At 44.7% G+C, this 128052-nt stretch overlaps 1 protein-coding gene across 1 annotated transcript; it reads left to right on the top strand.

Moving 5' to 3' along the window:
• Positions 1-13873: 13873 nt before the first annotated feature.
• On the top strand, positions 13874-109568 carry LOC119819535 (stonin-2-like). Its single transcript, XM_038337774.1, has 5 exons — positions 13874-14004; positions 49444-49720; positions 52961-53236; positions 73177-73374; positions 109446-109568. The coding sequence occupies exons 2-5, from the start codon at positions 49633-49635 to the stop codon at positions 109514-109516; spliced, it is 633 nt and encodes a 210-aa protein (XP_038193702.1). The 5' UTR covers positions 13874-14004; positions 49444-49632; the 3' UTR covers positions 109517-109568.
• Positions 109569-128052: the final 18484 nt, after the last annotated feature.

The raw sequence follows: 128052 nt of genomic DNA on the forward strand, positions 1-128052 counted from the left end.
AGAGGATGGTTGTGTGTATTTTTGCAAACCCCTAGATTATGATAGAAAATGTGCACTCAGGACAAATGGAACAGGGAAGAGACAGCAGATAAACCTGGCGCTGTGCACCTGATCCTTGGGACTGTGTTAAAAGCTGAAACTCTGGATTTAAAGTCAGTGTTCATGCTTCACGATACAATCTCAGGAAAACATTAGCGAGGCAACATTTGTACCCCCGCTACGCCCCCAGGCTGGAACCACTAACTGCAGGATTCTCTCATGTGATGGAGCTAAGGACTTGGAGCAAAGCTCTGCTCGCCTCCACTGTCAGTTCTGTAATCTTGGGGTGAATATTATCCCCTCGGGGTTTCCCACAGCATCTCGGCAACCAAAGGAAATAACTCTGCTGGGTTTAAAAGCGGGACTTCCCTGACTCCGTTTTCAGCTCTGTGGGAGCACACATGGTTAATTCCCATGTCACTACATGATTGTCCACACTGAGGCTTATGCAATGGCTTCACACCTGTCACGGTAACTGTATCCTTGGACAGAGTCACTACCCAGTTCCCGCGACTATCCGAGCCTTCAATGACTCACGTTCTCCATGTGCAGAGTCAAAGCCACCGAGGCCCCCTCTGCACTCAGCTTGCTGGGTCCTTCCTCCCTTTTCTGTCCCTGAGGTTGTCAGTCCATGAGATGGCACCCTGTATCCATCTCTTACCACTTCAGGTAAGCCCTTGTTTGACTTCAGTTAGTCCCCAGGCTCCCGTCAGATAGTTTATTACTGAATACTGGCTGCGGTCTTGTGACTCCTTTCTGGAAGGGATGATGGCAATTTAAGGCTTAACCTAAAGGTTTTGATAAAAACTTTGGTTGGGTTTCAAGAGATGGACCCAAGCTTCTTGAAGGGCTGTGGGATGCAGGCCAGAACAGAAACACAATGAGAATCCGTGGGTCAGGAAGAGGGTGTGGCCTCTCCTGTTAGGTGTGCGGGTTTGTGGGACTTTGAGATAGAATAGGAGCATGGGGAGAGTAAAGAGAGGGTCTCTAGGGACAGAGTGCAGGAAATGAACGCACAGCTGACTCTGTAAGAGAGTGTCCTGAAGCAGGGTGGCTCCCAGTCCCTTAAAAGGAGCTTGCTGCAGATACTGTTAATGGCTGAGAGGCTAAAATGCACGACCTCACACCAGGAACCCGGAGTCCCAGTGTTTGGGCTTCAACAAGGGTCGATTTGAATGTGTTTTGCCCTCTTCTTTTCTCAGCTAGTGCCCTAACTCTTATTAAAGATGGTGGAAGTGTAGTCTAGGGTTTTATTTTGTTTTGGTTTTGGGGAGCCCACCTTGTTCATTGTGTATGTAAGTAATACCTTGGCCTATGATGTCACAACAGCTGAATAACTCTAGATGACAGAGATTATTTACTGCTAGAATAATCTTTTTAAAGTTATTTTTATTTATTTATATGTGTGTGTGTGTGTGTGTGTGCCTGCTTGTCTGTGTGTGCAGTATGCTTGTCCAGATGCCTGTGGAGGCCAGAAGAGGGCATCAGATCCCCTGGAGCTGGAGATACAGGCAGTTGTGATCCATTCAATGTAGGTACTGGGAGCCAAACCGTGGTTCTAGGCAAAAGCACCAAGTGCTGTTAACTGCTGAGCTGTCTCCCTCCCCAAAGTTCTATGATAATCTTATGGAATCACCATTATCCACCGCACTGTCCGTTGATTGAGTCGTCCTGTATCACATGACTGTAGCTGTGGGCTGGACTTCGGAGCACACAGTACGTAAATCAGTCTAATACACCCCCTCCAGAGAAAAGAGTCATTGCAGACTTAGCACTTGAAATTCCCCTATTCCTCTGAGGCTTATTGAAATGTGCTCATATTTCCAAACAGAAACTGAATTAAGTGAAATGCAATCTTCTAGATCCATTCTGGATGTAATGAAAACATAATTCACTATTAGGGCAGAGAGCAAATATCAGAATCACACAAAGAGGCGCCGAAGAAGCTGATGGTGCCAACAACCTAGCTAACTGATTCCATGAGAGAGATGGCGGACAGGGAACAGTGGTGCATCCCTTGTCATTTAGAATTGGATTCTAGGCCCACCCATGTACCTGATTGACAGTGTCAGCCAAACTCTGTAGATTGCAGGGCAGGGGTGGGAGAGAATTGCTGGCCACAGGCCCCACAAACAGAGAGAGGAATTCTGACCAGACAACATGCATAGATTTCTTTACAAATCCAGAGTGTACGCTATGCTTTGAGTTAGTCAGGGAAACAGAACTGATGCCATGAATATGTATCACAAATGGAATGTACCACGTTGATTTACACACTATGTGCTGGGCAATCCAGCGGTGGCTCTCTGCATGCTGGAGAGGCTGAGACCTGGGGAGCTGCTCAGTCCACGAGGCTGGATGCCTCCAAAGTTCCAGTCTAGCGCTAAAAGAGAACCACCGGTCCTTCGGTACATGTTGGGAGGCAGAAAAGGCTGGGTTCTGATGTCAGTGGAGGATGGCATCAATGCCAGCTATAAGATAGGTGCATTCACAACCAAAGCAAAAGCAATAGTCTTCCTCAGACCTCCTTATATCCAGTCCACAGTGCTTCCCACTCGGAGAGGTCTTCCTCCCTCTTCTAGGAAGATGCCTTATAAACCTGATCAGGGGTGTGCCTCTTAGTTGATTTCAGATCCAATTGAACTGATAGCCAAGACTAGCTATCACATGCTTCTCGAATTCTATTCAATGGATACCTAACCCTAGCCCTAACTCTAACCCTGACCCCAAACCTAATAAGCATCTGCAAGTCCAGAGGTTTAACTTAAGGGGATTTGAGTCTTTTTTTTTTTCTTGAGGACCTGAAAATCAAGATGAAGCTCAGAGGCACTAACACCCCCACCTGTCAACACAGAAACTAACATCTGTAGTCGCCATGTGCAATGGAACACACTGTTTAGAAAAACGTGATACATCCACAAACTAAACTGCATTTGTAATCTCATCAAGACTGTCCGGACCATGTAAGATGGAAATGTCTATTTTGTTGAAACCAAACATTTCCAGTGGGAGGATACTTTTGTAATCCCAAGGACTTTCCTAGATAGTTATAGTATTTTAATATGTTCAGTTGACAGTCTAGGGCCACAAATCCATTTGCCAGTCCCTTGCAATAATGTTGACTTACACTAGAGGGCGTCAGTGCACGTGTTTTTAACCAACCAAGAGTCCAACCCTACTAGAGTATTTTTGCATCGCAACTTGAACAGGGAGGTTAGAAGTTTAAAAAACAATTTGTGGACGTCAGTTCCCACCTTCCTTCATGTAGGACCAGGGACTTTAAACTCATATCACCAGACTTGATGGCAAAAGCGCCTCCCTACCTGCAAGGAGGTCTCACCAGCCCGGAAAAATGGACTTTTCATGATTGACTTACCTGGATGCCTGCTCTCTTCACATCAGATGAACGAGCCTTTGAATAACCATCTTGGAGCCATAAGCAGGCTCAGAAGACAGGCAACGGCTCTGAAATCTGAAGACCAGACTCCAGTTTTGCTTCTGAGTTTCTTGGCTTAGGAGTGGGACAGTTATGGACACAGCTCATCCCGTGATTTCTAAGCACCTTCACCTTTCCTAAGTTGTTACCCCCAAACTCAATCCAGAACTCTCTCCCCGTCACTGCCCAGGCTCCCAGTCCCCCACAGTGCTGAGCTCACATTGGCAGGAAACGGAAAAATCCTCAGCAGCGGGACAAAGGGCAGTGGTTGGTGAAAGAGGATTCCTGGTGGTGGTTTATAATGAATATCGAGCGCTCGCCATTTAGTGGCCAGCAAGTGGATGGCAGGAGTCCCGAAACAGCTTGTGCCCTGAAAATATCTCTCACATACAATAAAAGGTAGAGCCACAGATGGCCTGGCACAGGCTGCTCTGAAGGGAGGGTGTGCTAAGTGTGAAATCCACACCCATTCTCAAAGACGTATAACGTGAAGAAACCGACGCCAAATATTGTTTGAGTCCATCCCGGCTGCTGTAGCGAGAAGACCTCGAGCCTAGAAGCTCATAAACAAAGCAGATCTGTTTCTTACACACAGTTTTGGAGTTTTGGGAACTAGGGAGTTTGAGACTGAGGGAGGCCCTGGCAGACTCTGTGTCCAGTGAGACCCTGCTTTCTGGGTCATAGATGCTGCATCCTCAGATGGTTAGGTAAGGAGACGGCCACTCGGGGGTTTCTTTTAATAAGCACTAATCCTGCTCATAGGCATCCTATCTCCCCAGCCCTCCCCTCCTGATACCAACCATCCCTATGTTGGTGATAAGGTGTGCTGGCGATTTTCAATTGTCAACGTGACTGAACCAGCAATCAACGAAAACTCAAGCCGCTGGGCATTCCTGTGAGGAATGTCCTTGATCAGGTTTGTCTGAAACAGGAAGAAGGTGCTAAATGTGGTCAGCACCTCCTGATGGCCAGCCAGATAAACAGACACAGAAGAAGGAAGCTTTTGTTTTGGGCCTGCTTGCCATCACTCTTGCTAGCTAGCAAGCCCATCCTTCCTGTGGCCACTGTAGTCCTCTGCTGACCTTAGAGCCAGTTTTCCTGGGCCACAATGTAGACGGAAGACCAGCCGCTCTCCAGGAATCCCAGGCCCTTGGTGCCAGACTGGGACAGCTGAGATGTCCAGCCTCGTAGGCTGAACAACCTCCAGATTCTCAGCCTCTCCAGTGTGGGACAGCTAAGTACCATTGAACTACCCGAACCACATGCTGTGAGCCAAATGCATTCCCTTTTAATGTAGATATTCAGCCTTTGGGTTCGTTTCCTTTAGAGAACCCTAATGTATCAGGCTTCATCATAGGAATGGGGGGTATGTGTAAATATTAATACCTAGCAAAATTTTAATAATTTGCCTATGAATATATAGAGACGTTAAGTAAATATATTAAGATGAATGTGGCTCCTGAAATTTTCTAATGATTCATATGACTCACATGTGTCAAACAGATGAACTGGTCTTGACTACACGGTTTACAAATTTTCGTCCTGGGGCTTAGCGTACAGCAATGTCAGACAGCATGGTATGGGCAGGCTCCGGGTTCACAACCACCACAGTAAAAGCCCTTGTCACCCTGTGAGGTTCCGTGATGCAAGAACCGTTTCAGAATGGAGAAGCAGACCCATAAGGTCTGTATCCAGCAGCTCCACGCAGTGAGGACTGACCCACAGAAACACCCGTCTATATGGGTTCCTACGTGATGGCATGCACTTTTAGCACAATAAGAAATCGTTAGGATGGCCTAAATGTCCATCAACCTAGAACAAATTGATAAGTGATGAGCGATGGTATAGAAGGCTCAGGGGAGGGGATGCTCGTTGGTGGGACACCCGTGTGGCATATTCAAGACCCTGACTCCATATCTAGCGCTGGGAGGAGGTTGGGGGGGGGGAAACAGTCCATCCATCTATGGAGTGTATGCCACCATTGTAATACGGAGAACATTAAAAATCACCTGAGATACTTAGAGAATCAAAAAGGAAAGACTACCCAGGCTCCTCCAGGAGGAAGTCTCATCCGGCAGGTCTGAGTTGAGACCAGTCTACCTCTGTCTTTTAAATAATGTCCCCCCAGAAGATTCCGATTTCCAGACAAGCTTGAAAGATGCTAAACTAATAAGTGTATGTCACTACATGAGAAAAATGACCAAGCCAGCAAGACAGCCTTCCGAATAACATGATACGATGCATGGTTGTTTGTGCACCGTTTGTAACCCTGCAAATACTGTAGGGGAGGATGGAACCATACAAATTCACAGGGAAGGACCTGAGCCACATGGTCCTGGTGGCTGCGTCTGGGAAGGGGAAGAAAAAATAGACTCGGTTTTTCTTTGTGTACTTGGATGTTTGTTTATATATTGGAGGAGGACAAGGGACCCCTTGGGGTTTTGTGGCGAGGATGTGCATGGGAGAGAGTGTCATTCAGGATCACAGCTATGCCGACCGGGGACACGCCCTTCATGGGGACTCAAGGTAGGGCTGCGTTCCTTCTGAGGGTCCCAGCCAAGCTCGGTCTCACCCTGCAGCTCCTTGGTGCTTAGCAAGGAGAGCCCAGACTTGGGAAGAGAGCTTTCCAAATCATCTTGGCCCATGGCAGAGCCAGAGTGATGAGGTCATCCAGCACAGCTGCGAACTATTTCAAGGAAACAGGTGGTGGCGGGAGCCTCTTCCAGGCTTGGAGTTTTGCTGGGAGAGAGGCCTCCTTCAAGGGCATCCTCCCTGGGAGGCCAGCCACAGAGGCCCAGGCTGCTGGGAAAGGGGAGTGCAGGGTCAAAGGGTGTCCTCGGAAGCCTGCGGATGTTTTGTCCCTCCACAACCGAACTCTAGGAGTTCTTTCACCAGAACAGCTTTAAAACTGTTCCGCGGGAGCCACACCCTCAGACCAAGAAAACGGTTGTCTCTGGAGAGGACCAGGGGAGCCACGCACAGTGTGGGAGCTCTCAGGTCGTTGTAAGCCAAGGTTGACTCCTCCAGGCTAACCTTGAGACTGAAGTCCCCCGACAAGGAGCGTTCCTTCGAAGCTTGCTGGAAATGCGGAACTTCTGGCCCCGTAACCATACTCACTAGATAGTCAGGATACGCACCCCCAACAAGAGTCTCCGAAGGGTTCGGGGCTCTTTAGGATTTAGAAGCTCGGCTTCCGTGGACATTGATTGGCTTAGCTGGTGAACAAAGATTCTCGGGAATCCCAGAAGGGGTGCAAGGCAGGTAAACACTGGCCTTCTCTGAGATGCTTTGACCTTGTGGATGCAGTATAGTCAGCACAACTTTCCTCTTGTACAGTTGGGATGGTTCTTAGTGGGTGGTGCCTGCATGGGACTTAGTGGATCTGGGCGCCTATTTTGTCAGGATGGTCACTGTTTACAATCCTGAAACACAACCTGATTAGTTGGCCAGTCTGTATGAACGTGTTTCTTGTCCAGCTCAGTCCCCATTCTGCCAACATCAAATGTCTTTTCTTGCTGCCTCTCAAAGAGTTGAGGGTCAGACAGTTCAGGGCTCTGTCAGCACTCTCTCTGATCCCAGGTTTGATTTTCCTGTTTGAACTGTGTGATTGCTCCATCTTTGTGAAAAGGGGGAAAAAAGGCAATAAAAGGGTGTGAGTTCCGATAATTACGGTGGAAGCTGCAAGTGTGGAGTGGTTCTCTGCCAGCTGGAGAGACGAAGGGTTTGGACGTGGGGTTTGCCAAATCCCTGCCTCCCAGGCTTCTGCTGGCAGTCCAGTTGGGAATCGGAGGAGCTGTGTGGACACAGCCCCGCGATGATTTGGGGACTGGCCCGCTGATAATGGTGAGTAGCAGAGGACAGTAAGCCGTGCCATTCCTTTAACGACAGTGAAGTCTCTTCCAACGAGGAGACTTAACAAAACAAAAATCCCCCAAGCTGGGTAGAGGTGGTACACGCCTTTAAAATCGACAAGCAAGAAGTAGAAGCAGATGGATCTTTGTAAGTCTGAGACCAGCCTGGTCTACATAGTAAGTTCCAAGACAGCCAGAACTACACAGAGAGGCCCCATCTCAAAAACCCAAAGATCAAAGATTAAAACAACCCCCCCATAAATAAATAAACAAACAAAAGCCCTCATTACTTATTTAGCAAGCAGCTAAGCATTTTCTAAGTGCTAAGCATTTGTTCAACCGTCCCATTGAATCATCAGAATTACTCTTTGATACTGATGTAACATTTATTTTTAGGTGAGAGCAGACTCAGAGATGTTTGGGTCTGGGTATAAACAGATTTGGAGTCACAGAATGGGGATTCACACAGAAGTGGTCCTGGGTCCAGTGTCTAATTGGGGGTCATCCTATTATATGACCTCCCTCCATTCCAGAACCTGGCATTGGAAGCCGGAGCTCTTTCTAGTTAAAGATCAGCTTATTTGTTCTTTCTTTGCTTTTTTTTCTACTAGTAATGAAGGAGACACCATCTCTTTACTCTGTCTGATCTTTCTTCTACGATGGAGAACGTTAGTCCAGTAAGGACTCCAGTTTTACAGTTGTAAGCTCTAGGTGATTTAAAATGCATCTCCCTGACTCTCTTTTACCCAAGGAAACATTTATCGAAGATGTCAGGAAATGCACAGGAGAACAAAAAGGAGAGATGGCTTATTGTTTGGAGGGATGGGATTATGAGGAAAGGAATCCCAGGTGCTGAGGGAGAAGAAAAATACTTCATGTTTTTACGGATCAAAAAAGGAGGAACTTCGGGCCATGGCAGCAGTACAAGCAGGGCTCTTCTTAAGGAGATATTGATTTATTATTTTCTTTTTGCAGTGCTGGAGATTAAACCTTAGTTGAATGCTCTACCACTGAGCCACACCCCGAATCTGCTCTGTTCTTTTTTGTTTACTATCACTAATCTGCAGCTTTCTTAAAATAAAAGCCATATGAGACTTTAAAGAATGAATTTGATTTTCTCATTAATCAATTTAATTCTTTTCGCCACATGGTCTGGAACTCCGGGATTCACTTACACTTGGCTAAGCATTCTACTGTGGGCCTGGATCCTTAACTCTCAAACTTGATTGCAAGCTTGAAATGATCTTTAATAACAATATCCACGATATCTACTAACTTCTATTGCTACACACTGGGCGTCATCCTAAACACTTGACGTTTGTTAACTTGATGCTGTTTGTGTGCCTCCCTGCCAGGGTCTAAGTGACGAGTCCTTCTTTTTTCCCATGTCACCTAGTGATGTTCATACGCAAAATACACAAGAGCTCCCTAAATATTTATGCAAGAAATCAATCTTGCCATGGATGATACTAAATTATGGACTTGGAAAACTTAGAAAATGATTTCATGCTGTATTATTGATTTCAAATTCAATGAAAGTATAGTTAGAGATGTATTGAGGGAGTTAAGAATGTCTCAAGGCCTGGGGTGGAGAAAATGATCTATTTTTTTAAAAATATTTATCTATTTATTATGTATACAATGTTCTGTCTGTGTGTATGCCTGAAGGCCAGAAGAGGGCACCAGATCTCATTACAGATGGTTGTGAGTCACCATGTGGTTGCTGGGAATTGAACTCAGAACCTTTGGAAAAGCAGGCAATGCTCTTAACCACTGAGCCATCTCTCCAGCCTGGGAAAATGATCTAAAAGATTCTTCAGAGAGATGGGATGGCTCCGTGTGTAAAGGCATTTGATCACAAGCCTGACAACTTGAGTTCTATCTCCAGAGGCCAAGTGGTGGAAGGGGAGAACCAGCTTCTGCCAATTACCCTCTGACCACCACAAGTACATGATATATAGGCCAAAATCAATGTAATGTTACAAACTGCAAGATTCTCCAACATTGGCATCTTGGCAGCAAAATTTCCCACTTAGAAAAGCAGTGAATGGGGGGGGCCTTGTAGGGAAGGGCCATGCGCTTCAGAGGGATTTCTTCTGTCTTCTTCCTCTTAACTTTCAAGACCAGCTCTTTACAATAATTTTTACTACTTAACTGTGTGTATGTACCCACGGAGATCAAGGGCTGTCAGATCTTCTAGAGCTCAGGTTTCAGACAGGTGGGAGCTGCCTGATGTGGATGCTGGGCATGAAACACAAATCCGCTAAGAACAGTGCCCTCGCTTAACTACCAAGTCATCTCTCCAGTCTAAGCCAGCACTTGGAAGTCGCCTGAAATAGTTACTCTTTCCTGTGTCAGTGTGTTCCGTAAGTTGACTAATCCATAAACGCTTGTGAATGGAAGCGCTTGGCATAAAGGAGCAGCTAACTCCTGTTGGGCTGATGTGCACGGTGACCCTGCAAAGGGAGATGGAGACACTAAAATGCTGCTTGAAGGGTCTCGAGTGGGTGCAGGCTTGAGGCGGGCTCCAGGCAAAGACACAGACTCTCCCACGACCTTGCCAGCTAAGACGTTCTCATGGGTTTTGTTGTTCTGGTTGTTGTTTGTTTGTTTGTTGACAGTCTCACTTTGTTGCTCTGGCTGATTTGGAACTCGCTATGTAGATCACACTGACCTCAAACTCTGATATTTACCTGCATCTGCCTCCCTAGTGCTGGGGTTAAAGGTGTGCACCACCACACGTGGTTCTAATTCTCTAAACCAGCTTAGTTTACACTGCTGTGTTGGTGGTCATTCGCTCCCTGCAGCTATTCATATTTCAGTACAAGTTAGAACTCAGTATTTCAAGTCACAATGAACCACATTTCAAGTCTGATAGCACTTGTCTAATGACTACTTTATTGACTGTCTCAGATTAAAAAAAACCACTTTGCTGGCTGTGGTGGTATGTGTCTGTATAATTCCAACACTTGGGAGGTGGAGACAGGAGGATCGGTACTTCAAAGCCACCCTTGTCTACATAGTGAGTTCAAGGTCAGCCTAAACTATGTGATAATCTATCTCACAATAACACAAAAAAAGATGAAAAGACAATATTTGTATTTTAACAGACCATTCTCTTAGACAGCACAGATCGAACAAGTAAAGATTCTCTGGACTGATGAGGTGGGGGCATGAGGCCTAAATGAGTTATATTTAGCTTCCTTTTAGAGACCTACCTAAGTCCCTTCACTTAGAGAAGCATACGGAATGTGGAATTCTCCTCTGTGTGCTACGAATGTGTTTTATCAGCATAGGTTCATAAAGAAGCTGCTTTGGCCAATGGCAGGGCAGAATATAGGTAGGCAGGAAAACTAAACTGAATGCAGGGAGAAAGAAGGCAGAGTCAGGCAGATGTCATGTAGCCGCCCAAGAAGTAAGATGTGAGGTAACAAACCACGAGCCCTGTGGTAAAACATAAAATAATAGAAATGGGTTGATGTAAGATGTAAGAGCTAGCTTGGAAGACGCCTGAGTAGCTGGCCAAACAGTGTTGTAATTAGTATAGTCTTTATGTGATGAGTTGGGTCAGGGTGGCTGGGAAACAAAAGCACAGTCTCCATTCGCATAGGTTTAGGTCCTTCGTTTAGGATGGAATGAGTGCTTTCCTCAGAGCACTTTCTGCACTCCGAGAATGTATGCTGTACAATAACAATAGATTTGCTCTCCCAAATCAGCAGACATTCGTTCTCTATTTCCAAGGTTTTTTTTTTTTTTTTTTTTTCCCTAAAGGAGACCTGGCCACCATAAAGCAATTACTTCTCACTTCCCCATCTCCCAGTAATCAGCTCTCTGCAATGTCTTTACAGAGTCGCCTGTTGTTGATATAGTATAGAAATGGAATTATACACTATGTGGCCTTTGGCATCTGACTTCTTTCACCTTACGTAACATTCGTAGCTGAAACATACTCCACCACACTGGGTATTTGCAATGTTCTTTATGAGCAATTGATGAGCTTATTGGCTTTGTACTTTTCAGCCACGATCTATAACAATACTATGATACTCTTGAACAAATTTTTATGCAGAGGTATGTTTTCCATTTTCTTTTTTAATTTTTTTTTCTTTTCGGACACAGAGTCCAAATGTAGTTCTGGCTGGCCTGGAACTTGCTAGGCAGGCTGGCCTCAAATTCAGAGGTACAACTGCCTCTGTCTCCAAAGTAGTGGGATTCAAAGGCATGCACCACCATGCCAAGCCAGTCTCCTTGACTATTTAAGTGGAATTACTGTATTGTGTTGCAATTTTTAACTTAGTTTTTTTTTTAAAAAAAAAACATTGTTCTGTAAATCGGGTATTTAGTCTCACTTCGCCTTGTGTCCATACAATAAGGCTATCATTTTTTTCTTTACTTAACAACATCCAACATACAGGAACTACTCGTTTACAATTGGGTTGAATGGATGTGACCTTTAAGTCAATATCCACTTGTTCAGGAACTGGAGGGTATCCTGTTGAAATTTAGGATAAGTATGTGGTTAGCATTTTATTAACCTGTTGGAAATTTTAGCCTCATTCCTATTTACAGAGTGTCTACCATGCTCTGATCATGAGCTAGGCACTGGGGCTGTGCACCAATGCAATTTAGTGGAAGAAGACTCGTGAGGGATGGATGGAACACTGTTCCTGTGTGCCTGAGAGACTTGGTGAAGGCCTCACACTGGGAGAGATATTTCAGCTCACTCTTGAGTGCAAAGTGCCATTCAGGAAAGAAGAAATATGAAAGCCAAGCAAAGCGTTTTTCCTAGACGAGGCAGGGTATAGAACTATGCGTAAGTGACCCCGCCCACAAGACAAGTAGACTCTGTGGTCTTCATTCTTTCCTTGTATTTGTGGGCTGGAGTTCGCTCACGGCCGCCAGAAGTGAGCAATTTGACACGTCATCTTGGGTCAGCCTCCAACTCTGGCAGAAACAAGCTTCTCTCCTTTGAAGTGAGCATATGAGCAGTTAAATTGGACTTCTGTTTTGGCCAGGGCCACAGCCGTGAAAAGCGATCGGCCAGGAGTCACAAGCATGTATGTGTGTAAGGGTGTGTGTGTGCGCGCACACGCATGTGTGTGTGTGTCTCCGAGGCTTGAAGAGGAGTGCCCCTGACAGGACTTTCTTCACCTTGTCTCTGTCCTGTTTTACTCCATTTTTCCACCCAAGGGAGGCTCAACCCACGTCCAGTCTGCTTTTCCAATATAAAGGTTCATTAATATAAGCGATGGAAAATGGAGATGATTTTCTCCCACAGACTGTGGTTCTTAACTTTGACCTGGGATAGATGCAATCATTGTTGAGCGTAGGTCCAGCTGGATCCCAACTGGTATCTTTCAAGCACTTTTCTACCAGCCACACTTCTTAAGGGTTCTGTGAGCCCAGAAGCACAGAAGGAGAGAAAAGCTTGTAGGAAAATGGTTGCATATGGTGTGTTGTTTACTTGTTCATTAATATAAACGGCAGAACATGGAGCTGCTTTTATCCACTGCCTATCTGGGTGGCAGAGCGTTTGTGTAAGAGTGGCATGTGGATTGACACCGCTTGCTTTTATTTTTTAGGACGATCCAGAAGAGGTAGGTTGAGAGGGTTAAAGAGCTACGAGGAAAGAGATGCATGATGGGAACAGTTATGGTCCCCTCTTCTCCCCAGAGATTAGGGCCCTGCTCCTGTCTTTCCGATGAAATTGTGGCCTCTTCAGAATGTCTGTGTTCTATCCCTGAGGCTCACGCTCACATAAATGTCTTTATGGCAGACTTTTCCTGAATTTCTGGATTATAAAAGTGTGTATAAAGTTCTTGGAATAATGCCTGCCAAATAATATGCACCTTGTTAGTATTAGGGTAATTATTATGTTATGAATCAGCCTCATCTCTCCAACTAGGTATTAAGTTCTTTGTCGGTGACCTCAACCCATCTTTCTCCTTTCTTGGACAGTAGCTAGCACAGAGTTCTTAATATATTGACAGTATTGGGCTCTCCCACAAATCGCTTCCTTTTTGTTAGCTCTGGTAGGTAGGGACCATACACAGAGTGTGTGTGGCGTTCAATTTGAGTTCACAAACGTTGTTTGGCACTTACTGTTTACAGACGTCTGTCCTAAGCTCTACACCCTACAGTAAAAAGTACAGAAAAATAAATGTAAAGTCAAAGTGGCTTGCATGAGAGAATCCAGGGGAACACCTTTCCCAGCATGGTGGAGGTTCACAACCACCCACACTCAGGGACAGTAGCTGGATTCCATAATGATCCCAAGTTCCCGTCACTCCTGCGACACTGTTCCCACCCCCAGCTGCTTGCTCGGCCGACCCCACTGGGTGCAGAGGGGATCCCAGTGGGTTTCAGAGTCCTGATGGCCCCAGGTGAGGTGGGGACCAAGGCCAGGGAAGCAAAGCTCCAGGAGTGACCCCGCCCATCCCACTCATCCTGTCCAATCAGAGCGCGGCTCTCGCACACCCTACGACCAATCAGGAGCGGCGGGAGCTGCGCCCAGAGCCGGCTGGCGCCCAGCGAGCCCAGAGTCGCGAGCGGGCAGTGGTGGCGCGGCGACCCGGAGGCAGCTCTGCTAGAGTGGCGGCGGGACGGAGGCTGGGCTGGGGAGCTGGTGGTGGCGCGGACCTCAGCGCCGACGCCGGGACTCTGCTCACCCCGACACTGGTGAGTAAAACCCGCGGTGGGGAGCGACCTAGGCGCCGCAGGTGGACGGCGGGGGGCGCCGGCCGCGAGGTCCTAGCGCCGTGCGTCTCCGAGCACCGCGCACGGAGCCAACGCCGAACGCCACCGTGCCACCAGCCTCAGGGGGCCGATGAGGAGGGACGAAGGGAGGCGGCCTCCGCGGGGTGTTCGTGGGAAGTCTCCCGTGACCCCCAAGTCACCCCAGCACTTCTTGCCAGCCAGTGCCTTCCCCTGAGATCCAAGTCGGCCAGGGCAGCTTCGCTGTCCTGAGTGGGGAAGCGACAACAGGTGTCCTTGGAGACAGTGCCTTGCCCCACCCCCGCTCGAAATCCTGGCCTTGGCGTTGAGCCCCAGCTTCGGGGTGTTCTGAGACAGGACCCCAGCCTGGCCTCTCAGGCGCTCTGCCCGCTGGACAGCGCCCAGGGGCCGCTTGGACCCCGGGCTTTGGATGGAGTTTCCTGCGTGCGTTGCCAAGCAATTTGCAGGTCACCGCCTCTCGTTGGGATGGAGAGTTGAAGATTGGGGAGGGCGGGGGAACAGAGGAAGGGGGGGAAGATTTGCTGGACACTGACCTCTCCATGAGATGAAGAGTCAGAGAGAGAGAGAGAGAGAGAGAGAGAGAGAGGGAGGGAGGGAGGGAGGGAGGGAGGGAGAGAGAGAGAGAGAGAGAGAGAGAGAGAGAGAGAGAGAGAGAGAGAGAGAGAGAGAGAGGAGTTAGTTCCCACACAGACTGTTGAAAGGAGCTGCCTGAGGGCTGTAAGTGAATCATTAACTCTGGTTCTGTGCAGCTACTGTGGCTGCTTGCCTTCCACTCCGTCTCCTCCAGGCTTTCTGTGCCTATTTTGCTTTCCTTATCTATAAAGTGATGACGCTGATTGCACTCGTTGTTTGAAAGATCGTATGAGCCAGGATCTGAAAAATATCAAGCACAGCACCAAGCCTCCGATAGACGCTGGCTCTTACTATTTATTGTGAAGTGGATGGTTGTTTTAAGAGTAAATCAGACCTGTCCAAACAGGCCCAACAGTCATTTGGAGCATTTCGCAGCTTTCTGCTCTCCGAGGAGAAAAATGTCAACGTTACTGATGGTCTCGTTTAAAGGTAATAAATATATCCTATGGGAAAGGATGGCAGAGGTAAATGAATCTGAATTAGTAATCAATGCTTTGTAACCCTGTGAATGTTTTTCAGAAAGAATATCATGGTACTTTGTTGAATTCTCTGTCTTTCCCTATTGGTATGGTTGATGGGAGTAATGGAGGAATTATTTTTAGCGTTTTATGATTTTCATTCTTAAATGTGAGAGAGAAAAGCAGAGACACAAAGGAAATTCTCAGTCTTATGACAGAATGCCAGCAGCTGACAGAAAACCGAAATTTGTGTTTCTGACTCTATGCAACTGATGAGATGCCTGACTCAGGTGCTCTGGGTCAGACCCTTGCCGTCGGATCCTCGCCCTTTTGCTGTTTAATCCGAGACACAAACAGACACTTGACTATATGCTTATTTGTGCTACTAAACCTAAGATATCACATGTATCGCTTGTTGGAGTTGTGAGCCTTCTCCTGCCTCCTCCTCTGGAACAAACCCTAAAGACCTCTGTGTTCTCAGTGGCCATCTGCTTATCTCGGCATCCCACCCCACCCCTGCAGCCTGGACCTGGGAGGGGAAAGGTCAGACAAACTAGCCCTGTTTTCCTGAGGTTCCCAGTGCCTTGTCTGCCTTAGGATGAATACACCATCTAGGAAAAGTGTGTCTTCTCAGGCCCAGGGTACATTTCTAGCTGCAAGTCGTGCAAGTGTGAGATTAGTGTGGATTTCAGCTGTTGCCATAGCCTTTTTCCTTCCCAGCAGAGTGGGAGGATTGGAAAGCTTGCAGCTGGGGAGGGACAGAGGTATGTGGCACAGGGCAGATTGCTTCATTCAAAGCCAGACTCCCACCCAGTGAGATCCCTGGCTCTAACTGTGGCTGGGAAAGTTGGCCACCCTGCTTTGAGTCTCTGAGCCGGTCTCCCCATGGGTGATAATGGTTTTGTTAAATAGTGGAGAGACGGTGTGATAAAATAATAACGATGATGTTAATGCTCTTAGGTGGGAAGCCCATAACACAGCTCTGACAGAGTTACAGGTCTGTGGCCTCTGTAGGAGGTTCTAAAAGTGAGGGTGACCCTTTAGAGATAAAGGCCAGGTTGAGAGTTCACCACTTGAGCTTCAGGATGGAATGAGCAGCCGAAGTCATTGGCAGCAAGGTAGAAGAGAGGAGAGAAGCCACTGCAAGCAGGGTGGAAAGAGGACAAGTGTTGCCGTAGTCTGCTTGTGCAAAGTGACAAGTCACCCCAAATCCCATTGCTCTATGCCCACTCAAACTCCTTGCTCAGTGATGCTGTGCATCCAGCTGGATCCTCACGTGTCTTCATTTACAGCCCCACATAACTTAAAGACAAACCAGCCTTGCCCAAAGACAATACTGACTTCACTTATGGCAGGGGAAAGACGTAGGATGACCACATTTAAAGTTTGCTAGGATGCGAGCCGTGGCTGGGCTGTCCCTCCAGCTTCGTGCCATTGGCCAAGGTCAGTGACATGGTCAAACATGATGTCAGAGACAATATAAGCTTCCTGAAGATGGGGAGACATAACTGTGGAGATTGGAAGCGGGGGAAGAAAACAAGGTCAGGGAAGTTACCAGAGGTAGATAATAAAGGATTTGGGGTTGTAGACCAGGCACTTGGGACTTTATTTTATAGGCAGAATACAACCACTGAAGGCAGGTGTGTGTGTGTGTGTGTGTGTGTGTGTGTGTGTGTGTGTGTGAACATGAGTGTGTGTGTGCACACGTTTGTTTACCTAGAAGCTAAAGGAGGATTTGGGGTATCCGATCTACTCTCTCGTCCTCATTCTCTTGAGACAGGGTCTCTCATTGCATCTGGAGCAAGGCTGGTTGGTGGTCAGCAGCCCCGTACAATTCCCCGGTCTCTGCTCCCCACACTACCGAGGATTACAGGTTTATGAGTCTTTTTACATGGGTGCTGGACATTTGAACTCAGGTCCTCATGCTTGTGGAGCAAGCACTATTACCTCATGGTCCGCCTCCCTAGCTCCTAATGGAGGGCTTTAAGTTGGGGTTTAACAAGGTCAGATTTTTTTCAGGCCAAACACAAATCTCCAGTAGCATTGTGGAGAGAAGTTTGAAATTGGGGAGATTAAAAGCAAGAGATGGTGAGGTCCTGAGCTCACCCAACAGCCTTGAATCCCCTTCATATGTCTTGAAATAACAGGTCTAGAAAATTCTTTATCTGATATTTGAGGAGCTTGTCTTTTTCATGAGTATTCCTACAATGCTCATGCTCATCTATGTTGACATTATCTTCTAATATCATCTAAAAACATGGTTCTCAAACTTTAAGGGCATCGACACTGCTTGGAAGACTCCAATCAACAGCTTGCTGGCTCCACCTCCAGCTCCACCCCAGAGTTTCTGAGTCCAAGGTCAGGCCTGAGAGTAAACTTTTGTACCTAGTGTTCTGAAGATGCTGATGCTGCTGGCCCAGAGGTCTCAAATTGAAAACTGCTAAAGGCGGAAATTAAGATGTAGTTGAGAGAAAAACCCGAAAGGGAGGGCCTATGAAAAATTCTAGCATTCTTGAGGCATTTGTTCTGTTGTAGGCTGCCCTAGGCCACACGCATCAGGGTGTGTAGGAGTCCTTGAGCCTCCAGTTCTTATTAACCGCTTACTTGCTTGCTTGATTTTTTTTTTTTTAAAACAGAGCCTTATTATGTAGCTCTGGTTGGCCTAGAACTCTTGGTAATCCTGCTGCCTCAACCTCTTAAGTACCAAGGGTGCAGGTGTGTACTACCCTGCCCAGCTAGGTTTATATTAAATGTCACATGCAATTCTCCTAGTGAGAAAATGCAAAGCAGCTCAGAGTTGGAGAGTTAGACGCATACAAGGGTTGCTTTGTCCCACCCCTTTGTAATTCTGCCCAGCCTCTCCATCCTGCCATTGAGCACACATCCTCTCATCCGGCTCCAGACCTCTCTTCCTGGCCTGTCCGCATGTTCCAGTCTTAGCCCCTCTCACCCTTTTGTCATTCCAGTGTGACTTCTCCTGGAGCTTGCCCACTGGGTGGACTTTTGGCTGAATTTTACGAGAGTCAGACCAAGAAATTGCTTGTCTCATTTGAGGTCACCTTCATGACTAAACATCTGTATGGTGTGGTCATTGCAAATTGCAGCCCATCTTTACCCCAAGATAAATAATCCTCTGAGAATCCAAGAACAAGCAACCCCAAACTCTCGGGCTTGTTGTAATAGGAGGAACAAGTCCCAGCAATTCCCTCCACGCTGACTCATCACTCTCGCAATGACAGAGTGTTTGAAAAATGGTTGTTAAAGAGAAAACATGTTGGTTTGTACAGGAAATGAAACAAGAGTTTCTTTTCTTTCTTTTTCTCCATTTCAGACATAACAAAAGGGTGACCTCTATCTAGGAGCCAGATAGCTGCTCTGTGCCCACCCTAATGTTGTTTGATTTTTTTGTTTGTTTGTTTTTATTCTTTTGTCTTTGGGGGCCTGCCACCCAGCTCCCAGCTAAACACATGGAGAATTATTCTTTCTTATGAATTCCTGGTCTTAGCTTGGCTTGTTTCTATCCAATTTTTCTTAACATAAATTATCCCTTCTACCTTTTGCCTCTGGGCTTTTATCTTTCTATAAACCTTACTTTGCTTCTTACTCCGGGCTTGCTGTATAACTGGGTGGCTGGTCCCTGGAGTCCTCCTCTCCTTTTTTTTTTTTCCATTCCCCTCCCATATTCATCTCCTATTTATTCTCTCTGCCTGGCAGCCACGCCTACACCTCTCCTGCCTAGCTATTGGCTGTTCCAATCATTATTAGCCCAATCAGGTGTTTTAGACAAAAAAAGTAACACAGCTTCATAGAGTTAAACAAATGCAACATAAAAGAATGCAGCACATCTTTGCATCATTAAACAAATGTCCCACAGCATAAACAAATGTAACTCATCTTCGACTAATATTCCACAACACCCTAATATGCAGCATGTGAGTGAGCACATGAAATCATTTTTGGGCCAAAGTTCTGAGTCCTCACTAGCAGCCTAGAAGATGGGTTTCAAGGCGAGGAGCATAAAATATCTTAATGGGATATGTGTAGAGAATTTTAGAAGCAGTGTATATTGTTTATATAAAATAAGAAATATAGTGAGCCAAGACTAAAACATAGAGTGGCACTTGAAAAGACCTGAGATTTGATAGATTACCACACTTAGCAGGTATGTGTTTGATCAGAAGATGATGCTCAATGATTCGGATGTTTGTGATGGTCCAGCATAGCCTTTGGAAGGTAGCTCATGATGATATTGACCATCCTTCTGGGTACAAAACACTAGAGGAAGTTGTGGGGAATCAGTGTCATCTGACAGCCTCTGTTCTAGGAGAGGGGGGGCCTAATATTTGCATAAATTAATACCAGTTAATGGTAAGACCACCAACAGTCAGTGGGCAAATATCTAAGAGGGTACCAAGCGCTAGGAATTCAGAGCCCTGGCTGTGTAAGTCTGTGAAGGAGCAGGTGCCCTTGGAGGGATGTAGAAGATTTCATGGGGCCAAAGCACTGGTTTCATAGGTAACGAACCTCTGTGAACTGTTGTTCAGCCCTGGTGACTCATGTCAGGCTCCCTGACAAGACACTTCATCTGGGATGAGAGAGTCCACAGAAAGCAGAGAGGCTGGAGCTGATGGCTTCTCTTCCTTGCCTAGCTGCCCTCTGCCCATCTCATATAAATGCTCATGCACATAAAAATTTGCATAACCTCCTAACCACTGAATATTATTCATTAGTAGATGAATAGCGTGGAACTCTGACGTGACCTTCTTACCATGCTCATTTTATTAATAGGAGAGCACTGGGGAGCTGAGGCTCTCAAACCTCTTTATAAATAAAGCCTAACCTACCATCCACGCTGTCATCTGGCAGACACCAGCCACTCTCTACTTCTGAAATGACTTAAAGGTCAGATGGGAGCTTCACAGTCATCCAGGAATCCCTTGGCACTTCCACGTCAACTGACCCCACCTCTCCTGACATTCGCTGGTGCCCGGCTTAAGTTGCTTCCCAGAGCATCACAAGGACTGTGACACTAAGGACTTTGGGCCTTGCCATCTAGCGAGGATTTCTCCAGCTAGCATTATACACCACAGAGGTCTTCAATTGTTAATGCCTAAAACTCCTCATTAGTTTTAAATTTAGATAATTGCACCCTTTTCTTTCAGGCTTCACCGTGGCTTTTATCGAAAGAAAGTGCCATTTTTGTGCTTTTGGGTCTATGCTGTCTGAATAAAATGGCATTGAGTTCTTTCTACCAAATGTCAGCCAGGGTCTGGTGACAGGTCACCAAATGTCAGCAGGTTGTGGGTCTGTCAGTTTCTTTCAATCTGCTTGTATTTGGGAGTGAGACACCAAGCCATTACCAACTTGTTACAGCCCTCTATTACCTGCCTTTTGAAGGTATGGAATTGCTCTTGCTGCTGCTCCTCCCTGATGTGGGACGTCCTTCTTCTGTACGCTGTGAATATGTGTTGCTTTTATTGGTTGGTGAATAAAGCTGCTTTGAGGCAGAATATAGCTAGGAGGGAAAGCCAAACTGAATACAGGGAGAAAGAAGGCAAAGTCGAGAGAGATGCCAGCAGCTGCTAGAGGAATAAGATGCCAGAGCATTACTGGGAAGCCACAGGGCACGCGGTGATACACAGATGATTAGAAATGGGTTAATTTATATGTAGAGCTAGCCAGGAAGAAGCCTGAGCCATTGACTAAACAGTTTGTCACTAATAGTAAGCCTCAGAGTAGTTTTTCGGGAATTGGCATGTGGGAGAGGATGTCAGTTACAACTCTCTCCCCTCCTCCTCTTCCTCCTCTCCTCCTTCCTCCTCTTCTCCCTCCTCCTTCTCTTCTTGATGTGTCTCTGTGTGTAAATGTGGGCACATGTGTCCATAGCACAAGTGTGAGGGTCAGAGGGCAGCCTCAGGTGCCAGTCCTCACCTTCCACGTTTTTTGATACTGGATCTCTTAGTTGCTTTGCTCCGGCTTTTGCCAGACTAGATAGCCTTCAAGGTTTCAAGGATTCACTACCTCCCCCCCCCCCCAACTTCCCCATGCTGAAATTATAATAGACACTTGTTCTTTGCATCAGGCCTTTACATGGGTTCTGGGGACTTGAACTTGGGTCTTAATGCTTGCATGACAGCTACTGTTATCCACTGAGTCATTTCCCCAGGCCTATAACTGCTTTAAAAAAAAAAAAAAAGTGAGACGCTTTATTTAAGAACAGATTTGATTTCATTGTTTGCTTAAGAACTGAGTCTGTCTGTCTTTCTTGATTGGCACTTTGGAAGGGGAGACCTATAATGCTTTGATTAAGTGGGTGGGCGGAGGCTAGCCAGACCAAGGGTTAGGTGGTACACAGTTTACATAGTAAGTGTTTTTATGAACCCAGAGCTGTCAGAACCGAAGCTCACTTTCTTATCTCTCCACTCTTGCCAAACATAAAATACTCATTTTTTCCTCGGGTCTGCATTTCCCTATTCACATGATAAACAGCTGAAGAGTGTGGAAAATTTACATTGTTATTGAAATGATCAAAATCCCTGCCAATAACCCTCACTCATTGAGTTTTTCTATGTGCCAGGTCCTCGGCTCGGCCGTGTTTTATCTTTTCTGCCCATGGAGTCAGTGTGTCTCATTCTGCAGCTGAGACAGGGTCTGAGGTTAGAGGGGAGCTGGGCTTTGAATCCACCTCCTCTAATCCCTTAGGTTCGGAAGCTGTACCCTTAATCACCACTATGGTATCTGGGAACAAAAGGGAAAGCCCTCCACAGCATCGGTGGACTGCATGCCCATTGCCGGCACACCCACAGAGAGCCCCATGGGAGAAAGCCGCCTTTATTTTCCTGGTGTGGTCCAAGCACAGTTCTCTCTCTCCTTTTTCCTCTCTCCACTTCCCTGGAATGTTTCTGTTACAAACTAACCTTTAGAAAAGAGGCTATTTGAGAAAGGGGCAATCTATTTTCCTATTTCCACTTACCAGAATGCTTCTGTTACAAACTACCCTTTATAAAAGAGGCCATTTGAGAAGGGTTTGAGAAGAAGGGGGCAGTCTGGACTGCACGTCTGACAGCTACTCACTCATCAGTCTCTTTGGCCCGAGTGGGCACTGCTGGCTGTAGCAGCTAGCCAGCCCCCCATCACAGTATTTAGGGACTCCCCTATCAGTGCCCCCCATCACTCTCAGGGCCCTAGTGTTCACATGCTTTGCCGTTGGTGGGTTTTAAGTTCCTCCTGCCTGAGCAGGTCTTAGAGATACAGTTCCAAAGAATCAGAGTCATTTAATGTCACATGTTAGCCTCTGATCTGGGTGGCTTGGGTGGTCTCACCAGTGGCCACAGGACCAGGGGCTTTGATCCTCTGTCATTTGGTTGCATTTTGTCCTGTCTACCGGTCAAGCCTAGGTCCTTTGCAGAGGTGGGTCCTGACTTTAACAAAGCCAGGTAAGAGTGTTGGCTAGTTTATTACATATGTGTTTCCGGTTTCTACTTATAGGAAGAACATTTATAGCCGGGGCGGGGGGGGTAATATTGCATGATTGGAATATGGTGAGATGGGTAAAAGCTTCTAGATGGACTGTTCAGGTTTGCAATTTTCTAATAAGTTATTTAACCTCTGTGGGCCTCATTTTCCTTACCTCTGTAAAGGGATAATTATAGAACTTTCTCGAGTTATGAGGATTACATGAGTTATTTAACTTAGAGTGATAAAGCTCTTTGAGATTGATGTTTGGGAGATAAGAAGGACTCGAATAGCACAGGAAATAAGTGGAAGCTGAGTGCTTCTGGGTGTGGGCTGGACAGTACCGTGACAGGCATGGCTCACACAGCCGCGCCTGTTGTAAAGGTCTCCTGGTGAGTCCCAGGTATCAGCCGTCTTACCAAGTGCACTGAGGTGCTGGCCACGGTAAAGAATCCCAGGAGGTATCCTCGTAAACTGCCCCTTCAGGAAAGGAGCAGAAGAGACGCAGTATAAGAGAAAAAGAGAAGCCAAGGTTGGATACCCTGGCTTGAGCCATTGGGAAGAGTGTTGGTCCCCCCCGTCCATGAATTCACTCATATGTGCATATGTGTGCTCACCCAAGTGGACATGTGGAGAGACCAGAAATGAACATCGGAATTACTTTACCTCATTCTTTCAACTATTTTTATTAATTCTTCGAGAATTTTATACAATTTGTTTTGAACATATTCACCCCCTTCCCCTTTCCCCATCTTCACCCTCCCATTCATTTCCACCCAACTGTAAGGACTCTTCCTCTTCCTCCTTCTTGCCCCATGGAGTCTAGTCCTTGCTGTCTGACTAGTCTTACTACCTCGTTTTGTGAGGTGGAGTCTTTCTTTGAATCTGGAGCTTGCTATCACAGGTCGAGTAGCTGGCCACGCTCTGAGTCCTGCTGTCTCTGCCCCTCAGTGCAGGGGTTACAAGTGTGTGCTGCTTTGCCCTTAGTTTTTCACATGGGCATTGGGGATACAGATTCACATTTGTCTTCTTTCAACAGGTACTTACTTTAGCCACAAAGCCATCTCTTCAGGTCCCTATTGCCTTCATCCTGGATGGGAACCCTTCTGGGGGCTGCAGGAGTTTTCAGGAGAGCAAGTCACTGGCCAAGTTTGGATGTTAAGTTGGACAGGCTGTTAGACATGGACACGAACTGGTCACTGATTGGTAGCAGTTGAGAATCTGATGCTAGAAGATGGGTACATGAAGGTCTCAGGCTTCTTGATGGGACCTGTGGGGATTTGATTGAGAATATCCAGGCTCGTAGATTTGAACGCATAGTCACCAGGGAGTGGAGCTGTCTGGGAAGTATTAGGACGTGTGCCCTGTTGGAGGAGGTGATGGGTATTGAGGTTTCAGAAGTCCACACAAGTCTCAGTCTTTCCCTCTCTGCCTGCTGGCTGTGGATCAGGATTTATCTCTTAACTCCTTAATGCTTGCCTGCCTGCCTGCCTGCCTGCCTGCTGCTGTGAGGAGAATGGCCTAACCTTCTGAAACTATACACAAGCCCCCAGTTAAATGGCCTCTTCTACAAGTTGCTGTGGTCATGGTGTCTCTTCGGAGCATTGCAACAGTAACTAGGACAGGGACCCAATGCTGGGCAAAAATGAAAGGAGTCACGGAGGGAGTTCTGGGCGTGAACCAGGGTCATTTGAGTTCTGGCTTTCAGAAATGCCAATCTGGCTCTCAATCTCTAGTTTGCTTTCCTTCCCCTTTCCAGTGTAAGACATGGACTTCTTGGGGGTTGACATTTTATTGGGTTGTTTGTGTCGTTTGCAGTGTCTGGCAAGGGGGTTCATCCATAGACCTAAAAATCAATCAACTAGCATGCATCAGCTACGACCTGATCTCTCAGCAGCCGTGTGTCCCTGGGGACCTCAGTCTCCAGTCTCCGAGACCGAGTTCCCATCCCTGTCAGCTGGTAACTGGTGGCAGCAGCCTATTGACGGTGGGAGGGCTCCGTGAGTGCCGCACTAATGCTCCGAAGAGGTCCCTCCGGCTGTCACCGTGAGCACTCATGTCATGCCATTACATTAGAGGAAGGAACCGCGGCAGCTCACGTGTCCTTAAAGCCCTTTTCGATTCTCCCCGGACGGAGACTCTCCACTCTATGCTACTCTTTCCCCCCTCCCCGCTCCCCTTCTTAAATTAAAGATAAAGGCAGAGAGCAAGGAGATAGTGCAATAAATTTCACACACTTGCCATTTGCTTAGGTTTCTCTGTAATTGAAACACTTCATCTAGAGATCCAGTCTGGCCTGTGTTGTGGCAATTGCTACATGAATCACAGGTGCAGAGGCATTCAGAGAAAATACAGGCATTAAAAGGAGTGGGTGTGGGTGTGGGGGTCATTTCTGTCTGTGGCACTAACCTCGTGCCTGCTCTCTCTGCCACTCTGGGCCAAGAAGGAAGCTCCTCCTTGTTTTTCACAGACAAGCTCCTCTTCTCCTGTAAATTCAGATGCTGTAGTTGTTTGAAACCGCTTAATTTTGATCTGTAAATATTATTCCGAATCTAGTTTTTAAGTCTTTTTTTTTTTTTTTTTACTATTTATTGTGTGTGTTCATGTATGTGTACACATGCTCAATGTGTGAAGGCACTTGTGTGTGGAGGGGTGCACATAGACACGTGCATCTGAACACCTTGGGAATCCTCCTCAATCACGCTTTACCCTATAGTCTCTTATGTGAGCCCAGAGATTACTGATTTGGCTAGTCTAGCTAGCGTGTTCCTCACTGCCCCTGCCCGACCCCCAGTCCACTAACTCTGCCTCCTCTGCTGGAGTTGCAGGTGTGCTACTGTGTCTCTCTGGCACCCACACAGGCACTGGGGATCTGAACTGTAGTCCTCCTCCTTGCACAGCAAGCTCGCCACCCGCTGAGCCATCTCTCCAGCATCTGAGGTGTTTACCCTCTGCAGACGCTGGAGATGCACACAAGCTCTCTCGCCTTGCCCCTCCTTCTCTAAGTAGTATGTCTGCTGTGTTTGCATTTATGGTTTCTATGCTTTGAATTTGTGGTTTTTCTATTTTGCAAGAGTTACTGTCAGTGAGCTGTCTACCCAAAGAAATACTACTATTAGCGGTGGCGGGACCAAGAACATGCCACGGCGTGGTTTGTTTCTAAATCGATACCGGAGCGTTCTGAGAAACGGCTTCCAGATGGCCGTGGGTGATGTGAGGGCTGGAAAAAGAAAACATTAGAAATATCAAAGTAGGAAATTTAATAGGAAAGACCTTCCAGGGCCGAAACTTTTTCTTTCTGGTCTTCCAGTTCGAGGAAGTAAAAAGAATAGGCATGAATGGTGGGAAATTTCCACCGACTTGGGGGGAAAAAACAATAGACTAAATAATTCTTAGCCACTAAGGTGCTAGCACAGGGAGGCACAAGGTCAGAGGATCCTGTCTCATTTGTCTGTGGTGACAGGCTATCCTGCCCCCACAGGGAACGCCTCCCTTGAACAATAGTCATAGCTCCGGGAAGTTGAATGCATGCAAACAGTTATATAAATATAAATCACATCACTTTGGAACAGTGGTTCTCAACCTTCCTAATGCTGTGACCTTATAATACAGTTCCTTATGTCATGGTAAACCCCCCAACCATAAAGTTATTTTTATTGCTACTTCGTAACTGCAATTTTTCTGTTATGAAAAATAATGTAAATATTTGTGCTTTCTAATAATGGCTTTAGACGAGCCCCCGAGAAAGGGTCATTTAACCCCCAAAGGGGTCGTGGCCCACAGGTTGAGAACAGCTGCTTTGTCAGTATGCCATGGGTGTGTTTATAGCCATTTCCCAGCTTATCTTTAGCAGGAATATATTCTTTTTTTACATAAAAATAGACAAATCAAAAATGAATGTGAAAGGGGAAATGAGCTTGACGTGTAGGGATAGGTGAGCTGTGACCATTTAAAAAGAAGTCAGTTGCTCACATTTTATGATGAGAATTCTCTTGTCCTATAGTCAGGACACGTATAACATACACACCCTGTACATAACAGCTTCCAGAAAGGAAGGGATGTTGGTGCATTTCACATATCAAAACCCGAGAGCCTGTTGACATGACCAGGGTGTCTGAGTTCATCTATGCCGGCAATTGGAGACACCTGCACACCCCTGCCTTCAGCTGGCATGTGGACTTGGGATGTCTCGTGTGTGAGAGATCTAGTACAGAGTCTGGTGTGCAAGGATAAGGTCACAATCAGGCTGGGGCCCCTCTGCAGCTGCAGCTTTGAGGCCCCCTGCAGTGGTCCGTGGGTTTTTTTGTTTTGTTTTGTTTTGTTTTTGGTGTGTGTGTGGCTGTCTTGTTTTGGTTTTTTTGGTTGTCTGCCTGGGTCAGGGTTCTCAGAAAAAGGGAAGCAGATCCCCCTCTACATTGCTGAAAATGGAAGGAATCGTCAGCTCGGGGTCAGTGTGAAAACCACCCCGTCTCTGCCACTCGGGAATGATTCCGTCTGGTTTGACTTGAACTGAGCAGGTTGTTCTGGGGCTGAGTCTTTTACAGGGAATTAGAGGTCCCAACGGTATTCTCAGTTGTAGGTTGGGCAGGTTGCCCATAAAGCACCTTAAACTGGAAATGGTGTCGCATGCATGTGTGCTTTTTCCTAAATCGAGAGACTCAGCTCACCCTCTCGTGTGAAAAAAGAGCAAGAGCTGGTTCCAGGGGAGGCCTCAGGTCCTGCATCTGGCCTGTGGCCCACCCTGGAGAATTTTCCTGATGCATCCTTAGGAACGTAGCTGCGTGTGAAACCTGTCGGTGCACCAACAGGCCATACTATGAACAGGTGAAAAGGGTTGGTTTCTTTAGGACCAGAAAGATGGACACCCCAAACTGGCACCTCTACAGTGCTCCCCTCAACCTCCGCTGGCTTCCTCTCCTCCCTTGTGCCTGAGCATAGTAGAACTTCCTTGTCTCTGTGTTACCAAATGATTGACGCTAGTGGAGTAAACATACATATCTCTTTTGCCCGGGTTTCCTCTGGGCTCCTCCTTCTCCACTTCTTCAGGATGGTGACAAAGCAAACTCCCCCAGCGGCTGCTTATCATCTCCAACCATAACCATTAGTAACCTTCCCCAGACCCCAAACTTAATTCCTATTTCTCCAAATTTTATTCACTCTGCGTCTCCCAATCCAACACTCTTGGTCCTCGTGGCCCTTCAGCATCTCTTAGCAGCGCTCATCAGTATTCTTCTAGCTCTAGGCTGACTGGCTCAACAGACCCCGGGAACAGCCCAGTCACACAGTCCCATCAAACCCACTCATCCACCCTGAGCTCATCATATGCCTCTCTTCCTCAGCCACCCTTCCTCTTGAAGTCCTTGTCTTGGCAAACGACACAACTTGGTCCCTTCCCAGGGTCTTTTTCATCTGTCTACTATATCATGACTTCTTTATTTTAAATGAACCCTAACAGATTTCATCCCTGTGTCTTGATGCTATACCCCGTAAAAACATTCTCCTCCTCAGTCTTGCTAGTCTCATGACCGTATTTCTTGCTTATCTTTGCCCCTCCTGTCTACCCTCTTCACTGCTTCCAGAGTGGTCCTTTGAAACATAAATTAAGCTGTGTTATTTCATCTCACTTGTTTAAGTGGCATCCGTTGCTTTCATTTCAGGACCCGGCCTCTGGGCCCCACCTGCAGCGCACGGTCTTATTCTTGGTTGTTCCAACCTCTTCTCGTTCTGCATTCCTCCCAGCTGCTCGTTTTTCCAAACTGAATTATCTGTAGGTCAGAAGACAGCACGCTTTCATTCACTAGACTTCTTATGAGCACTTGGCATTTCAGTGCTGTTGTTTTGAGGGGGATCTTACCCCAAAGAAGTATTGGAATTTGAATTTCCAAGCCATGTACAAAACAGACATCCTGAAGCCATCTGTGTATCCACCACTCCTGCCGTTACTCCATCCCTTATATCAGCTCTGTGTGGAAAGACCTTTGTGAGCTCTAACCTCACCTTTGAAGCACCGCAGTCCCTCATCGCATGGCTTGTCTTTATCTCCATATCCTGCTTTCTCTTCTGTCTGTCTGTCTATCTATCTATCTATCTATCTATCTATCTATCTATCTATCATCTATCTATCTCTCTATCTATCTCTCTCTCTATCTCTCTATCTCTCTATCTATCTGTCTGTCTGTCTATCTATCTATCTATATCTATCATCTATCTATCTATCTATCTATCTATCTATCTATCTATCTATCATCTGTCTATCTATCTATCTATCTATCTATCTATCTATCTATCTATCAATCATCTGTCTATCATCTATCTATCTCCAGCTTTTATGATCAGCATGTCCAAGTATGGGATTAGACAAGACAAGGTCCATGTGTGGACATAAGAATTAGGGATTCCTGTTGCATATACTTTGGTGTAGTTAACAGTAGTTTTACATGTTGTCATGACTGTGTGAACAAGGCTGAGTAAAATGATATATTTTAAGCCGGGCAGTGGTGGTGCACACCTTTAATCCCAGCACTTAGGGGGCAGAGAAAGGAGGATCTCTGTGAGTTCGAAGCCAGCCTGTTCTACAAAGCAAGTTCCAGAATAGGCTCCAAAGCTACAGAGAAACCCTGTCTCAAAAAACAAAAGAAACAAACAAATGTACCCCCAAAAAGGTACATTGTATTCTCATGGTTTGTTCTTATAGAGATGGGGCTGCCATCTGAAAAAGTCCTTTTCTCTCACCTGTGTCCCTGGAACCCACCTGATTTCCACTTCTATTTCAAACCTGTGGCTCTTCCCCCTATTTGTTCTTAGCTGGCCCCAGATGGAACTGAGTCACCTTCTGCATGGTCATGGCATGGCTGAATTCTCTGGTAGCCCTAATCATATTAGGCTATGTCTGTCCATCTGCCTATCTCTTTGAAGAGGATAGATTTTAGTCATCTCTAGCCACAGAATTTCAATAGATGTGCCAAGTAACAGGGATATCAAATGAGTGCTTCTTCGGTGATTGAGGAGGTGAAGGAACCAATGGGTGGTGTTCTGTGACAGAATTCTAATACCCCGAAGAAGCCCCATAAGCACAGATAACCAAACGCCCCAAGGTACCTGCTGGGTCATCCCCAGCCTCCTGTGTCTGTGAGATTGTATACTAACTACTAACATGGGCTCTTATCTCCATTACGCTTCCTGTGTAGGCTATCTCTTAGGCACCTTGGAAGCCCTCAGCCTCACCTTTCTCCAGGCTGCTGTGGTGGCCAAGTCTACTGGGTAAAGCCATTCTGCTGTCCAGGATTGATGCTGGGGGTCTCCCAACTACTTCTGGATTCAGATGAAGTACCACACTGAAGGCATAGACTCTTACATTCCCCATATGCTGGCACAGGAGCCAAAAATGCACGCTATACATGGGGAAGTTGAGCCACCACCATATAGTGAACTCTGACCAAAGAGAATAAAACCAAGCAACAGCTGCCAGATACACTCTGCCTCCAAGCACCGCCTTGTCCAGTGCAAAGTCCCTACTATCCTCTGAGACCACCGGGCAGCAAGCTGTGATTCCTTTGAAGCCAGGACCAATTCAGTCCCACCACACCTGGTGTCTCCCTGCCTCTTGGCTCTTGATCCTTCGTGTGGACTTCTCTGGGGTAGCCATCAAGCCCTGGCATAGAAGCTCTAGACTAATGGGCATTCAAACTTGCCACTCTTCCCTGGGAGCCCCAGGCCAGTGAAGGGAGAAGAGGCGGGAACAGGATAGTGATCCAGGCCTCTATATTGAAGATCCTACAGATCTTAGACTTCAGCCATGAGTTTCCTGTTCACCCTCGGCTGTGCAGCCATGAGGGGCACTGGCCACTCTTGTTTCAGGGAACTGGCACATGGGCTTACTAGTAGAAAAAGGTAGATCAAATTTGGAGCCTGTGAAGTGGTTGTTGTTCATACTAATGTTGGTCCCGGAACTTCCTACTTAAAAAAATCTTTCTTATATATTATATAAAAAAGTATATAACTTTAAAGGCCAATAACCCAATGGAATGTTACATAGCCACAGAGCAGATAAGTATGGCTTTGTGATGAATTGGTTTATGTCTTAGCTTATCCATCTACTTGTGTGAACTTTTGAAACTTGGCCCATCCAAGCCTCTGCTTCTTTAACTAGAAAATAAATGCCAGTCATTATCCTTTACCTCTCAGAGTTCATGTGAAGATCACATTATAATACAAATAATGCGGCACCATCAATACTTGAAACTCATAGCTTTAGTTGTCACTTTCCTTTTATTTATTTCTTTTTATAAGCTTTATTTATTATTATGTATACGGTATTCTGCCTGCATGTGTCCCTGCAGGCCAGAAGACCTCATTACAGATGGCTGTGAGCTACCATGTGGTTGCTGGGAATTGAATTCAGGACCTCTGGAAGAGCAGTCAGTGTGCTCTTAACCTCTGAGCCCCTTATTTTTTAAGTATAATTTGTGAATGGTAGTATTAACTCTGTGCCTGTGAAATACAACTTTACGGTGAGATCTTGGAGTCATTCAAAACTTTATTGGGATTTCAACAGGAATAGTCTTGATCTGGAATTTTTTTTCCCCTAGGGAAAGAAAATCACAGGCCTGGTTTTAATCTTGCTATAAGAGTAGATTTGTGTGTATGTGTGTGTGTGTGGGGGGGGATGACACAGAATTACATGCAAGCAGTATTGGCCCGCTAAGTTTTTAACGCCTATTTCCCTTTTTAGAGTGTTTTCATAGTCTTTATAAAAAGGTTGATATCAACCTTAAATTAATACATTTTGAGGGGTGGGGCAGAAAGGTTTTTGAGTTTTGCTCTGGTTGAGAGAAGATCCCAGGAAATAGCCTCTTGGTCCTCAGGCAGGTTCCAGTTTCTTCCTACCAGTGGATGGAGAACTGCTTCCTCTTTGGAAATATGCAATCAGGATCAACAGTGTGCGCTGGCAATTCCATCTCTTGTATAGAACTATATTGAGAGGCATTACACTTTAGGGCCGGCAAGATGGCTCAGTGGGTAAAGGTGCTTGCCACCAGGCCTGATGGCCTGAACTTGATCCCTGGCTCCCTCATGGTGGACAGAGAGTACTGACTCCCACAAGTTGTCCTCGAATCTCCAGATGTGCACTACGGCACAATAAATCAATGAACAGACAAATTTCTTTTTAAAGACCTTCAAACTGTAGTTATTTTCTTTTTTAACTTTTTTTTTGTAATCAAGCTTCCAGCTCAGGTCTTCTGTTCTCCCAGTTCCGGCTGCTTTTTTTCAGTGTGACCTGAACTGGGTGGCAAGGCCACCTCCATTCCTCATGGAGTGGACACTTCAGCCAACCTCTCCAGAGTCACTAGTGACCATCTGGCCACATTATAGTTTTCTGTGATGCTCACTGGAAAAGTCTACGTGTTCTGGAAAATTCTCTCTTGCCTCCATGACCTCTTGAAGGATTCTCAGATCTGTCACTCCAGGCCTCCTTTTCCTTTCTGAGTCTCCTCTGTCCCATGAGCTGAGCTGCTCCTAAGGTCAGGCAGCTTCTAGCTCCGTACTTTCTCTAAGTGATAGCCTGCTGCTTCTGCTTCACACGTCCGTCTTGGATGACTGTAAAATCTCCCCCCTCCCCACTTTTTCCACGTTTTCTGTAACCACTCTACTTTTAAACCCTTGAATCTCAGCATATGCCAGATAAAAACTCATTTCCCACCTCCGCCTCTAATTAGCTGAACTCAGTACTGAACCACCCCTGGCTTCCTTAAGATTTGTTCTGGGTTTTCTCTCTCCTCGATTCAGCTACTAATGGCATTAGCAGTCCCCTCATCACCAAGCTTAATTGCTCTCCCTTATCACTGTTCCTTTTATTCTGTTGAGTGAAGAATGACCCAAGGATTCCTCTTGGCTCTAAGTGTTTCCTCTGCTTTTATCTTCTTGATGGGCCAAGGGTTTTCTCCTAACAATCAGAAAGCGCCTGCTTTTTCAAAGGTGTGGAGGTTTGTGTGGGAAAGGGTTGTGTGCTAGGCAGGGTTTTCTTGGTCACCCATCTCCAAGAGAGCACTCAGATAAAGGGTCGGGTTTTCCTGCTGTGATGTGGATGTCACTGCCCATGGTTGCACAATAAGAGGTGACGTGCTGGTGATGTGCTGGGTGGTTCTGAAGACAGATGTCAGGAAGAGCGGTATGGGGGTTTACAACCTAGGCAGAAGAAAGGAGAGGATGGGGAAACAGGTTTTCAATCTGTCCTGTAACCAGGAGAGAGAAATTGTGTGTTTTTCAAGACAAGGCTCTGTTGGACTAACTTCTCTGTAGACCTGGACAAGCTTGAGATGTGTTGCCTGGAGCTGTTGTCTTCTAGCCCTTGTTTATCTTGGTCTAGAGAATGTGGGAGGGTGCATCTAAATTGCAAAATCCATGCTTTGGCAGAGGTACAGTTCAATTAGGATAACACCACACGCTCGTGTCAGAACGACATGCCTTTGGATACGGTTAGCATGCTGCATAGAGGTTCGAGAGACTTGCGGTCACATTGATGCTCTCTATTGCCTGAAGTGGGCGAGAGGAACGCAGCAGCTGTGGCACACCTGGGATGGCTCTATGGCACATTATCCCCTCAGCTGCACAGGCTGGGTGCTTCAAACTGTATGGTCACCTCACACAGGTGGCCATGGGGGTAGGGCCTCAAAATTGTCCAGTGTGATGGCCCGAAGCAGGTCACCTGAGGCTGGATAGATGGTAGGGCACATGGAGGGACGTGGGAAGGGAAAGGAGCTCCTGACCCCGAGATCTAGTTTGTCTTTTATGCTGTCAGAGGGCCAGAAACCTTCAACCTGTGCAACCAAAATTGCCTACAAAGATAGTGTGCTTTTCCCAAAGTCCTCTCAAACAAAGAAGTTAAAAATAGCAGCTATGATTACTTAAGAGTCAAGAAGTTTGTGATCTTGAGTATTACCACATCAACGCTCCTCACATCCATACATGTGCAAACATCATACTCAAAAAACATCTTACGCTTCCATTTGCAGAAGTTACCCCTTAAGAAAACTAAAGCTATGCATTTTAAAGTGTTAAACCCTATCTTACATTTTAAACTCTGCTTATCATTAAGCCTTTTTATAAATTATATCCTTCGGGACCTGTAATTTAGAAAGCTGCAAGAGCATGCATTAACTGTTATAAAGACATTTAAGATTGACTCTCTTGCTGGGTGTGGCGTCACATGCCTTCAATCTCAGAATTCAGGGGGCAGAGGCAGGTGGATCTATGTGAGTTCAAGGACTGCCTAGTCCACGTAGTGAGTTCCAGGACTACATAATAAAATCTTGTTTTTAAAAATAAAAAGAACGAAAATAAGGGAGGGAGGGAGGAGGATGGAAGAAAGGAGAGAGGGAGGGAAGGAAGGACGGAAGGAAGACTGACCACCTTAAGAGCCAGCACACAAGTCTTGGGGTGGTGTATTCCTCTCCTGTTTGTTTCTCTTTGACCTGGAATTTAGTCAGGAGTCTGGTTTACCTGAGTGGAGGTCCCTGAGGGACAAGGGAATTCAAGCGCTGCTTGTGCTATGTGGCCTTGTGTCTCCCTGTACGGCTGTTGACAGCTCTGCTTCTCACCCAACACTCATTTCCAGAGCCCCAGGTCATGCTGGCCAGCTGTTTCCTGTATGAGGCTGAAACTTTAACCGTGGCTTCCTTTCACCCCAGATTTCTAAGGTCTCCCCTTTTCTTCCACTTTCACTTCCTGAAATGCCATTGCCACAAGAGTCAGGCCATCGGGTTTGCATTACACTCGCTCTCTTGCCCAAGCCTCACCCTCGGTTAATGGAAACATGGACGATGACGGACGCCCTCAGCTGAGCACTTGTCCTTTACTAAAGGTCTTAGGCGCTGCAGCGTCTATTTTCATCTTACAGGAACCCGTGAGAAGAGATTCCTATCACTGTCAGCGGAAGCAGGCTTAGAGGTCCTAGGAGACATTCCCTGATGCAGCCAACAATGCGGAACTTGGCTGGCTAGCCTAAAGGGCCTGTGCTCACAGTTACCGTTCATTGTGAATCTTCTCCTGAGACGTAGGTCAAATAGATCCTTCCACGATCTTTCCTGTATTTCCCGCTCCCAAAACCTGTGGTCATCCTCCATAGCACCCTACATCATCATCATCATCACCATCATCATCATCATCATCATCACCATCATCACCATCATCAGGCTCAAAGTTTCTCAAAGGTGGTAGAGAGGGCTATACTTTGCTTTTCTGAGATTCCATAGTATATTAAAAACTCAAATTCTAAGACAAGATTAGAAAAATCCCTTTTCTGTAACTTTTCATTTCTCCAAATTAGCCTTGGATATTTATTTACGCATGTATCTAGAACCTATAATGTTAACATAATTTTGTTAGGCACACAGTAACTATAGGAGTTTCAATGATACTTATTTAACTCCCCCTGCAGAATAGTCTAGTATTGGGACATGCATTTAAGGTTGTAGAGAGAATCTGATGGCTGTCCTTTCACTGTGATATTAGATGTCCTTCCAGAAATGAGGACATTGGGTAGTTGGCATTTCTAGAGTCTGCATTATTTATTTCTTTATCTTCGGCATCTACCATAGTGTCAGAGTTTACCAACGCTTATTATCCAAGATGCTTACATTTGTGAATTGCCTCCGAAGTCAAAGGGTTTAGGGTCCCCACACCACCTGAACTTGAGTAAGCCATCTGACCTCTCTGGCCATCACCCTGCCATCTCAAATGCTGGCATTAGCAGCATCTTCTTTCAAGGTTGATGAGAAGAACACAGGTAATGAGGTACCTCATCTGCCGGACGGCAGAAGTGGGCCTGACTGATGCTTGGGTCAGACTTGGGGAATGGGAGACAGGCTTTAGCATCATTATCAACCAAGCTTCCCTTCCCTGGGCCTCTCTGCCTCTGACAGCCATAGAGAATTCATGGCCCCAGGAAGACCCAACAGCAACTAAATTCTTGCCAGGGACAAAGCCCGTCAAGAAGAAGAATGTGTAGACTTTGGCTTTTTATAGAAAGCAGTCCACCGGAACCCTCCCACATTAACTGATTTAATAACTACTCCAAAATTTTGAAATTACCTGTGTTTTCAGGATGTCCCTGCTCTTGTTATGACTTGCCTGGCATCTGCTCATCTCCCGGTGGCAGTCACCACTGAGGCTCCTTCCTCCTGTGTTTACTGAATTCTTTGGCAGTACGTTCTTGTGTTTTAGTCAAGGAATTTCGTTGAGAAAAGCTCTATTTTAAATTAAAGACTTGTTCGCAGATATAGAGTGCCTGAGGCAGTTTGGCTCCTGGCCACCCTTTTTTTGAAGGAATGAACATCTACACTAGGGCATCCTCAGTGTTTCAGGTCATCTGGAATCTGCCTCCTGTGCCTTGGGTGCAACCCAGGGCACAACATCCCAACTGCCCTGAGCATGTAAAAGCATGGGCCATTTCTTTTCTTTTTGCCACAGCCTCCCTCTAGATGACCTGATCTTCTGTGTATGGTGGGGACTTCTGGATTTGGTTCTTCAGCTCTGAGCTCTAAGCACCTAGTAGACACCTCTCTTGAATACGTAACAAATGTCTGTAACATATGTAATGTGTCACATTTTAAATGAAATGCTTCCCTGGATATGGTGAGGCACACCCAAACTCCCAGCACTTAACTGACCCAGGTAGGAAGATGGGGTAATTCTAGGAGATGTTTTCTTCATAAAAACAGAAAAAGAGAGGGGGGGGGGCAAGGAAGGGAAGGTATGGAGGGAAGGAGACAAGCTCATTTCACTAACAAATCTTGACTTTCTTCCAACTCCAGTCAATGACTCTATCACACACGTAGTCCTCAAGCAGAATCCCAGGAGCGTGTGGCTTGCTGCCACCAGTGATTCTACTTTTCCTACCTGTTCATTCTCCCATCCTCCCACTTCAACCTGCGCCAAAAGGCTCTTCAGCATCCCTCATTGGTAGGAAGAACCCTTGGCAAGAGTTGATCATTTCAGCTCCAGGAAACCATGGACTGTTTGGCGGCACCATGTCTCCAAAGCAGCGAGCTAATGTTCCCGTGAGCTCAAAAAACAAGGTGGGAGAAAGACATTTAACCTTCTGTACAGAGAATATCCTTATAATGTGTTCCAAATGCTGCGTGCGTAAGTCCGTGCATTTTGTTTTGACTTTTCTTTGATTTACTACATCCCGTGGCTGCAACAGTGGTGGATTTTAGTTGTGGTTCTGTACCTTATCTCTACTGGGATATTACTAAAGAGAGGTTATATCTCTTCTGGGATATTACTAAAGAGAGGCTATAGCTTCAAGTTTTTGAACTCCAGACTGACTCCATTTCCCATTTCTTTTGAAACCTTTGTAATTTTTTTTCTTTTACTATCTGAAAACCAGAAGTTTTGGCCAATTTACATAATCTTGTTCTGAAGACTCAACCAGTCACTCAGAGATGTAAAGACCCTCTGCTTGCTATCCCACAGTTCTGAGGCCCCACCTCCGCATAGCTGGGTGGGTTCTCTGGTTATGCGCTCGCCGGAACTCGGGCTCCGGTGGCAGAATTCAGTTCTGTGGCTGTCTGCTTGTAGCCCTGACTAAAGGCTCTTTGGCTAGGAGAGGCTCACTCGCATAATCTCCACTTCTTAAGGTCTGCTGAATAGCAAACGTAATTGTATCCATCAAATCCATTTTGCCAGGTAGTGACCACAGGAGAAACAACCATGGGACTAATGACAGGGTGCGGGGGTCCTGGGATCCTCTCAACACTCTCTGCTCTCCACCATTTATTTCCCCGCCCTTTAAAAATCAGTATCACAGTCATCTGTCTGTGTATATCAGAAAATCTAGTTATAATAGCATAAACAAAAATAAATGTTTTTCTGTATAACAAGAACTAGGCGAGTGGTTATGGATACTGGTGCAGAGGCTTGGTGACATTAGAACCAATAGTTCTGATCTTTCTAGCCTCTCCCCTCATATGCCTACCCTACCTCCAGCAACCATTGCCATTTTCCCAAAAGGAGCAGTCAAATGGGAAGGAATATAGTTACCGACTACGTCTGTCCTCTTCCCTGGGAGAACAAGACAAAGATAAGAAAATACTTCCCAGAACTATTTAACTCACTGTCTATCCATCCATGTCTGATTGATTAGTCAGAACTCGGTGAGGTGTCTACCCTACGATCCAAGGAGGCTTATATAGTACAGAGTGCAGATCTTAAAGACTTGTCCTGTCCTAATTCTGGTGCGACCTTGAACTCACCTGTGACGTCTCTGGCCAGTTCCTTTGTATATCAACAGGAAGAAATACCTGTTTCAGTTATCTCAGGGTTACTGTATGAATATTGAGATCTAAAGCATAGGCCCATTGATAGATACACAAGGCCTTGGGTTTGATCCTCAACACAAGGAAACCTCCAAACAGCCTTAAGAAATTAAAGTAACCCATGAAGTTATTTACATTATGGAACTTTATGTTAACTATAGTTTGTAGTTTAGGATAACTCTGAAATCAGAATGTATTGTGTTGACTCTCAGAAAGCTGTATACACGTGTGCATGTGTGTATGTGTGTTTAAAGTATTTTTATTTCTTGCTGGACAGTGGTGGTGCACACCTTTATTCCTTGGGAGGCAGAGACAGGCAAATCTCTTTGAGGTCAAGGCCAGCCTGGTGATCTACAGAGTAAGTTCCAGGACATCCAGGGCTACACAGAAAAACCCTGTCTCAAAAAATCAAAAAAAAGTGTTTTTTTTTTTTTGTCAAATTAGTTACATTTAACAAACTGTGACATCTTAACTTCACTGAAATTTAGCAGTAGTATTTTGTTAGGCTTCTTGGAAAGACTTAGAGTTATACACAAGAAAGATGGCCACCAGAAGGGACCCAGAAGCTTCCTATAGACATCCATAGTGATGGCCCTAGAACTAAAAATAGCTGACCCCAAATTATCCACACCATCCACCTTCCTTCACACAACAAAAGGCCAGTATTTTTGTTTTAAGAATATGAAATCAGTTAAACCAAGGAGAACTTGCCAAGGCTGAGTAAACTATCACCTGAGACTAGAAGACTTTAGTAGGCCATGTAGTTGTATGACACGGGGTCAGTGCCTGGGATGTCTGTCGCTCGAAGTCACTGACTCAGGAACAAAGTGGAGACCTGAGGCAATGCCTAACCTGATTTTCAAGCTGAGTGTGATTTTGACTTTTGACTCTGGAGGCGGGGCCATAGTATTATGGATAGCGCAGTCACAGAGATTATTTCAAAGAAAAAAAGCATATCGTCAGGTAATTTGAAGTTATGACTTGAGGAGAAAGCATTGCCTCGTCTCTGGGGGGACTTACTGTATCCCTGCCTGAGACCTTCCTTTACTTCTCCTGACTATATAAAAGTTCAGGAAGACTTCAGATTAATTTCCAGGTATAAGGTGTATTTTTCCAGATAGGAAGTATTGTCAAATTACCTTTAGATAATCGGAGCCAGTCTCTGATTTAAAAAAAAAAAATCGTGAACACAGTCCGGAAAGAATGTAGGGGAGGATTCCCAGTTCTGGCTGTAACTGGCAGCAGAATGGCCTGTCAGCAGTAATTAGTCACAAAACAAAAACCATTTTTAGGCATTGCTCAAGATGGAGTGCTAGATTTGCTTCCAGGGGTCAGGAAAACTCAGGAGGTGAACTCCACCAGTGATGGCCTCGGCTCTCTTCCAGGGCAGAGTTTCCTGACTGCCAGGGCTTTAAGCTGATCGCAGCACTGTGAGCTAAGGAAATAGAGATCAGGATTTGGAGCAGTGTCAGCCCCTGGACTCTTCAGGATGGAGCATGTCCAGTCACGTTTGCTGTTGTTATAACAAAATAACCAATGCCAGGTAATGAATGTGGAAAGAAGAGGTTTATCTGACCTGGGATTCTAGTGGTTGGAAGGTTCAAACAGCATGGCGTCAACATCCTGGTGAGGAGCTTATGGCTGTGCCCCAGCATGACAGAAAAACTGACCGAGAGACAGCCATGTGTATAGAAGAATCAAGGCAAGAGGCAGCTGGAGTTCATAACAACCTGCCCTTATGAAATGGCATTACTCTGTGTGTGAGGTAGAACCTCTGTGACTTAATTTATCTAAATAAATAAAATAAATAATAAATAAAAGGCTCCACCTTTTAAAGAATCCACCTCCTCAGCACTGCCCCAAGGACATCAAGATTTCAGCACCCAAACCTTGGGAAGTAGCAAAGTCTGATGGAGACAAAGCTGTTTGGGGAAGGGCTATGGGGAGCAGAAGTCTGTCAGAGGAAACTCAGAGGATCTTCAGAGGACTGAAGTGCATATCCACTGACTGCAACCAGATAAAGCTTCCTAAGATGCTGTTCCAGAACCAAGAAGGTCCCAAGGACCACTGGGAGTTGGTCAGTCCCGAGGGGCCTTGGTGGTTCGTCTTGATCCCAGTAAAGAACCTTGCTTGCTCTTAAAGAACCATTGTTACTCTTCCAAGCATCCAGCCAAGATGCAGAAAGCCTTGGGGGAGGGACCAGGATACACCTAGAAGACAATGGAGAAGACAGACCAAGAAAAGAGATGGAACGAAAGGGCGGTTCTTCCCATGTGAATACTTTGTGATTGAATTACTCCATATTCACTGGACAAACTGACGTGCAAACCCAGAAACGCTCCATAAACTTCACATGAGTTCTGAGAAACCTCAGAGTCAGTTGCTGTTAAGAAGAAAATCTTGAAGTGTATTTTTAAAAGCACAGGTAATTAAAATCAGCTCCTCACCAGAAGTTCATTTTGGCAACGTATTTTGACCCAAGATCTCATTTCTACAATAGTTAACAATATAAAGTTATTAATTAAACATTTTACACCTTTAAAAAAATCATTTTTGAAACCTGGTGTGCATTTTGTCCTTGAAGAATAACTCAATTTGTACGAGGTATATTTTAGTAGTGCCAGTGTTTAGTGGCTGTCACCTTCAAATTGAACAATTTTAAATGAGAAAGGCGACACAATCTGTCGCCCCATCTCTAGATCCTCTCCCAAACTAGCATACACCAGTGTTTTTTAATGCGCCTTCTCAAAATAGTTGCTATCTCAAAAGTTTGTGGGAGCACGCCTACTATGTGATTAAACATACTCATTTACTCATTCAAGCATTTACTCGATACATAGCAGGGCCTACTCGAAGAGCTGGAGACCTCTGGAGGATACCAGGGAAACAAGGCCCTCTAAATGAAGAGGATTGAGACCCACATGAACTCAGAGACTGTGGCAGCATGCACACAGTCTGCGTGGGTCTGCACCAGATGGGGTCCCAGAGCTGAAAGGAGAAGAGGGCACATGCCCCATTCCTAACCCAGGAGCAACCTCCAATCGATAACCACGTGCCAATGAAAATTTAGTTTCCTCCAAGGGAGTCAGTCATACTGGGGAAGCAAACTCCTCTGTTTGGTTCTTGAAGACAGGGTTTCTCTGTGTAGCCCTGGCTGTCCTGGAATTCACTCTGTAGACCAGGCTGGCCTTGGACTCAGAGATCTGCCTCTGCCTACTGAGTGCTGGGATTAAAGGTGTGTGCTGCCACTGCCCGGCCAAACAAACTACTCTTGAGTATAAACTGCGTGCCCTGTAGTAGATGGCTAACAGAAATGGACTCGGTGATGTCTTTGGAGGTTCCTTGTCTTCATGTCATATCACGGCTTTTCCTTTTTAAAAATTTTAATCTTTTTATATATAGCCCCTCCACTTAACCCTACTGGTCCTTTGAGTATATATGAAAGCATTCAGTTTAGTGCTGTTGCGGAATTCCTGAATGCACAAAAAAGTAGGTCTCTGTTTCTTGTGCCTTTTCTTGGGCTCTTTCCTTTTGTTTCTTCTGTCATAGTCTGATGTGTTAGTTTTGTTTTATTATAATTTATTTTATTATTATCCCATAAAAACCTGTTTGTTTTCTGGTGAGAGACAGACAGGAGATAGAGCTGGATGGGAAGGGAGTTGGGAAGGAGCTGAGAAGGGTAGATGGAGGGGAACCCGTAATCAGGATATATTATATGAGAAAAAATCTATTTTTAATGAAAGAGAAAAATAACTATTAAAAACAGAGAGTTGGAGACAACAGGAAAGATATCTTCCCTTTCCTTGCTTGGCTCATTGGCAGCTGACCACAGCAGCAGACATTTTCATTCCCACTAGATATGAATATAGGCTACAGTGGGAGCATCACACAGAACAGGAACGGGGCATGAAGTTCCTAGGAGTTGGGGATGGGTACACTAAGTTCTTGAGTTCCAAAACTGAGTTTGGCTAATGTAAGAAGGGGATGATGTGCCAACCTTTTGTGCTACCAACTAGCTCCGAAGACATGACACAGAGACTTATTGTTAGTTTTGAATGCTTGGCCTTAGTTTAGCTTATTTCTAGCCAGCTTTTGTAACTTAAATTATTCTGTTTCTCCTCTTCTATGTTCTGCCTCTGGGTGTTTAACTTTTTATTTATATGTCTTTCTTTCTTTCTTACTCCCCGAGTGGCTGGGTAGCTGACCGCTGGTGTCTCCCTCTCTCTCCTCCTTTTCTCCTCTTCTCTCAATCTTAGATTCCTTCTCCTGTTTATTCTCTCTGCCTGCCAGCCCCACCTATCCTTTCTCTGCCCAGCTATTGGCTCTTTATTAGACCAATCAGGTGACTTAGGCAGGCAAGGTGAAACAAATGCAACACATCTCTATATAATTAAACAAATACAGCATAAACAAAAGTAGCACACCTTTACACATTAAAGTAATATTCTGTAGGATAAACAAAAGTAATACATCTTTGCATAGTTAAAATAATACTCACAACCAAATGAATCTGTGGATGGTATTGGAGAAGTCATTGGATTGACTGGCAGATAACTGCCAAACAGCTTGGGATTCTTGGTTAAGAATGACAAGACCTAGCCAGCAGTGAACAGAGCCAGGCTAATGCTGAAGTTCTGATTCGGTTGGCATATTTGGTACTGTCAGTACTGAATTCAGATACTACTACCACTGGGCTTATACCAAATTTCCATTGCTTGCAATGTTACTTGTGCTTCACTCAGAGTCTGTGTACCATTCAGGACTCCCTCAAGATACCAATGTCTTCTGTCAAGTCACTGGATCACCTGACAAGAGTGACGGAGAGTATTTTTTTTTTTCAAAAAATGAGGGAGATTTTTGGATATTTAGTGAGAAAACCAAAATAAGTAAGCAACGATAACAGCACAACAAACATACCCATTATGGAAGTTTCAAAGCAAGAATCTACTACCTTCTCTTTCTTTGGATTGAGTAGCTACCACTTAGAGTAAATGCTGGTTGGATTAAACCTCCGGTAAAGAATGAGCTAATTCTTTAAGATGAGTAGGTGCTCATTAAATAACAATGTAGGGAAAATATAACCCAAGGAGATTTCGGGTTTATTAGATAGACACATATATGAACAAATGACCAAACCAAACAAAGTATGTATAGAAACAGTCTTTCGTAGAAAACAATTCAGTTTGTCTGGAAGAAGGGGCTCACATGGGAGACAGCAGCAGAGGAGATCCTGTCCTGGAGCTGCAGAATTTATCCAGCTCCTGGCAGGTACAAAGTTCCGCACTCAGTGCTAAGAGCTCACAGCAGGCAGACTGTACACGCCCCTGCTCTCAGGAAGCCTTTGTGCATTTCTCATTCTTGCTTTATTTTGTGCATAGCAGTTGAGAAGCTTTTAAGGAGAATTGTAGCATAGCCATTTGCAGGGTGTTGGAATCCAGCATAATATAGGTTGTCTAAGAAGCCGCGGAATGGGGCCGAAAGCAGAGAGACAGTAAGAGACTAGTAACTAGGAGATGAGAGAAAGTGGAGGCTGAACCAGGCTTCAGCAGTGCAAGTGGAGAGAGCTGGTCCAATGCGTTCTTCAGACTCGTTCACTGTGCCCAACACCACTCCTGTGCCTTTCAGATAAGCAGCCTGTTGTGGAATATTATTTTAAGATAGGTTATATTTGTTTATGCTGTGGAACATTTGTTCTAATGATGCAAAGATGTGTTGTATTCTTTTATGTTGCATGTGTTTGACTCTGTGAAGCTGTGATTCTTCGCCTATCTAAAACACCTGATGGCCTAATAAGGCTTTGAACAGCCAATAGCGAGGCAGGAGAAAAGATAGGTGGGGCTGGCAGGCGGAGAGAATAAATAGGAGAAATCTGGGAGGAGGAAGGAGGGGGAAGAGAGGTCAAGGGGTGAGAAAAGAAGGAGCCAGCCAGCCGGCCATGGAGCAAGAGTGAAAGTCAGAAGTAAGAAAAGAAGAAACCACAGAGGCAAAAGGTAAAAGGGAGAATTTAAGAAAAGCTGGCTAGAAACAAGCCAAGCTAAGGCCAGACATTTATAATTAAGAATAAGTCTTCATGTGTGATTTATTTGCAGCGGGGTGGTGGGCCCCCCAAAAGAGCAAAAGCTAAAGAGTAAAAACCAACCAACAACAGCAGCATGTAAGTCACTGCAGGCCAGCCGTGCCATTCCTGTGATCCATTCCTAAATGGCTTTGTCTTTCCCTCGTGCCCACCCCCCCCCCCTTCCAGATGAAGGCACAGGTGAGCCCTGGGTAGTCTCTGGACCCTTGCTCTACTCCTGCGGTTCTGCAGGACAGGTCATCAGAATAAGTTAAGGAACAGAGGTGGCTGTCTAGATCTAAAGCTGACTTCAGAGACAGTGTTGGTCCCTTGTGTGCCACGTACTCTAAAAGTTCAAAACTCTGTGTCCAGCACAATTTGCCCAGTATCAGCTCCTGACAGTGTCAGCCCCTTGACCGTAGGGCACACCAGAAATATTGTTGTGACTGATAACTCATCTTCAAGCTGCTGCTGAACACAGTGAGCAATGTCATTGTCCCCTAAGCATGCCCCGAGTCACTGCCCACTCCTAAACCTTTAGCAGGTTTCCACATCCCGTGAGATCTTCCCTTTAGCTTCTAAGGTCCCTCGGTCCTTCTTTTCCACATTTCCCCAGTACACACACCTCCATTCTCATCGGCTGCCCAGAGATAACCCTTACCAAGACTATTAGCCTCCACTCACACTGATCCATCTGTCCTCTCGCCTTCTAGTGTTCCAGAACCCAGGGCATCCTTCATACCCATGCAACCTGCATCAGGCCCTAGTGTTTCCATCTCTCAGAGATCTCTCCATCGCTGGCAGTCACACCACCCCCATATATCCTTCAGTGGGCAGTTATTCCCAGACTTGTGTTGGCTATTCTGTCTTGTCTCCCCGAGCTAAGTTATGGCTGCCTGAGGATTGCTATCTCGAAGGACAGTTGGCATGTTTTTACAGAGCTCGTGAGTATCAGAGGACTGACCTGAGACGATTCCTCTGGCATCTCCAAGTCACTCTTGCTGCTGATTCTGAGTCACCGCTCATCTGTGGTGGCTGCCAGCCTCACTTTATGATTCACGCTCTAAAAGTGGGGTGAGGTTTTGACTGAGGAACTGATTCCAGTCTGAGCCTAGCCTCACAATTACTGGGTTCCTCTGTGGGTTTTGAGCAACTAGCTTCTCACGACAAGTACCTAGAAGGCATTTCACAGGATATGCTGGGACATTCCCTGTAACAAGTATTCTGTCAGCTTTTCCTTGGACTGTTCAGTATTGACATCTGGCTCATGCCTGACCTGGGATGAATAAGCTAAGGAAGAGCAGAGAGTTCCCAGGGGCCCCTTCTTCCATTTATTCTTGCTGAGTGATGGTTTTGGTTTCTCACGCAGAATGTGCTTCTGTCTGAAAAGAGGAAGCTGACCTTCTGGGCCCCGGAACCAAGCACTTAGCTCTACTTAGCTTCTGAGAGACCTGTTCTCTCAGCAAACACAATGAGGGAAAGGGGAAATCACTGGGAAGAGGATGTATAAATGACAGAAATAGGGCAGCTCAATAAGTGTGTACTCTAATCCAAACACTTCTCCCAAAGAGCTGTGCCACCTCGGATGAGACACGAGCAGCAGTGTCGAGGACAATAACGGACGCGGTGCCTGACCCAGAGTAATCCCTTTGTAAGGTCACTGAAGATGGACGCTTAAAGGAAATCCTGCACTAGCTCAGAATTGAGAAATAGATGGTTATTTATTTGGGGGTAGACTCACAAATCAGAATCCTCTGCTTGAACGGTGATCAGAAACCGAATCCCGCAGCTGGAAAAGAGACCGGACGCACGATCTACCTTGGCTTTTATAGTATAAGAGGCCACGCCCCAGTGGGCGGGTAACCACTGGCTGTAAGACTTCCTACAGCAGGTCACCTGATATCGTCGTCGTCGTCGTCGTCACTTATTTGTTTCTTTCCGAGACAGAGTCTCACGTAAACCCAGGCTAGTCTCAAACTGTATGTATGTAGCTAGGGATATTCTCGAACTTCTAATCCTCCTGCCTCCACCTTCCGAGTGCTGGGATTGCGGGTGTGTGCCACCGTGCTCACAGTGGGGTTGAGTCCAGGACCTCATGCATGCTAGGCCAGCAGTCCACCAGGGGCTCAATAACTTTAGCCTAGCCCTTGTCGTCGGTACAGAGGGCTTAGGATGCCCCCTACTAAACATCAGCGTTCATGATCCCACTGAGTGCTCTGAATGGTGAAGTGAGTTTTGTTCTTTTTGGTGTACAGAGGTCCACTGGGACTTAAACAGCTTGAAAAATTCAAGCACCCGTGCTGGCTAATTTTATCTCAGCTTGACAGAGCCTAGAGTCATCTGAGAGACGGGAACGGCAATTAAGAAAATGTCTTCCTAAAATTGGCCTGTATGCAAGCCTGAGGAGCACTTTTTAAGAGATTGGTGGGGAGGGCCCAGCCCATTGTGGGTGGGTCCACCTCTGGGCAGGTTGCCCTGGGTTCTATAAGAAGCAGGCTAAGCAAGCCATGGAGAGCAAGCTAGTAAACAGCACCCCTCCATGGTCTCTGCATCAGCTCCTGCCTCCAGGTTCCTGTCCTGTTTGAGTTCCTGTCCTGGCTTCCATCAGTGCTGGACTAGGACCTGGAAGTGTAAGCTAATTTAACCCTTTCCTCCCAAGTTACTTTGGTCATGGTGTTTCAGCACAGCAACCATAGCTCTGTCTGGGACAGCATTCAGCTCTGGACTCGGCCACGCAATGGATTAGCAGATAAAGGCACTTGCCACCAATCTGCTGACCTGTGTTTGATACCCAGAACTTACGTAGTGAGAGAACTGATTTCTGCAAATTATCCTCTGACCTCCACATGGTTTGCATGCACACACATACATAAATAAGTGTGATTTACACACACACACTCAGGAGCTATGCTATTAATCCTGAAGAGGCTACCTATTCTTAGGGTTTTCTGCTCTTTTTACATTTTATTTCCTTCCCCCTATCCATCCCTCCACGCCCACTTGGTCCACGGCTTTGGCTAGGCTCACCCTTGTGGGATATACTCCCATGGAGCCGTGGCGTGGCATGTGTCAGCACATGCCTTGCATTGTGGCTTTCTGTCTGAGAGGCGCAGTGGGGGTGCGGCTTTGACATCCAGCTGCTGTTCCTGAGAAGATGAATCTGACTCTTCAGTTTTGCTGTCTTTTCCTGGCTCACAGCCATTACCACATTGAGTGACACTGGCCTTGACGTTGATGGGGCTAGAGAGAGAAAAAAGTTCACAGGTCCCCACTCATGAGGACAAGTTCTTTGAGTTTGTGGTTGTGTAAGACCTGGGTTAGGACGGCAGCATTCTCCAGGCTGTTCGTACATGTCCGGTCCTGTGGCTGGTAAGTCCTATGGAGGGCCTTGGAGTAGAGACTTCTGGACATTCCATCCTTCGTGCGCATTGGGTGTCCTGGCAGATCTCCATAAGGGGAGTGTGTCAGGAAATGTTAGTACAATTCCCTTGTAGTTGGTGTTTGTAAACTACTTTAGTTGCGTGGTAGTTTGTAATATACTCCGTAGTGCTTTTTCGTGGCCGTGACTCAGATTACAGTGTTTTGACCTTAGAGGACCTGGGCTCAGGGGCTGGATTTGTCACCCAGAACCTTCCATTTTCCAGTCTACCTGTTTATTGTGGCCTCTATTTGATCTTTCTTTATATAGGAGGCTACCATGGAAACCGGGAGTCAGTTGCCCTGAAGCCGTGAATTTCTATGACTTAAAAAGCCTAGAAGAAGAGTGTTGGGAATGTTAGGGCCCATTTTAGCATTGAATAAGTCACCTCATTTCTCTCTACTCACATTTTTTTAATCTATAAAAGACCTATATTGTCACCTGCCCTAGTCATCTAAAATGGACGGTGAAGGCTGTGAAAGCAACTCAGTTGGTAGGGTGTTTGTCTGCTGTGCAGTGTATGATGCTGTGTAATCGTAATCTCAGCATTGGGGGTGGAGGCAAGAGGATCAGAAATTCAAGGTCATCTTTGTCCATGTAGCCAGGATGGCCTCAGATATAAGAGACTGTCACAAACAAACAAACAAACAAACGACAGCTGACCGGTATACTGACAACCCAAGTGACAGGTAGTATAAAAATAGGTTTCTGAGAATTATAAATTTTATGGAAACAGTTGTTTTAAGAACTATAAAACAAACTGGGTGGTGGTGGCACACACCTTTAATCCCAGCACTCGGGAGGCAGAGGCAGGTGGATCTCTGTGAGTTCGAGGCCTGCCTGGTCTACAGAGCTCGTTCCAGGACAGGCTCCAAAGCTACAGAGAAATCCTGTCTTGAAAATCAAAACAAAAAACAAACAAACAAAAAAAAACCAAAAAACCTTTTCCTCAGCAAACAAGGCAAAATTATCAAATGTTTTCTATTCTGATTTTTCTCTCAGTATAAATTGTTCACTGTAGATAAAAATTTAGAGCAAAGTTTAACTTCTACTGTTATTGTGAAGGCTGAGTTACGTCACTCTAGAAACCATCAGAATAGTGTATTTGCTTAGCAAGAACAATGGGGCCTGAGACAGACAGAAGCTCCTTTGTGAAAGCACATTAATTTCTCACTAATTCTCATTTTATTCATTCATCATAAGATCAAGAGCTAGGTTCCAGTTGTAAAAAGACATTAATAACACAAAGAAAATTATAAGCCAATTAAATAATCTTGAACATTCACAGAACATAATTGCCTTACAAGGAAGGATTTGACATTTATACACTAATTCAAATTGACCGAGATTGAAAATGTATTTAACTTGCTTTTTTTTTTTAATCAGTAAATCAAATATTCCCCAGCCTCTTACTTCAAATGAACAAGCGATGACTCCGTTATTGTTTTGTGTTGTTTTGGTTTTTTCCTGATTGGTTAATCATGCTTGCAGATGCTATCTGGTTACAGCTGGGTTTCTGCCAGAGATTCAGATCAGACTCACAAAAAGTAATCTGCCTGAGGCAAGAAAGGGCTTCGGTTAAATGGGAAGGAGCATGCTTTTATTTCACCATCTGGGTAAAAACCATGAAAGCCTCTGAACAAGTTTGAATGCTTAATAATAACCAATAGCCTTCCATTATAGATAAACATATATATATATGTGTGTGTGTGTGTATATATATATATATATATATGTATATATATATATATATATATACATATATATATATATATCCATTATAGATAACAGTGTTTCTGAAAGAGAATGGTTGGAGAAATCAGGGAAGCTAATCTGAAAATGCTAAACTTTGAGAGGTTATTAAATGAGTGGTCTGACCTGACTCCTTATACAGGGAGAAGGTTTAGTAGAGAAAGACGAGGAGAGAGAAACATGGCATGTTGGAAACTACCTGAAACCTCATCGTGGTGTTCACAGCCCTAGGCCTTTGTGGATTCAGTGTAATGTAATGTTTACCAATTTCAATTTCCTTTCTCATTTAAACAGATCTCTGCCTGGCAGATTAACCAAAGGCAAGGAGGACCAATCTTGACTCTGTTCTGATTGCTGGCTTTCACGGACGTCTGTGATAGACTGGAGGCCCAAGCTCACGGTGCTGCTGCCCTGCTCGCCCCAGACGTCTTTCTGGGGTCTACTTGAGGTCAGCAGGGTGAAGATGAGCAGCATTCTCTTAGCATGACGACCTTGGACCATGTTGTCGCTACCCACCAGTCAGAGTGGGTCTCCTTCAGTGAAGAGCCCCTGTTCCCCGCCCCTTCAGAGGGTAAGGACAAGATTTCTTAAAGTGACAAGATTTGTGTCTGGTTCTTGATCTTTTATGGGTGGGATTCTAATAAAGGAAAAAAGAAAAAAAGCCATTTGGTCCCTTACCAGGGATGTGCATGGTTTCTTTCATTCAGTAGCAAGAGGAGGTGCCTTGTTCACAAGAGACTGCACTAAAACCCCAGAGCACCAATGGCGGGGGCTTATTCCTTCCAGGAGACAAAACTTCTACTGCATACTGCTTTCCCGTTAGCCATTTTGGTGTTTCCTCCCACCAACCCTTTGGATTTTTTTTCTCAATTTTTAAAGTGTAATTGCTCGAAGTGACAGGTTCTGAGCCAGATTGCAAATCTCTAACCACAGATGAATGGTATGTTCCTGGGTAAGCCATGTGTGTGGGGGGTGAGATGGCGGGAGTTTGGCATGTGCACATGCTGTGCCCATCTATGTGGAGGCTCCAGCAGGACTCAGGTGTCATTGTTCTCTGCCCTGTTGTCTTGAGACAAGATCTACCAACAAAATGGAAGCCTGTGTGTTAGTTAGGCTGGCTAACCATGATCTGCTTGTCTTTACCCAACACTGCGGTTATAGGCATGTGCTGCCGGGCCTGGTTTATATGTAGGTACTGAGGACTTGAACTCAGGTCCTCACGCTTGCACAGCAAACGCTCTTACCCACATCTTTCTGAAACGTTTTGGTTTTTTGCTTGGTGATTTGTTTTCTGTTATTGTTTTGTTTTGCTTCTTATTTTTTGAGACAGGGTTTCCCTGTGTAGCCCTGGCTGTCCTGAAACTCAATCTGTAGACCAGGCTGGCCTCGAACTCAGAAATCCACCTGCCTCTGCCCCTCCCCGCAAGTGCTGGGACTAACAGCATGCCCCACCACACCCAGCAGGTTTTGTGTTTTATTTTTAGGACAGGTTTTTACACTATAATCTTGGTTGTCCTGGAAGTCACTCCGTAGACTAGGCTGGCCATGACTCCCCAGCAGCCCTCCTACCTCCCTCTCCGGGACGCTACAATTACTACCGCTGTCTTGTCTATTTATAAGAGGAGTGATCACAGGGCCTGCCTGGGGAGCTTCTGTGAGCATTTAGTCAGCAGATGTAAAATGCCTACTGGAGTGCTTGGCTCACAAAAGGAGCTCAGCATCGTCATGGTAGAAGTGACACACATTGCCCTGTAGGAGACTAGCGCTCCAGGGTGAAGGTAGACTCAGGGATATTTGCAGCACCAGGCCAATGGGTTCTGCTCTGCTTCCCCTACACCTACTGACCTTCACCTGCACAGATGGGAAGTGGCCCGGTGTGGTCGCCATGTGGGTAGTGAAGCCTTAAAATGTGGCAAATCTGAATTGAAACCTGGCCAAAGTGACCTGTATGGAGATGTGCATTCTCTGAATTTCAAAGACCTAGTAAAGATCACATGTCTTGGGGGCTGGGAAGACGACTCACTAAGTGAAAGTGCTGGCTCTGCAAGCATGGGGCCCTAATTTCAAATGGCCAGGAACCATGCTATGAGTCCAGCATAGCTGCACACACCTCTGGAGGACATGAAGTAGGATTGCTGGGATTGGATGGCTACCAGCCTAAATCCGGATCCAGTGAGAGACCCGTCTCAAGGGAACACAGCAAAATGTGACGGAAAAAACATTAGGTGATCTCTTCTGGCTGCCACACATGCATAGGCACATGTATGCACCTGCCCCCACACGTGTGCACTCAGCACAGAGACACACACTCAAACACACACACACTCTCTCTTTCTCACACACACACACGCACATACACAATTATATCCTGTAATGGCATTTCATTTGTATTTTAATAAATCAAGCTTGCCTGAGGATCAGATAAGTAAAGCAGCCACACTGGCCAGCCTTACAGACCAGGCAGCAATGACACACACCTTTAATCCCAGTAGCCACACTAGCTTGCCATAGAAACCAGGTGGTAGTGCAGCACGCCTTAATCCCAGAACTAGAGAGGAATATAAAATGGGAGGAGACAGCTCTCAGTCTCGGTCTCATTCTGAGATTCCTGGAGGCAGGATCACCATTTTGGACTAAAGTATAGATAAGAGCCAGTGGCTGACTGTTTTGCTTTTCTGGCCTTCAGGCTGAACCCCAATTTCTGTCTCTGAGTTTTTAATTAATCATGCTTGAGTGGGTAGGGACCTTGGGAGGATCTAGGAAGAGTTTGGGAAGGAGAACAAATATCATCAAAATATATTTTATGGAAAATATGTAATAAAAGTTTTTAAAGGAACAAGTTTTGAAGGGCATTAAGCATTTCAGGGCCAACGGGACAACATAAAGAAAAGGAAGAACCCCAGTGTCAGAGCTGCCGGTGATTCATGTGGGGTTTGCACGCGTTGCCTGCAGAGTAGCTTGTCCAGAATGGAGTTTCAAATTTGAATTTGAATTTCTTCAGTGCAGACGGAAGCTCCACTATTTGGCTGTAGTCCCCAGCACCCTACTGCTTCTCATTTGTCCCCACTCGGCTCAGGAATATTTCTTGCTTGACCTCTCTTGCCATTTGAATTTGTTTGCTCTCAAACTGGGCACGGATACTGAGAGTAAAAATAATGAACAAGGGCTGGAGAGATGGCTTAGCAGATAAAGTGCCAGCTGTGCAAGCATTAGGACCTGGATTTAACCTCCAGTGCCCATGGAAAATTGCCCACAGTGCATAAGTATAGCCTCAGCATCGAGAGCGGGGAGGTACAGATAGGTAGAGCCCTGGGCTCACGGATCAGCCAGTCTAGCGGAATAGATAGATCCAGGTTCAGGGAAAGACCCTGTCTCAGAAAGTAAGGTGGAGAGCAATTGAGAAAATCATCCTGGTATTGACCTCCAGCCTCCATAGGTGCATACACTATGCACTGGGCAGTGTACTCCCTCACATTTGTACATCAAATACATCACCCCAAAAAGTAAAAAGCAATCAAGGAAGGTGCCTGACATCAGCCTCTGGCATGTATGCACACACGCACGCGCACACACACACACATAAATAAATACAATAATGGAGAATGTTTTTCTCAGTTCTCTGGGATAGTAACTGGGAACAAATCAGATTACAGGCTTTAAAAGTTATTAGGGACACAGCTCTTTAACATGGAGATGGATCAGCATGGCCATTTCATCTTCCAGTGAGTGTCTTGTCACCCCTGGCCCTTGGTTAGTCATTTGTGACTAGCATCCTACCTTGCATGATGGTCGTGTTTGGTACCCTCTGTAGGGGCCACAGAAGAACACTTCCCAGGATCATCATCTTCCTCAGACCCGTCTGAGAGCTCCTCCGGGGAGAACCCTGCCGTGGATGGAGGCTGCCAGGACCTTTCACACTCGGAGCAGGATGACTCCTCTGAGAAGATGGGCCTCATCTCTGAAGCGACCACCCCTCCCGGGAGCCCAGTGCAGCCCACGCCTGACCTGGCCTCAGCCATCAGCAACTGGGTCCAGTTTGAAGATGACGCACCTTGGAGCAGCACCTCACCACCTCACAAGGAAACCGGTGAGCTGGGGAAGAAGTCAAGGAGGGCTCTGGCTTTGTACAGGCTGTTGAAGGGCTTCCCATGAGAGGTCTGTAAGGCTTCTAAGGCTCCAGATTTTTGAGCTCCAGATCCTGGAAATATACACGAGAGAGCAAAGACCCCATCTCTTTTCAGCTCCCATGACAAGGTTTTGGTTGAAATATGTACACAAAGGGATTGGATTCTGGGTCATTTTCATTTATGTTTTGTTTTTGAGACATAGTTTCACTGTGTTGTGTAGCCCTGACTGTCCTGGACCTCGCTCTGTAGACCAGGCTGGCCTCAAACTCACTGAGATCCACCTGCCTCTGCCTCCCGAGTGCTGGGATTAAAAGTGTGTGCCACCACTGCGCAGCATGAATACCTGTATTTTTTATCTATTATCAGAAATTGGAATTACATTTACTCAGCTCCTGTATTGTAAGCTGCAGACATATAGGAATGAGTGTTTCTAACCTGTAAGTCACTCACTATCCCTAAACAGGGACCTCTGGCATCAGAGCCCTCACGGTAGGAGATGGCCTTGAGCGGCTGAGCTCCTATTTTGTTGCACTTACATGATCAGAAGCAGCACTGTGAACCTCAGAGAACACAGGAAATTGATCTCATCCCTACACATCCCCCAACCCACACCTCACTGCCCACCCTGACTCCCCATGCCCACCTAGTGACCTAACCATTTACTGCCCTATGTGTTCCATCATGCCAAGGATGGTTTGATAATCCTGTGTGTGTATTAGTCCTTAACTTACTGCTGTAACAAATGACCACAGACTTGGTGACTTAAACAGCGTGAGCTTATCACCTGTAATTCTGCCTTTCAGTAGGCCGACATGGTGTTCTTTTTTTTTTTTTTTTTTTTGTAGATTCTAGGGAAGAATTGGTTTCCTGGTCCTTTGTAGATTTCACAGGCCACCCAAGTTCTTTGACCTGGGACCCCTTCCTCTATCTCCAAAGTCAGAGCTGCAGTATTATTCTGTGCCCCCCTATTCCATTTTTAAGGACGGTTGTGGTTCTGTTGGGCTCATATGAATGATTTCCCTATCTCGATGTCGCAGTCAATATTCTGCTGCTGTAAAAAGACACCACGACCATGGAAACTCTTATAAAGGAAAACATTTAATTGTGGCTGGCTTACAGCTTCAGAGGTTTAGTCCATTATTGTCACGGTACACAGGCAGGCATGGTGCTGGAGAGGTAGCTGAGAGTTCTACATCTGGATTGGCAGGCAGTAGGAAGGAGAGGGAGGGAGAGAGAAAGACTGGGTCTGTCTTGAGCATTTGAAACCCCAAATCCCACCCCCACTGTTATACTTCCTCCAACAAGGCCACACTTACTCCAAGAAGGCCACACCTCCCAATCCCTGTGAAGTAGCACCACTCCCTAATGCCCAAACATCCAAATCCATGAGCCTCTAGGGACCGTTCTTGTTCAAACAGCCATGTTCATGTTCCTCATATCTGCTAAATCCCTTTGCCATGTAAGGTAATAAATTCACAGGTCTTGGGGGTTAGAAGGACATCTTACATGCAGAGGGTGGAGCACATCATCGTGTCTACTACAGAGTCATATTAGTAAAAAACAGAATTAGTATGTGTTTCTGTTGACATGTTAACTGTTTTGCTAGTTTTACTTTTAAAAGTATGATCTGAAATCAGGCCTAGTTGTAAAGCTTGGAGAAATTTAAAAAGACCCTGCCAATTAAAATAAAAGATGTAAAGGGCTGGTTGAGCATTACCTTGCATACCTGTAGGTCTGCATGTGGTCCCTGTTACTGGAGAGGGGCATTCAAAGGAAGCAGTGGTCTGAGCATGTGTGCAGCCTTGCTTGAGATGGACGTCACTTGAGCGCAGGCATTTGAGACCAGTTTAGGGAGCATGGGAAGAACCTGCAGTGGTTTGAGTTAAAGCTGTCCCGATAGGCTCAGGTATCTGAAAACTTGGTCCCAGTTTGGTGACACTCTTTCGGGAGGAACCTTTAGGAGGTGGAGCCTTACAGGAGGAAGTACATCAGTGGGGGGCAGGCTTTGAGAGCTCATTGCCTCACCTAGCTTCCAGCTTGTCCTCTCTACTTCCTTCATGTGGATGGAAGTGGAATCTCTTGGGTTCTAGCTCTGACTCTGGCTCTGCTAGCTTGCCATCACCACCAGGATGGATCCTAACCCCCTGGAACTATAAGCCAAATAAGCTTTCCTCCCTGAGTTGCCCTTGATCATAGTTTTTTTTTTTCTAATTACAGCAACAGAAAACTAACTAATGAAGACACATTTTAAAAAAGAGATTCCCTTTTTTCTAACATGCTTCCTTATCATTAAAAATAATTTCAAGAAAATATACCTGTCTGGAGAGATAGACAGTTCAGGGGTCACGAGCTCTTGCTGCTCTTCCAGAGTTCCTGGCTTCAAATCCTAGCACCTGTGTTGGTGACTCACATCTGAAGCTTCAGTTCCAGGGGATCTAATGTCCTTTTCTGGCTTCCTTGGGTACTGCACGCATGTGGTACACAGACATAAATGCAAGCAAAACACCTATACATATAAAATGAAATTAAGTTGAGTTATATACGGAAATATAAAGTATGACTCTGCCATATAACAGGTGTTTTCATTTTGACAGAATACTTCAAACATTCGGGTGTCATTCTTCATTTTTAATCATCAGGCTTTCAGCGATTTGCTGGTGACCGAGCCGTACTGTGACAGATCCAGATTGGTTCTGTCTGGCTGGGGCGGGAGGGGGCCACTCCTAGTGAACCTCTGACACTGGCTTTTCAGCTCTCCATACAGGAAAATTATAGAACACGGGGACTGTGGTTTGAATGTTTTGTCTCTCCAGGATTTATGTTGAAATCGAATCACCAATGTTTTGGTATTACAAGGTCCTTTGGGAGGTGACTAGGTCATCTTGAGGGTGGACCCTTTGTGAAGGGGCTCAGTGCCCCTCCCCCATGGCAATGTTTGTCTTTGTGCCATGTGAGAACACCAGCTGCTGTCTGTAAAGAATGGACCCTCACCAGGATCTTAATCTGGTATCTTTATCTTGACCTTCCCCTCCCAGCCTCCTGGTCTGTGAGGATTAAATTTATATTGTTTATAAATTACTCAACCCACGGTATCATAGTATGACAACAAGAACAGAAAAGCTAATGATATGAATCAGTACCAAAGTGTGGCTATTGTTATTACTATTTATTTTGTAGAAAGGATTTCATATAGCCCAGGCTAGCCTTTGACTGTCTATATAGCACAGGCTGGCTAGCCTCCACCTCCACTATAGTGAGATTACAGACAGGCAGCACAAGCCTGGCCGGTCTTTACTTTTGGTCAGCTACCTCTGTGGAATGCCGACTCTCAGTACTTTCACTGAGTCACCTTGTGTATCCTTTACACCAGTCCGATAAGGAAGGTTTTACTATGAAGTCCCTTTCTCCGTGAGGACACCGAGGCAGGTAGTGGTTTGAGAATTTGCTCCAGGTTAGGGGCTAAGAAGTGACAGAAAGGAGCTTTAACACCTGGCACACCAGCCTCAAGGCCTTGGAACAGCCAGTGCTGTGCGGTGGTATTTGCCTCTTGCCTCACGCCTCATGTTTCTCCCAGTGCCAGTGCTCTAGGGCCCCCTTCTCCTGAAATGCACCAGAGGCAAGGGGAGTGAGGGGTGGGAGGCCAGGGCTGGAAGGTGATGGGAGGGCAGAAAGAACTCTCTTCTGAGTGTCCATGCCTTCAGGGCCTGGATAATATTTAAAGTATCCAGATCCTTTCGCTTCTTGTTCAGACTTCACGTTTAGCCTCTAATTGCTCAAAATGATTAGGGTGACAGATGGGGCAACTTGCCTCAACTCGTTACCACTTCCTTTGGTGAGGCTGATTTCGGACTTAGTCTTAATTATGTTGTTTCCATCCAGCTAAGGATCCTGAGTGGTTATTGACGATGATTTTGATATAGAGTTAAGACTTTATTACCTGAAGCAACAATAATAGCTCAATTGGTAGAATGAGTGTCTAGCATGCATGGTAGGTGGGTTTGGTCACCATCACTGTATAAAATGGCTGTGCTAATTCACACCTCTAATCCCAGGAGTTGGGAGGTGCGACCAGAAATTCACAGTCAGTCTAAGCTTTGTAGCACGACCTGAGGTCATTCTGGGCTACTTGAAACACCATCTCTAAAAATTTAATAATACAAAAATATCCTTGGTGAACAAAATATTACACTTTAAAGACAAAATCCAGCTCAGACATGTAAGACCACAGCTCACCTCAGTCCTGGCAATAAAGCTTTATTGACAGCAGCAAAAGGCTAATGTCTGGGCCCTAGTTTGTGGGTTTTCTTTGATATTTTAAGGTATCACATTTATAACATGTTGCAAAGTATTATTTTGACAACTAGGATTTTTTTTGGTACATCGTAAATTGTGCACCCAAGACAATTATTTTCACCTGCTGTACCCTAACTCTAGCCTTTCATTGAACTGAAGGTGTGTTAGTGTCCGTAGAAGACAAAGCAAAAAGTTACAAGTATGGAAGACTAATTTTGTCTTGAAAATTGCTCAGATATCAATAACCCCATGCATTTCTGTATCTGATGAATTCACTATCTCTGTGAAGCTGGAACTAATGCCTCAAGAGGAGCCTAGGAAGAAGCTAGACTGAACTATGCATAGGGCTATCTGGTCCCCTAAGACTCTATACAGAGTGTTAGACTGGTTTAAGAGCAGAGGATTAAGAAATCCAAGAGCCAGATTCTAAACCTGCCAGTGTGCCACTTGACCTTTGAGAGAGCAGGCTAAATAAAAGGCTACAGGATGCTTTCTTACCATCTAAACCATCCTTTTCCTCGTGGGCCTGCTCCCCCTGGGCTTCCTCCCTTGGGCTGTATTTAACCACAAGAAGGATGGCTGGTAGAGTTCACAGCAAAGGAAAAGGAAGAGAAACTGGCCGTCAGTCCACTCAGTGTGGCCAACATAGACAGTCCGCACGTTAGACCTTCATTCACTCTGGACGTTGGTGGGTAGCTCAGATTTTTAACTTAAGTGGAAAATGTGTGTGGATCGTGTGTCATGTTATCAAGATTATGCCTGGACCTGTAAGCATCACACAGAAGCAGCCCGTATCTGTACAGCATCCTCCTTCATCATGCTGGAGGCCCTTGACGCTGCTTGCACTCACTGTAGCCTGCTCCATTCTTTTGGTAATACTGAAATTTAAGATCTGGTAGGATGAATAACGGCATCCAAAGGCAGCAGGTTCTGCCACCTTGAACCTGCCAATGTTATTTTATTTGGAGATAAGACCCTTGCAGATATAACTCACTTAAAGATTTCAAGAGGGGGAGATCAAGGGCCCTAAATACGTTCGCGTGCATCTTTAACAGAGGAGGGCTTTGCCCCACTGAGAAGACAGTGGAGAAGATGGAATGGAGGACTTGAAGATGTTGGCCTTAAAGCCGAAGCCAGAGGGGCAAGGGAGACAGTCTTCCCTCAAGCCTTAGGAAGGATATTGAGTGGCTTTGCTGACATGGCCACTAAAATGTGGGGTTTCTAATTTCTGACCTCTGGCCTCCATAACCATGTGAAAATAAATTACCATTATTTGAACTACCAAGTTTGTAGTAATCTATTACAGCAACCACAGGGAACTAATCCACTCAGCTTCACAGTTCTATGGTATAAGCATTTGAATACGCCCAAGAATGAGTCCGATTGGGCTCAGGGAGGTGAGTAAGGGAACACGGCACTTGTCAAGGTTGTGCGTGCCGTCACAACCCTCCATCACGTATTCACGCAAGCACTTCCTCTCTGCAGTTCTGCTCGGTGTGGGCATCCAAAGACAGAGTGTAGAATTTAACAGACAGCTTCTTCCCGAATCTTCTAGTAGGAACGCAGAGCCAGCTTGTGCCCGTGTGATTTCTCCTGTCTATTTCCTGTTGATAATCAACCAACTACCTGTTTATCCATGCACGTCTTTCAGCAACTTTGTGCCTTTCTGTTATTGTCGTTAATGTTTTACACTTCATGGTAGCTGAAAACTTGGACTTTTCTCTGAGGAAGTCAAGGAAAAAGTAGATATTGGGAGTTTTTTGTTTGTTTTGTTTTTGTTATGCTTTTTTTTTCTTGTTCTATTCAAGAACTTCATTTTATAGCCAGGTTCAGCTATTATCTTTTGAGAAGAAGAAAAACTAAAATTCAAAGCACTCTCCCTTGTCACTTATCAGTTACTTCCAGGAACTTGCTCAGTAGCCCAGGCTGGACCTGGAACTCACAGAGATCCGCCTGCCTCTGCCTCCCGGGTGCTGGGATTAAACACATGCGCCACCACCACGTGGCTTCTTCGAAGTTCTTACTCAGTTTGCCCTGGACCACTGGTGACTACTTAGAGAGTTCATGGGTAGGTTGTCAGCTTCCAGAAAATCAGTGGTTATCTTATGATTCTCAGGGGCATCTGACAACATAAAAAAGTTTCTTTACCTATTTCTCACTTATCTACTTTGAAAAAAAAATGTTTTCCGTAAGTCTTTTTATTCAGATTCTGAATGTTTTCATTCAACTGTAGATTCCAAGAAAACTTTTTAGAAAGTTTATTCATCATCAAGATTATTATTAGTGGTAGTGGTTTGTGTGTATGTGAGAGAGAGTGGGGGGAGGGGGAGAAAAGGAGGGAGGTGTGGACATATAAGCACCACACCCATGTGTAGGTTTAGAAGCATCTTTCAGGAGTAGCGTGCATTCTGCCCTCCTTCTCCGGCTTATGGGTGTTATCTTTGGTTATGAGACTTGCATGGTAACTGCTTTCACCTCCTGAGCCATCTTGCTGTCCCCTTCTCTCGGACTAGGTGATGTATAAATGAAGTGGAGAAGTAATAGAGATGGCTCAGTGATCAAAAACCCTGGCTGCTCTTCCCAAGGACCCAGGTTCAATTCCCAGCACCCACAGGAGGACTCATAGATGTTCGTAACTCCAGTTCCAGGACAATCCAGTGCCCACTCCTGCTCCCCATGGACAATGCATGCAAGTAACGTACAGATACACATGCAGGAAAAATGCATACAAGAACTGAGTAAAGGGCAGTGTTTGATGTGTATGTTAAACATGGAAATAAATTTGGATTTCTGGTGAGACGTGGAATATGTAGGTCTGTCTCATCACGCAGGTAGGTGGTGAAGTTTAGCCATAGAGAAGGACCAGGGAAAGGAATTTTGGTTGACTTAACCTTCTTTCCAGTCAGATCAGTAATGTGTAGTTAATTTATTCACCATTTCTGATGATGGCATTAAATCCCTATGAATGTAGAATAAGATGTCTTTGAGCTAAGAGAAAAATGTTTATATTAGTGCCTACGCCACATCGCTTCCCTGTGGTCACTGAATTATGTGGTCTTGGCCTAAGAGAATTGGTTGGGAGGACGAGGAAAAGAAGTTGTTCCAATAGAATCATTCCTAGCAGTCATTTCTACAAGAGAAGTGAAGCCTATTCTAGCCAGCTGCTCAGTATCTGAAGATTCTGGCTTGCCAAGAGGAGCTGGGAAAGCAGGGGGAGCAGACACAGCAAGGAGAAATGCTCTCTGGAAGACTCCTTTCCTTCCCTCCATTCTTTGAAGTCCTTCTGGCAAAGGAGAGGCAAAAACAAAAGATCTCTCCACCTAAGAGTGAAGCCAGGAGGCTTTGGACTCCAGCCTGGAAAGGGAATGAACGGATTGCCCTAATTAAAATGCAAGAAGCCTGTAGGCACAGTGGAGTTAGGGACAAAGATGTTGCCCTCAATGGTAGATCTTTTATTTTTAGGACATTGAAATGGCCAGAGCCTTGCCCTAGGGAGTTTAGAGAGGCCAGGGAATTGTTAGCTCACCTTGATGACCTGGTCACTTATTTTATTGCACACTGAAGCGGCCCATGGGTCACTGGAGAGCCAGGAGTGGCACCTGATCCGGAAACAGTTCCAGAAATGCTTAGCTACATCAGCAGCACAGCTAGCTCTTGGACTTTTAACTAGGGCAGGAATTGAAGTGAATAAAATCCCATCATGGCTGGCCTAGGAAAAAGAGGCACATGATTTCCTCTAGAAAAACATGATGGAGCTTGCCTAGCCGCATGGCCCTAGGCTCCATCCCCAACACTGCAATAAATGAATACAAATGAAAAAAGCCCTTTTATTACCATGCATTGAAGAAAGTAAGCGAGCTAGCGTTCAATTCTTTAGAAGTGAGAGCTGAGGATACTAGCAGGGAGAGGACCAATCAGACAATTCTCCTTGACGTTACCCCATGAAACCCCCTGAAATGTGATGGAAGTCCGATATAGGATACATCTCTGACTTAATGAGACTATTTTCAGTTGGGCCATCTTAGTAAATGTTTGATGTCAGAACTCTAGATTGCCAAAGACTTAAGACCGTGTTGTCACAGAACACTGTCCACATCTCAGTTTGTGTGTGTGCCATGGTACAACATTACATGGGGCTGGAGAGATGGCTCAGCAGTTAAGAGCACTGGCTTCTCTTCCAGAGGCCCCGGGTTCAGGTCCCAGCAACTGCATGGTGACTTACAACCGCCTGTAGCTCCAGTTCCAGGGTGTCTAATGCCATCTTCTGACGTGGGCACTAGGCACACTTGTGGAGTACATAAATACATACAGGAATATACACATAAAGTAAAATTTAAAATATTAAAAGAATTTAACTGAAAGCTTGTTTGCTGAGCCCTATGCTTGCTGCTCAGACAATCTGCTAGGCTATGAGTAGAACCAAGGGATACAATAAATAAATAAACTTCTGGAAAATCTGTCCAAACTAAAATCAAGTCTTCGTATTTTTCTTTAAGAGAAAGATTTTGAGAATGAAGCAAAACCCAGCTGCTGTTTTGTTCATGCTGAGCCCATTAGATCCAGTGTTCCCAGCTTTCTGTAGCCACAAATGTCTGACTGACATTTGGCTTTAAAATTCCATGCAAAGAGCGTAGTGGTCAACTTAACCTATCTCCTACAATCTGCACCAAGATTCTTTCCGACCAAAACCAATTTCACTCATGCGCAAAGTGCATTGCATGTACTGACTGTGTTTAAAAACGCTGACAGATTGACGAAGAGAACAAAGTTCAGAAGACAGATATGAAGGCATTGTTATCAGCAGCGACTTCCTGTCCCTCATTATCCTGTGTGCTGACCTTCCTCCACGGACATGACGATTTCTGCTGGAACCGGGGCTGAATTGAACCCATTATGCAGATACTGCAGGATATGAATATTTAAAAACATTTCTCAAAACCCTTTCATTTCCGGAACATTTGTCCTACAGCCCAAGCGAAACACTAATATTCCCTTATCCTTCATATGTCCTCCCTGTGAGCTTGGGCTGAGGCCTTCCCATTGTGTCTGGGGGAAGCTAATTATTTGGGGCCAGAGAAAGAGCCATTTGTTTGGGAGGAGGATCAGAAATGATGTCAGCCGTGTAGAAAGAGGCAAGAGAGATTTCATCTTCAAAGCTCGCCCAGTGGTTCATTCTGGCTGCTGCGGGTGGGTGGTGGGTAGGGGTGAATATGGAGACATGCATATGTATTTCCCTCCTCAATAGAGGCAGTCTTATTTTCTTAGTACCTTGAATTGTTCTTTGCGTCTAGATATAATTGATGACCTTTCCAGAGGACATACCCAGGAATAAATTTGAAACAGAGTGGATCCTGCCCCTCTCACTGCTCAGTCTTGCTGGTTCAGACACATTGACTGCCGCTAGCACTGTTTCCTCTGCCTAGAGGCTCTCCCTCCAGTTTCTCACTCAAAATCCCACATATCTGTGGCCTCCTTAGGGAGGCTGAGAACATTCCACACCCCACCCTCAAGCTAGCTTTCCCTTGGAAATTTACCAGCTGAGTGTGGTCATATATTTATTCCTTTGCTTTCTTTTTTTTATAGTCAGTTTCTTGAAGTATAATTATTAAGAAACAAGGTATTTGCCTTGTTTTATTTTGTGACAGGTCTTGGTTATTGTCTCTCTATCCACTGAACAAAGAACTTCATCTCTCTAATCCATCCTCTGTCCTAGAATGTGGTATGTGAACTTAGGTGCTTACTTAGTGTCTATTTGATTAGTAAATGAAGATAGGAGAGGTGGGTATGAAACCCACTGTGGACTACCTGAATGGCTCCAGTGATGGGGGTAACGGGTCTACCCTTAGTTAGATCAAAGAGATGGCATCCTTGGTGAAGTCAGTCATCATTGTTATTGTTATCATTGTTATCATCATCACCACCACCATCATCGTCATAGTTGTCGATCTTCCTCCCCTTCCTTCCCACCTCCTGTTCTTCTTCCTTCTCCTCCTCCTCTCTTTCTTCTTCTTCAACAAAATAGACAAGGAAATTATGCCAACCTGTCATCATGCCCTGATTAACTATTATCATTGGTTCATAATTTTCCATCGTCATATACTCAATATATATATATATATATATGTATGTATGTATACATGTCTCTATATATAGTAATACATATACACACATACTTAACAACATAATATATACTTAACAGCATATAACAACATAACACACGTAAATGTATGTACATATGTACAATACATCCATGGATATACATGAACATATATTTTCCCGGGGGCTGCTTTTAAAAGGAAGTATACTTAAAATTGTTCTCTGTAATTTTTATATATTGTACTGAAAGGTACTGTCATGCCATGGGAAAAAGAAAAAGGTTTTAAAGGTGATGGACCAAATAGGAGGAGACTTTAGGGTGACATGAATTTCATCCTGGGTAGCTGAAAGGATGAAGGGGCTGTTTGAAAGGGATGGCAGTAACTTAGTATAGGGTAGATAAAGTTAGAGATCTGATGGCAACATCAAGTCGGTTGGAGCCTAAGGATATGTGATATGCCGTCACATTCTTATGACAGCTGCCACTGTATGATCTGTTTCAGGTACTTCTTTATACACAGTGGTTTGCCATCGACCCAATACCCTAGCGAGAGTTTTACTCTCTTTGTCTCCATTTTCCAGGTGAGAAAGTGGAGTCATGGATGTATTAATCCATTTCTCCCAGCCTGTGAATGAGGCATCTGGGTTCAGTGCCCTTATTCTCGAACTTGGGGTACAGCAGGGACAGAGTTTGATTCTTTTTTTTTATTCTTTGCTGGATGGATGTGTCTGAGAGACATCATCATGGCAGCCCACTTCGGACTGGCTCAGGCATCAAAGGTCCGGCCCTGGGAGAAGAGCCATCTAGCCCAGCACGGGGCCTTCTCTCATTTCAGAGAAGCCTGTGGCCTCAGGACATTCATTCAGTCAAGCCTGCGTAAAATGGCTCATTCCAGAGTCTGAAGCTGGTAAATGAATAGTGGAGGAACCAAATGAGAACAGTGTGTTAGCTACAAGGCCTTATTAACCTCCCCACCCTCCATTGGCTAGCCTTAATTTATCTTTCAAAGGATATATGGGTGTTTTCACCCATAAAGGTAAAGATCGGTATTGAAATCAGCATTTTTGATATGTGGGTTTAATAAATTTTATTTATAATTGAGTAAACACAAACGGATTGTTCTTAAAAATACATTAAAGTCGGAAGAACAACATACAAACCATTGCACCATTAATAAATGGAGTATTGCCATCATCCATCCGGAAGGGCTTTGATTCCCTCCTAATTACAACCTCCTCCATCACAGCCCCTCCCTCAGCTGCTTCCCTCCCACACCCCCCAGGCTCATGGCAATAACTTGTCTTTGTATCTTTTTTTTTTTTTGACAGCTTTACAACCTACACATTTGTCGAGGAGAATGTGATTTAAATTAGTCTGGTTCTGAATTTTACAAAAATGGAGCAGTGTTCTAGCTAGTATTTTGTGACTTCAACGATGGTTTGTGAGACTTGCCCATCTTCTTCCCCGTGGCTGCAGTCCCTGTTGTTTCTGTGCTGTGCTTTCCGTCATGATTATAATATTATACATGAGGTCATTTAGCAGGCAGTTAACAACGTGCTTCTGTGAACATTCTTTTAATGCCTTTTCTTTCTTTCTTTTCTTCCCCCCTCTCCCCCCCCCCGGTTTATAATCTTTTCACTGGGACATGCTCTTGTAAAGGTAAGTCTCAGATTCCTTATGTGACCAAGGATGTCACTGGACTTTTAAAAACTAATATTTTTATGAGTTCTTTGAGAATTTCATGCAATGAATTTTAGTCAGATTCATCCTCCTTCCCCCACCCCTTCCTAGACTCAGTCTTTCTACCCTCAATTCCTACCCACCCAATTTTGAGTTTTCTCTTCCACCTTATCTCTATAGAAGAAAACAGAACCAGTGTGATACAATTTGTGCCACCCCACCTACTACTGGGGTCACACCATTAAAGAAAACCAACTCTCCCCCAAGCAGCTATCAAATGCCAATAGCATGTGTGCACCCACAATCCCACACATAAATGTGTGTGTGCACTCATACACACACACACCTATTTTTAAAAGACTAAATTAAGAAGTAATGGCAATATTAATGCTTAGAAGTTGGATTGTTCATATGGATCATATATATTACTAGAGGAATAATAAAATGTAATATCACCTTGAAAACAGTTTGATAATTTCATATAAAACTAGACATACAATTACCATATCACACAAAAACTACTCCAAGCAAATGGAAGGTTACCTCCATACAAACCTAACAGCTTTGATGTCATACTTAGAACTGGAAATAACTTGGATGGTTTTTGGTGGATGGATATATTTGATCATGGACAGTTAAAATAACTGTGGTATTGTCCATGACACAGAATACTACTCATCAATGAAAAGGAATGTCTTATTAATATCTGAAACAATTTGGTTATATCTCAAAGACCTTATGTGGACTAATGAAAGCCAATTCTAAAAATTCCAGATTGCATGATCCCGTTTACATATCATTCCTTTTTTAAAGATATTTTTATGATTTATTTAATTTTATTTTATGTGCATTGGTGGGAAGGTGTCAGATCCCCTGGAACTGGATTTACTGACAGTCATGAGCTGCCATGTGGGTGCTAGGAATTGAACTCAGGTCCTCTGGAAGAACAGTCAGTGCTCTTAACTGCTGAGCCATCTCTCCAGCCCCTACATATCATTCTTGATGGAGCAAAACTATGGAAATCAAAACCAAATTAGTGGTTGCTAGGTGTTAGAAACAGAGTATGGAGGCAGCAGAGAGTTGGCGTCATCAAGGCATGACTGTTAACGGATAACATAGCAAGCTGGGAGGTGCGCGTCTCTATTCCCAGCATTCAGAAGGCAGAGGCAAGTGGATGTCTGTAAGTGTGAGCTCAGTCTGTCTGCAGAGTGAGTTCCAGGGCTACACAGAGAACCCCTGTCTCAAGGATAACATGGCAGATCTTTCTAGTAATGGAACGATTGTTTACCATTACTGTGGTTATGGAGATTAAATCTTCACATTGCTAACACTATATAACTAAATAAATATGTAAGGCTAAGAAAATCTGACTAAAATTGTGGAGTTGGATTAACATGTCTTTCTTTGTTGTGGTATGCTACACTTCAGGAAAGAGAGTGATTATGTAGGGGCTGGAGAGGTGGCTCAGTAGTTAAGAGCAGTCACAGCTCTATCAGAGGACTGGAGTTCAGTTCTTAGCACCAGCATCCGGTGACTCGTACACACCCACAACTCCAGTTCCCAGGGAGCTGCCACCCTCTTCTGGCCTGTGTGGGAACCTGCACACACACGTGAACATATGCACACAGATAAATTAATTTTTTCTAAAAAAAAAGAGACAGAGAAGGGCTGCAGAAACGGCTCAGTGGTTAAGAACACTGGCTACTCTCCCTGAGTTTCCAGGCGATATTCCCAGCACCTTCATGGAAGTTCACAACTGTCTATAACTCCAGTCCCAGGGGATCCGATGCCCATTCTGGCCTCGGTGGGCACTAGGCACCCATTGGGTACACAAATATACATGCAGGCAAAACAAACACATAAAAATAAGTAAAACTTAAAAGAGAAGAGATGGGAGGGGGAGGGAGGGAAGGAGAGCCTATAGAAAAGAAATGACAAAAGCTTCTTAGAAACAATGATGGAAAGGGGTTGAGAAACACTGGAATCGGCCAACCTTGTGTAAGGGGAGCGAGTCCAATTTAGTAGTGATGTAACACTCCCTTCAATAAATCTTAAGAGTCTCTAAAATGATGTTTGGGAGTCTTAAATCCTTGTTTAATCCATTAAAATTAGCCTGTAATTCTCATTTAATTGGTTATATGTTGGATCTGTATTGTCAAGTTAGTACAAGGAAATTCTAACCTCATAAAACAAGCTGATGAGTCGGACTCTTTCTACTCTCTGAAATAATTACTGGAAGATTTGACCTTTTCAGAAAATATATATACCTAGCCAGAAACACTGCTCATGGAAGCTCTGTAGGTATTGGATCACTTCATCTCATGGTTATTGGAAACATAGCTCCAGGTCCCAGGACTCCTGCAGCTTTATCTGTTTTCACATTTGTTAGTGTAGGGTATTCATTATTTCCCCTTATTACCTTCTCAATGTATTATTGCAGTATTTGTACCATGAGTACCATTTTTGTGCCCTATGTTTTTTGTTTGGCTGCTTGGCTGACTAGTTGGTTTTTTCTTGTTGTTGTTGCTGTTGTTTCTGAGGCAGGGTCTTTTGTAGTCCCCTGGCCTCAAACTTGCTTTGTAGCTAGAGATGAACCTAAACTTCTGATCTTCTCGCCTCTGGATACTGGGATCACGGCCATGAGCAACCATGCTTGTTGTACATGGTGCTGGGAGGGGGGGCAAATCTAGGGCTTCATGCATGCAAAGCAAGTACTCTACAAACTGAGCTAAGCCCTGCCCGCCCTCCCTATTTTTTTTGTTCTCTTTTCTTGACAATTTTTCAACATAATCAGGTTTTTTCTCAAAGAGCATTACTGTTTGTTTGTTTTGTTTCGTTTTTAGTTTTTCAAGACAAGGTTTCTCTTTGTAGCCTTGGCCACCCTGGAGCTCACTTTGTAAACCAGGCCGATGTCCAACTCGCAGAGATAGGCCTGCCTCAGCCTTCCTTCTACCTCTGGAGTGCTGGGATTAAAGGCATGCACCACCACTGCCCAGATTAAATGTATTTTTTAAAAATTTATCTGTCATGCCTTGGGTTTTTTGTTTGTTTTATTTTGATTGCTCTTTTTATAGATTTTAGGGGTTTTTTTCTAACGTGAGAAATCCCACCTTCTCTGATAGTAATGCTTCTTTCTTGTTATTTCGAGAAATCACTTTAACTGTTAATTGATGCAGGAGGGTGGAACCTACTGTGGGCAGTACTGTTTGCTGGGCAGGGGATCCTGGGCTGTATAAGAAAGCTAACTAAGCATGAACCTGAGAGCCATGCAGCCAGCAGCATCCCTCTGTGGTTTCTGCTTCAGGTTCTTGCTCAAATTCCCTTCCTGACTTCCTTGAGTGATACATTGGAAGCTGAAATAAACCGTTTTCTCCCCTACTTGCTTTTGATTATTGTGTTTTATCATAGCAATAGGAAGGAAAGCAGAATGTCCTGGGTAAGATCCTATCCTGATCTCAGCCTGTATCAGCATGCTGACATGTTCATTGGCATCCGTCTCTTCCTGTTGAGAAGGTGGTAGACCGCTTTTGAAAGTAATGTGTAGTTTTTCCGATAGCTGTTAAGAATTTCCCTTTGTCTTTAGTCATACACGATTCTGAGGTCTACTTTTAGTTACTCTGATTGACATTCTTGGGGATTTCTAATCTGAAAAAGAAATTCTTTCACAAATCCTGGGAAGTTCTCAGCCAGCAGCAGTTTTTCAGATGCTGCCTTCCTCCCATTCTCACATCCTTAGGAACCCAGATATAGGGATGAGAACGTCTCCCTGTCCACCGTGGGCGTTCCTTCTCCTCAGTGTCTCCTGTCCCCTGTGGGCGTTCCTTCTCCTCAGTGTCTCCTGTCCCCTGTGGGCGTTCCTTCTCCTCAGTGTCTCCTGTCCACCATGGGCTCTCCTTGTCCTCAGTGTCTCCCTGTCCACCATGGGCATTCCTTCTCAGTGTCTTTCACCTTATTTCTTTGCCCTTCACGCCGTCCACTCACTTTGTATTTGAGGTAGTTTATTTTTCTCTTCTTAAGAAATCCATTTAGCTGTTTCTCATGACTACGTGTTCCTTTCTTGTATTTCCAGCTTCTTATTTCCTTACACACACCGCACGTAGTTGCATATCCTGCTTCCTAAACCCACTGTCTGAATTCTTTGCCCAGTGGACTCTATTTGCTCAGCCTTCCAATATCTTCCTTGCCCTTGTTCATGGTAACTTGATTTTCTATGTACTTTGTGGTTTACTACTATTGTGTTTTTACCACCTTCTTGGGACATTCTGCCTGAGATGGCTAACTTGTGGGCACCCTTCTTCCAGAAAGGGTTAGTATTTGCCTCTCCCAGGTATATAAAGCTACATGGAAATATTTCAACTGAAATTTAGACTGAAAGTTTTTCTAATACACACAAATGATGCGTTTATCCAATTATTCTTTATCAATAAAAAAATCAGGAGTCAGATATTGGGGTAAGAACCTGAGAGATCAGAGAAGCAACGGACTAGCCTCTAGTGACTTCCTACCTCTTCCATTCCTTCCTCCGAAAGGGGCCGAGATCCTCTGTAAGCCCTGCCTTACTACTTCCTCAGTCCTCCAAAGCCTCTGGTTAATTTTGGTCAAGTAGTGGCTAGCTCCACCCTCCGATTCAAAACGAACTTTATTGTTACCATGCAATCAAAATATCATACAACACACAAATCCCTATGTGGGACCTTATATCAGGAGCTTTTTCTTTTTTCCTGTCCCTTGGACTCAAATCTAAGGTAGACATTGTTCTTTGTGTCTCCAACTGAAGATAAAGGTATCTCTGATGTACTCCTTTTAGCCTCTGGGGAATTCTCATTTAGGCATCTTATTTTTTGTTAGTTTGTCCATCCTGGGTTGACTGAAGGTTCATTCTCCTTTATCATCACATGGGCCATATGTACTAAGACACAGCAAGGGGTCTCTGGTTTGTTCAGTGGTCCTCAGGGTATGGAAATTGTAGATGGAGCGGCAGGGCTGGGTCCCACCACCCTGCTAGCTTTACACCCGAAATAATTACACGGAAACTGTATTCATTTAAACATTGCTTGGCCCATTAGTTTCAGCCTCTTATTGGCTAATTCTCACATCTTGACTAACCCATATTTAGTAATCTGTGTAGCACCACGAGGTGGTGGCTTACCAGGAGAGATCTTAACCTGTGTCTGACTCAGAGAGGAGAGGCATGGCGACTGCCTATGGTGACTGCCTGAAGCGTCTGCCTGACTCTGCTTTTTTTCTCCCACAATTCTGTTCTGTCTACTCCGCCTACCTATGTTCTGACCTATCAGGCCAAGCAGTTTTCTTTATTAATTAACCAATGAAACAACAGATATACAGACGACCCTCCTCCATCAGGAAATCAGATAAGCTTCGCTTACATTTCTAGTTTTGAGATTTCCCTTGGCCGCTTGATAGCACTATGTTGTGTATATAAGTCAATGTTAATATACTTTACCTAAGAGCTCTTTTCCGTAATAGTAAAGTCCCTGATCCTCCACCAGGGAATGGTAGTCCTACAACAAACCTATTACAAGCTCATCTTTATTTTCTAGTTGTCTTATTTGTACACGTGTCCTTTCGCTTTCTGTCTGTCTAGGGGCTTTACAGGTGATGGTCTGGTTTTGACAGTCTATGTTTAATACAGACTGTTAGGGAATGGTTTGTGGTAGTTCATCTGACATGACCAGTAAGTGATGAGGGCCTGCCTTGTCAGGCGGCATTGTAGGAAGTGAGCAAAACAGACAAAAGGCCTTTGTCCCTGGCGATATTGAATTCTAGCTGACGACAGGGATATAGCGGGTCACATAGCATTGATGCTATAAATTAAATAAATAAGTAGAAAGGAGCCTTGCATTTGTGGAGAGAAGAGCTCACAGGTGATTTGCCAAGGGATAATAATTCCAAGGAAAAGAAGCCATGAACCCTCTGTGCAAAGATCCAGGAGTTTCATACATGCCCAAGAAAATAAGGAATGCAGATTCTCTTTTGTTTCATTTCTATACTGCCACAAGTATTCCCTCTGAAATCTCGATTTTCCCTTTCTGTCTCTTACCCCAACTATAGCTTCAGTGCTTCAGCTGGGATAACTGACTGTATGATCTTATAGGTTCCTTAATAGCTGTGCTGGTTTGCCCTCCTAATAGCAATGGATCAAATGCAAAAACATTTGTAAAGGTGCCTGACCTTGGAGTGGCTACTCAATAAATGCTGTTTATTTGTCCCCCATTCTCTGTTCACTGTCTTTCTAGCAGCTTGATGGTAAAAGTGCAATGGTACAATCGTCATGCAACACTGTGGAGAACACGTGTGGTGGGCACTTCACTAAGAATACATTAAGAGAACTAAGAAGTTGTAGTTAAAAAAGAAACACACACACACATGCACACGCAAGCACTCATGCATGCAAAGCTTGATTGTTGCTCTAAACCAAGGAGATGAAGCCACGCCCTGTGCATTTCCCTTCAGAAGGTATTTTCTTCTGTTCTGTGCAAGCCAACAGCCCAGGAAGTCTCCATTGTGTATGTAGCAGTGTGCAGAACTTTCAGTTTTTGTCAGACTTGAGCTAAGCAGAGCCTTCGTGTGTGTGTGTGTGTGTGTGTGTGTGTGTGTGTGTGTGTGTGTGTGTGCTCCTAACTTTCTCTGCCTCTGGCTTTGTAAGGGAAGCTGGTAAGTTTTCTCGAGTTTGTTGATGTGCTACTGAAATGGAGGAAAGGCCTGGATCAAAGTGAAGCTGCGAGGATTCCATAGTTTGGGCCCGAAAGAAACTAATATCTAAATTTAGAAACTATATTGGGCCCTAAAGTTATTTGTACTCCCTTAATTAGATTTTTTTTTTTTTAAATTTGCGGGTCCTGAGACCCAAGTTTCAGTCTGTTTCTGTGTCTCTATGTTCATGTGCATATGTGTGCAGTATATACACATATATGTGTGTTCATGTGTGTATGTAGGCAGCATGTACACATGTGCATTTCTCTATGTGAGGAAGCCATGGGTTAACAGAGCCACCTCTTGTTTTTATGAAGCTACAGGGCCTCTCGCTGGGACCCCGCGTTCTAATTAGTGTAGGCATTCTGGCTGGCAAGCCCTAGAGATCCCATCTCTCCTCCATATGCTGGGATTGCAAGCACCCACCACCCCACCTGTTTCCTTATGTGGGTGCTTAGGATCCAACTCCGGTTCTTGTACTTAAACAGCAAGCACCTTACTGTCTTAGTTACTGTTTTATTGCTGTGAATAAACACCAGGGCAAAGACAATACTTAGAAAACATTCAATTGGGGGCTCGCTTACAGTTTCAGAGAGTTAATGCATGATCATCATGGTGGGAAGGAGGCAGACATGACACAGGAACAATAGATGAGAGCTTACCTGCAAGTTGCAAGGAGAGAGAGACAGAGAGAGACAGAGAGAGAGAGTCTGAGCCTAGCTTGGCCTTTTTAAACCTCAAAGCCCACCCCCAGTGACACATCTCCTTCAACAAAGTCACACCCACTCCAACAAAGCCACGCCTCCCAACCCTTCCTAAACAGTTCTTTCCTCTAACTCGGGACCAAGCATTCAAACATATGAAACTACAGGGGCCACTCTCAGTCAAATCTCCGTACCAACGAATCCATCTCTCCTTGATATGCTTTTGAGAGTGACTCTCTATGAGACTTCGATCAATCTGTTTTCTCTCTCCTCATCCCAAGTGTCTCCTTGCTTTCTATGATGGCTGCTGTTGCATAGGATCTGAGTGACATCAGCGTAAGTCGAGTGTGATAGACGTAACCGAAAGATAACTATTTACATCGTATCCTCTTGGATTTCCATCTGTTCTCAGCCCTTACATTGACCATGCCTTGCTGGACCTGCCCTTCCTTCGACTCTTTAAGAAGGTGCCCTTTGACCTCCGAGAGCAGCTGGACGACCCATTCCGAGGATACCAGCAGTCCTAGTGTTGCTCCTTCATACACAGACCTGCAGCTCCTCAGTGCTGAGGAGCAGGCAAGCGGCCGGGCTTCCAGGACCGACTCCACGGGTAAGTCAGAGTTCCAAGCTAGAGCTCTCTGCAGATCACTTTTGGTGTATGCAGATCCTCCTTAAGCTCCTCTTTCCCCCACAGCCAGCTTTGTCTGCAGAACAAATACATATGTGGTTGTCTGGTTCGAAACATGCATCCTCAGTGGTTTGTAATGGCATTGGGAAAATGGATAAACAGACTGACTGGTTACTTGGCCAAGAATTCACATTGGGAAACCATTTGATGGTGTGTCTCAAAGCGTTGCTCTCTGACTGTTTAGCAAAAGTACCATTTCCCTGTCAATGTATCCTCTTCCAGTTGCTGCTGAGCTGTGTCTAATATTCACAAGGCTGAATCTCTCATCCCACCGCCCACACATCTTCAAGATTCAGCAAGAGGAAGGTGAATCTCAACAGGGAGAAATTAATCATTAAGTGAAACAGAATGAAAATCTGGGTTCAGCCATGGCATCCAGACTGCTAAGGATTTTGTAGCCAAATGCCTGTAGCATTGTGCCTTCACTGAGCTATGTGACAGTCTGTAATGTCCCATGGTCTCATTTGTCAAACTTTGCAGTAGGCATAGGGTGGAAGTCCGGTCTTCACCACAGGTAGAAGATGGGTCTGCCAACAAACACTCTCACGGGCTCTTTGGGATGGTATTGGAAAGATGTATGTACTTGTTGTTCACTGCTAGTTGGTCTTTGGAGGAAATGATTCTCATACACACCCCACGGTGTCAATAGTATTTTGTTTTCCTTCTCAAAAATATTGTGAAGTTTGTCTCTAGGTCATTTTTAAAGTTTAGATACATTTTTTTTTTCTCGGGCAGTACACTGGTAGATTCTACAAGCATTAACCATGATCCTGCATGGAAAGTCAAAGGTTCAGGCAGGATTTGCTTTGGAATTTGATAAAATTGCCCACCAGCGTAGTTCACCAAAGAATTCATCTTTACCAACCATCTTCCTTATGGCATTTTGTTTTCATAAACATTCCTTCAGTGTGCATTAGTCTCTGTGGCTTATGTGGCTGTTATGTGCCCCACAATTCTGTTTCTGACATGGGACAGTCTTGTGGATAGGAGGTACCCGCAACATCTGGGCCAGTTAGGGAGAGAGGCTGAGCATCCCCTTCACCTCTCATTGCCTTCCACTTCCTCCCCAAGCCTTCACAGGAAGGAAGCACACACTCTTTGTACTGTTTATGAATGCTCAGAGTCCACAGTCATCCATTCAAATCCAGATTCTGCCAAATACATGCCTTCAGCAATCCTTACACTATAAACGTGCATATATGTATAATGACATGTGTGTACAGGTGTGTTCTTATTTTTTTCACATCATTTTGACCAAATACCTGACAAGAAACAACATAAGGGGGAGAAGTTTTTAGGGCTCGTGATTTGAGAGGACGCAGTCCATCCCAGTAGGCCAGGCATGGTAGTAGCGGGTGGCTTCATGATGTCCACCTGCTGAGAACCAAGGGGATAATCACATGGGACTGTGGGGGACATTATTAAAACACTACAGCCCTGAGTGGGGGCGGGGGAGAAAGGAGAAGAAGAGAGACTGTGTGTCTGCGACTCTCAGGATCAGACAGAGGGTCACAGGCATGACAGGCCAAGTGTTCTGCCCTGAGCTACACCTGTCATAGCTCCAGCCCTAGGACCCTTGCTATCTTTATGACCCAATTTCATCATCTCACAAATATAAATAATAGCAGTGTACCTTACCAGGCGAGACAGTTTATATAGAACAACTTACACGATGCCTGCCTTGGAAGAACTGATACCAGGGATAAACTGCCAAATAGTTCTCATGACTCTAGAGAGGTGCAAATTCTGCCCTTTACTAAAGAAGATGTGAAGGTCGAACCCAGAGCCTTGTATATGCTAGGCAAATGCTCTACCACTGAGCCACATATGACCCCAAAGTTTATAATTATATATATAATGTTTCACTGTGTAGCCCTGGCTGTCTTAGAACTCACTCTGTAGACCAGGCTGGCCTCGAACTCACAGAGATCTGCCTGCCTCTGCCTCCTGAGTGGCTGGGATCAAAGGTGTGTACCACCACCACATGCAGCAATTATAATTTTTAACATCTTACTTTTCTCAGTAATATTGTTACGGTTCATCATCAAGAAAAAGTCCTTCTCCCAGCACTTGAAAGGTGGAGGTAAGGGGATCTCTGTGAGTTTGAGGCCGGTCTGGTCTACAAAGTGATGCCAGAACAGCCAGGACTGTTACACAAAGAAACCCTGTCTCAAAAAAGTACCAAAAAGAGAGAGAGAGAGAGAGAGAGAGAGAGAGAGAGAGAGAGAGAGAGAGAGAGAGGGAGGGAGGGAGGGAGGGAGGGAGGGAGGGAGGGAGGGAGGGAGGGAGAGAGAGAGGTACACAAGGAAGGGCTGGCGTATTTGGAGAGAATTCATTGAGGAAGCAAAAGCTGAAATCATAGGAGCGCTCATTCGGTTCTCCCTGAGCAAGTGTGATGGCAGCAGCCAGGACAGGCGCTCTGTGTGTAAAGATGGATGGTAGCGCTCAGGTCAGCCTGCGGGACTGTAGACTGCAGGGAGCTGAGTCGGTCTCCTCCCTGACGTCTGTTCAGGAGTTCTGAGGGGATTTGGCGGTCTCACGGGATAATAAGATTTGCCATGTAATTGTGGAGGACAGGATTCTGTCACCAGCCCACACTTTCTTCTCGGTTTCACACCAAGGGGATAATTTAGTGGAGGAAAACAAACAAATGCCCTGGAGTTGGTAGATTACAGGAATGGGGTGCTGGGGAGCAGAGATGACGTGTCCTCTAGAGACCCCGTTCCAGGGCAAGTGACAGGAAAATTAGGAAGAAACACCACCTTGAAATCACTCCTTTCTCTGGCACCCCATCACCCCAAGGTCTCCTTTGCAAAGACAAGAAAGGCACACCCTTCACCTTCACCAGGCAGATAATGCCACCACGTTTACACAAGTTCTTAAAGAGCCAGAGGATCAAGGGAATGGGAGCAAGTCTCTCCCTTTGAACTCTATTCTAAGCAAGGGAGAAAAAGCATGTAATTATGTTTGCAGTGGTTACAAGCTGCTTTAAGTGGTACGCTTAGGCTCTGGTGTTTGCGTGTGCACAGGAAAGGTGTAGATTTCAGTGTGAGATTAGAGTGTACAGCTCTAGACAAACTAAGAATGTCAGACTGGAAGGTCTGTCAAATGGAGGCGAGAGTTAGCACCATCCTAGATGCCTGTGTGTCGTTCATATTTAAGAATCCAGCATTTCCCAGCCTGTATTCCATACAGCAGCAGGAACATAAAGCAGGATGCTGGGAGCCCTTGGGTTAGGACATGCTGTGGGTTAGGACACTGCTGTAGATCCGTGATGTGCACAGTTCTGAAACATGTATGTAATGTGTGTGTATATACATATGTGAGCATGCTTATACACACACACATATTCAGTTTTCCATTGAATTATCCGACCTGTCTGGTCAGATGTCAATGTTTGGAAACCCAAAACACATCAGTTAGCAAGTTTTATTTGGAATTACATATCTTTACTAACATGTTGGCAAAGAACAGAACTCAGAATAAATGTTATCTGATGAACTCCCCAGATGAGTTAACTTTATAAAGTTAGCCCTACTTTGTAATCCTGTGCACGGCCAAACCTTTTGGCCTTTTAAAAAAGAGCTGTTGCGAGCCGGGCGGTGGTGGCGCACGCCTTTAATCCCAGCACTCGGGAGGCAGAGGCAGGTGGATCTCTGAGTTCGAGGCCAGCCTGGTCTACAAGAGCTAGTTCCAGGACAGGCTCTAGAAACTACAGGGAAACCCTGTCTCGAAAAAACCAAAAAAAAAAAAAAAAAAAAAAAAAAAAAAAAAAAAAAAAAGAGCTGTTGCTGTTTTAAGTTCTAGACCCAATACATGTAAAAGTGCACTTTTGGCCGGGCGGCGGTGGCACACGCCTTTAATCCCTGCTCTCTGGAGGCAGAGGCAGGTGGACCTCTGTGAGTTCGAGGACAGCCAGGGCTACTCAGAGATACCCTGTCTTGAAACCTCCCCCACCAAAAGTACACTTTGCTATGCTTTCTTTGTATGTAAGCTCTGAATACCTTTGTATGTAAACTATACATACGTTTGTACGTAAAGTCACGGACTTTAAAGCAGATGTAGCCCAGATGATCGTGGCTCATTTGCGTCTAACTGCAGTGGAGTTCTGCCAGAGGCTATCCCCAGACGTGGATTCTTTTGTCTTTCTTTCTCAGAAACAAATGTTTAGGTTATATAAAGACTTATGGACGGAGGTCTTTGAAGTTTTTTTGTTTGTTTGCTGCATCTTCCCTTTCCCCCTCTTCCTCCTCCTCCTCCTCCTCCTCCTCCTCTTCTAGGCATGTGCTTGTTGTTTGTGTTATGTATGCAGGTGTATGGGTGTGTGCGCATGCTTGTGCATGTGTGTGTAGGGCTGAGAAGTTGATGTAGGTGTCTTCCTCAGTTGCTATCTATTTATGGAAGCAGGGTGTCTCGCTGGATGTGGAGCTTGCGAATCCCAGCTGGTCTAGCTAAGCAGTGCCCAGGGGATCCTCTGCTTTGGCTGGCGTTACAGATAGACACCACACTTGCCTGACACATATCATGGCTCTGGGCACCCAAATGGCCTCATGCTCGCCTGGCAAGTGCTTTTTCCTACTGTACCATCCCCCCAGCCCACAGAGGCCCCACATTTTGTGACAATGTTTCAGTGTATCAGAAGACTCTCTTGTGTGAGAGTCTTACCCACCCTTAGGTGCAGGTCTCTTTACATGGTAGAACTTGCTTCTCTGTCTTGTCCTAAAACTACTGCAGCCAGTACAGCATAAATTAGAACGAGGACCAGAGTCCCAGGTAAACAGTGATTGCCGTGTGCATGAGGGGCCTGCAACAATTTTTGTTATTCAGAAGGCACAAGTAGATATTTTCTAAATCCTTTCATTTAATATGCATAGCAGTATATACTATACTTGTGTGAAAAATAAAACTTCACTGTTTTCTTTTAAAACTTCTCCCTTTGTATTTCAGAGACAAGTGTAATTGTTAAAAAATTTTAATGACATTTATTTATTTATTTATTTATTTATTTATTTATATTGTGTGTGTGTGTGTGTGTGTGTGTGTGTGTGTGTCTGTATGTGTGTGCATGAGCAGTAAGGATTGAACTCAGGCCAATCCAGGCTATTAGATTTGGCAGCCAGCACTTTTACCTGCTGAGCCAGTTCCTACCTGATGATTATAATCTTGTGGATGATAGTTTCCTTCCTCCAAATTTGAGAGTAACAGAGTAGTTTCTTAAGAAAATTATATATGTTTTCTCATTCATGAAAAAACACAAATTTAACCTGACATTTGTTTCTGTGTGTTCATTAGTTGTACATTTTTGTGGTTGTTTTTTGTTTCTGTGTTTTTGGTTTTTTTGGTTTGTCAAGACAGGGTTTCTCTGTGTGTAGCCTTGGCTGTCCTGGAACTCAGTCTGTAGACCAGGCTGGCTGGTCCTACTCACAGAGATCCACCTGCCTGTGCCTCCTGGGTGCTGGGATTAAAGGCTATGTGCCACCACCACCCGACACATTTTGTGTTTTAATTTTTCATGAGTGTTAAGAAAATGCTCCTGCTCCCATGTCTGCTTTGTCTGAAAGTCTCTCTGGAGAAGCTCAAGAGTTCCCTAGAGCACAGATGTTAATACAGTCCTTACATTTACAAGTCATAGAGAACGAAGGAGAGAATTAGGTGATATTTTCCCACAGAGAACTGGTGGTCAGAAAACAGATCTTTTTTCTTGTCATTAAGGAGAGTTTTACATATAATTTAAGGATATTTCTCTTTAGAATACCTGTTATGTCCCAGGCAGGAATGTGCTGCACACTTTATACACACATTATCCATCCTTCACAATCTTAAAAGTCCTCGTTACTATCCTATGTTATAAATGCAAACATAATCCCTAAAGGGGTTTGCCCATAATCTCACAGAGGGAAGCACTGTGATTCAACCCATCCCTCTCCGCTGCTCACCGGCCCTGTGCCTGGCCTGCTGTTAAAGCCAATGTTAGGGAATACAGTGAGCTGTGGGAAGGAGCACTGACAGAGCCTTCCACGGCCTTGACACTGCTTTCTCTGCATCTCCCAGGAGCCTCATGTAAACCTCTCTCATGCAGCTAATTCAGTGGAGAGAGAGACTTCGGAGTCCCCCGCCAGACTGAGGCCATCTAGGAAGAAAGAACTGTGCTTACTTCTCCAGCACTATGTCTGGCATGTTGACATCCCACAGCGGAATTTTGTGGAATAAAGTAATTATTTTAATACAGGGCTGAAAGGCCCTCATTTGCAAGCGTATTTTTCTAGTTATGTAGCTGTAAGTGTCTGTTCACTGAAGCACAGTTACAGGACTGGGAAGAATTAAAAGGATGCATAGTTGGGACTAGTGGGATAAGAAGAGTCTCTTTCCATGTTTTCAAACATTGAGTTGTTACCTGTGTATGATGGTGGGGTTCAAAAGAAACTTCCACTGGGCGGTGGTGGTGCACGCCTTTAGTCCCAGCACTTGGAGGCAGAGACAGGCAGATCTCTGTGAGTTTGAGGCCAGCCTGGTCTACAATGCTCTGTGGAATGGTTAAGGAGAAGGAAGGCTTTTATTGTGGATAAGAGAAACTGTCTAGAGGCGCCTGGAAGAGTCCAGGGCAGAGAAAGTAGATTGAACATGACCAGCAGACTAGGTATGGTCAGGGCTATCTGCGAAAGAGGAGAGCATAGCAGAGGGTAGGGACTAGAAATAACAGACTAGCAAGCACAGAGACTAGAGCAAGCATAGGGAGAATAGCAAGGGTTATAAGGAGAGTGATCAGCTGGGAGAAAGGAAGGGCCACTGGTGGGGGCTTTGAAATGTGTAACACTAGGGACTGAAGGAGCCTCGAGGCTAGCATGAACCTTGATATACTGACAGGTGCCACAAATATATGTTAATATGTCCCTTCTGCCAGAGGTAAGGGAGAAACTCCTTTTGGGGACAAGTTTTACAAGTTCCCGAGAAGTGCTGATTTTTATTAAACCAATAGAAATCCTCGTAAAATCCAGGTTGAACTCATTTCTGGATATTCAGACTGACTTTTGGAGTTTGGGAAACTGGAATCTCGTTTGCACCTGAGATTATCTCGCTTGCTTTTACCATACTCTTTTAATTAAAAAGAAAAGTTAGCTACGTGGTGGTGGTGCACACCTTTAATTCCAGCACTGGGGAGGCAGAGGCAGGCAGATCTCAGTGAGTTCAAGGCCAGCCTGGTCTACAGAACTAGTTCCAGGACAACCAAGACTGTTTCGCAGAGAAATCCTATCTCCCCCCACCCCTCTACCCCCACCACCACCAAAAATAAAGAAAGAAAAGTTAGAGGGTATGCAGGGAGTGTGTGCTCTGAGGTCAGATGTCTCCAAATCTGACCGTCCTACACAGTCTTTTTTAAAATATTTATTTATTTATTATGTATACAATATTCTGACTGTGTGTATGCCTACAGGCCAGAAGAGGGCACTAGACCTCATTACAGATGGTTGTGAGCCACCATGTGGTTGCTGGGAATTGAACTCAGGACCTTTGGAAGAGCAGGCAGTTCTCTTAACCGCTGAGACATCTCTCCAGCCCATCCTACACAGTCTTTGGGCCAAAGCAGCCACATTTCACCCCATCCCCATTTATTCATCTCAGAGTGTGAAGAAGCTGAGTGGGAGAAAGCTTATTGCCATGATATTATATTTGATTCTCAGGGTTGAGGAGCCATCTCTCTTGGGAAAAATCTAAGAATACCAAAGCTAAGATATGGGATTTCCAATATTATCAAAGTGGCATCTGGAACATCTGAATAAAGTAGCTGTGGTTCCCTAATCGAGATTTATTTTTGGTTAAAATTCCCTTCTAAAATGGTGCTAATCTTGAGAGACGGGGGAGGGGGGAGTGGGTGGGGTGCCTGCAATACTTTGCAGTGATTACCTTCCGTGGTACTTCCTCCTAGTGTAAATGAAGACACCATTGTCCACAGTCATATATTAGTTAAGAATCAAAATTAGGATTGCCGTCTAAGCCTGTCAGTACCATGTAGCTTTGCCTTGTCTGAAGACTGGTCTTCTGGAAGGAGATTGCCTCTGTCCCCACCCTACAAGGCAGCATTTGAAGATGCTGTGTTTCCTCCATCCTCAGGTAGTCATCAGAAGTAGATATCTGGAATCACTGAGCATCCAGACAGTTCATGGGTGACTGTAATCTGCATTGCCTCTCATCTCTAGGGAGGTTGGAAAAGGAACAGTTCCCTTGATAATGGATGTGGCCAACAAATCAAAATTATTAACAATGCATCTTGAGTAGTCACCACCTATATTAGTCCTTTCTGTAATGTGGAGACCAGCAGGCCGCGTCCCGCCACCTGGCTAGCTTTACACCCGAAATAATTACACGGAAACTGTATTCATTTAAACACTGCCTGGCCCATTAGTTTCAGCCTCTTATTGGCTAATTCTTACATCTTGCTTTAACCCATATTTAGTAATCTGTGTAGCACCACGAGGTGGTGCCTTACCGGGAAAGATCCTAACCTGCGTCTGTCTCGGAGAGGAGAGTCATGGCGTCTACCTGAGGCGTCTGCACCACTGCCTTCTTCCTCCCAGCATTCTGTTCTGTTTACTCCGCCTACCTAATTTTCTGTCCTATCAAAGGTCCAAGGCAGTTTCTTTATTAACCAATGAAAGTAACACATAGACAGATGACCCTCCTCCATCTCCTTTCTCATCACTGTGACAAAACTGCCAACAAAGGCAGCTTAGGGAAGAAGGGATTTCTTTTGGCTCACAGTTTGTGGGTGCGGTACATTATGATAAGGAAGTCATGGAAGCAGGCATGTGAGGCATTTGGTCGTGCTACATGTGCAGTGAGGATGCTGCATTTGCAGTGAGGATGCAGCACATGCACTCAGGATGCTGCATTGCACTGAGGATGCTGCACATACAGTGAGGATGCTGCACATACCGTGAGGATGCTGCACTGAACTGAGGATGCTACATGTGCACTAATGATGCTGCACACACAGTGATGATTCTGCATTGCACTGAGGATGCTGCACATGTAGTGAGGATGCTGCACATGCATTCAGGATGCTGCATTGCACTGAGGATGCTGCACATACAGTGAGGATGTTGCATGTGCACTGAGGATGCTGCACATTCACTGAGGATGCTGCACGTGCACTGAGGATGCTGCATTGCAGTGAGGTTTCTGCACGTGTACTGAGGATGCTGTGTGTGCACTGAGAATGCAGCACATGCAGTGAGGATGCAGAGAACAGCTGCCACTGTTCAGCTCGTTTTCCCCTTTGTCCTCAGTCTATCTTGGTTAGGGTCTCCATTACTGTGCAGAAACGCCATGGCCACAGCAACTCTTATAAAGAAAAAAAACATTTAGTTGAGGTGGTGTGCTTCCAGTTTCAGAGGTTCAGTCCATTATCATCATGGCAGGAAAAATGGCAGTATTCAGGCAGACATGGTGCTGGAGTAGTAGATGAGAATCTTATACCTTGCAGGCAACAGGAAGTCAACTAAGACACGGGGGGGGGAGGGTATCCTGAGCATAGGAAACCTCAAAGCACACCCCCTCAGTGACACACTTCCTCCAACAAGGCCATACCCACTCCAACAAAGAAAAAAATAGCACATCCAAACTACCCCAAACCCCAGCCATGGATTGATGCTACCCACACTTACGTAGGTTTTCCCACCTCAGGTAACCTAGTCTATTAACTCCCTTACAAACATGCCCAGAGGGTGGTCTCCAAGGTGACTGCAGATCCTGTCAAGTGGACAATACTAAAATCTCACACCAACAGAACAAGATGTTTGTTTCCATAGCGCTTCTTAGTAGCGATGGGTCCCTCAAAATATCATGTCATTGATACTTAACTGAGGATGGTTACAGACTTCATCAATATGCTTGTATTGTTGATGGTATTAGCACGTTATCACAGTTATATTCATGCTACTTCAGAAGTTTTTGAAATCTATTTTTAATGTTTATTATTTCAGTATAGATTTTTTTGTAAGTCTTACATTCTTAAAGTTAGTGCATTGCCCCAAAAAGGAGTCAATAGATCTTATTTATTATTTGTTTATTTATTTATTTTAGATAGGGTCTGACTGTGTAGTCCTGGCTGGCCTGGACCTCACAGAGATCTGTTTGCCTCTGCCTTCAGAATTCTGGGACTGAAGGTGTGCGCTACTACACCTGACCCTCAGTGGATCTTACCAGACTGACAAAGAACAAAAAAAAAAAATTATGAATCCTGGTTTGTTGACACTCTGGTACTTTTCAGTGAAACCTAGATGTAATTTTACATTAGCTGATTCAATCATCCAACAAATAGGGCTATCTATATGCTAGCCACTGGCCTAGGACCTGGCTCTCTAAGGATGAACAACATAAACAATAGCTTTGGTGTGCAAACAGCTGTGGATGTGTCTGAAAGTAAGTTGAGATAACTCTTATGAGAGAGAGAAAGGGAGAGGGAGGGAGAGAGAGAGGGAGAGAGGGAGAGGGAGGGAGAGAGAGGGTGAGAGGGAGAGGGAGGGAGAGAGAGAGGGTGAGGGGGAGAGGGGGGGAGAGAGAGAGAGAGAGAGAGAGAGAGAGAGAGAGAGAGAGAGAGAGAGAGAGAGAGAGCTTCTCTGATACGATAGGTTAGGAGAATCACAAGGAAATAGCAAAGGGGGCTGCCTCCAAAGCTGTGAGACAGGAAGGTTCTCCAGAGAGCCATTTCAATGTAGCAGCTTACTGAGCTTGAAGGAAGGCCTTAAAATCATAGTGAGTTCAGGAACTCGGTTCCTCTGATTAAACAATACTGCTTATTCATCTTGAATGATGAGAGGGTCACCTAGTCAGTGCTCCTCGGGACCACGCTCCCCTCTCCAGTAGTAACTTTTGGCCACATGTTGCTAATGAGCACTTAAGATGTGGCTGGGGGAAATAACTTAAATTTTCTTTTTAATTAATTTAGATTTAAGGAGCTAGATCTTAAACTCAAGGCAGGGACAGATAACATAGGACTTTGGAGGCAAATTCATATTAAAGAGTTTTAAATAGCCAGGCGGTGGTGGCACACACCTTTAAACCTAGCACTCAGGAGGCAGAGGCCAGCAGATCTCTGAGTTTGGGACCAGTCTGGTCTACAGAGTGAGTTCCAGGACAACCAGGGCCACATAAAGAAACCTGTCTAGGGTGGTGGGGGAAGAGTGGAATATGTCTAAGAGTGGCATCCATTAAAGGTTTGAAAGCTGTGGATGAATGATGTGTGCAGATTTGGAAAATATTGTGCTGAGATAGTATTATATTAGCCACCAGGACAAGATGCAGGTGATGTGGGATTCCCCTCCGTGTGCTGTGAATACCACTGGTTAGTAAAGAAGCTGTCTTGAGCCTGGCAGACAGAATAGAGGTAGGCGGGAAAACTAAACTAAATGCTGGGAGAAAGAAGGCGGAGTCACGGAGACGCCATGGAGTCACTGCCAGGGACAGACGAGCCAAAACGTTGCTGGTAAGCCACAGCCACATGGCAATACACAGATTAATAAAAAGGAGTTAAATTAAGATGTAATAAAAAGAGCTGGTGGTTATTTCGGGAGTCTGGGTGGCTGAGAAGCAAACGAGCAGCCTCCTCACAACAAGAGATGGTGGTCTGGGGTTAAAGAAAACTGGAGTCAGAAGCACTTCAAAGGGACAGGATTTCAAACAGGTTCCCCTATTATGTTTCAGAAATGTCCATTTCTTCTCTTGTTCTTAATCCTGAATAATCTTCCCTCCTGATACACACATGACAAACTCCTGCTGATTAAGATGGAATTCAAGAGCTGTTTCCTCCCATGAAGTTCTTTCTCTGTGAGAAGCATGGTCCTACAGACTGGAGTTCCTTTCATTATTTTATGTGCGTGCGTGCGTGTGTGTGTGTGTGAGAGAGAGAGATGTGAGAAGGGCATGCTTGGTACAGAACATGTGTCAGAGGTCAGGGACAGCATCAAGTCGGCCCCAGTTTTCTGTGTTTTGTCCCATGTCATGAGTGCTGTACCTGTTCCTACCTTGGAACAAAGAGGGCTCTTTACTTGGACATCATCTTCCTATCACATTCCAGGATCTAAGAAGCTGTTCCTCAGACGTTTTCATGGAGACACTTCCTTTCTGTTATACTGTCAGCATTATACTCCTGCTTCCAGCCTGAGAAAATAAAGGAAAGCTAATTTTAAAAAATTAGTAATAATAATAATATTATTATTATTTGTGGTAGTATCAAAGAGTCCCACAATAGCTCAGAATGGAGTATAACAAAGGTTTATTTATTTGGGAATAAACTCACAGTAAGGGTAGCGATCCACAATCCTTTGCATGTGCTGGGAACTGGAACCAAATCCAGCAGAAAAGGGAGCTGCAGATCCTTCTTGTCTGCACTGATAGTGCATGAGACCATGCCCAAACTGGACCAGTATCTTATTGGCTGAAGGAGTTCCCACAACAATTATTATTATCATTATCATCATCATTATTATTATTGATCTTGGGGACAGGGTTTCTCTGTGTAGCCCTAGCTATCCTGGAAGTCACCAGTAGACCAGGCTGACCTTGAACTCACAGATATCTGCCTGCCTCTGTCTCCCAAGTGCTGGGATTAAAGGCATGAGCCACCACAGCCCAGCAATTCTGAATTATTTTATTGGGAGTTTTAAATGTAGATACTTTTAAATAAGTGACCAAATATACCTGAGAAGGATAGTGTCTGATGTGTTAAGGAGTTTTTCAGATAAACAACATAACAAAACTGATTTAAATGAAATTACAATTTGCTCACTAAAACTTTCATACAAACGATTCAACATCCAAAAAATTCAGACATCAGAAAGAATTGTAAGCTATGCTATTTTTAAATATTAAAATGTTAAACTTAATAAAATATCCATAGATATAAAGTTCTGATGCTATAGTTGGTGGTACATAATCCTTTACCAATTTTTTATTATTATTTTATTTAATTAGCACCAAAGATTTTCTAAATATTCGTCTTTTTATTTGGACATGTAATCATAGTGATTGGTAGTGTTTTGTTTTGTTTTATTTGATGCTGGGATTGGATCCAGGAGTTCACATATGTTAAACACATGCTGTATTACACCCCAACCCATTTAGTTCCTTTAAAAAAAAAGTTATTTGAAACAGCGTCTTCCTGTATAGTCCAGGCTGACTTCAGCCTCAAGGAGGTTCTACCAGAGGCTGGGATGTAGGTGTATGCTATCATTCCTAGCTCTCATTTGAACTCTTTGGGTATCATAGTCCTTTAAAGTAAAAACAGACTTAAAAGTTTGGCCAAGTACAATGGTGCATGACTTTACTTCCAACATTCCAGAGGCCGAGGCAGAAGGCTCACCATGAGTCAAAAGCCAGCCTGATCAGGCCTGGAGAGATGACTCAGTGGTTAAGAGCACTGACTGCTCTTCCAGAGGACCTGGGTTCAATTCCTAGCACCCACATGGCAGCTCACAACTATCTATACTCCAGTTTTAGGGATCTAACACCCATGGCAAAACACCAATGTACATAAAGTATAAATAAATAATTTTTAAAAAGCCAGCCTGGTCTACATGGCAAGATCCAGGGTAGCCAAGAACTTAAAAATGATTATCTAGTAGAATTTCTGCATTTCACAAACAAAAACACCAATGCCTAGGATATATCATGAGCAGAACCCAGCTTTATACCTCATCCATTTGGTGAATCATGTTGCAACCTGAGAGACTGGTCAAGGGATCATGGGTAGGCTGCTATCTATAGTTTTCTATTGCTGTGGAAAGTCACCATGACCACAGCAACTCCTATAAATGAGAACATTTAACTGAGGAGGCTTGCTTACAGTTTCAGAGGTTCAATCCATTATTGTATGGCGCTTGGAAGCATGCAGCCAGACACTGTGCTAGAGCTGAGAGTCCTACATCTTTACTCAGAGGGAATAGGAAGTTAGCTGAGTGTCACACTGAGGGAAGCTTGAACAAAAGAGACCTGAAAGCCCACCCCAACAGTGACGCACTTCCTCCAAAAAGGCCTCACCTCCTAATAGTGCCACTCCCTTTGGAGGCCGTTTTCCTTCAATCCACCATAGGTGCCTTTCATTTCATTACTCTCTAATGCCCTCCAACCCCTCAAAAAATAGATTACCTTTCTTTTGTTAAAATAATTTATTTAACTTTATTATTTTATGTGTGTTAATATGAAAGTGTCAGATCCCCTGGAACTGGCATAAGAGGCAGTTGTGAGCTGCCATGTGGGTGCTGGGAACTGAACCAGCAGCCTGTGCTATTAACTGTTGACCCATCTCTCCAGCCCCCTAGATTACCTTTCTTGAGGTTTTAATTCACTCATACAAAACATAAAAAGTGGACCGATGACTGTGAAAACCCTCCCAGAATACATTATTTTGCCCTTAATAGCAAGTTTGACATCATGAATATTTGGTCATAGAAAGTCTTTTGACTTCCAAGTTAATGTATGTTAGATTCTGTACGACTTCTGCCGATACTGATGCACTATGGGGTAAGTCTTAGTCTTTAACTGTCTCTGGGACCTCTCGTGTGGAGACCTGCAGTCCCTCTTCCTGTTGGAGGTGAGTTGAAACTCTACACGGGGAGAACCTTTCTCAGCCTCCTGGCTTCAACTTTCAGCCCTCCCTTCCATTCTCAAATGACTCACATTTTCAAAAAGCTCCTTGTGGATTATATATGAACATGGATCTCCCACACACACACGCACAACAATAAAATGACAGTTGGTTTTCATTTTCCTTCAAGGGAATGCATGAGTTCATAGCTTAACCTTGGTCAAGTGACAAACATGGCAAGCAGCCCAGGAGGCAAAGCTTCCAGAAGAGTTAGAATTCATTGCTCTTGACTTGAGCTGTCATGAGACTAAGAAACAAATTGATGCCGTTGCCTTGTGGCACATCTGGCAACACAGATAACCGCCACAGACAGAACAGTGGACATTAACATATTTTCCCTCTCTGGTAGCAGCACCTAAAGTGATCATTATTCCTCTTGTCTTTTCTGTGAACTTGATAGTTGACTTTCTCTTAGTCCTTTGTGGAATACAGTGTGTATTAGTTGGCCAGGGCTGCTGTAACAAAATACTACCAGCTGGCTGGCTTAAGCAACAGAAAGGTATTTTCTCACAGTTCTCCAAAATCAAAGTGCCAGTAAAGTTGATTTTCCCCCTTTTTCCTGAGGTCCAACTTATTGACTTGCAGGTGCCCATCCTTCTTTGTGTATGTATATTGTTCTCCTTGTGTGCATCCCTGTGATGTATTGAATGACCAATGTTCCCTAAAGGTTTGAGTTTTTGAAAACTTGGCCCATGTGGTGGTTTGAATAGAGGAATAGCCCCATATACAATAGAGTTCATATATTTTAATGCTTAAGGAGTGGCATTAGGAGGTATGGTCTTGTTGGAGTGGGTGTGGCCTTGTTGGGGTAGGCATGACCCTGTTGGTGTGTGTTGGGGACCAGCCTACACAAATATATCTCTTGTCAGGATAGGGGCATTGGAATTTAGACATATTAATAAAGAATAAAAGACATGAAAATAGTAAGACAGAAAAACGTAGAATAGTACTGGGAGGGAGTTCCAGTGAATACTGAAATTGCCCACGTTTAATCTCCAGTTTGCTTAAAATACCCAGACCCCAAGAGGTAGGAGTAAGATTAAAAAAAAAACTGCATTAACATAATACAAGGAAATGAACAGACTAGTTGGAGGTCGCAAGCTACATCCATAGTTAAACATGCTGTTGCTAGATCAAAACAAGTCATGCTTACACAGGGTTTCTCAGCTGGGCGGTGGCAGCACATGCCTTTAATTCTCAGCACTCGGGAGGCAGAGGCAGGTGGATCTCTGTGAGTTCGAGGCCAGCCTGGTCTACAAAAGCGAGTTCCAGGACAGGCTTCAAACCTACAGAAAAACCCTGTCTCAAAAAACAAAAACAAAACAAAACAAAAAGACAGGGTTTCTCTGTGTGGCAGTCATAGCTGTCCTGAAACTAACTCTTGTAGATCACGCTGGGCTCGAACTCACAGAGATCTGCTTGCCTCTGCCTCCCAAGTGCTGGGATTAAAACATGGCATTTTGTTGTTGTTTGTTTGTTTTGTTTTGTTTTTCAAAACATGGTACCACTATATAGATCTAGCTGTCCTGGAACTCACTATGTAGACCAGGCTGGTCTTGAACTCACAGAGATCTACCTACCTCTGCCTCCCAAGTGCTGGGATTAAGGGTGTGCACCAGGCTGCCTGGCAAGCAGCGCTGTTTATAGTAACAAAAACAAACAGATGCCAAGTATCAAATGAAATGCTGTGTAGGCCTGACAAGTATCCTAATTACATTGTTCATGGAAAAGGAAGGTTACTGTCCAGTATTGTTGAGCACTCTTGTAATTCTAATTGGGGTGTTTAAGAAGGAGTTTTCATGAGTTTGAAGGCAGCCTGGACTATATAGCAGGTTCAAGTCACCCCATGATAAATAATAAGCCCCAGGTCACATATATAGGTGGTCTCCCTTTCAGTTCACATGACTAGGGAAGGACTCACTTAACATGCTGTATGACCCACTGGTGACTGGCATTACACTACAGAACTGGGATCAGAAGCTCCCCTGAGAGAGCCGGGAGAGAGAATGAAAGGAAAGGGGTTCGTATCCACTCAGGACCCCCATGACCAAGTTCTCAGCATTTCCCCAGAAGGACAAAGGACAGGAAATAAGGGACAAATAGAGGAAGAGGAGAAGGGGAAGTGAGCAAGGGAGTGGGGAAGGGATATTGGTCCTGGAGGACAAAGGACTGCATCTGGATGGGGAGGAGACAGATATGGCCCGTAGGAAAATGTCAGTTTATAAAGGTACAAGGGGGAACCCTGTGTTAGGATGAGGTGTTTAATTTTAATTGGGCATGTGAGCTAAGTGAGCCAAAGGGGACTTTCGATTGCCGGACTTCAATACTTTAATAGCTGAACCTTGGTAGTCAGCCTGGGGAGGAGGAAGTGGGGCTAGACCTTGGGGGCTAGCTTTAGGAATGTAATCTAATGGTTTTTACCAAGGCAACAGGAATGGGGGAGAAGAGCAAGGCCTGCCAGAGCCATGCTTAATACACTCGAGTTATGAGAGTCCCTTCAGAGAGGAACCAGGTCCCCTCCCCAGGATTGGTTGACTCAAGCATCACCTTAGTTTGTACCTGTGTGTGTGTGTCCCTGGAGACTTAATTCTTCCCTTCTATCCTTCGCTGCAGAAGCGGGAGGGAAGGGACCTTTCCCACTTTGGTAGGCCTCAGTCTTGGAATCCTCTTTGCACCAGGTATCTACTGTGGGAAAGGCTGTTTCATGTCTCTGCTCTTTCCAACGCAACTAGTTAATCTTTACTTTCAACTCTTGGACTTTGCTTTCCTTCTTTAATCCTTCAGTCCTGGTGACTAAGAAAGATATCATTTCTGGTGAACACATTCACTTTGCCTCCCAATGACCTAATAATCGTATCCCCACCATCCCCACCACCACCACCACCACCCACTGCTCATGCAACAGGACATTGCTCTCACCCTGTGGATATCAGGCTTTGCCATGTGACTTGCTTTGGGGTTACAGAACAGCTGTATGGGTTACTGCCAGCAGCAAGAGCCATGCGCTCCCTTTGTCCTGTCAGAGCCAAGCATTACTGCCCCCCATACCCGCCATTCTCACACCCTGGCTTGACCTCTGTTTCACCCTTACCTTTACATGTACTCGTGCCCACGTTCGATAGTGTCTCGTGTGTGCCAGCCTCCAGAATCCTCCCTGTAGACAGCCTTTCCCCTCTTCCAGGATCTGTGAATCTACGTATAGACCACAGTGTTAGTGGTCAGACTTTGAAGGCGAGGACCACATCATGGGCATTGTTGTCTAACAAAACTGTTCCTGGGGAGTTGCAACACACACGTTTACTTACCCTAGGTAGGGAGCGCATGACAGACAGGAGTACAGATATCAAATTCTAACTTGGTGAGCCTCGGGTTTACTGGGGTTACTTACAGGAGTATGGGTGAGGGGTTCCTTACAGGAATAGAAATGACTCAAAGACAACAGCTGCATCGCCAACGCACACCCCAACATGGGTGACAGCTCACAAGGCTGGGAACCTGGAACGTAGCCTGCAGGCAGCTCAAGAGGTTAACTGGTGTCCTTTCCAGGTGCCTCAGTTGGTCTAAACCTCTCCCAGGCAGCTGGTCTGTTCAAGTCTTCCTTGCAGGTTTTCTCCTGAGTCAGCTTTACTTCATCTGAGAGGGACTCTCACCTTTATTGTTTATTCTGGCAGGCAAAGGCCTAGTGAATTTGGTCAGTTTCAGGGACTTCCTGAAGTTATTTTGACTTATTTGCCATCCTGCCTAAGGAGCTTCCCTGCAGGATAGAATGTTTCAGTGTCAGAGGTAACTGTTACACAGCAGAGATGTAGAGGGGGGCCACATACAAGCAAATAAGATCTTTAGCATTCTGTATTCATGCACATATGTGTGCATGCACATGCATCTGCACATATGTGAACATACATGAACATGGTCACACATGCAAAAAAGGAAAAGAAAGGTGTCTTGGCTTTACATAATGTTAATATATGACTTTAGCAGAACTTTTTGCCATGATGTACACAATGGTATTACCTAGAAGAGTCTAGAAGAAATCTCAAGGGATTTCTGGAGCTCTGGAAGTCAGCAGGAATGTTCCCCAAACCCATTCAGTTGCTGTAATTGCTGCATCTCAATTGCAAGAACCCAAATTCACTTTGAGATGAGCAGTATTTGATTTTCTGAGAGTAGGTCTCAGGGCCAGACTTTTGAAGCAGGATAAGAGCCTTCAATATGAATAGCAGTTGGTATTTTTTTATCTTCCAAATCTATCCTTTATCTGTATTCTTATTTTGAATGAAGCCACAGTTCTATATTCTCACCTGTGTTAAACAGAATTTTACAAGGACGGGTTTTCAGACCACAGCTGTGGAGTATGCTGCTGGGACATGGCTTTTCAGTCATGGAACAAGTCGCCCACTTCTCATTCAGAGTGAAACCAGGAAGTTGGCTTAGGACTCAGATCAGGCTTCACAAGAGTGGTTATGGTCATCACTGTGTGTTGTGAGGGGTTCAGTTCTTAAAAGCTTTCAAATGCATGATTTCACTTTTTCCTTGTTGTAGCCTGTGAGAAAAGCAGAAAAATCTGAAAATCTCTCTCTCTCTCTCTCTCTCTCTCTCTCTCTCTCTCTCTCTCTCTCTCACCTTTTTTAAACCAATGAAGCAACTAAGGGTTACTAATTTCAATGATCTGTACTCTGTTCTATCAAAATTAATATTGGTATTCAGAATATTATCATATCAATTGATATATTAATACATGTCATTCATTACTGATGAACCTATAATATGCTATGGATTATATACTTAGTTTTAATAATATTTAAATAACATATAATTCCTTTCTTCAGAAGGGCTTGTGGCTCTGTTCTATTCCCTGCCTTCACATGTGCCCATGCATACTGTAGACCCTGGCTCATATATAGGGCCTTTCAGAATCCTCTATGCCAACAGCCCCAGGGCCTCTTCCAGGATCTGTTTACCCAAGTATAAACCATACTGCCATGTGTTACCTTTAGACTTTGGAGGATAGAACTAGATTGTCCCAGTGGATATGTGGACGGGGCCCTGATACCAGTGAATAGTACTTTCCCCATGAGGACTCAATATGGCTCAAGGCCACCTTGCCTTCACAGTACCATTGGTGCAGGTTGGAAGCAGGGTTGAGCTCCAGAACACAGGGAGCTTTTCTGGCTCTTCAGGGTTTCTGCATCCGGTGGTGGCTGGAAAGTAAAGGTCGAACTCTGGGCAGGACCACTCACTACCAGAAAGTCTCCAAGGTAGTATCTAATGCCGTGCTCAAAAAGAAGCTACAGATAGTCATGAGACATCTGTGTCTCCGATATTATTGAAGATTGTGTTCCACATCTCCCAGCTTAAAGGGACTTTCTTTAAAGACTTTGGCTATTTATCGTCTTTCCCTGGGCTCAAAGTGCAACCTGATGCGTTTTGACACATGTGCAGCCGTTGAAGTCATTTTCATAATGAGGATAATGAGCATCTCCATTGGACCCCGCAGCAGTGAGCGTTGTCACGGTGATCCTTTCTGTTCTTTGTCCCCAGCCCCTTTCTCTGAGACCCACTACTTTGCTGGCTCTCACTAAGAATTCACACTGTGTGGATCTTGTATGAACAGACTCATAAATAGGTTTTCCACTGTGCCTGGTTCCTTCACTCAGCTTAACTATTTTGAGCATATCAATGTTCTCATCCTTTGTGTTCATTGTATTCTTCCCCCTCATGCACCCTCCCTCCCCCCAGTTTTTTGAAACAGAGTTTCTCTGTGTAGCTTGGCTGTCCTGGAACTCACTCTGTAATCCAGACTGGCCTTGAACTCAGAGATCTGCCTGTCTCTGCCTCCTGAGTGGTGGGACAAAATGCGTGCACCACCACTGACCGGCTAGTGAGTAGTATTCTACTGTATAGTTATAGTGTTTCATTTTATTGTTAGACAAAAACAAACTTAAGATGTTTTTAATTATTTTTTGAGATTTTAATACAAATATTTAATTTCCTCCTTCCTTATCTCCTTCCAGAGCCTCCCATGTACCCCCTGTGGAGACTGCTCCCTTGTTTCCTGACTGCTCAGGCCTGAACAATCACATAGAAACTATATTAGTTACAACACTGCTTGGTCTATTAGCTCAGGCTTCTTATTGGCTCACTCTTACATCTTAAATTTCCCATTTCTATTAATCTGTTTATCAGCACGAGGCCATGGCTTACTGGTAAGGATCTAGCATCTCTCTCCTTCAGCAGCTACATGGTGTCTCTCCAACTCTGCCTACTCTCTCCATGTATCTCTTCCAGCATGACTATATTCTGCCCTGCTATAGGCCAAAGCAGCTTCTTTATTAATCAATGGTAATAAAACATACTATAGCATACAAAGGGGAATCCCACATCATAGCCTCATTTTCTTTGTTTGGTTCATACATATCTACATTCATACATACTTTTAAATACATAAATAAAACCTGTTCAGTCCATAAAATGTTGTTACTTGCATGTGTGTATTTTCAGGGATGACCATTTGGTATTGCATAACCAATGGCTGTGTTCTTCCCTAGAGAGAACAATTTCTCACTGGTCTCAGCAATCCTTAGTTACCTGTAGTTCTTTGTCTATCGTTGAGGGTTGGTGAGCTTTCCCCTTTCCATGTTAGCGTGTCTGTTGGTATCTTCCTTGTACATGAAAGTAAATTTATGATGCTTAAGGACCCAAGTCATTGCTTTTGATATTTTCCTCTGAACATCTGGTGTATAACAAGAAAACGGCTAAGCCAGGTGTGGTCACGCACTCCATTAGGCCCAGCACTTGGGAGGCAAAGGCAGGCAGATCTCTGTAAGTTAGAGGCCAGCCTAGGGAACACAGTTAAGTTCCAGGCCATCCAGGGCTATAATAAGACTCTTTATAATAATAATAATAATAATAATAATAATAATAATAATAATAACTCAAAGCCCAGCACACAAGCAACAGGGAAATGACTGAGGTGGGCAGATGCTGTACTTTCTTTGGCTCTGAAGTTGAAACTAGATAGGCTGCTTGTCAAGTGCTTCTATCTGACGTTGGCCTGGCATCGTATCACAGGGCCTTCAGAATTCAAAAGAAATAAAACAGCTCATCCAGGATCTTCCCAGGAGACCCAGAGATCGTCACTGTCATTTGCTGGTGCGTGTTACATGCCTGACTAACTCAGAGCAGCACAACTCTGACTCTGTCCCACCTGAGCTCATAAGCCTTCCATGATTTTCTAGGCCTAACCTCTGACTCTTTAGCCTGGAATGTCACTCTGTCACACTGTAGCCCAGGTTGGCCTATAACTAGGTAATCAAGTTGTGTAACCCAGGTTGACCTCAAACTTGTGGCAAGCCTCCTGTCTCAGCTTTCCAAGTGCTGGGTTAACAGGCACAAACCATGGTACTCAACTAAGATTTCCTTTCTTTCTTCACCCTCTCTTTCCCTTTTATTTTTCCTGCCTGATTTTTAATTTTCGGATTTAATTTAATTTTAAATACCTATCAAAATTCCAAGTGGGCTAATAGAATGAACAGTTTTCAAAAGAAGAAACACAAGTGGCCAGTAACTGTTTTTGAAAAGTGTTCAGCATCCCTAATTATAATGGAAATGCAAATTATAGCTACTTTGACATACAACCTCACCCCATCGAGAATGGTTATCATCAAGCAATCTAACTAATAAAAAAAATGCTAGAGAGGATGTGAGGAAAGAGGAACCTTGATTCTTCGTGTGAGTCCAAACTAATAGAGCCATTGTGGACATCAATTTGAAGGTTCCTCAAAGTAATTCAAAATCAAACTGCCTTATAACACAGCTGTTCTACTACTAGGCATATATCTAGGCAATCCCATATTCTATCATAATGACTTTTATAGATCCATGCTTATCACCACTCCATTCATCGTGACAAGGAGATGGGACCAACCCAGTTGTCCACCAACAAATTAATGGGGAACAAAAATGCACTACATATACACAAAATGGAACGTTATCATCTATAGAGAAAGATGACATCTATAGGAAAAATGGGTGAGCTGGGAAAGCATATTAAGCGAGTGACCCAAACTCAAACTGCATGTTCTGTCTCTCATAGGTGGGGGCTAGTCTATAGTATATAGTGTATATGCAAAGAGCTGCACAGGTAAGGGTAACATTTAGAAAGACCAAGGAAAGGTAACGTTAGGTGATGACCAGGGACAGAACGCAGGGAAAAGGACACGTGAGCCATGAAAGAGGACACAAAGCTTTGGGTTTTTGTTTGTTTGGTTTTTGTTTTTGTTTTCTAGTTTCAATCCATGGTTTTCTTATTTTGTTGGTAGATAAATATATAAAAATGTAATTGACAGTCAGAGTAGAAAACCTGAAGTACACCGGCAGTAGTGGCACACACCTTTAGTCCCATCACTCTGGGAGGTAGAAGCAGGAGGATCTCTGTGAGTTCAAGGCCAGCCTGGCCTACATAGTGAGTTCCAGGACAGCCAGGGCTACCCAGAGAAACCCTGTCTCAGAAAAGAAAAGACAGGAAAGCAAGACAAAACAACAAACAAAAAACCCTGAAGTAAAGCTGCATGACATCAGAATAACTGTTCTAACCTGTGATATGCAGGGTTTGGGACTGGGCAAATGTGTGTTTAGTGGTGTCCTCTGGGTGATGCTTTTGTTTGTGAATTAATTACAGTACAATGACTTTATTGAATAAAAAATTAAGGTCTTTTTTTACATATTTAAAACTTCAGGGTTTTTGTTTTGTTGTTTGGTTCTGCCTCTGCTTTGGGTTTCTTTGTTCCTTCTTTGTTCCTGCATCCACACCTCTTGCAACTGCTGTTGAACTTGGCTTGCGGTCTCTCTTTACAATGGGCCCAAATACCACCCCTGACAAGACCCCTGGGACGTCTGCCTAGATTTATTAAGTGCTCTTGTAAGTGATAGATAACCCAATTTTATTCTCAGCATGGAATACTTCACCTCTGAGAGTTGAGCTATGTGAATGTCTGACTACCAACACCCAGATGTCCACCAGATGCCTGAACGCTCTATGACTTAACTCCATTCTGGCTCGGGAAATAGTATAATGACCCAAAGGTGTTACTCAGAACCACGATCACTCTTTCATCAGATGTCAGTCTCTACGGTGCCAGCTAGATGTCTGTCTGACTAGGCGTAAATTGGGGATTCCCGTGACCTTCTACTTTGAGTTTGATTAATTAGCTATATCTTGTCACAGAACTTAGGGAAATACTCTGTGGCCAGTTTAGTATAAAGGTTAATAACCAGGTGGAAGAAATGATAGACTAACATGGAAAGTGGCACAGAGCCTTTGTGCCCTCTCTGGGCATGCTACCTCCCAGAAACCTCTTCATGTGAAATCGCCTTTGGGATGGATATTTGTGGAGGCTTCATTCAGTGGACATGTTAACACCAGTGGCTATTGGTGATTAACCCAGGCTTCAGTCTGTACCTTACCAGAGTTCCGGGAGAGAGAGCTAAAGAGTATAACTCTGATCACATGGTTAGTTCTCCTGAGGCTCTCCAGGAGTCTACCCAGAGTCACCTCATTAAAACAAAAAATTCAGTCACTCCGAGGAATCCAAGGAATTTAGAAGTTCAGTGTCAAGAAGTGGGCCCAAGGACCAATCCTTAGAACAAAACATTTTTCCCTCCAAGGCTTCTAGGAGTTCTGCCCGGGAAAACGGGGCAAAGACCGTATATAAATGTATGCCAAAATAGCCTCCTTTTACATACATGCTAGTGCCCCAAGGTGGGACCCAGTTCTGTCACAGCCAATCACAGCACCCCACTGTGTTGCCCGGAACACTCTGTGTTGTTGTGTTCATGCCTGCCATCCTTGCTGTTGAGGGCTCTTTTGCTTGCTGTTCTTTGTCTGAAGCCAATACCTGGCGACTTCCGTCGGATCACTGCTTACCCAATTTGTTCCTGAAGATTGCCTTCCCAGACCATTCCATTTAGGCAGGGTCTCCTTGCTATACTTAATCTTGACTCTTTGCTCTCCTTTTCCTCCATTGCACTCACCCGTCCTTGCAATTGCTCTTGCATACCAGCACTCTCTTGCACATACCTGCACACAGATACATACGGTTAAAAATAAATCGTTTAAAATATCTTGACATTCTTGAGGTCCATAGTCACAATCTGGTGTTCTTTTCCTTTAGGCCCCTTCTCTGTTAATCCTGCTAGGTAGATACACATTTCCCATCTGACTGTGTTAGCCGGCAGATCCCTTGTACCCCTAGGACCTCTGTCTTCTGGGGAGGGGAAGAAGAAACTGTTCTGTTATACACATCTCTCCAGGTCCAGCTCCCCCTGCACACCTCATTAAGTGGACACCACAGACTGGGATATGTGAGAGGGTCATGATGAACGCTTGTCTGAGAACTAAGATGAGGAAGTAGAGACAATTGAAGGCATCTCTGAGGCCGAGCGTTCTGATTTTGCCTCCTCCAGCATATTGGGGGGAGAGGGTTGCAGCCACTATTCGAGAGTGTCTAGAAGCTTGATCTAGGGTCCCATTTCAACGATTCAAAGCTGGCGAGTGAACTTAGCACATTATCTCCTCCTCCTCTGTTTTGTAAGGTTTTATCATGTGTGGTGGGTCTCAAATTGTGTCCTCATATATAAGTAAATGAAGAAAAGGAAAAAAGTCAAGAAAGAAAAAATGAACAGTCTTTCAAAGAACCTAATATCACTTCTTTACACACACTTCAGAGCCTCTGGACTCCAGCACAGAGGAATGGTGTATTGGAGAGGCACATTGCTGAAGCCCGTATAGTGTCTCACTAGGATTTGCAGGGTCCTGGTCCCCTCTGGTCCCACTGACACACTGGAACCTTGGCTCACATTCTAACTAAGAATCGTAAAAAACATAGGTGCCATGCAGCAACAGCCTGACTGAAGAACTTCTTGGCTTTGGAACAGAAACACTGGGGAAGACACCTCTAACCACCCACTTCCAAGAAGACAGGAAGGAGTTTCAGAACAGATCTTCAGAACCAAGCTTTGTCTTCAGACAGAAATCTGAATGTCACCTATAATGACAGTTATTTCTCCTTCAGACTTTTGAATGACATATAACTTCCTGACAAAAATGAAAATATAACTGTAGAACCTGTTAAAAGTTAGACAACCATGTTTTTTTGGGTTTTTTTTCAAGACAGGGTTTCTCTGTGGCTTTAGAGCCTGTCCTGGAGCTAGCTCTTGTAGACCAGGCTGGTCTCGAACTCACAGAGATCCGCCTGCCTCTGCCTCCCGAGTGCTGGGATTAAAGGCGTGCGCCACCACCGCCCGGCTCTAGATAACCGTGTTTATGCTAAGTGGCTCCATGTCATAAAATATGAAGTCATCACCAGGGGCATGAAAGGGGTGACTGGCCAATATTACAAGTGTACCCTGAGCTCTCACTTCAGTGGTCCATGCCTGTAAGACTTACTCTCTGGGGAGTACCCCATTCCAAGTTCACACAACATTGTGGTGAGCTGTATGTCCCTCAGCCATAAACTACCTGTTAGAATACTTCCTTTGCTTTTCTGAAGTTGTTTGGCCTCATGAAACACACATCTCTGAGGTCTAGAGTTTCTTTCATCTGCAAAATTAAAAAAGGGAAAATAAAAATAGCAAGAAGTTACTGTGCAGTGTGTCACGTTTCTTGTTCTATTGATAAAATAACTGGGGGGGGGAGGGACAAAGTAAAAAGGCTACTGGGAGCAGGGGGCATAGCGCATGCCTTCCCAACACTTGGGAGGCAGAGGCAGGGAGGTCTCTTAGTTCAAAGCCAGCCTGGTTTTCAAAATGAGTGCCAGGATAACCAGGACCATAGAGACAAATCCTGTCTCAAAAAACAAAGGGGGAAAGAGGAAGAGGAGGAGGGCTTATTTTGACTCAGTTTGGGGGCCTAGTCCTAGTGGAGAAGTCACACTGGCAGAAGCATGAAGGAACTGGTCACATTGTATCTATAGTCAGAAGAGTGACTGATGCTGGGGTTTGGCTTGTTCCCATTTCTGTATTCAATACTGGACCCCAGAGGGAGGGATGGCACAACCTACATGCCAGATGGACACTCCTTGCCCTTTTATTTTATTTTTATTTTTTTATTTATTTTTATTTTTTTAAGACAGAGTTTCTCTGTAGCTTTGGGGCCCATCCTGGAACTCTTATAGACCAGGCTGATCTCGAACTCACAGAAATCCACCTGCCTCTCTTTAATCCTCCTGGGATTAAAGGCATGCACCACCGCCCAACCTACTTTTAATCCTTCATAGAGAAGTCCAGATGCATGTTTCCATGGTGATTCTAAATCCCATCAACATGATAGTAAAGATTATTTATCACATGGAGGTTGACAGAAAAGTGTGTTTAAAACTCTTAGATTAGATAATGACTGATACAGTCAGTGTGCTTAGAGGAAATCTTCTCATCCAGTAAACTAATACTCGTCTCTTTGCAGTCAGCATCATTATCACTGTCTGAAATCACTGAAGAATACATTCAGTCATTTTTCAATATGTCAACTTTCACTGTATTTGAAAATAGCTAAAAGTCTTCAGTCCCATAGTCTACTTGTAAACTTAATTCTATAAAGGCAAAAGAGTAAAGGACCTGTGTGTGTTAGGCTTTATATTGATGCCCTGAAATCTAGAGAACTCAACAGTAAAATGTTTTTAATATTTTAGTAACAGTGACTTTGCCTTGAAAACTTTTATCCTCAAAAGAGAGATCTTAGAGTGTTAACGAAGCAAAAAGGACAATTCTTCATTTCTATATTCAAAGATAGAATTTGCTTTTTGATGTATATAAAGTCATGGAGTTTTTAGTGTTACTTACTTATAGATTCATGGTTATTTATGAGTGTGAATGTGAATCACCCCAAACCAGCAAAGCTAGCTGGATGACCCTGTTTGCTTCTGGGTGGTATTGGGTGAGTAGGCCCATCCTTCGCGATGCCCGGGGAAAGAAACTTGTCCTAAAATGTGCCTCAAGCCAGTGTCAGCAGCCAGCTGCGGGCCATGCACTCTACTGATGATTCCCACTGATGATTCTCAGCATCCTGAGAATCTTGGCTTTGCCAGATCAGGGACTTGGGACAAATCCAGCTTCCTACACTGAAGAGTTAAAAACATGTCTGGTCCGTTTCATGCTGACTACTGGCATGAAGGGATATTCTACTATTTTGTTAGAGAATAAAATCTAGCACTTCTCAGTGGGCTTAATTCCCTGCAAAGACATCAGGCCAAGTCTTCATTAAACCATTGAACACTTGCGGGGTCGGGACACTTGTTTTTCCTGCAGTGGCTGGCAGAAGCTAAGCTACAACGTGTGTGATTCTGGTAGCCTTCTGTTTGGTTTCTATGGTTCTAACTTCAGCTAGCTATTCTGTGTGGAGAGGAAGGAAAATGGCTGGTAACTCTAGTGGAGTAGTTTCCTCATGGTTCCCTTCTTTCCCTCTGCCCCATGGCTGGATTTAAGTACGGAGACTACCCTTGTGGTGTGGCTTTGGGGTTTTTTGTTTGTTTGTTTGTTTGTTTGTGTTTGTTTCTGTTTTCTAACATTATTTTATGTGCATTGGTGTAAAGCTATCAAATCCCCTGGAGCTGGAGTTACAGAGAGTTGTGAGCTGCCATGTGGGTGCTGGGAATTAATCCCGGGTTTCCTGGAAGAACAGCCAGTGCTCTTACTGCTGAGCCATCTTTCCAGCCCTGACTTTGAGGTTTGTAGATGAGAGCTCATTGCTTACACTGTGGGCAGTGTGCATGAGGGTACGGGAGAAGAATGGCTAGGAGCTTCACTTATGCTTGTCACTGTCTGTGCCTCTCTTCCCTCCCTCCTAATCGTTCTGTGGTCCTGTGGAGCTAAATGGCATCAAACCTGGCACTCAAACATGGCATCGGCCCTGGCTCTGCCTTTTTGAGGCAGTTCCCCAGCCAGTGACACGGGATTAGGATTGCTCTGAGAGGCTAAGTAGAAAAAGAGAGCAGAGAGTAAAGACGTTAGCACTAGCTTGGCTTTCTCCTGAGACTCCTGAATTCAAGAGGCCAGGGAGGAGAATTGCAAGTTTGAAGCCAGCTTTGCCTATACAGCAAGTTCTAAACTAGCCTTGGTTACATAATGGAACTTCGACTTTAAAAAGCAGGAAAAAAAAAGGAATAACACACACACACACACACACACACACACACACACACATCCCTCAGCACAGTGTAACACATGACACCCTTGTCTACATTTCCAAAGATACATGCTACTAGCAGCTGCTACTTACAAGAACCCAAAGTATCAGTGGCAGTCCCAAAGCAAGTCAGTTCCAGAAGTCGCTGAGAAAGGCTAGTTTTTAATCTCTATAGAACAAGATATTGTTTTAGCCTGGCATGCACATGCATACACACACAAGCATGTACACATATATGCATACACACACAAGCATGTATACACGCATGCATACACACACAAGCATGAACACACACACACACACACACACACACACACACACACATGCTGTGGAACAATAGTCTTATACCCTGTAAAGTTTTCTAAGTTGTACTGGTTTAATAAAATGCTGATTGGCCAGTATCCAGGCAGGAAGTATAGGTGGAGCAACCAGAACAGGAGAATTCGGGGAAGAGAAAAGGCTGAGTCTGTAGTTGTCATCCAGACACAGAGGAAGCAAGATGAGACTGCCTCGCTGATAAAAGGCACCAAGCCATGCCTAACATGGCTAACACAGCCCTAGCTGCCCTGGAACTTGCTTTGTAGAACAGGCTGGCCTCGAACTCACAGAGATCCGCCTGCCTCTCGTGCCCAGTCTGGATACGTTTTAAATTCACTCATAGTTGGACATTTTAGTCCCACTTAAATGCTTTGCCTGTGGTCTTAGTGGCTTCATTGTAGGGCAGCAGTTCTCTACCTGTGGGTTGCGACTGCTCTGAGAGTTACAGATCAGCTATCTTGCATATCTGATATTTACAGTATGATTTATAACAGTAGCAAAATCACAGTTCTGAAGTAGCAATGAAAATAACTTCTTGGCTGGGGTTCATCACATGAGGATCTGTATTAAAGGGTTACAGAATGAGGAAGGTTGAGGACCACTGTTTTAGGGGAACCAATAGAAAATGATTAGTAGACCCCAAATGTGAGCAGAAGTCTTACAGACTTTTCTACTTCTTTCCTTGCCCCAAAGTAACCATTAGTTCGCTAATTATAACTCATTTTTCAGAGGGGCAGGAAGCAATCGGTATGTAAGCCCCCCTAATCTCGGAGATTGATGAGCCCTGGAGTTGGCGCTAGCAGATGCCAAGAAAGGAGGTAACTCTTGTTCTGAAAGAGTTAATCTGGGGAAATCAAGCCGGCACACCTGAGATGATCGATTAGCCATCAATTAAATGCTAACAAAATCATGTGCTATTGACCCCTTCAGTATTCAGTGTGGGTGAGGAAAAAGGCAAAGATGGTCACTGGCTCTCCTTGGTAGCTATAAAAGAATTGTAAAGATGTGCATGTGGTAGCCTTTTTTATTTTTAAAAATAACCAGTTTCATTTTAAGACACTTTATTATTTAATTTCATTGTAACATTAAAGAAACTACACCTACACACACACACACACACACACACACACTCACACACACACAGAGTTTGTAATGTTGCAACCCCTGACACACTTCACTTATCAGAGCCAAGGCTCATCTTGACTCCATGTGCAGAGTGTTCAGGGAACAACCACCTCCATTATTTTGCGTTTTAAATGTGCAGGCAGTGACTTTCTAACAGGTGTCATGGCAGCACCCTTGCTTGCCATGTTCTTCCCTTCATTGTTGTGATGTATTCTCAGTGAGAGGGGTGGCATCCTGACCTTTTGCACAGTTAAGTAACATAGCATCTTGCTTTGGTGCACATATGTTCCCATTAGGCCACAGACCCTCTGTTATGGTAAAACATTGCAGGTCTCTGAGTGGTGGCAGTGAGCAGTGGGCCATGAAGGCAGCTGGTCTTAGGCAGGGAGCCATTTGGCAGGTGAGAGACAGAGACCTATAGGTATGCCATGTAGAGAAAGTGGGTATTTATGTAGTGGGTTATGGAAGGGAAAGGGGGGAAGAGGAGAAGTGAGAAGAGCAGAGAGAGAAAGAGAGAGGGAGAGAGAGAGAGAGAGAGAGAGAGAGAGAGAGAGAGAGAGAGAGAGAAACAGAGAGAGAAACACACAGAGAGAAACACACAGAGAGAAACACACAGAGAGAAACAGAGAGAGAGAGAGGAGGGAGGAAGGGGAAAAGTGGGGAGAAGGGAAAGAGGCAGAGCTGCCTCTTTGGGAGAGAGATGGGAAGAAGGAAGGAGCTCAGGCTGGAAGCAGAAGAAAGATCCACTTGCCTCAGTGAGTTGAGGGGAAGTGGACAGGGCTTGTCTGTTAAAGGGACAGGACAGACCATTACATTCCCATCTCTTTTTTATAATAAAAAGGTAGGAGGTTAGGCACAACAGGTTAAAGGAATTGGGGTGGCAGATTCTCAAGACTACTTCCTGCTTATTTGTGGGTACCACCTTAGGGGGAGAACCTGAGAAAGCTGTGTGCTGGTCACATCCTGGGGTAACTGGTCTCTTTGTTCCTGTCCAGTGTTTGTGGTGTGGAAATATTTGGTGTCTCTTACACCTGTTTAAGATATTGGCAGAAGCCGGGTGGTCGTGGTGCACACCTTTAATCCCAGCACTTGGGAGGCAGAGGCAGGCAGATCTCTGTGAGTTCAAGACCAGCCTGGTCTACAAGAGCTAGTTCCAGGACAGGCTCCAAAGTTACAGAGAAACCCTGTCTCAAAAAAAAAAAAAAAAAAAAAAAAAAAAAAAAAAAAAAAAAAAAAAAAAAAAAGATATTGATATTGGCAGAACAGAGAACAAAAGTTAAGTTTCGGGAAAAAAATTTTTAGGACCAGGAAATTGAGAGGGTTGTATCTGACCTGTTTAAGGTGGATCCTTCAAGTCAGCTCCCTGAAACTCACAAGAATATTTGGGTTTGTGAAATGGTAAGTTTTAGACACATGCATTGTGTAAACAGTAGCATATTTATGTAAGAATGACTGTGACAGATGATTTTGCACAATGAAAAGTATCTTTAAGACTATAGGAGACAGAGAGAGAGAGAGAGAGAGAGATTTGGTAACTTGTATTTGTCCTCACACCTTTATAACTTGCAGGTACACACCTTAATAACTTATATTTGTATTTTACTGAAATTTGTTTGGTGAGGTTGTTCTTTTAAACTGACAAAACCTTTCCGTTGTTAAACTGCCTAAGAGATCTTTGAAAGGATAAAATTTTACTTGAGTTATTGATTTAAAAACGGCAGAGAACTTACTTGGTTGGCACCTAGAGCCCCTCCTCAGGGTCTCTTATGGTCGCTGAGGGTCATATTTTTCTTTTGCTGTTTAGCGCAGGGCCTGCCAGACTCCAGAAGATCCTGTGGGCTAAGAAATCTGTAGGAAGACAAGCCTACCTTGACCTGGGCAGCTAGGCTGTCAATTCCAGTGATTCTGTCCTCTTTCTGGAGATCTTCAGTTTAGATGAACGGCAGTTTTGCCTGGTGGTCAGTGCTTGGCAGTTGAAGCCAATTTTGGATGGACATTGTTTTAGGGCAGAGTGAAGGATGCCTGGGATAGGCCCTCCCTCCCACCGTGCCAGAGTCCTGTTCACATTTCCCCTTCCCCACCTGAGAAGATGAAAGCTGCCTACCGCGCAGAGAGCAGTCTCATCAGGACGTGTCTGTGCCAGCAGGTTGTGTAGCTTCTGCCCACTTGCCTGCCAGGTAAGGCGGCCTCACCTGTTGGTACTTGTGTAGCTTTGAAGAGGCGGCTGTGCGCCTTGCTGATGTGAGGCCAGTTCGAGCTGATTCGCTGATTCATGTTCTCCCATCTGGGATCTCCACCCACACCCCACACCCAGCATGCCACCACTCTCACTGAGCAGTTAAAAACCACAGTGAGCTACGCTTGGGATCCGCGTTCTCTGGGTGCTTTGTTTCTCAGAGGTGCTGCAGCAAATGAACACAAACTGGGTGTCTCGACACAGTAGAAATGTATCCTTTTGTAGCTCTAGAGATAAGAAATCCAAACTCTGCATGTTTTTAGGGTATCAAATAACTTCTAGCGATCCCCAATATTCCTTGGCTCGTAGAAACATAACTCGTCTCTTCCTCCATTTTATGCCCCCTTCTTGTCCATATAGTATTGCATTGCTTACAAGGAAAACACTGATTAAATTTAGGGTTCCCACCTTAATCCATTGTGACTCATCTTGAGTCACCTCTGCAACGTCCCCATTCCCAATTAAGATTACATTCGCAGGTTCTGAAAGGCCAAAACGTCAGCCTGTGGTTTAAAGGGCACAGTTCAACCCACTGTAGAAGGTGAGCTAGTAAACTTTCAGTTACTATAGCGAAATTCCTGCGATAATCAGCTTATAATGAGAAAACATTTATTTACTCTGCTTTAGAAGTCTTTGTTTGTCTTACTTTTTGTTGTGATGGAGGAATTCATGACAAGGGAATTCTGGCAACAGATAGCAGGAACAAGAAGCTGAGAAATCATGTTTCAACCACACAGAGGAAACAGAGAGCAAAGCTCTAAACTCTAAAAGTCCCCCCCCCCACAGTGGGTGCCAAAAGGTCTAGAACTTCCCAAAGCAGCACTACCATGCAGGGACCAGGTATCCAAACACATGAGCTTATGTCTCAGCTTCCCTAGGACTGAGTCTTCAATACATGAACATAGGGAAACTTTGCCAAACCATAGCACTAGGTGAGCCCTAACGCACCTTGATTCTTTTGTTTAGCTGATGGATGTGAAAGTTAGCTACACCTTTCTCTCCACTTTTATGTATGTTTGAAATTTTTCATAATGTAAATGAAGAAAATCACTTAGCAAATATTCTTTGGTTTTTTTTTGTTTTCTGTTTGTCTCTTTGTTTTTTCAGAGAGGGTTTCTCTGAAACTTTGGAGCCTGTCCTGGAACTAACTCTTGTAGACCAGGCTGTGAGTCCGCCTGCCTCTGCCTCCTGAGTACTAGGATTAAAAGCATGCACTGCCACCACCCAGGGCAAATATTCTTTTAAAAGGTGATTTGAAGGTCTGATAACGGAAGAGGAATGGAGGAAAAGGTCTGTGTCCACATGGTAATAATCTGGACCCATTTTTCTCTTGACTTCTTCTCAACTACTAGTGTTTTGATGGAGCTCCCTGTTCTGAACATCAGCAAAGCAGACCATGTTAGGAGGAGAAGGGTCGAGAACAGTAGAAGTCACTTAATTCCACTCAGACAGCAATGACAATAGACAATACTCCATTGTTGCTATTCAGACCCCCAGCAGCAGTGATAGTCAGTGTTCGACATTTGCTCAGTACTCTGCAGGGTACAAATGTCTTTTAGCTAATCTTCCATTACAGCCCATCAAGCACCTTGTCTGGAACTCCCAATGATGACTCATCAGAGCATAGGTAACAGGGAGCAAATGTCTTCAACACCAAAGTACATTGGCTGTTTCTTCCTTCCCACTGAGTCTGGAGCAGCTAAAGATACAAGCTGAATGCAGCGCCTTAGACCACTCAGCCTTCCTGACATATGTATTACCTATTCCTGATGTTGCTGTCTTTCCAGATGGGCAGTGACTGTTCAGTATAATTGAGAATGAGAACGAATACACTTGTGAGCAGTGATCGCGTTGGACACGAGGAGTCCTCTAAATTAGAGGAGAGGGCATGGGAGGAAGAAACAAATACTCCAACAGATGCTAAGCTCCTGTGTGTTCTAGTTCCACTGAAAGTTACAGTCTACTGTCATGGTGGGAGCTAAAGGGAGGGTGGAAAGGGGTCAATTTCTCTGTCTTTTTTCCATCTTCGAGTGACATGTGTGTCATTCACTGAGTTGCAGCCACCTTACAGGATTGTGAGTCACTGCTGCCAGTCTGACATCTGTCATTTCGTCTCAAGGCTTCGCTTGCTTGGGAAGATCTGTAGGGAAATGTAGCAAGACAACAGCTGAAGACTGAGTTTTCAAAGTCGCATCGAGAGGATTAAAACCCAGTGAGCTGTTTTTCAAGGGCTTTTTTTGTTTTGAACAGAAGTATCTGTTGAGAAGATAAAATGTTGATTGATATTATTCCTGGACAATTTTTTTATTCTAAGAATGAGTCAGTAAAATCATTCCTCAAATGATTTTAAAATTGTAATAGGTAAACCGGGCGCAGTAGCCCACACCTTCAATCCCAGGACTCAGGAGCGAGGGCAGGGGAATCTCTATGAGTTCGAGGCCAGCCTAGTCTACAGAGTGAGTTTCAGGACAGCCAGTACTGTTAACACGAAGAAACCCTGTCTCGAAAATAAATAAATAAATAAATAAATAAATAAATAAATAAATAAAATTGCTTCATTGCTCAGTGTAAGAAAGTATGTGTACCAAGAGAAGACTTATGCAACCTATTGAGCATTATTTCTTCCAGTAATAAAGGAGGGGCTGTCTAAAGATGGCATCTATATCATTTCTCCAAGGCTCTAGAAAATCCCCAAAGAGAGGGTGGAAAGAATGTGAGAGCCAGTGAACTGGAAGGAGTGCCGTCAAATGCTGTCATCTGGATGTGACCTGTCCGTTGCGCCCACCATGCCCGCAGGAACTCACAGCAGCGGTGGTTACCTGCTCAAGCCGGGCAGGCCAACGTGGCAGATGAAAGGAGGCCCCTCCCTGAGCCACTATAGACAGTTAATGATCAATGGGGAAAGGAAGTCATCTTTCTCAGAGATGTAGTCCCAAATAAGTCACCCTTGCTCCAATAAATAACCCCTGCCAATGCTCATGCAAGTGAATATAATTATATTCAGTGGGACACACACACACACACATACACACACTCACACACACACATATAACACATATACACATACACACATATACACACTCATGCACACATACATACATACTCACATACACATTCACACACACACATACACACAAAGCACGGAAGTAAAGGGAAACTTACTGGGAATAGGAAAAGCTTGGTGGGAGAGAGATGAGGGAAGGCAATGCAGGTGAATACATACAAAAAGTGTGAAAGAGGGCTGGAATGATGGCTCAGAGGTTAAGAGCACTGACTGCTCTTCCAGAGGTCCTGAGTTCAATTCCAGCAACCACATGGTGGCTCATAGCCATCTGTAATAAGAGCTGGTGTCCTCTTCTGGCCAGCAAGCATACAGACAGAACACTGTATACATAATAAATAATAAATTTTTTTTAAAAAGTGTGAAAGAAAAGAATTAAAAATAATTTTTAAAAAGGCGAGACTATTTGAGGTATTCTCAATTTCTGTCATAGGATATCATTTATCAAGATGGCACTTGCTGCTTGATCTGAATTGGATTCCTGGGACCCACTGGCTGCCATAAATTGGCCTTTGACTTCTCCACATGAGCTACGACATGCATGTGCATACAGCCCCACCACATACACACAGTAAATAAAATATAATTTAAAGGATTTACTTTATTTTTAATTGTGTACTGGGGGTGGATATAGGGTGTGTGCACATGAGTTCAGGAGCCTAAAGAGGTGTCAGGTAATCCTGAGGACAGAGCGAGGGCCTGTCATCAGCTGTGAGCTGCCTGAAAACAAGTTCTGGGAACTGAACTAGGGGTATTTGGAAGAGCAGGATTCACTCTTAACCACTGAGCCATCTCTAGCCCCCAATATAATAATAATAATAATAATAATAATAATAATAATAATAATAATAATGTCAAAACAGAGCCAAGAGGGAGGGGGAGTGGTAGCACATGCCTTTAATCCCAACACTTGAGAGACAGAGGCAGGTGAATCTCTGTGAGTACCAGGTGAACCTGGTCTACAGAGTAAGTTCCAGGACAGCTAGGACTGTTACACAGAGAAACCTAGCCTCAAAAAATTAAAAAAAAAAAAATTAAGGCCAAAACAGAGTTTATTGATCATGTCTGGAATTTATAGGATGCCAAGCTGAGATCCTTGAACAGAGCTTTTACAACAGTGTTCCTCCAGGCAAATAGCATCATAATCCTTTGAGAAGACTGCCTGGTGGCAAAATCAGGGACACCGAGCAAGACTGTCTGCTGTGTTAGTGCAGCGGCTTTAAGCATTTTGTGCTCTTCCCATGCACTCACTGCAAAGTGATTGGCTTCTTCCTATAAACAGCTTTTGCATTACAGGCTTCTGGAGAGAAAGGGTGAATAGGAATTTTAAAAAGCACTGAGGACAAGCTAAGTGCTCATTGAGCACTATTTATTTATTTATCATTTCTTTAAAAATAATTTAAATTATTTTTTGTGCCTTGGTATGAAGGTGTCAGATCCCCTGACAGTTATGAGCTGCCATGTGGGTGCTGAGAATCGAACCCGGGTCCTCTGGAAGAGCAGTCGGTGCTCTTTACTGCTGAGCCATCTCTCCAGCCACTATTTATCAGTTTTGTTGCCACCATTGCTAGGTCTTTATGGTGAGGTAAGTGCTAGAGTCTCCCCACTCTACACCTGAGCCCCAGCTGCAGGTTAAACCAGGGCTGGAGTGGGAAGCCAGGCAGACCCATGAAGCTTACCATGACACACACAGAAGATATTTTTAATTTAAAAGTATGTATGTATTAAATTAATTAAAGGGAAATTATGTATATGGCTGTTTGGCCTGCATGCCTGGTGCCCTCAGAAGCCAGAAGACTGTGTCTGATCTCCTGGAACCAGAGGTACAGACTGTTGTAAACCTACAAGTGGGTGCTGGGAACTGTTAACCACTGAGCCATCTCTTCAGCCCCTAGAGGACAGGTTTTTTGTTTTTTTATTTGTTTGTTGTGTTGTTTCCTTTTCCGAGTCAGGGTTTCTCTCTGTGTATAGCCCTGACTGTCCCAGAACTCCTTCTGTAGATCAGACTGAACCTCAAACTCAAGAGTTCTGCCTGCCTCTGTCTTGTGAGTGCTGGGTTTAAAGGCATGCGTCACTACTGCCCTGCCCAAGAGGACGGGTATGTAATGCAGTAACGTCTTATTTTAGACTCCCCCTTATACTTTTACTTCCCTCTTCCCAGTGCTGGGAACCAAACTCTGGGCTGGCGCATATGCCAGGCAAGAGTTCTTCCATTGAACAGCCTCCCTAGCCTTAACCCACCTTTACTTTTCTCGACTCTGACATGCTAATAGCAGCTCAATATGCTGATGTGGGAAATATTCTCCTGTATCATTAAGTTTAAAAATGTGCCGAATAGCACACCAGGCTTATACTTTAGCCAGGGTGTGTTATTTTAAAAAGTGCATTCATCGTGGCCAGAAATATAAGGAATGTTAGTGGTGCTGTCTTTCCTCTGAGGACTGGAACTGGACTGGGGGATAATGGGGAGGTTACTTTTATTTATATTCATGCACCCCTTGAAAGTTTTAACAATGGATTTTTTTTATAAGTTAAAAAATAATTTATGAGAGGAAGAGAATAATGCAATGGCTTGTTTCCATACTAATGTTGGCTGAATTCAAACCATTCCCCTCTCATCAAGCAAAACAAAACCCAAACCCCTTTGAGAAAGGTAAGCATGGGACCCCAGGTTTGTAGATTCACAATTTGTTTTAGCTTTGTACTTTTTTGTGGGTGGGGGGAGAGGAGTGTTTCAAAATTGGCTTCTCTGTGTAGTCTTGGCTGTCCTGGAACTCATTCTGATGACCAGGCTGGCCTTGAACTCACAGAGATCTGTGCCACCATTGCCAGGCTGCTGCAGCTTTTTGAAATAAAATTTCAAGGTTTATTTTTAGTTCCACATGTGTCAGTGTGAATAGACACCGTATGTGTGCAGGTACTCTTGAACACCTGAAGAGATTGTTAGGTCCCTTGAGCTGGAGTTCCCGTGTCAGGGGTGCTGGGAACTAACTCCTCTGTGAGAGCAGCACTCTGTGAACTGCTGAGTCATCCGCCCAGCCCTACCTTCCCACCGCTCTTTAAACTTCTCCCTTTTTGAGTCCTGGTCTCACTCTGTAGCCCTTGCTCATCTGGATCTCCCTGTGCTGACCAGACTGGCTGGCCTTGAGATTCTCCTGCCTCTGCCCAGGATTAAAGGCGTGTATCACCATACCAGTCTGGCTTACTTATTTGTTGAGATAGGGTCTGACTAGGCAATCATCAATTTGGTGTCCATCCTCCTGCCTCAGAGAGTGCTGTGAGTTCTAGCATGAGTTACCCCCACAAGACTTTACCTTATGGGGCTACAAGTTTATTAATGGCTTTGAGATGCTACAATAAAGAAACTTTTTTTTGTTTTGTTCCATAGACTTCTGTCTTATGAAATATCGGTTTTGGGTAAAGCTTATGCCAATTTGAGAAAAGGTGTCTTGGTCTTAGGTAAACTGAAGGAGCGCTTTACTTAAGGTATTGCAGACATGCCTGCTGATGTTCTGGGACAGTATGAGGTCTTGAATTCTGACAAGCCTGGGTTCGAAGCCTATGCTTTCTCCTCAGCTGGCTGAGCGCAAACTCTCAGTGTGCTCAAATATGAAGAAAGAAGCACAGCCCCCTCCTAAGCATGTTTTAGGGTTAAATGAGATAGTTAAGCATCTAAGTGTAGTACTGAGGCCCATTCCCTTGTTTTTACCATTATCTTCAATGAGTTACCAAAGCTTTTTTTGTTTCGGCACACCCACAAATACCCTGACAGACAAGTCACAATATGGTCCCTTTATCAGAGAACGATCCTTTCGGGATCTACCAGCCAGCAGACTATCAGGTGATAGTTCTTGCAATTGCTATGGCTCCATTTCCATCTCTGTTTACAGAGTTCTGACTCAATAACGTGCATCTTATACAAAATGCAGCCCATCGGCTGACTGTAGGAGGCAGCCGAGCATCCCATTTTTCTAGACTTGAGTCTGCAGGTTATTTTAGAAACACATGCTAGTTCTCTTGCTCCAGGCTCTCCCGGCTTCTGCCCCAGGTAACGAACCGTTCACTTGTCCGTTGATTCAATGTTGATGTCCTAAGCCCAGCGGGATCAAATGTGGGGGGGTTCAGTCTGAAGGTGTAGGCTTAGGTATCTTCCTTTCAAAGCAACCTTTGCATTACTTTTCTTGCAAACCAGTCACCAAGTGTTATTTACCTCCCTTCAGCACCCAGGCTCAGGCCGATTTAAGAGTTCAGGAAGTAATAACAAAAGGAATCCGACTGAGCTCTCAGGCAGAGCCTCCGAAGAATCTCCCAGTCTGCCTTGCCTCTCCCTCCTCCTGGGTGTGTCTGCCTGGGAAGGCAGTGAGTAACCTGCACTTTGTTCCCCCTGTCTTGGCCCTTCCCACCCAGACAAGAGGACTGAGTGGCAGACAGGCAGACGGGGCCGGCAGACAGCCGGGAGTCCTGTTGAAGCATGCACGGAGTACACTTCTACCCGCACCCATTCCCAGGACCCCTCGTCACCACCACCTCCTTGAACCTGGAGGACCCAGAGCCCGGGCCAGGGTTCCCAGGGGGATTCTGCTCACAGTGGTAAGGGCTACCTGCAACCGGATCTCTCCACGGACCTTGTTTTCCGTAGTGTTGGCGTTCCAGTTCAATTGTGATGAGGTGGGCGTGTTTTTGAGAGGTGTTCTGTTTGGTTAGTGTTTCAGTGGTCTTGAGACAAAGAAATGTCTTTCTCTGTCCTAGTTTATTAGAACTTGTAACCTGATAGCCTGGCTTAAAACAAAACTTAACGTACTCAGGACTTCTGATGGTATAACTTAGCCTTTTGGCCTTGGAGAGACTATCCCTGCCAAACCTCACCCCCCACCTCTCCACCCACCTACACCTCACCCCTTCCTCCCCCCCACCTCCGCTTCCAAATTGCTCACCAAATAACCAAATAGGTTTTGAGAAAACTGTGCTAAGGGCTTGTGGTCATTTTAATACGTGGGCCCTTCTGGCTGATTGAAGTGCACACCTGATTATTACTATAGCTTTAAAGAAAACCAGCATGACATTTTGTTCGAAAAGCAAAGAGAAAATCTATTTTAAAAGGTTTTACTGTGGAGAGATGACCTGAGGTGGTGTTTGGGGGTGGAAAAGGTCTTAAGAGATAAGTGAGTTTAATTAAATTTATGTGCGCACGGAAGTATTAAGGTGGCAACAGTCCAAGAAGAGAAAGGGCTGGCGTTTGATGTGAACCTCCTCGTGCGTCTTTAAGGGAGAAAACGGAGATCTTTGTACCATACGCTGAGGACTCTGAGAGAGGAGGGTCGCCAGACAGATGGAGGAAGCTGGGAAGCAGGTTTCTTGTGCGGGATTCGGGCCAAGAGCTTCTCTCTCAATGCTGTGGGTGAGAGAGTCATTTAGAGCAATCAAGTTGCTCACTGTTCGCATCGACTCTGCTTCAGATCTTCTGAAAACAAGCCACAGAATCACTGGCCTGTGGCCGAATAAAACCACTGCCTCTGTTTCCCGGCCCCATCTAAATTTGAATACATGGGAGAGGATAAAAAAAACTACAACAACAAAAAAAAAAAAAGCCAAAAATGTTTGAAAGGCAAGATAAAGAGCAACGGGTAAATTTAATTCGATCAGATGTGTAGCTGAGACGTGCTATTCTCTTCACAGCCTGAGGAATTACCTCATGATTACATTAGAGTGGGAAGATGCCGAGCTAAGAGGCAGGCAGAATAGGAACTGTGATAGAAACTGCCCTAAGCAGAGGATCCCTGCATGGTGCATGTGGATAGCTGGCTCATGCCCAGGCGCCTCTCACGTGCATCCTTCTTTGGCGCCCTAGAGCAGGCAGCACCAGGATTCTGTGTAAGGAGCTGCCTGTACCGAGCAAACCTGAGTTTTCAAGCAGCAATGAATAGCTTTGAAAAAAAAATATGAAGGCAGGAGAGCACTTGAGCATAAAGTTGGCTTGTGAGAGCGGAGGGGGTGGGGCGCTGAATGAAAAGCCTCTTAAGAGGTTTCGCGCTCCTGCTCCAGTCTGTCTGAATCCCTGCGAGCCTCCTGCTGAAGAGAGTCCTTGGCTTGTCTTCATCGTCATTATCGGTGTTCCCGGGGTGATAATGCCAGATGTTTGCTTCCTTATCCAAGTGGCTTCCCCTTGGCTAATTAAAAGCTGAAACTAACTGAAGGCCTCCCAATCAGTCAGCTCTTCGTCCTGAGATGCAAGTGTGGCGCTTGTTTGAGAAGTGGAGGGAGAAACATTGTGCTGGGGTGGCTTTACCTGGCAATTCCTAGTTTAAATCCTAGTGTTCATTTGTGACAGAGAGCAAGTGGACATGTACCGAACCATCCGTGCTGTGCAGAACACTGAGAACTGTTCCCTTCTGGCTTTGCAAGCATTTGCACACTGTTTTGCATGATAAGATGATATCACTCTCCCTACCAAACCTGTCACATTCCCAGATCTGGAACTCTGGGACAGAATACCTTCTGGAAGAGAGTAGTTGATGATTCTCCCATTGGTGCCCTAATGTCCTAGGCTTTTGTCTCGAAACAAATTGGATGCAGTGCTTGCTTAATTGGACTTTTCTGAGGCATCTTCATGGCAAACTTAGAGCATCTCTTATTATTCTCTTGGGTTTGGTCCTCTTGGTGCTTGGTATTGTAAGCAGTGGTCCTACCCGGCAGGTTGAAAACTAGACTTACAAACCCTGGTACAAATAGTTGAGGTGCCTATTTAACATATCAAACCTAACCTAGCCAAATCTGCGAAGTCCCCACAAAAGCCAACAAGGAGACCAGTCCAGTATGTAAAAGTAAAGAGCCTTTATTTTAATCAAGTTTGCAAACTCAGTCTCTCCACATGTCCAACGTATTGGAATAACCGGAGAGTCCCGAGCTCAATTAGAATTGGGTTTTTATAGTAATAAAGGTGGGGGTGAGGGGTTTCTGAGGTTCAGGACCCCTGATTGGCTGACATTTGTCTAGGGGTGTCCTGGTGCATGTGTGCTGGCAGGTGATCCTATCTACAGCGGTTGGAATGTTAGGCATTTCCTTTGAATGGTCTGTTCTTGGGTGATGGTTGGGTCCTACACCAGGTATTGCCTCAGGGTAGACTACTGAGACTCAGGCCTCTTATTAAATTTATCGAGTTCTACTCTGGCAGGTGATAATGGTTGGAAATAAAGAACTTCCTTTGGGTGACCTGTTCATACTTAGCTTGTCATGGGTGGCCCCCACAGCCACCAGGTCTTTCCGGCATCCCTCGGTCCCTACCTATTACAGGTGTGACTGACATACCCACCCTCTACCCCAACTCTCCAGCCTAGGGGCTGGACTGTCTTTCCCCCAGAGGCTCTTCCCTGTATAATCCAGCCCTTTTTGTACCTTTGCTCTCTTGGTTACTGCACCTGGTCCTCCTCTCTCACCTCTCTCTTCTCCTCCCCCTCTCCCTACATGGCCCAGCTCGGAGTCATGTACTCTCTGAACTTTCCCTGATGTCCCTGCCTCTGGCTGTGCTTTTCTTTTGGCCTTCAATAAACTTTCTCCTCTACCATACCTAAAAGAACTCATAGCCTTTCCTTTCCTTTCTTTCTTTGTTTTTTTTTTTAAATTCACATTAATAAGCCAGAGCTAGGCTATGTATGTACTCCTCTAGACAGCTCTGCTTTTGAGAAAGGTATACTTTCCCCTTCCTGCTTGAAGAATTCCCTCCAAAGAGCCTTTAGGAACTTCCTAGTTGAGCCTACTCATCCGTCAAACTGTGTTCTGCTTGCTGGAATTCTTTCTTCTTCCTCCCCATGCTGACTAGACCTCACAAGTAGGTAATTAAGGCATTCAAGTGGCAGTGGTGAATGGCATTCTCCAAAAGGTCATGGTGATTTTTCTAAAAACTGAAACAGAAGCTATCTCTTATTGTCTAAGAACTGCTTCTAAGTCTCAGGCAGCATACATACATGTTGGAACCTAGATATGGAAAAATAGTTGTAGATATAGTTGATGCAGTTTTTGCATGTTTCCTAAGTGGTGACAATGGGCAAGGGTGAGTGACCTAGGGAGACAGGGCTAGCTGAGCCAGCAGCCCTTAGCTAAAGTATAGTAGCCATCAGCCTGTAATCTCTAGCAAGCTCCGGGTTCCTGCTTCTCTGGGCTCTTTGCAGTTCTTACATGTTACCTTTGCCATGTAACATTTCTTCTCGTGCTTGGCTGCTCCTCATGTGAAGGTTGTGCTTGTTCTCTGAGGACGTAATAATGTCACATCCCTAGCCAAGAAGAGACACTGTGGAGAGACAGGTTTGCCCTGACCAGGTACTGATGTCATCCACATCTTCAGATGCCCCAAACCATGATATACATGGTGCTGGAAGCAGCCAGATTGCTTCTGCTCTGGTGCAAGCAAGGCTGAGGTCAGAAGGATTTTAAGTGGTACTTGCATGCGTGTCCAAGCACGGGCAAAAGTAGAAATAGGAATGAAGCTTTAATGTGAGAGCCTTGTATCTTTTCTAGATAAAACTCATAATAATACAGCCCTTGCTTAGATTCACACATGGAATCACACAGGTGGAGCTGACATTCCCCTCCCCTCCCCCATTCTATGTAATAAATTGATTACAAAAAAAATGCATTCTATCATTCTCTTTGAATCTTTTTCATTGCAGCATGATATGGGACACCTTTTACCAAGTAGTGCTGTTTCTTTTCCCCAGACTTCCCACCTAGGCTTGCCTTCGTTGCTTGTGCTGGCCGTTATATACAGAAGTAAAGGTGTGTATTCCCTACTCCAGATCTTGGGAGACTCATATACCTGCGCTTGCATCTCTTGAAACAGATGCTCCTTAGATGGCTTTTAGTGGCTCAGAGACCCACTTCCACCCAGCTGATAACGATTGTACCAGCCAGCTGTCCAGACACTTGAATGGCCCAGCCAGGTCAGTCAAGCCACAGACTGATGACAAATGTTTGTTGATTTAAGGTAGAATGCAGATGGGTTTATTATGCAACCCACAACCAACCGATACATTTGGTCTACCTGGACTTGGTTCCTGAGCACATTTTTGAATCAACTAATGTCATCACAGACTTGATTTGGTCAGCACAAGGAGTTCTGTTAAATTGGTGTTGGGTGAGCCGTCCTCAATTCTTATGATTGTTACCACCGCTGGGATGGTTTTTAACCACAGGCTTGTGCCTTGTGCCGGTATTTCATCAAATATTGTTTGATATTTGTTTTGATTTGATATATAAGTATTGATGAAGATTTAGAATCTGTAATGTGCAAAGCTCTGGTGATTGGCCAAGATCACCAGAATCTCGTAACTGAAAAAAAAAAAAAAAAAGCTGGTAACTGGGGGGCTTTGCCAATCCATAGAATTGTCATTGCTGCAAATGCAATGACTGCGGTTTTTCCAGTACTTAAGCAAGTAACATTTGGTGTTTCAGAGTTTGTTACTGACTCTACTTTTAGCTGCAGAAATACATTTTATTATTATCTTCAGGAAAAACACATTGGCCCTGATGCTGGATGGAAAAAAAAATCACAGGTGCAGTTGATAATTACAATTACGTAATCTCGACCTCGTGTTCTCTGGGGCCTAGAACATGACATGAACTCAAGAGTCTTGGACATTAGGAAGGCAATGGGACTCCACAAATTTATGGGGCAATAAAGAAAATTATCAGAGATGTCTCATTTTTTTTTTATTTCATGTTAAGGAAAAGCAAAACCTATTTTAACTCTTAGACTACAGGTAAACTAGTATTGTGTTGGGTGATTCGGTTGTTATGCAGACAACTGCAGGCTGGGCATCCATTAATCCCAGTCCTGGGGCTGGCAGGTATCTGTGAGTTCGGGACCAGTCTGGCCTACATAATGAGTTATAAGCCAGCCATGGCTACATAGAGGAGGAACCCTATCTCAAAAAAAAAAAAAAATCAATACAACTACAGGATCCCTGTGGCGTTCAGTACTGCCCATTTCCTCACCCTCTGCAGGCTGAACCAGGGAACCAGCTACTTCTAGGCTAACTCAGATGGGAGTAGCTTTACCGTTCACACCCCTCATTCTATTCTCACTGCTAGTGAGAGCATATGTGTGTGTGTGTATGTATATGTATGTATGTATGTATATACATATACATACACACACACACTCATGGTGATGGCAAAGACAAGCACATAAGCCATCTATGGTGTCCCATTTTCAGCTTCTAATTGTGTCCTCAATCTCATACCATTCTAGTACTCAAAGCATCTCACATGACCAAGTCTAGTGTCAAAGGTCAGGGAAATAGATCTGCTTTCTTAGCGTGGGAAATGGTAGTAGGATTACTACCTACTAGTAGGTAGTAGGGCCTGTGAAGGAATCATGCCATTTCCTTTGGAAAGGATCGTGGAGTTATAGTTGGGTCCCCGAGCAGCCAAGAGGCAGGGAAGTGTCCACCTTTGGAGCCGATCTGTTTGCTCCTGGTAATGTACAAGTAGCATCCGACCTCCTTAGGACCTTTTGAGTGAGATTTCAAAGGAAAGGAACGCTGCAGAGAATTGACTGAAATCTCCATGCAATGTCTCCATTTCCACCCACCTTGTCCTGTAAACCATGCAGGTCACTTGGTGGGTTGTCTCCTCTCCAACTCCTGGAGAAGTGTGAAATCGGTTACTCCAGGTCCTCTGACATACCTTAGTTATCATTTATTTTCTCTGGTGAAAAAAGTAACCAGTTCACTCTGTAGACCAGGCTGGCTTCGAACTCAGAGATCCCCCCCGCCTCTGTCTCCCAAATGCTGGAATTAAAGGTGCCACCCAGTTTAAGGAGAACATGGCCCACAGAATCAACTAAGCAGGGCTCATAGGGGCTCACAGAGACTGAAACAGCAGTCACAGAGACTTCATGGGTCTGAGCTAGGTCCTCTGCAAATATATTATGGTTGTTAGCTTGGTATTTCTGTGGGACTCCTAACAATGGAGTGTCTCTGACTTTTTCGCCTGCCCTTGAGACCCTTTCCTCCTACTGGGTTGCCTCACCCAGCCCTGAGAAGAGGGTTTGTGCCCAGTCTTATTGTAACTTGTTACGCTGTGTTTGCTTGATATCCTTGGGAGGCCTGCTCTTTTCTGAAGGGAAGCAGAGGAGGAGTAGATCTGGAGGAGAGGAGTGGTGGGGCGGGGCGAGGAGGGGTAGAGGGAGGGGAGACTGCTCAGAATGTATTATAGAAGAGAAGAATGTGTGTGTGTGTGTGTGTGTGTGTGAGAGAGAGAGAGAGAGAGACAGAGACAGAGACAGAGAGAGAGACAGAGAGAGAGGTAACCAGTTTCTATCTAGTCCTGTTGTTGAGGTCTTATTACATCTTCTAATCCAGTGTTGCTGTGGTTCAGATGTTTGGGTGACTGTCTATTTCTGAGAGTTCATCTTTCCTTCTTTAACTATGACCTGAGCCTCCTATTGAGATAGGAAATCAGTGTTTTAATATAGGATTGTGGTTCACAAATATTGTCCAGGGTAGAGACCACATCGTACACTGTTACTAAGAACACTGACAGTGTTTTATTTCAGGCCACTGTTGATGGGCTTTGCATCCATGTGTTGCATCAGATCTACCTCATAGCTCAGCACAACTGAGGTGCAAAGGATCACACCTAGTGGCCAGCTCAGAGGAGCTTTTGTTTAGAGACAGGGTCTCACTGTGTAGGCCTAGCTGGTATTGAACTCACAGACATCTGTCTGCCTCTGCCTCCCAAGTGCTAGTTTGTACCACTCGACTCACCCTCTATATCTTATTTTGAGACGAGGTCTCTCATTGAAACAAAACACCTTCATTTTGGCTGGGCTGGCCAGCCAGGGAGCCACAGAAATCAGAATGTTCCCCTGCCCCATGCACGTATTGCAGGAATGTGTGACAGTGCCTGACGTGTGTGTGTGTGTGTGTGTGTGTGTGGTTGCTAGGGATTCAAACCCAGGTCCTTTTGCTTGTCCAGAAAGCAGCCTTGCCCACAGTGTCCCCTCTCCCAGCCCTCTTAGCTCTTGCTTGGCAATCTGATTGCTGCGGCCGGCCTTGTTTCACAGAAAGCTTACGGGATAATATTACCCACTTACGGCTATTAGCCCCTACAAAGCTCCGCCTTCCTTCTGTCTGCGATCCGTGGGAAATAAGGAAGTTGAGCAAGGTGTGTTTGACACCGTGAGATTTCCACTCCACAGTGTAAGGAAAGACTCTGGATTAAACATAGGTCATTTCTACAGTGCATTTCCCAAAACCTTTTTGTTTTAATCACAGATATGAATGGGAAGTGTTTTAGAGCGCCTGGACACTGCTTCTTTGTGTATTTTCTAAGTAGTACCTGGCTTTCCTGTTGCCAGGTGACTGAATGAGGGACGGTGGCCTCATGTTCAGCGTTCATGGGCCATGCTTCTCTAACAGACTATCTTATTTCTATTTTATGTTGGGGAGGGAAATACTTGATTTAATTAAACAACTTATTTAGACCAATTTGTGGGAGGCATTGAGAGCATTAGGGCAGGCTTTTCTAGTGATGTTGTTTGTCAAATTAGCACCCACAAATTATCAGATCATCGCCCTGGCCCAGAACACACAGAATGTACTGTAACTATAGAATCCTCTGATTATCTGGGAGAGATGGTTTTCTGGTGATGTCTTTGCTGAAACTTCATGTCTCTCAAATAGGCTGATACTACACTGCTTGCTGTGGTTTTAGCAATAACTTAACATCCACCTCCTCCTTCGTGTTTAATACCATGTCTGGCTTGTTTTCCATGAAAACTCTGGACTCGCATAATGATATGTAAATCAGCGGGCATTCGGTGGGTGGCAGAATGATTACACGCCAAGAGAACTGCCTCCAGCACCAAGGAAAAGAGGGTTCTTCCCGGGTATTTGTGCCCCTGGCAAGGGCAGGGAAGGGTTAATGTTCTCTCCCAGAGCGGGAGGGATTTGGATCTGGATCTCCGCAGAGCTGCCTGAATCACATTCTCCCTGCTACTATAGCAACAGGTTGAGAAATTCTGCCAGCATTGTCGCCTGCCTGCCCACTGAAAATGCCTGAGTGGCGGGCCACTTTATTGTCTGGGGACAGCTGCTCTCTGTGACGTTTCAATGAAGCAACTCTTGGAAGAAGCCAAACCGTTAATGCAAGTATAGCACTAAGAATCATGGACAGGCAGAAAGAGATCTTATTTTGATTGGAGGGACTTTTCCAATCTTTTGTCTCTTGAAAAGGTGTGAGGTAGGGTAAGAGTGGAGGTTTGATTTGTAGCCAGCAGAGCCTCTCCTCCATTTTCAATGAGGCATTTCTTTTGAGAGACACCTCATGGCCACATTTGGAAGACTTTCTTTTATTCTCTCTATTAGCATACAGGTATAGATAGGCAAAGCTCCTGAATGGCTGTTGAGTTTGGAGATGCCAGGGTGTGCAAGGGTGTGGGGTGTCCCTCTGCAGTTATCAGGCCTTCTGACAGGTATGCTGCCTTCATTGTTTATTGACAAGAACTAAACGAGAATGAGAAATGGAGTTCTTTTTTTTCTGGAAGGGGGGGATGTTGTGATGGGAACATTGGGGAGGAAAGTCAGCTAGTGGTATTGACTTCAGGGGAGGTTTCACAAACAAAAATGCCCAACCTGTTACTCTAGGCTGCAGTGTAGGGTTTCTATTGGGGCAAGGAAACATTAGGTGTGGGAATAATAAGAGTTTGGAGCCAATCGTAGTTCCTTCTGGGATAATGAATGAAATTAGTAAACCTTAATCTAAAAAAAAAAATTGTTACGTGTGTTTGTGATTTGCCTTTATATATGTCTGTATACCACGTGTGTGCCTGGGGCCCGTGGAGGTCAGAGGTGAGCATCAGATTCCCTTGGACTGGAGTTACAGATGGTTATAAGCTGGGAATCGAACCCAGGTCTTCTGAAGAACAGCCAAGTATGATCTTTAGCAGTCATTGAATTCATTGATCTTCTTACACAGTGCTATTCTACAGAGAAATCTTCTTGGCTCATTGTCTGTATCTGGTTTACAAATGTGTGCTGACTTTTTTTTTTTTTTAAGACCAGCATATTGAGCCTTTATTCAGAAAAAGCACCGGTTTTTATTATTAAAAATGTACTTTTAGGGTAGGGGAGGAGCTTAGTGAGGCCCTGGGTTTAATTCTCAGAACCCCTCACCACCTGAAATATCAGTTGAGTTGTTTTTTATACTTAAACCACACAGTCTAAACTCTTCATCTTTTGTAGGTTTCCAGGTCTCATCATTGCAACCTCAAATTCCCTGGTATCCCTTAAACTGCTGGCCATGCATGGGTCATGTGATTATAAGGGCACTGTGCTTAGCCTAATCACTAGTGACCGTGGCTGTTGATATGGGGATTTAACATAGTCACATTACGACTTGAAAGAGACTTGAAAGTGATGTCTAGGTTGGGCAGTGGAAGTGAAGTGAATCGCTGGCTGCACCAGGCTGTATGGAAGTCCAGAATCTGCCAGCCACAGCCTTAAGAGTCTTCCGAATTGCTTTCTCTGCTTTCCTAGTCTTTTACGCCCACCCCCCCCCTCCCCCACTTCCCTCAGACGTAAAACCTGAATTCTCATCACTGATCTGCTTGTTAGGCAGATTTTCACTTTCCTTGGCTGGACTGCGAGGCCTTTGGGGGCAGAATCTATGAGAGGAGGTGAGGACTTGGAAGATCACACTGGAGTTTCCGAAAGGATGATTATATTTAAAACAAAACGAGCGAACCAAAAAAATGTAAAAACAGCCAGAAAAGTATTTCCGTTTTGAAAAGGATTGGCAGGTTTCTATAACTTGGTGCAGTTATGGTAAATACAGAGGAATGGTTCATGAACTCCTAGCTAGTCCTGCCCAAACAAACAAAAAACAAGAAATCCTTTGATTCTAAGCCCCCAAGGCTTGTCTAGACGCCCGAAGGGTGAGAATTCAAGTTTCAAGTGTGTTGGACTGTTATCACCTGAGAGAGGAAGCTTGGGGAGGGGATTTGACCGCTTTGGAAGATGCTAGTCCTTTGGTCTCAGAGTCTGTCTTTTCAGAGGAAGTAGCCTGGGGTGGGGGTGTTGCCTAAGCAATTAGGTTTCAGTCAAAAGGCTGGAATCTCTAGGCTCAGGAAGTCCAGGCACCCTCCATTTATCTTCAGAACAAGCCTCAGTAAGAGTTAGGGCAGGTAAAACTGCTTATTTCTCGGTGGTCCTCTCCCTCAAGGGGTCTAAGGACAGAGTTAATTGGCTGTCTGAATGCATGGTTGGTGTCCCTTTGACCAGCACCTGCTGGCACAGAAATGTCCACAGCCTGCCTACCTCTAAGCTTGGTCCCACCCACACTAAACAGATTCAATCCTAGCCGGGTTCTGGTCTTCCCTGAGCCACTTCAGGAGTAGAAGGACAAAAACAAACACACAATCCCTCTTCCTCATAGACAGGAAGGATTTAAGCCAAGAATGCAAGGTGTGCCTGGTGGCCTTTAGCCCCAGCTGCACAGCTGCTATGCACACGCACGTGGCTTATTTACTCGGGTAGAGGCAGTATGGTGTGTCATGTTGGCCAGAGACCAGGAAATAATTGAGTTGATAAGCAGCCAAGTCAGAAGGCACATATGTCTTCCCAAGTAGTATGGCTGGCTGCTCCTTCCTTGTACAAAAGCACACCAAGTAATACGGGAGGTCATGGTGCCTTCCCATCTGATGCCCCTTGGCAAGTGTTCCAGAGAAGGTCTGCTGTAAACACTCCAGCTCTCCTAGCAATCGGCACGATGGTGAACTTATTCAGGAGAACACGTAATAAAGCAAATCCAGTCCTTTACATCACAGCTGTACCGCTTTCTAACTGTGCAGCTAGCAGTTGTCTCATTTGACTTCTTCGCACCTCATCATATCTATCTTACTTTGAACTCATGGCAGTATCTCTCCTAGAGTTCTTAGGAGAAGCAACTATCTAACAACCCTCTTTTTTTCCCTCCACAATAACTGGCCCATTGTGTTCATTTTTTGTTTGGTTGGTTTTAGTTTTTCGAGACAGGGTTTCTCTGTGTGGCCCTGGCTATCCTGAAACTCACTCCATAGACCAGGCTGGCCTCGAACTCAGAGATCACTGCCTCTGCCTCTGGAGTGCTGAGAGTAAAGGTGTGCACCTCCATGTCCGACTGTTGTTTTTTTACATGCTTTTTTTTGTTTTGTTTTGTTTTGTTTCGTTTTGTTTCAGACAGGGTTTCTGTGTGTAACATTTCTGGCTGTCCTGGAACTTGCTTTGCAGACCAGGCTGGCCTCAAACTCACTGAGATCTGTCTGTCTATGCCTCCCAAAAACTGAGATTAAAGGTGTACGCCACCACCGCCCAGCCTGGCTGCTAATTTTTTAATAGATATTTCAGAGAGAGACAGCCTCTTCTCTTCCGGCCCTTTCCAGTTGGAAACATCTCTTCATATTTGACATTCTTTATATACAGATTGTATTGGAACGTGGCAAGAAGAAGGAACTGAGCAGAACAGAGGCGGCCAGGCAGGAATGGGGTGTTGGAAACCTAAACCCCATGTTCTCCCTCCTGTGTCGCTGCTCTTGCCTTATGCTATATAGCTTGAATATCCATGGTGGCCTTTTAGGATATGAGGTGCAAAGGGGGCAGGAATTCTACTCCATCTTCCAGGAAGTGAATCTAGGTTCTAAGTCCTCGTGTGCTTCCTCTTTAGCTCAGATTCTATCCCAAACCTGCCACATGGAACAAATGCCCAGCCCAGATGAAGAAGGAAGGCGGATCACTGTTGCCAGAGGACTTCATGCTAGCAACAGATGGGCAGTCATACAGCCACTTGGCACTTAGAGGAAATGCTTTTTTAAAAAAGTCAAAGAGCAGACTGACCCAGGGTGGAACTTTTGCAGGTATCTAACCTCGAAGGACATTCAGGTGAAAGGGATGGGAACCATCTCTGCAAAGGCCCTGGAAAGAGGATACGGGGGAGAGGAAGCCAGAGGTTTCCTGTCGTCTCTGCTGTGAAAGAGGTGACCACACTGCAGATGGTCAGGAACCTTCTCCATCACTCGTTTCCTAACCCACGGAACAGGAGCACCAATTGGGCATTACTACAGGGCTGTATATTCTTTGGTCTAATCTTAAAGAAAGCCGCTTTTTACTGTGTGAGTGGCTTTGCCAAGACCAAGGTCAAGCCTGGAGGCAGAAGGTCCTTCTGTAACCATGCATCTTCTTAGGGTGCTGCGGGAGCTTCATGTCTCTGTGTTAGAAGCTCTTTTGATAAATGCCATAATCTCAGATCTGTAAAGGCGCTTGAGAACTAGGTACCATTACCTGTTATTTAAACTGGGCATATAAGCTAAATTTAGGCATGTATTTTATCCAGTTAGTTACAGTTTATCAATGCTAGTAGATGTAAGAAGATTAAAAGGAATATTTTAATAAGTCAAGAATACTGGCATATGTGGGTACTTTTACCAAAGATGGCAGACTAGCATACGTGGTTACCCTTACCAAAGATGGCAGTGAAGTTAAAATGGAGCTACCCATGTGTTTGTATTTTTCTAGAGCTGCTGTAATCTGGAGATATAAGTTTTACTGATCTTAACATACATAAAGCCTGTGACCCGAGGGCCTGGCATACAATAAGTTCACGATAGATGTTAGCCATGATTAACGTATGCCTAACTCCTGGAGGCCAACAAGACTTCTTGGCTCTGTGTAGCTCAAACTTTCTTGCTGTTGCTGATGCTGCCACCTCTCCTGTGTTGGCCACAAGGAGATGATAGAAGCTGTTCATGCTGGCCAATCTATCTGCAGCTCCACAGAGTCTTAGCTGTTCATAGGTTAGAATTAAATGACCCATGGATACTGTGTCTGTCATTGCCACAGATGGTAAAATGTGATAAGCAGGCTGATGTAATGATGGGTAGGCCAGTCCTTGTCTTCATAGTGACTGCAAGATAGCACTGTATATACATGCTAACACGAACTCATGGTTTTTTTCTCATTTGTTCATCATTTGTGCCTCATCAAAGCTGTGAATTTTTAAAAATCCTTTCTGATAAAAATTAGGTGGCTTGCATGGCTGCATTTCATAATAAAAAGAGTAAATAGGAAATATGAATATGAATTCATTCTGGCATTAATACAAGATCATTTGAACCATCTCCCTTACTTTAAAAAGTAGAGTTGAGGGTTTAGGGTATTAAATGAATTCTGTAGCCAAAGGGCAGAACTTTAGGGACCCAGTCTCTTGGCCTATTACTTCCCCATCACTAACAGGTCATAAAACAATTCTGGAGCCATTGTTCGAAATGTAAGGAAGATGACCTGTGTGAAGGACTCTCAGATACCACCACCTCTGGGTGAGTCTCTTCCTGTCTTTGGCACTTACCTCTGCCTATCCATCAGAAAACCCATCCCTCTGTTTTCAAAAAGGACAGTAATGAGAAAATTAGCAGTTCCTATTTCTCCCACTGAGGGATTCCCAAGATTGTGTATGCTCATGCAGACACAGCCATGGTTACAGTGGTACAATTTTTGCTCTCCTTTATGGTCCAGAGATTGGCACTGTAACACTGCTACGTAGTAGAACTTCAGCCAGTCTCTCACCAGCTCCAAGGAGCTATCAACTCTGAGAGCACAAACCCTAGGTAATCTACTAAGCAACTTAAAAAAAATTCTCTTGACTAAATCAAGTTCCAAATTTTATACAGACTTTAAAGAGAAAGTAAAGGGCTGGAGAGATGGTTCAGCTATTAAGAGCACCGGCTGCTCTTCTAGAGGACCTAGGTTCAGTGCCAGCATCCACGTGGTGGCTCACAACTGACTGTAACTGCAGGGGTTTCAGCATATTCTGGCCTCCATGGGCACCAGTAAAGCACATGGGACACAGACATAAATACAGGCCAAACACCCATACACATAAACATTTAAAATAAAAAGGTGTGTAGAAGCACTGGGAGAAGCACACCCTTTCCAGATATAGCAATTGATCAAGACTCAGCAAATCCTAGAATATCCCAGATTAGACTAAATGTTTCTCAATTTGTAATTTAT

This window comes from Arvicola amphibius, chromosome 7 (genome assembly GCF_903992535.2).
Source record: "Arvicola amphibius chromosome 7, mArvAmp1.2, whole genome shotgun sequence".
Lineage (NCBI taxonomy): Eukaryota > Metazoa > Chordata > Mammalia > Rodentia > Cricetidae > Arvicola > Arvicola amphibius.

What these genes read in the sequence shown, in the direction of transcription:
- LOC119819535 (XM_038337774.1), top strand. Translation starts at nt 49,633, where the DNA reads ATGACGACCTTGGACCATGTTGTCGCTACCCACCAGTCAGAGTGGGTC. An exon ending in ACCACCTCACAAGGAAACCG is followed by an intron (nt 53,237 to 73,176) that starts GTGAGCTGGGGA and finishes ATCTGTTCTCAG; the next exon opens with CCCTTACATTGACCATGCCT. An exon ending in TTCCAGGACCGACTCCACGG is followed by an intron (nt 73,375 to 109,445) that starts GTAAGTCAGAGT and finishes TTTCTGTCATAG; the next exon opens with GATATCATTTATCAAGATGG.